The sequence below is a fragment of the Manihot esculenta genome, chromosome 6 (assembly GCF_001659605.2).
Source record: "Manihot esculenta cultivar AM560-2 chromosome 6, M.esculenta_v8, whole genome shotgun sequence".
Classification (NCBI taxonomy): domain Eukaryota; kingdom Viridiplantae; phylum Streptophyta; class Magnoliopsida; order Malpighiales; family Euphorbiaceae; genus Manihot; species Manihot esculenta.
In genome coordinates, this window is record NC_035166.2 from 5,871,382 (window position 1) to 6,015,560 (window position 144,179).

At 36.7% G+C, this 144,179-nt stretch overlaps 3 protein-coding genes and 1 pseudogene across 5 annotated transcripts; 3 read left to right on the forward strand and 1 right to left on the reverse strand.

Moving 5' to 3' along the window:
* The first annotated feature begins 12,443 nt into the window (after window positions 1-12,443).
* LOC110617809 (putative receptor protein kinase ZmPK1) lies at window positions 12,444-15,038 on the forward strand. The gene has a single exon (XM_021760816.2). The coding sequence runs from the start codon at window positions 12,482-12,484 to the stop codon at window positions 14,909-14,911; it is 2,430 nt and encodes an 809-aa protein (XP_021616508.2). The 5' UTR covers window positions 12,444-12,481; the 3' UTR covers window positions 14,912-15,038.
* A 4,674-nt stretch (window positions 15,039-19,712) lies between these two features.
* LOC110617392 lies at window positions 19,713-22,198 on the forward strand (annotated as a pseudogene).
* An 11,868-nt stretch (window positions 22,199-34,066) lies between these two features.
* LOC110617676 (FGGY carbohydrate kinase domain-containing protein) lies at window positions 34,067-77,068 on the reverse strand. Of its 3 annotated transcripts, none has more exons than XM_021760628.2 (15): window positions 76,715-77,068; window positions 76,543-76,622; window positions 76,344-76,461; window positions 76,067-76,245; window positions 75,749-75,831; window positions 75,431-75,615; window positions 74,026-74,087; window positions 73,715-73,823; window positions 73,488-73,607; window positions 62,313-62,432; window positions 62,100-62,220; window positions 61,859-62,015; window positions 60,705-60,777; window positions 59,827-59,954; window positions 34,067-34,637 (listed from the first exon to the last, which is right to left on the reverse strand). In XM_021760628.2, the coding sequence occupies exons 1-15, from the start codon at window positions 76,917-76,919 to the stop codon at window positions 34,515-34,517; spliced, it is 1,863 nt and encodes a 620-aa protein (XP_021616320.1). In that variant the 5' UTR covers window positions 76,920-77,068; the 3' UTR covers window positions 34,067-34,514. The 3 variants fall into 3 exon arrangements, with proteins under 3 accessions (XP_021616320.1, XP_021616322.1, XP_021616321.1); XM_021760630.2 differs by having other exon boundaries at window positions 76,344-76,448; window positions 76,715-76,753; XM_021760629.2 differs by lacking the exon at window positions 62,313-62,432 and having other exon boundaries at window positions 76,715-77,067.
* Window positions 77,069-139,360: 62,292 nt separating this feature from the next.
* On the forward strand, window positions 139,361-140,182 carry LOC110617088 (pathogenesis-related protein PR-1). The gene has a single exon (XM_021759696.2). It carries the CDS (start codon window positions 139,427-139,429, stop codon window positions 140,006-140,008), a length of 582 nt encoding a protein of 193 aa, XP_021615388.1. The 5' UTR covers window positions 139,361-139,426; the 3' UTR covers window positions 140,009-140,182.
* Window positions 140,183-144,179: the final 3,997 nt, after the last annotated feature.

A 144,179-nucleotide genomic window follows, 5' to 3' on the forward strand; every position in this document is an offset into this window, starting at 1 on the left:
CATGCACAGGTTAGGTTCTAGTTCATTGGATGTGTCTCCGGCTTGATGTATGTTATGTTGACCCAGCTAGAGTTTTGATGAGGGCTCTAGTAGGGGGTTTCTTTATGTTTTCAGTTATGTCGCATACAGGTCAGGCTCGGTATATACATCAGATGTTTAAGTTTTTATGTTAAAGTTTTGATCATGTATGGGATTGACCAGGTGATAGGATGTATGTTTGACTTGCTACGGGTTCCGACGGCCTTAAGCCGATCTAGATCCTAGCGCCGGTAGCGGTTCGGGCCGTTACAGAGGGGTATCGGTTTTCGGATCGTTACAGAGTGGTATCAGAGCTTTGGGCCTCATCAGTACGGTGTGTTGAGCAAAGATGCTCAAGGATTAGAGGTATCCCACATTGGAACGAGGTTGGTTTAGAGGTCATAGAAGGGCAAGCACAATAGGAAGAATCATGTCCACTAGGATAGGATGTGGAGTCCTGTCTTGAATGATGATATGAAATGCCATGATTTTATGCATGTGCATTAATGTTATGTATGATATGCTATGCATGCCATGTATGTGCAGGTTCATGTGTTTTCATATGAACCGTATGATGCTAATGATTGATTGTATGCTTGTGTGTTGTTCTTCAGAGGAGCCATAATGCGAGATGCTCATCGATCTGTGGAATCGACTGGAGTTCCATCTGAGAGAGAAGGTATGGATACCTTTCCCCCCTGCTCTGCCAAGAGCGCAGTCGTGGGAAGTCAGCAGATGGAGAGCATCAAGGGACCCTGGAAGGTCTTTTGATGTAAGCAGAGAAGCAATGGCTCCAAGAAGGATGTCAGCTAGTATGAGGGAAGTAGAGATGGATGTTCAGAGAAGAGATGTCAGTTTGGGAATCAGAGTGCCAGAAAAAGGTATGGAAGATTCTCAGGAGGATGCTCAGACTCAGGATTCCAGAATTTCAAGTTCAGGAGGGATTGATCCCTCCACTCTGAGTACAGCCTCCACGAAGAGTAAGAAGGGGGGCAGAACCCTGAGGGGGAAGAAGAAGAAGTTTTGGAAGAATCTGAAGGCTAGTCTGGGATTAGGTGGTGGTTCGAGCTCTGGCTCAGGCAGTTCAAGATGCTTGAGGTGCGGTAGGCCGCACAAAGGGGTCTGTCTGATTGGGACTAATCTATGTTTTAGATGCGGTCAGGAAGGGCACATGGTACGTGAGTGTCCCATTGCGCCCTGGTTGGCACAGTCTCAGCAAGCAACTTCAGGTAGAGCGGCTTAGCCAGCAGCTCCAGCTGTGTTTCAGGTTAGTGGTCGAGGCAGAGGAAGAGGGTCAGCCCCTCATTCCTCAGGTTTCCATGGAGAAGGTCCGTCAGCTCCAACTCGGATCTTCACCCAAGCTCAGCAAGAGGCAGACACATCAAACACAGTGGTGCCAGGTATGCTCACTTTTGCACGTTCTGATGTGTATGTTTTTGTGAACCCTGATGTTTTTCTCTTTCTTTAGGTGCTCTAGGAGCCGTCGAGAGGTTGAGTTGAGAGCTTCTGGGCTAAAGTGTTCTCTTTGGGTCAGTGGACTCACGTGTGATCCATCTGTGGCAGAGTCAGTCTGCCGGTTCAGTTCTGTGTCAGTTGGGGGTAGATGCCTTCCACCCGACTTTGAGGTCCTAGACTTGACTGTCTGGACGTCAATCGAGGGATGGATTGGTTTCTGCTCGTGGTGCTATCTTGGTCTGTAGAGACACGGTAGTCAGATTCTGAGAACAGGATGGGTCAGAGGTAGTTTTTTTTTTGAGGGGACACAGTAGGGATGCCTCGAGGTTTGTTGTCAGCCTGTCAGGTTCGTAGGGTGCGTCAGAGGGTTCGAGCTCTTATTGAGAGTTTAGCAGTCAAGTCAGGGAACCAGCCTCAGTGCCAGTTATAGAGAGAGGTAGTAGTCAGAGTAGGGGTGAGACTTGGTAGACAAAAGGTTTTATCCGACCTAGTACCTCACCCTGAATTGTTCCAGTGTGGTTATGGGAAACGAAGGATGGATCCTTGAGACTTTGTAACAACTGTAAGCAGTTGACCAAGGTCACTACCAAGGGCAGGTATTCCTATGCAGGATGGATGATCCATTGGGACAGCTGGTAGGAGCTGGTTGTTTTCCAAGATAGATCTGAAATCCGGGTACTACCTGTGCGAGTTAGAGTTAGTTTTGGGTTATTAGTGAGAAAAAACCAGTAGTAAAGATGTAGAGATGAAGAGAAAAGAGTAAGGATCCGAGAAGCGCAGCGAAAGCCAGTGGAGTTCAGGAGAAGGTGGGGTATTGCTAAGGTGTTTCTTTTGGAAAAAGGTGTGCCTGGGAGACCCGGGAGTTTATACTCCAGCAGTATCTGTGTCTCTCTTTAGAGAAAGGTTTTTAGGTTTGCTTGCTTGTTTGCTTGCTTGATGTTATGTTTTGAGAATGCCTGTTTTTTTGTGGAACATTCGGGGACGAATGTTCTTAAAGGGGGGAAGAATGTAATACCCGGCTAGATTCCGGCATCGGAATCCCTACCTTCCAGCGGAATCTCCGTTGGAATCTAGAATTCTGAAGATGCCAGAGGCTTCTAGAGGGGTAAAATGTGTTTTCTAAAATGTTTTTACTGATTTTATGGTTTTAAATGGAAAGGAATTGAGTTTTGAAAAGAAAAGACCAAGGAGGCGTTTGCCAGGTTCGGCCACCAAAAGTGAAGTTCGGTCGCCGAACATGGAAAGGTTTTGGGAGCGCTTTTGGCCTTCAAAAGGTTTGTTTGAACGAGCCAAGGTTCGGCCGCTGAACCTCAAGTTCGGCCGCCGAACATGCATGAGTTTAGGGGGCACGTTAGGCTGCCGAAGGTCTTTGACCAGGCCACCTATAAAGAGCCCTCAAATCGGAAATGGGCGAGTTTTCTCCCCATTCTCGAGCTCAGGTGGGTCTTTTCCTTCCTTTGGTCATTTTCATGTTTTCTCTATCCATCCCTCAAGTTTTCATGAGTTCTACCCTTGTGTTTGAAGATTTGAAGCTTAAGTAGGAGTTTTGGGAGCTTGGAGGCTTTTGGAGCTTGGATCCTCCACACCTCCGAGTTAGGGATCACACCACCCCTCGATCTTCAAGAGGTAAGTGTAGATCTTTGCTTCCTTTGTGTTTTAATGAAGTTTTAAGTAAGTTTATTGGAGTTTTAATGGTTGAGTGTGGGTAGATATGCATATTTAAGTTTATGTGGGTTTTATGCCCAATGTATGCTTATGCCTATTTATGTATGTTTATGTGATGTTATGTTGAAGGTTTAAGCTAGTTTATGCATGTGGGAGAGTGTATGCATGATTGGGAGAGAGCAAGTGAGGTGTTGTGTAGTTTTGATGGTTTTGGCTTATGAGGGTCATAAGCTCTCTATGCATGCTCTATGATGTTCTTTGTTGGAGTTTAAGCTTGTTTAAACTCCTTTGTGCATGGTTAAGGGTTTATGCATGTTTTTAGGTAGTTGGGTGCTTCTTTGGGGTGTTTGGAAGGTTTGGGAGGCTTGAATGCATAAGAGGCTGAGTTCTGGATGAACTCAGGTTCGGCCGCCAAAGGTAGTTTCGGCTGCCGAACCTGCCTATGGATGCATGGATTGGCCGCCTAACCTTGCTCCCGAAAGTTGAGTTTTGGCTTGAAAGCAGACTTTCGGCCGCCGAAGAAAGGTTCGGCCGCCGAAGGAAGGTTCGGCCGCCGAAAGTGCCTGACTTTCGTCTCTGGAGAGAGACTTTCGGCCGCCGAAGGTGCCGCCGAAAGTGCCCGAGTTTCGTCTCTGGAGGAAGGGTTCGGCCGCCGAAGGTGCCGCCGAAAGTGCCCTGTCCAGCCTTTTCATGGTTGTTTTCTATGCATGTTTAAGTGATGTTTTAGGGGATTTTTGGGTAGTTGTTTATGAGTTGTTAGAGTGTGTTTGGCACCTCATTCGAGTCCACCTGTGTAGGATCGAACCCGAGGGACTGAGGAGGCCATCAGTGTTAGCAGTTGCAGAGTCAGTTCAGCGTCTGCCAGAGGTGAGTAGAACGAAACTAAATCTTTTATTTTACAAAATTCAAATGCCTAAAGCATGTTCATACATCATGTTTATATGTAATAGGTTGATTGCACTAGTTACACGAATATGACGCATTGCATTATTTACTGTTGATGTGGATGGACCAAGGCGACCCCAATAGCCCTAGATATGTTATGTTAATGAAGTCCTGAGGAGCCCGAAGGGCCGGGCATAATGAAGTCCTGAGGAGTCCGAAGGGCCGGGCACCATGTTATGTTATAGACAGAGGGAGTTTTGGTGGTCATGTCCAATCCGTTATGTGAAATGTTTGTGCTGTGACGCATTTCATGAAAGCATGTAATTAATGAACTGTTTTCTTTGTTTCTACTCACTGGGCTTTTTAGCTCACCCCTCTCCCCTAACCCCAGTTTTGCAGGTCAAAGGTAGTCCAGGAAGACGTCAAGGGTAAAAGTCTTGCTATAGTAATAGATTAGTACTTTTAGTGTGGACATGTATTATAAATTGATATAATGGATTGTAAGATAATGTAATGTAATGCAAGGATAGTAGAGTTGTGTTTATGTATTAGTACTGTGCTTGGCCTTAAGACTTGGTTAGTCCCTTTTTAGTACATGATGTATGTATTGGTTTAATGTTGAGTTGTGTTTGAACTAATCTTGTGGCATGTGTTGTTTACCACGCTAGAGTTTGATGAGGACCCTAGTGGAGGTCTTATGTTTGTGGTTTGATGCATGCACAGGTTAGGTTCTAGTTCATTGGATGTGTCTCTGGCTTGATGTATGTTATGTTGACCCAGCTAGAGTTTTGATGAGGGCTCTAGTAGGGGGTTTCTTTATGTTTTCAGTTATGTCGCATACAGGTCAGGCTCGGTATATACATCAGATGTTTAAGTTTTTATGTTAAAGTTTTGATCATGTATGGGATTTGACCAGGTGATAGGATGTATGTTTGGCTTGCTACGGGTCCCGGCGGCCTTAAGCCGATTTGGATCCTAGCGCCGGTAGCGGTTCAGGCCGTTACAGAGGGGTATCGGTTTCTGGGTCGTTACACTTGGTGCCTAAAGTATTTTGTACGCTAGGCCAAAATCGAGAAGTGAATCTTGGATCTCTATCTGAAACAATAGAAACTGAAGCACCATGGAGTCTTACAATCTCATTGACATAGATCTCTGCTAATTTGTCTAAAGAATAATTTATCCTGATAGGCAAAATTGTGCTGACTTGGTTAATCTATTAACTATCACCCATACTGCATTATGTCCATGCAAAGTACGAGGCAATCCAGAAATAAAATCCATAGTATTGTGTTCCCACTTCCATTCTGGAATAGAGAGCGGTTGCAGCTTTCCTGTTGGATGTTGATGTTCTGCTTTAATCTGTTGGCATACTAAGCATGTGAACACAAAGTAAGCTATTTCTTTCTTCATGCCTGGCCATCAATAATTTTCCTTAAGATCTCTATACATTTTTGTACTACTTGGATGCATAGAGTAAGCAGAACAATGGGCTTCCTCCATAATCTCTCTCTTCAAGCTTTCCACTTTGGGTACACATAATCTATCACCAAACATTAAAGTTCTATCCTCCCGTAAGGAAAAGTCGGTACGGGTGCCATCTCTTACTTCATTACTGATCTTACTCAACTGCTCATCTTGATTTTGGGTTTCTTTGATTTTTTCTATCAAAACTGGTCGAACTTTGAGAGTTGCCAATAATGCTCTTGCATCATCCACTGCTAGTTCTACCCTTAAGGATCTTATCTCTAGTAACAAGGGAAGCCGAACTGTTGTGAGATAAGCTAAATTACTAAAGGACTTGCGAGTAAGGGCATCAACTACCACATTAGCTTTGCCTGGATGATATTCAATGGTACAGTCATTGTCCTTAAGTAATTCAATCCACCGTCTCTGCTTTAAATTCAACTCCTTCTGTGTGAGAAGATACTTTAAACTCTTGTGATCTGTAAATATCTAGCAAGTCCCGCCATAAAGATAATGCCTCCATGTCTTTAATGCAAACACAATGCAGCTAATTCCAGATCATAGGTGGGATAATTTAATTCATGTGGTCTAAGCTGTCTAGAAGCATAAGCTATCACCTTCCTATGTTGCATGAGTACACAGCCTAAACCCTTGCGAGAAGCATCAATGTACACCATAAATCCACTTGTACCTGAGGGTAAGGTAAGGATTGGAGTTGATGTACGACATGTTTTAAGCTTCTCGAAACTCTCTTGACATTCATATGTTCATTCAAACTTTGCATTCTTTTGAAGGAGTTTAGTCAATGGTGCTGCAATGATGGAGAAATCCTGAACAAAGCAACAATAATACCCTGCTAAGCCCAGAAAACTTCTAATCTCTGTAGCATTAGTTGGAGGGTCCCAATTGACTACTGCTTCAATCTTCTTAGAATCAACCAAAACTCCATCTGCTAAGATAACATGTCCCAAGAAAACCACCCGATCAAGCCAGAACTCACATTTGCTCAATTTAGCATACAGGTGCTTATTCCTTAAAATTTGCAGTACTATCCGTAAATGCATCTCATGCTCTTCCTTGCTACGAGAATATACTAAGATGTCATCAATAAATACAATAACAAAACTATCCAAGTAGGGCTTGAATACCCTATTCATGAGATCCATAAAAGCAGCGGGTGCATTAGTTAACCGAAAAGGCATAACGAGAAAATCATAATGCCCATAACGAGTTCTAAAGGCTGTCTTGGGTATTTTGGACTTCTTGATCTTCAATTGATGATACCCAGACTGCAAATCAATCTTAGAGAATACCTTAGCACCTTGGAGCTGATAAAAAAGATCATTAATGCGGGGTAAAGGATACTTATTTCACACTGTGACTCGATTCAATTGTCTGTAGTCAACACATGGCCTTAAGGAACCATCCTTCTTCTTCACAAATAGCATATGGGCTCCCCAAGGCGAAACACTGGGTCTTATTAAACCTTTATCAAGTAGCTCTTGTAATTGTGCTTTTAACTCCTTCAATTATGTTGGAGCCATTCTGTATGGTGCCATAGAAATAGGAGTTGTACCTGAATTTAAATCAATAGAGAATTCAATCTCTCTATCTGGAGGCAACCTAGAAAGCTCTTCAAGGAATACATCAGGAAACTCGCTTACTATTGGTATATCTTTCAATTTAGGTCCTTCTAGGCTATTGTCCATTACATAGGCTAAGTACACTTGACAACCCTTTCGAAGCATCTTTCTAGCGATCAAGTAAACGCCTCTCCCCAAAAAAAGTGAACTTGGATCCTTCTGGACTATTAAATACCACTGATTTCTCATAGCAATCTATTGTGGCATGATAATGGGATAACCAATCCATACCTAGAATAACATCCAGATCTTGTAGATACAAAGGAATTAGATCCACTAACAGCTCATGATTGCCCAACTAAACAACACAATTCCTATACACATGTTCACATACAACAGAATCCCCAACTGGAGTACTCTTAGGTAATCCACAATCTAGGGGTTTTAATTATCTATCAGCGTGCGCAGAGAATGATTGAGTTATGAAAGAGTGAGTGGAACCAGGATCTATAAGAATGTGTGCATCTTTATCAAAAATAGTTAACATACCAGTCACCACCTCTGGAGATGCTCGTGCCTCCTGTTGTGTCATAGCAAAGACTTTGGCCTGAGTGTGAGGTCTACCAGGTTGTATCATTTGTCTAGACTGAGAAGATGAAGTAACTCCATTGGCTTTGCTTGCGCTAGGCCCAGCTTGTGCTGTAGGTACACCATGTGATGGTGTCATACCATAGTTTAGATTCTGAGGTGCTACTGATCTTTGTTGAGAACCACTGTCTCTAGCTATTAGCAATGGACAATCTTTCTTAAAATGTCCCAAAGAACCACATTTAAAGCAACTCTTATCAAATTTTCTGCACTCCCCAGTACGATATATATATACTACAAGTGACACATTGAGGAAAATGTCTCTTCTTTTGTTCAAACCCAAAATTATATCCTTGCCCTTGCCCATGTTTCTATGCCCCAAAGGAACTACCTACTGGTTGTGCTACTGAACTCTTACTAAATTGTGGTCGAGTAATCTACTGCTTTGTATTGACAAAAGAACCTCTACCACTACCATTGTATTCAGTTTTGGACTGAAATAAACTGCTCCCTCTCTTAGCTGGACTCTCTCTGATCACCTGTGAAACCTGCGTATGCTTTCTACTCATCTTCTGCTCATACTCTTTCTCTTCTTGCTTAACTTTCTCAATGTTCAAGGTTGCTTCCACCAATACTCTAAAATTATTACCTCTGAACTAGGTCATAGATGATCTGATATTGACATGTAGACCCTGTCTGAATCTGTCACATTTAGCTTCCTTAGAAGGCAATATGTCTGAAACAAAGCAATAGAGGTCTTCAAACTTGTCAATATACTCTCTTACTGAGAGGCTTCCTTGAAACAATCTGAAAAAGGCATCTTGTTTTCCCTTCCTGTAATTTTTTGACAAATACTCCTGGCGAAATTCATATATAAATTGATCCCAAGTCAATCTAACTCCATGTATGCAACGTATGCTATCAAACCAAATTTTAGCCTTACCCTGAAGCAATCCATGTACATTATCTACCTTATTTACATGAGTCAACTTCATTAATTCAAACACTTTTATCACTTTCTTTAACCATTTATTTGCAATATCAGCATTAGAAGAACCCTTAAAATCATAAGCCCCCAAACGTCTAGTACGATCCACTATCTCCCACGGATCTCTAGGTTTAGCTGTAACAGCTGCTATAACTACTTGTGCCACAAAAGCACCCAGGTCTGCATTTATCTGAAAAGGAATGGCTGGTGCTACATGTGGAACAAGAGGTGGAGCTGCAGGTGTGATAGGAGGTGCAACTGCAGGTGCCGATGGAGGTGGTGGTGCAGTCGGATATGCTCCTGATTCAACACCATGAGAAACAAAATCTCTATGCCTTTCTCCGCTCTCAGGTAAAACATGATCCGCCACCCCTTCTAGAGGTGGAGGTGTAACTGTAGGATCCCTATGAGGTCGACCAATATCAGCTAATCTAGCTGTACGAACTCCACGGCCTTAACTTCTATTACCTACTCTGGGTGGCATTGTCCTACAAATGAAAATACGAAAAGAATTATCAGAATATAATTAAGAATACTAACTCAAGAAAAGTCTACAGAATCTATAAACCTAAGCTCTGATACCAAAAATTATCACACCCATTTTCTAATCTGTAGAGACGGATATGACTCGAAAAACTGATAGAATTTCCCATGATATGTATATATATAAATACGTATAACCTACTATAATTTTTAAAATATTAACACAGAAAAGAGGACTGATGGCTGGTCTAGTCAATTCATAATATATTTATACCAAACAAAATACATCCAGAACTTGAATAGACAATTTATATATTATCTTCCAAAATTACAAAAAGTTACAAAGGACTTAGGATTGGCCTGACCTCCACTAGACTCTGAGTGGACAAAGTGGAAGGAAGCACAAAACTAGAAGATGAAGATTGCTAGGAGTGGATCACCAAAAAGGATTGGTAATATTAAAAGTATAAGGGGTGAGTACAATCTACTCAGTGAGCGGATAAATAAATAACAAAGGGAAAAAGATAAAGTTTAGATACTTAATTGTACTAAATACTTAGCTAAAATAAGTCAGCTGAATAAATATAATATCATTCAATTAATATAAAATAAGTTGAATACAAATTGCTAAGATTTCACTGCTAGATAATAAATTCAAAAATTATAAATATAAAAAATAAAATCCGCATACACTCATAACATGCTCCCTGTGGATAATGCTGGCATCTCAGGTGTGATAAAATAAAATAATGACAGCTTGAGAGCAATACTGGCATCTTAGGTTCTATGATGACAATATTAGCCCAAGAGCTAATAAAATACTGGTCATACACATGTGCAGAGCTACCTAAAGGGTGACCACCTGATATACGCTCCAAAGGTTGTCTGTATATCAAGCATTGTTCCAAAGATAATATAAATATATACTAAGTGGAAAACAAATCACCTATCATCAAGGTGTTATATGTTTGGTGCATATATAGAATGTAATCGGTTATTTATTCAGCTGTGTTTTAAATTTAATTTTCATTCATTCAAAAAATATGAATTCATTTTTATCCATTCACATTTTAAATAAATAAAACAACATGACTTCAAAAAAAAATAAATAAAATAACATATATATATATATATGTTTAAGAAAAGTATCAATGTTATATATTTATCCACCCACCTGTACTGAGAACAAAATAGGTTTAGTTCGCAGGAACACTCCTATCATCTAAACCGGAAACTGAGTCCTCTCCTAAAATCAAGAAGAAAAATAATATATCAAGTGATAAATAAATATTTTAGGATAAAAATATAAAACGTAAAATGCGAATTTTAAATATATTATATATATATATATTTTTGAGAAAAATTCCATAATATTTCGATATAACTAGACTTCCCAAAATTACACAGCTCAACAAAAATCCATAATAAATTATGAATATTATTTAGATTAACCTATGAAAATCATCGATTCAAAAAAAAAAAATAGAATCTCATTAATTGGGTCTAACTAAAACTTATCATCTTTTAATTTTCAAATCACAAAAATCACTATCTAATAATAGAAAAAATAAATTATATCGTAATAATTCCGATAAAATAGATAAAACTCACCTATCCAATTATTAGAGATTCTGTCAGAAATTATTAAATTTCTGATAAGGATATTGGTTTAAATAAAGTTCTAGCCGAGAATTTTAGAAGTTTTTGGATTGATTGGAGTATGGGAGGAGATTTGGATTAATAAAAATATTTTTTTAAAATAACAGAGCTTTTCTGTTTTTTCGTGAGAAGAAAAGGCGAGAAAAAAAAGTGAGTGCTCTAATTTCAGAAAGAAACCAAAACTTTTTAATGTTTATTTATTATTTTTTTAATTTTATTTTAATAATAATAAATTTTTTTTATATATAAATTTATAGATTTTTTTTTATTTTAATGGGCAGTATATAATACAGCATTTAAGAGATAATTCATTAGGCGATATATTTGAAACTTTTTTTATTCAATTCTTTTAATTTTGAAGAAATTATTCAATACAAAGGTATTTATAACAAAATTTCTCATTTATCCTCCAAATCATAACATTCAGATGAAAAAGTAAATGCTTCATCTGCCCTTAGTCCTTAATGATTAATATTAATCCGCATCATTTTGTCTTACAAGTAAAAGGACCATCATAATGGTCTCTCTGCTAGTGCTTGCTTGACAATTCGAGAAGACTGCAAGATTTCCTCAAGATTTTTTTTCCTCCAATTAAAACGTTGGGGTAAAAGAGTGAAATTGACCAAAAACAGTATTTAAAAAAAAAATTGATTGATATTCAACTGTGATATTTTATATATAATTGATTTCAATTTGATTAAAAGTTCTAATTCAATAATTAGTTTTTTAATTTAATAATAAGCTAATTTTTTACTATTCTTAAAAATTTTATCTTAATTTCAAATTGAAATTAGAGTATATCCCCATCTGGTTTATTTTATTATGTGACACATTATATATTTACTGTAGTCTTCCATACAACTAACTAAGAATTAACCTTAAACATAATTAAAAAGAAATAAAATAAAACCCTTAACCCCAAAAAAATTAACCCCCTAAATTGTTCTGCTGGTTGAAGAAAGTTGAATCTTTGTTATTGCAATCTCCCTTCTCTTCTCCTTAAAATCTCAGATCCATTTTCCATATTCTCATAATTTTCCATGTCCATTGGTTTAAGATTTCAACGGCAAATTTCTGCCTTTCTGATTATAATTTATTTTAATTAGATTATTGTTGTTGCATGTAAGAAAAATTTGGTGCAATGTTTGATCATTTTGCCTGGGTTTGCTTGAATTAGATTAGCATAATCTTTTATTTTTTGCTCAATGATTTTATTGGGTTAATTTGGTTGAAATTGAAAGTTAAGATTGAATTTTGTTGGCATCGGATTGGGAAGAAATTAAAGATTAGAGTTAATTTGATGCGTACCTAATTAGAATTGATTTGAATTAGACTTTTTTATTTATAATTATCGACGTATTATATAAAATTTTTAGATAATATAAGGTGTTTCAACACATAAATAAAACACTTACACTTTAATTTTTATTTACAATCAAATTTACAAGAGTTTTAATAAATTTTATTATCAAAATTAAAATGTGTGGATTAAAATCTAAATGTAGGGGTCAAGATTTTTTGACGTGAATAGCCTTAATAATAATATAATTTTTTATATTCTAGGGTTACTTTGGCTTGTTGAATACTGTATCTAGTGGGGTACTGACTAACCTAATCAAACGAAAGCAAGATATTAAGACACCACAGCCTTGGATTCTATGAATGGTCCAATCTATTTTACTAGTGTTGTCTTATGGCTACTCCTTTCATCTTGATTGTTTTCTTTATTATTAGATCACCTTCATCTGCATCTTCTTCATCTTCAACTTTTCCTACGGATTCTATCATTTTAAACCAAAGATCATCTCTCTCCGTAGAGAGGCCAGGCCATGTTCTGACTTCACCTAATGCCATTTTCACTGCCGGCTTTTACCCAGTCGGGGATAATGCTTATTCCTTCGCTATATGGTTCACTGAACCCTCTTGTTCTAATAGTTGCACTGTAGTCTGGATGGCAAACCGAGATCTGCCCGTTAATGGAAGAAACTCAAAGCTGTCTCTGCTTAAAAATGGAAATCTCATACTGACAGATGCTGGTAAATCCGTTGTTTGGGAATCCAACACTTTCTCTCTCTCTTCATCTTATTTACAGCTTTATGATACTGGAAATCTTGTTCTAATTACTAGTAGAGAGCGTGTCATTCTATGGCAAAGCTTTGATTCACCTACAGATACCCTTCTTCCACTACAACCGCTCACCAGAGACTCTCTTCTTGTTTCTTCAAGAAGCTTGACAAACTTTTCTTCTGGTTTCTACAAGCTATCTTTCCATGATGATAATGTTCTTCGTCTTGTTTATGATGGTCCTGAATTTTCAAGTGCTTTCTGGCCAGACCATGGGCTTTTGAGCTGGGAAGCAGGCAGATCATCTTACAACAGCACCAGAATTGCTTTACTCGACACCTTTGGTAAGTTTACTTCATCAGATAATTTCAGTTTCTTTTCTGCAGATTATGGACAGCAACTTCAGCGAAGATTTACCCTTGATTTTGATGGTAATCTTCGCTTGTATAGCAGAGAGAATGAAAATGGGAGTTGGGTAATTTCAGTGCAAGTCTTTTCTCAACTGTGCAAGATCCATGGAGCATGCGGACCTAATAGTGTGTGTAAATATGTCCCTAGCTTTGGTAGGAAATGTTCTTGCCTTCCAGGATATAAAATTAAAAATCCTGCTGATTTGTCTTTAGGCTGCGAACCAGAGATTATGGTTTCTAGTGTTGAGACCGAGGCTACCTTCATTGGATTACCTAACGTTGAAATGTACGGCTATGATTTTCGTCGGTTTGAAAATTATTCTGTGAAGAACTGTGAGAAAGAGTGCCTGGGAAGATATGATTGTAAAGGGTTTGTATTCAGATTCTTCTATCATAACCACCCTGACAATATTCCTTATTGTTTCCTAAAGTTGCAATTGCTAAATGGGCAGATTACGCCCAATTTGAAAGGAGATTTCTATTTGAAAGTGCCGAAAATCAGTCCTTCCAAACACTGGTCAGCTAAAGAGCTCACTCTACTTTGTCCTGCTGGAGCTGCTAAGCAGCTTGACAGAAGGTATGTTAAATCTTATGGAAAGAGCTCCTTAAAGTTCTTGCTTGGTTTTGTTATTGCAACTGGGATAGTTGAGATCCTCTCCATGGTTTTGGTGTGGCTTTATTTCATTAAAAGCCGGCAAATGATAGCTGCAACTTCTGAAGAATACTTTCTTGCTGCTACTGGCTTCAGAAAATTTAGCTACTCAGAACTTAAAGAAGCAACAAGAAATTTCATCGAAGAAATTGGTAGAGGAGCTACTGGAATAGTTTATAAAGGGGTATTAGCAGATCAAAGAGTTGCAGCAATCAAACGATTAAACAATGCAAGCCAAGGAGAAGCTGAATTTCTAGCAGAAGTAAGCACTGTTGGGAAGCTTAATCACATGAACTTAATAGAGATGTGGGGTTACTGTGCAGACAAAAAGCACAGGCTTTTGGTCTATGAGAATATGGAGAAAGGATCATTGGCTAAAAACCTCTCTTCCATAGAACTTGATTGGGAAAAGAGGTTCAAAATCGCATTGGGCACTGCTAAAGGGCTAGCTTATTTGCATGAAGAATGCTTGGAGTGGGTTCTGCATTGTGACGTAAAGCCACAAAATATACTATTGGATGCTAACTATGAGCCTAAAGTATCAGATTTTGGTCTATCTCGGCTACTAAGCAGAGGTCACGAGCTTCACAATTCAAGCTTCTCAAAGATAAGAGGAACAAGAGGTTACATGGCTCCAGAGTGGATCTTTAATCTGCCCATCACCTCCAAAGTGGATGTCTACAGCTACGGGGTGGTTGTGTTAGAGATAGTGACCGGAAGGAGCCCATTAATGGATGGCCATGATGCTGAAAATGGTTGTGGAGCGGCGGAGAACAAAAGGGTAGTCGAATGGGTGAGGGACAAGAAACTTGAAGCTTCTACAAGTAGTTGCTGGGTTGAAGAGATCATAGATCCTGCCATCGGATTGGACTATGATAGAAGAAAATTGGAAGTTCTTGTTGGAGTGGCATTGAAATGCGTGGAGGAATGCAAAGATGCTAGGCCCACCATGAGCCAAGTGGCTGAGATGCTTGAAAAGCATGAAAATGATCATTAATTAGCCAAATTAATCAAACTTGCTCTAGAGAAGAATTGGCATAATTAGTATGTTTTATCTGCAATTTCGTTGACAGCTTTAATGCATTTACTTAGTAATAAATTAATTTAAATAAATTACTTTAATTTAATATGATGTGAAATATTTTTTTTTGGATAATAAACTTATTTTATTTTATAAAAAAAAAGTAATTTGAGATTTTATTATTGGATAAAAATAAATTCACCCCAGTATGGTTGTTCAATGATTATTAGCGATTCCGGCTTCATGCATGTTGCAATTCGGTCTGCAATTCCAAAGCTCACCCGAAAAATATTTTAATAATTTTTTCAAATATGCTTAGCACATTATTTTTAATTGTTGTATTTACTTATTATTTAAATTTTATTTATAATTTTATTAATTTTTTTACATATTTTTATTTTAATTTTTAATTTTTTTTCCTTGTTCCTTTATTTTATAAATAAATGCTCATTTAAAAAATTACGATTTTTTTACATAATATTTTTTCGTTATTCCTTTATAAATATTATAATAATAATACTAGTAAATTAAGAATTAGAATTCTTACCGTTTAAAAAATTAATTATATTTATTTTATCCACTTTTAAAACTGAAAATCAACAATAAGTCTGATTTAATAAAAAATAATAAATTCAATTTAATTTATAATTATAATTTATATTTTATATTTTATCTAATACGTTTATTATTAATTTTTAATCTAATTACTGTTAATATAATAAATATAATTAAATTTTACATTAGAAAAAATTGTGTTTTTTGATTTATCAGAGTTGATATTATTACTTATTGATGAAAAAAAGAATTAAAAGGTAAATTATCGATTGTTAAAATATGTCATTTAAAATTATAAATAAATTGAAATAAAATTACAAATCAAACTAAATTAAAAAATTAATTTGAGATATATTTATTTAAAAAATTATAATATAATTATTGAAATTTATAAAATTTAAAATTTTTTAGTAATTATCTAATTATATTAAAATATTAATTTTTTATATCAATTACGATGATGTAATATTTTTAATAAATTTAATGATGAAATATAAATAAATATAAATAATTAATTTAAAATATATTAATTATTTTTATAATCTAGATATATATATTATGTGATAGTGAGCAGTTTCAACTGCTTGCTTGTAGATTTGCGGCGTAAATCCGTCCCACATCGAAAGATTTAAAGGAAATTGAATTGAATATAATAGTTAGCACGAAACTACTAAATAATTAGAGTTAACCATTTTGAGCCAAGTGGAAAGTGGACTCAAAAATTATTTGAATCAGTTTGGCCTGACGGTTTCATATTAAAACGCAACCCTAAGATAAAATAGCTAATACTAACAGCTAAATTTGATAGTACAAGTACCTTACACATAAAAGTTTGAAGTATAATATGATAAATAATATGGAATTTATATAAGTGACAATTACATTAAAAGCATATTATAAATTTGAGAATTACAAATAATATACTTTTTTATAGTATATTATATAAAATATTTCATAAAAAATGATAATTTTTAATTTTATGCAGAACTTTAAAAAAAAAGCTATTAATAAAAATAAATTATATGTATCATGCAAATTTTAAAAAGTCATCTTAATTACATAATTAAATTATAAACTCAAATATGTTAATTATTTTTTTTTATCTCTTATTATTCTTTGTAATTTGAACAAACTCGATTCTTTTTTCTTCCTTCAAGATAATTTGTACATTTGTAAAAAATTATTATTATTATTATTATTATTATTATTATTATTATTATATAATTTGGCTGCATCTTCTAAAAGGATTTCATCAGTTAAATTCTTAGTTTAAATTACGTTAAACTAATACTGATTCTATTTCTATTACCCCTTTACATTATTTTTATTATAGTTTGAAGTTTATATTAGTTTTTATTTTTTTATTTTTTAAATTTTTTTCTTAAAGTATGATTGTCTAAATTTTAGTTAATGCTTTTAATAAAATTTTATTAAGAAAGTTAGAATGTTTGAGTTTAAATAGGATTAAGAATTTTAAGTTTATATTTATTGACATTCAAATCGACACTCATAATAATACTTCATCATGATTTTAGTTTTTATTTATTTAAAAAAAATATTTTTTTAAAAAATAATTTTTATTTTTTTAGTATTTAAAATATTCAGAAAAATTTTGTCAAGAAAAAAATTAAATTATTTTAAGAAAAAATTAAGTCATTTGCGGGGTCCATTTGAGACAAAAGCACAGATACTATATAGAGAATAAATAGGACTAAAATACAAAGAAATTAAAAGAGCAGGACTATAATAGAAATAAGTCTAGTTGAGATCCCTTACACCATATTGGATAGAGATAAATAATAATAATGAATTTTAGAAATTTGGTGGTAAAGAAGATAAATTTAAAAATTTTGAGTTAAATTATATTAATTTTAAAAATTTGAATGGCATTGCAAAATAATAAAAAATTTTAAATTTTTTAAATTTTTATATTAATAATTTTTATTTATGAATCATATGAATATAATAAAATAATCTATGAATCATATAATAAAATATTTCATATATGATTATCATATCAGCAAGATGTATTTCTCTAAATTTAAGTTTTGAAGTGTAATAGAATTGCAATAAAATTTATAATTTTAGATAATTTTATTAATTTTTAAAAATTTATATTAAATGATAAAATAATAAAAAGAAATTAATTTTTTTATACCATTTGCCCAATGAAAAATTATAAATTGCATGATTCTTTTAAATTATCCCTTTATAAAAATACAATCTCTTCGTTCAAGATAAATTAAAACTCATTTATATTATAATGCAAAATTCAAATATTACGTGTAATATATATATATAATAAAATGAAAGAAGAAAATAAAATAAAATGGAAGAAAATGAGAGAATACGAAAGAAAAATATGAAAATTTAGAAAATATAAACAATTTCCGAAAAATATAATAAAATGAGAAAAAAAAGTAAAGAAATCAGCCGAATACGAAAGATTAGAAATTGAATAAATTAAATGATAAAAGAAAAAAGGTGTGTATGTATATAAATATGGAAATTAGTAATAGATTTAATTTATTATTAAATTAAAAAATATGGGATTTTAAAAATAAAAAACGAAATTATTTTCTAAAATTTAAGTAGTAAATTCTGAAATTTATTACAATTAATGAATTAGTAGGACATTAAATCTATTATTAAATTAAAAAAATACGAAATTCTAAAAATAAAAAAAAAAAAACGATATTCTCCTCCAAAATTTAATGACGGTTAGAATCCGTATTAATTTAATAATGGATTTTAAAATTTATTATTAAATTTAATAATTGATTTAGTAATGCATTTTAATTCATTATTAATTTAATAATAAATTTTAAAATTTATTAGTAAATTTAGTAACAATTTTATTTTCTATAATTTTGTATTGTAATTTATAACAAAAAGAATCTTGTACGTTTATGCCATTAACAAAGCGAAGTTTTCCTCTAATTTCATTAAATATTATCGATAAATTATAAATTATTTTATAATATTTAATGAAATTATATTTTAATTTTTATATTTTTAAATTTAGTCCATTAAACTTTATTTGATTAATAAAATAATTTTTTAATTTAAATTTTATATATTTAATTGAAATTAATCCCTATATTTTTATAGATTAGTTCTTAAATATTATAATTACTACTAAGTTCTTATATTTATAAATTAATTTTTCTTGTTTATACAATTTCAATACCTTACATATAAAAAATAATAAGATGAAAATCTGATATTTCCTTTTAGTTATAATTCATTCTTATATTTTTACAAATTGATCCCTAAATATTATAATTATTTAAATAAATACTTATATATATATATTTTAAATTAATCTGACATGTTTATTAAATTTAATATCTCAAAATAAATTAATAAAATAAAAATTAAATTAAGCATCTTGCACAATATGTATCTAAATTCAAATTTAAAAGATTGTTTCTGATACAACTTTTCCCTTCTCAATGATTTTTATTATAAAATAAAATTTTATAACTAAATTTATAAATATTTAATCTAAATTATATATTTTATAAATTTTTAAGAATTAAAATATAATGTATCCTAATTAATAATTATTTTTAATTAATTTTTTTAAGTGCTACATCAATATTCATTAACGATGTTATATAAAAAAGTTTTACTTTTACTGACAAAATGAAACAACGTGATTTTTTTATTACTTGAAAAAAATATTATAGGATAATTTTTTATAATTATTTTTAAATTTTAATATTTTTAAAACGGCTATAATTAAAATTTAATAAAAATTATTTTTTTATATATATAAAATAATAAAATGTATAAAAATTATGAGAAAAAAAAATATGTATTTCTATTTGAAAGAAATAAATAATAAATGAAGAATTATACTAAAAATAAGGTAAAAGTAGATAGGAGTGTAATAATTAATTTATATTTTAAAAGAAAATGAACAATATTTTAAAAACAGATAAAAATGAAAAAATTGACAAAATTATAAAATATAATAATTTTAGCATCTGTGAAAATAGAAATAACTAAATAATTTTTACCATAAGTCATAAATTAAATTTTGTTGTATATAATATAATATATGTTATGATTTTTTTTTTTAAAAAAATAAAAAATAAAAAGAAGAGAATACCCGCGATGCTGCGGTCCTTATGGCTCGTTGAATAGTCTAAAGTCCAACGTTCAATTCCAAGTGTACCTTTGACCAGTGATCCCTTTTAAATTATACATGCAGCCGTCGTTATGGCTTGTTGAAGATGAAGCACGATCTTCCTTTTCTCAATTTTCAGCAAGTTCAGTACATATGGCTACTCCTTTCCTCTTGATTGTTTTCTTTCTTATTATATCACCTCCACCTGCTTCTTCTTCAACTTCAACTATTCATGGTGATTCCATCACTTTAAACCAAGGATCATCTCTCTCCATTGATAGGCCAGACCATGTTCTGATTTCACCTAATGCCATTTTCACTGCCGGCTTTTACCCAGTTGGAGATAATGCTTATTCTTTCGCTATATGGTTCACTGAACCCTCTTGTTCTAATAGTTGTACTGTAGTCTGGATGGCAAACAGAGATCTGCCCGTTAATGGAAGAAACTCAAAGCTTTCTCTGCTTAAAAATGGAAATCTCATATTGACAGATGCTGGTAAATCCGTTGTTTGGGAATCCAACACTTTCTCTTTCTCTTCATCTTATTTACAGCTTTATGATACTGGAAATCTTGTTCTAATTACTAGTAGAGAGCGTGTCATTCTATGGCAAAGCTTTGCTTCACCTACAGATACCCTTCTTCCTCTGCAGCCACTCACTAGAGACTCTCTTCTAGTTTCCTCAAGAAGATTGACAAACTTTTCTTCTGGTTTCTACAAGCTATTTTTCGATGATGATAATGTTCTTCGTCTTGTTTATGATGGTCCTGAAGTTTCAAGTGCTTTCTGGCCAGACCATTGGCTTTTGAGCCGGGAAGCTGGGAGATCATCGTACAACAGCAGTAGAATCGCTTTACTCGACTCCTTTGGTAATTTTACTTCATCAGATAATTTCAGTTTCTCTTCCATGGATTATGGACAGCAACTTCAGCGAAGATTGACCCTTGATTTTGATGGTAATCTTCGATTATACAGCAGAGAAAATGGGAATGGAAGTTGGGTAGTTTCATGGCAAGTCTTTTCTCAACCCTGCAAGATTCATGGAGCTTGCGGACCTAATAGTGTGTGTAAATATATTCCCAGCTTTGGTAGGAAATGTTCTTGCCTTCCAGGATATAAAATTAAAAATCCTGCTGATTTGTCTTTAGGCTGCGAACCAGAAGTTTCTAGTGTTGAGACCGAGGCTACCTTCATTGGATTACCTCACGTTGAAATGTACGGCTATGATTTTGATATCTTTGAGAATTATACTCTGGAGATGTGCAAGGAAGTATGCCTACGAAGATATGATTGTAAAGGGTTCATATTCAAATTCTTCTACCAGAACCACCCTGACAATATTCCTTATTGTTTTCCAAAGTTACAATTGCTCAATGGGTATATTGCGCCCAATTTCAAAGGAGATTTATATTTGAAAGTGCCAAAAAAGCGTCCTTCCAAACACTGGTCAGCTAAAGAACAAAACCTAGATTGTCCTGCTGGAGCTGTTAAGCAGCTTGACAGAAGGTATGATAAATCAAATGGAAACTGGTCACTAAAGATCTTGCTTGGTTTTGTTATTTCAACTGGGATAATTGAGATTCTTTCCTTGGTTTTGTTGTGGCTTTACTTCACTAGACAGCAAAAGATATATTCAACTTCTGAAGACTACTTTCATGCTACTGATTTCAGAAGATTTAGCTACTCAGAACTCAAAGAAGCAACAAAAAATTTCAGTGAAGAAATTGGCAGAGGAGCCACTGGAATTGTCTATAAAGGGGTATTAGATGATAAAAGAGTTGCAGCAATCAAACGATTAAACAGTGCAAGCCAAGGAGAAGCTGAATTTCTAGCAGAAGTAAGCACAGTTGGGAAGCTTAATCACATAACTTAATAGAGATGTGGGGTTACTGTGCAGACAAAAAGCACAGGCTTTTGGTCTATGCGAATGTGGAGAAAGGATCCTTGGCTAAAAACCTCTCTTCCATGGAACTTGATTGGGAAAAGAGGTATAAAATCGCATTGGGGACTGCTAAAGGCCTAGCTTATTTGCATGAAGAATGCTTAGAGTGGGTTCTACATTGTGACGTAAAGCCACAGAATATACTACTAGATGCTGATTATGAGCCTAAGGTATCAGATTTTGGTCTATCTCGGCTACTAAGCAGAGGTCAGCTGCACAATTCAAGCTTCTCAAAGATAAGAGGAACAAGAGGTTACATGTCTCCAGAATGGATATTTAATCTGCCCATCACCTCCAAAGTGGATGTCTACAGCTATGGGGTGGTGGTGTTAGAGATGGTCACCGGAAGGAGCCCATCAATGGGTGGACGTGTTGCTGATAAAGGCAGATTGGTGGAACACAAAAGGTTGGTCGAGTGGGTGAAGGAGAAGAAACATGGAGCGTTTGCAAAGAGTTGGTGGGTTGAAGAGATCACTGATCCCGCCATTGGAATGGAATATAATAGAAGAAAATTGGAAGGTCTTGTTGGAGTGGCATTAAAATGTGTGGAGGAATGCAGAGATGATAGGCCCACCATGAGCCAAGTCGTTGAGATGCTTCTACGGCTCGAAAATGACCATTACCCTAATTAATCAATTAAAACTGGAGGCGAATTGTCATAGCGCAAATTTGGCAAGTGATTTGGCGGTGATCTTAAAAAGTAAATGTTGCTTTCTTCTTTTTATCAAGGAAGGAGTCAAAGAAATTTTTATAAATATGGGTTATTTTCTGATTGTAGGAAAATTAAGGATTCATTTTGGGATTGTTTGTCTTTTAACTTATTTATTTTATTTTGCATGCAATGAAGAAAAACGATGCCTTTCTTTCCGTGTTGTGTCGTTTTCAACCATCCTCCAAGCCAAGCTACAGTAAGCTTTACAAAATTGAATTTCGTAATATTCTATTTGTTATCTCTTATGAACTTTACTCGTTTTTAATGTTTATGAACTAATTTATCGAGTAAACTCAAGAACATATTTATTAATAGAAGAATTGAGTACAAATTCAAGTCTAATAAATTTTCATTTGTAAAAACTAAACTTTCTAAAATTCAGATTCTCTGGGTTCAATTATACTAATAGAATTTATTAATACAATTAAAAATTTATTTATTTAATTGAATTAATTAGTAATATATTATCTAATTAAAATATTCAATAGATCTCTTAAATATCTAAAAATACAATAATAGTGGTGGTGTTTCTCAAAAATAGAAAAAAAATAAAAATAAAAATTTAAGATAAAAAGAAAATGAGATTGAATCTTAGAACTTGATAAGAAGCTCAACTGAGTTAACTTTCAACTGATAAATCTATAAATTTACTACTCTTGTTATCTTAATCATGATCTGATCGCATTTATAACTATCCAAAATATTTTCAATTTTATACGGTTTTCAAAACTGAATCTCTATTATCTATCCATCGAGCTTGAGTCATACCTTTAGATAAAGCAAAATATCTCGTCCAAAATAACTCTAAACAATCTCTACTAATTTTTTTTAATCTGACCAAAACTAAAGTGCAAGTGAAAATTTATTTTTTACCGTTAAAAGTATAATTAAATCATAGAAATTAATATGAAAAAAGTATTGAGTTTGATAACTCATCACCGATCCTAAGCTCTTGTCTCTTGGTTTATAAATTAAGAAGCGTTGCATTCTAAGCAAGCACATGGAATGGGGAATTATCTTAAAAGTATGAATTTGAGGTAGTCGAGGGTCTTGCCATTTGCAAATATAAAAGCCATTATCCACTTGCCAATGAATCCCCTTGATAAAATCCCCTTCCAAATAAAATACTTTGCCAAGTATAACTAGGCAACGGGCCGATATATGCAAATAGAAAATCCATGTGCAAATAATATTGAGCCTTTAATAAACAACCAATCAAAGAGGAAGGATCGTGGATAAGTTTTCACCCTTTTTAGCAAGCAAGACTTAAAACATAAAAATCACGGAAACCAACCCACCTTGATCCATTGGCTTACACCGAAAAGCCTAAGAACAAATATGCAAGCATTTTTCATCAACTTGCCAACTCCACCAAAATTTAGAAATCATCTAATGAAGTTCATTATAAAATGAGGCAGGCAATCAAAACACTACATCACATATGCTTGAAGCGTTTGAGCAATTGTCTTAAGCAATAAATCCTTTATAGCCTGAGATAAGAATTTCTCTTTCCACTCATGTAATTGCCTCCAAAACCACTGTTTTTATATCTTAGTAAAAACCAGAAGTTTAGATTGACCCACTAAAGCTGGAAGACCCAGATATATCCAATGATGTGTGATAATCTTCATCTCTAAAATAGATACTATCTCATCTTGCAACTCTGAGCAAATGTAGGTACTAAAATAAATATTCAATTTGGTTAAATTCACCTTTTGTCTAGACATGTTTCACACCCATTAAGTATTTAAACCACAATAAAATCTTCTTGAGGAAAAGCTTGAAGAAACAAAATACTATTATCGCTAAATAAAAAGATAAGATATACTTGGAGCATCTTTGCAAACCTGAATCCCATGAAGATTGCCCCTGTCAAGTTCAGTATTTAGTAATCTCATTCGACCCTTTGTTAAAGAAATAAGTAAGGCGATAGTTGGTCACTTTGATGAATACCTCTAGAAGGAAAAATAGAGCCCACAAGGTCACTGTTAAGCAAAATCGAATATGATACAGAGAACGTACATCACATAACCATATCAACCCAAGCATATGCAAAAAAAAAACTCTACTCAATCATACTCCTTTACTATATCAAGCTTTAAAGACATGAGTGGTAGAGAAGATTCACCCCTTAGTCTTCATATAATGAGAAGTCTTAAAAGCGGCTAGGACATTGTTTATAGTAAGCCACCCTACCACAGTGCACTATGTGATTCAACCACCACCCGCACCTAGAATGCATTTTGAAACGGTTCACTAGCACTTCCATAACTATTTTAAAAGCCACATTGTGAATACTAATTAGCGAAATTCTCTTATTCTTTAGGGTTTCTTCACCTTTAGAATAAGGCAAATATTGGTATAGTTGAAATTTTCTAGCATTGGTCTGCCTTTAAACACGTGCATAACCAAACCTACCATATTAGACCTAATAGTAGACCAATAGCACTTGAAAAATAGAAGCAAAATCTAGACTTAGTGCCTTTTTCGGATGCATCTATTTGATAGCAATATAAATCTCCTCCATCTAATATGGTTGCAACAAAATTCCATTCATACCTTCATCAACCTTCTGAGGTATAAAATTCAAATTATCATTCATGTCCCAAGACACTTCTGAAGACATCCCTTATAGCTCATAAACTTGATCATCTACAAGCACTAAGACTTATCTTTCTTTTAACTATGATAGACATAATACACTACAAAGAAACTTAAATTTAAAAACAGATAAATTCATTTATAAATTATAAAATTTTTTTTTGTAATTTAATTTATAAATGGATCACAAACATATTTTTTTTCCATTTGTGTAAACCTTATTTGCAATTTTTTCAAATGAAAACTAATCTATTTACATTACAAACATATTCAAACATGGAATATCCATTTTTATTTTTTATTTGCACATTCTCTCTTATTTATTATCTATTTGTAAATCTATTTGTAATAAAAACTGCTAATTTGTTTGTAAATCCATTTGTGATACAAACAGTTAGTTTGTTTATAAATCTATTTGTAATTTAAATGACTTATTTGCTTATAAATCCATTAACATATAAATGACTAATCTAATGTAAATCCATTTGTGATTCAAATGGCTAGGAGTGTAATTGAACTAAGCCGACCTTTTCAAAATTCAAACTTATTTATTAAAAAATTTACAAACTCTTGATTGTTAGCCAGAGCTCAAAAATAATATGAAAATAAAATTAAATAAAAACACTTTAAAAATTAAAATACTTAAACTTCCTCATGAGCCCCATATAAGAATCCCATAATATGATAAAAATCATTTACTAGTTTTGAAAGGAGGAGTCGTCTTTTTTTTTTTATATATATAGGGAAGAAAACCCATCATCTCTTATAATCTACTGATGTGAAATTAAAAATAAATGGATTCAAATGGATTTGCAAGCAGATATATAATTCGTGTGCAAAATTAAATGCACACAAACGGATTGAAAACATACATAAAATCTATTTATAAAATTAAATAGACACAATTAGTTTCTTAAACAAACGTGTAATCCGTTTGTAAAATTAAATGGATACAAACAGACTCATAATGAATATGTAATTCATTAAAATTAAATAGATATAAATTAGTTTACAAATGGATGTGTAAACCAGTTATAAAATTAAATGGAAATAAACGAACTTGTAAATAAATGTGTAATCCATTTATAAAATTAAATGGATACAAACGGACTTACAAATGGACTGTAACCTGTTTGTAAAATTAAATGACTTCTCAAACGGATACATAATCTATTTGTAAAATTAAATAGATACATATGAATTTATTGCAATCCCGTATGTGTATCCAAGGGAGAGTAGAAAAAGCATGGGGAGGCTTCTTATGTGTCTTTTTATAGTTGAAAGTATTGCCATAGGTCTCTTTGATGAGGTGGAGTCTTCTTTTAAATTTCAAATTTTGAATCTTGATTACTTAGGAGGCAATTATGTCTTCTTGAGATTTAGCTTCCTAAACAAGCTGAATTTTGAATTTTGAATTTTGAATGTGCATCTTCTTGAGATTTGGCTTCTTGGATAAGGAAATGGATTCATGAAGATTTGAAATTTGAATTTCAAATTGCTCTGCTGACTGCACTTTTCTTATTTGCCACTTTCCTTATTTAGCACTTTCCTTATTTAGCACTTTCCTTAATAAGCTGAATCTTGAATTTTGAATTTGAATGCTCTTGGAGATTTAAAATTTAAATTTCAAATTAATTTCCTTATTTATCTCCTCTTCAGTTGCAACTTGACATGTTTGCTCTCCTTTGTTCCATTTTAGGCTGTTTTAAGAGTATTTTCTCCAAATTACCTCTTTACACCATTTTCTGCAGAATAAGATCAAAATCACAAAATTAGGCAGAAAAAGTGTAAATTAACATCAATAACATCATGATAAAATGGTCTAAATTTGGACTGATCAAGTGTTCATTTATTTTATTAAATAGTCTAAGCTATTGAAATAAGTGTTATATATTTATCTTTTGTTCCATACCCTAGCTGCACATCCAATTTTTTTCTCTTGAAAATTTAGGATAAAACTTCATTCTCTCTCTATCGTGGCCCCTCTGCCCACATTTACTTCTCCTTTGCTGCACTGGTCGACAACAACAAATCTTTCTCTTTCCAATCATCCTTCTTGCCTATTCTCTCTCTCTCTCTTCACTTGCAGTCTGCAACCCAATGGTCATAGATGTCAATTTGACTTTTCTTTCTCTTCTCTTCTTTAGTTTCAATTTGAATTTTCTTTCTCTTCTCTTCTTTCAACCACAGATCGATGAATTTTAGCATATCTCAAAGCCATCAAATCTCGAAGATTCTAAACTAAGCTTATAACTACTAAAGGATGAGAATTTTAGAGCACATGGTTTGAATATTTAACATTCACTTTGGGTATTCATTATGGGTTAGATTGTATTTTTCATCTTGAAATCATTTATTTTTGGGTATTCACTTTGGATCAAATTTAATTCTTCAATCCTTTAATTTCTTGATTGTAACTTATATGATCTTTAAAAATTTGTTATTATTAGTTGAAACATTTATGTGTTGTTGAAATTTTCATATTAATTTGGGTGAATACTATGATGTTAGAAGATATTCAATCTATTGAAAATTGTGATTTGCTTGTTTGATGAATGCAATTCATATTCTATCTTGGAGAACCGATCAGTTATAACCAAATTGAACCGATTTATTTTGATTTGGTTTGGTTTGATTGATTTTTATAATTCGATTCAATTCGATTTCTTAAAAAATTAAATTTTAGTTTTTAGTACCGAACCGACTGATTGCACAGTCCTATAAAGAACACTAGAAACTCTTATCCTTTAAGTTATAATAAAAGTACAATCTCTTTTGTGACTATTTATTTTGATATTTGGGGACCTACTCAGATTGTATCATTATCTAATAACCGATGGTTTGTCATTTTTATTGATTGTTGCACTCGGATGATTTGGGTATATTTGATAAAAGCTAAAAGTGATGTATCTCCTTTCTTTCAATCTTTTCACAAATGATTGGTACTCAATTTGATGCTGAGATGAAAATTTTGAGAACTAATAATAGAACAGAATATGTGGATAGTAGGTCCTTTGCTTATTTGGAGTCTAATGGTACAGTACAACAAACTAGTTGTCCCTATATTAGTACACAAAATGAGGTTGCTAAAAGGAAAATTGGGCATCTATTAGAGGTAGCTCGATCTTTTCTATTCACAATGAATCTACCAAAAACATATTGGAGGGATGTAGTCCTAGTATTTGCTTATATTGTCAATAGAATGCCCATCAAAACTCTCGACTTCAGAAGTTCTTTGGAGGTACTGCAAGAAAAAATACTTACACTATTCTACCAAAATGATTTGGGTGTGTTTGTTTTGTCCATACTAGAACGGTTGGAAGATTGGACCCTAAAAGCTCTCAAATGTGTGTTTGTTGGGTATTCTCCCATATAAAAGGGATATAGGTATTGCCACCCTCCATCTAGAAAATATTTTACCAGTATAGATGTTATCTTCAAAAAGACTGAACCTTACTTCAATACCACCCAATCACCTCTTTAGAGAGAGAGCAATGAGAGAGAAGAGGTTATGCTTAATTCTGACTCTAGATGATCTTGTTCAGGAGGAGAGTTCTAGTAGACAGGGGGAGACTTTTGATTAGAGGGAGAAAGTTGAATGCTTGGATAGGCCAAATTTGAGGAGGAATTCAAGGAGAGACAAAAGAAAAGGTCATTATACAACCTATTTAGTATCGAGAATCTTCCTCTCCTTCTTCTAGTGAGTTATCCTTAACCCTTGAATGCACTAATGATCAAGATAAATGTATTGCACAAAGAAAAAGTGTCAGATCATGTACCAAACACTCTATTACTAACTTTGTTTCTTGTAATTTCTTGTCTCCCTCCTATAGAGTCTTTGTCTTATCTATTTCTCTGTGTCTATTCCGTAAGGTTGGAAGAAAGCTCTTAGTGATCCTAAATGGAAGGGAGCAATGATTAAAGAGATGAAAATACTGGATAAAAATGAGAATAGGAGCTGATCTCTCTTCCACCTAGGAAGAAACTAGTTGGCTACAAATATGTATTCATAGCAAAACACAAAGTTGATGGAGCAATTGAAAGGTTCAAGGCCAGATTAGTTGCTAAGGGATTCACTCAAACTTATAAGGTGGATTATCAAGAGACATTTGCTCTAATTGCAAAAAAATAAACTTAATCAGAGTCTTGTTATCCTATGCAAACAACTTGAATTGGGACTTACAACAAATTAATGTGAAAAATATATTCTTTTATGGACACCTAGAGGAAGAGGTTACATGGGGATTCCTCCTGGATTTGCTGATGAAAAGATACAAGGAAAAGTATGCAGATTAAAAAAATGCTTTATAGGGGCTGAAGCAATCTCCCAAAGCTTGGTTTGACATGTTTAGTAGAGCCATGATTTCTTTGTATTACCAACAGAGCAATATTAATTATACCTTATTTATTAAGCATCATGAGGGTAAAATCATTCTTCTTATTGTATATGTTGATGGATATAGTAGTGACAAGAGATGACAAGAAGGAGATGACACAACTAAAAAGATTGTTGGCTCAAGAATTTGAAATTAAAGATTTAGGGAAGTTTCAATATTTTCTATGAATTGAGGTTTCCAGATTAGAAAATGGGGTCTTTATCTCTCAGAGGAAGAACATTCTAGATATTTTGGAATAGATTGGAACAATAGGGTGTAAACCAGCAGAATCCCCTATTGAAAGTAATTAAAAGATACAAGTAGGAACTGGTAAGTCAGTAGATATTGATAGATACTAGAGATTGATACAGAGATTAATTTATCTCTCATATACTCAATCAAAAATGGTTTATGCTGTTAGTTTAGTCAGTCAATTTATGCATGATCCCTTCACGCCTCACATGCAAGTTGTCTTTCGCATCCTGAGATACCTAAAGTCTGCCCCAAGGAAAGGTCTTCTTGTCTCCAGACATGGTCACCTCTAAATAGAAGCCATTACAATTATAGATTGGACAATGTCTCTTGATGACAGAAGATCAACATCTAGTTATTGCATAGTTGTGGGAAAAAACTTGATCACTTGGAGAAGCAAAAAACAAAGTGTTATTGCTTGATCAAGTGCTGAAACTGAATACAAAGCGATGGCTCAAGGCGTGTGTAAACTTTTGTGGTTGCAGAGGTTATTAGAGGAACTAAAGTTATTCGAGAAGAATAAGATAATTTTGTATGGTGACAATAAAGTTGCCATAAGTATAGCACAAAATCCAATTTCACATGACCAATCAAAGCACATTGAGTTTGGTAAACACTTCATTAAAGAAAAACTAACAGATGGTGTCTTGAGCTTAGACTTCTAATAGCAGCTAGCTGATGTGTTTACTGAAAAGCTTAACAATAAGACCTTCCATAATTTGTTTTGCAAGTTGCTCATTTGCAATATCTATGCACCAACTTAAAGGGGAGTGTGGACTTATTTAGGCTGATAACATGTTGATTCTAGCCTACTTGCTTACTAATTCTAAGCATAAATTAGGGGTCCTTAAACGTGAAAAATTATCTTGTAATTATTTATTTTCCTTTTAGTTGCAATTCTTTATATATAAATAGACATGTAAGTTACTTGTAAGGATCAAGTGAGAAATACAAAGTACACTCATAAATTCTCCAAATTCTTCAGTATCTTGTGATATAATTATACATATATGGCATGAAGCCATTTCCATAGATCCATTTTCAACACATTATCATGTTTAATCTGTATATTTTCAGGAGAGATTTTGTCAGTTTGTCCAGTCACATTCGTCTTTATATATTAGGGATCGGTTGTGACAATGAGAGTTTTAAGGAACAACGTGATCTTGGCTCTACATTATTTTAGTATCAAAAGTTAGGTCATAGAAAAATTCTTATTTATTTATCTTAATTATACTAGTTACTGCTTTTTATTTCTGTTTGTTTTAATTTATCTTCTGTTTGTTTTAATTTATCTCATTGTTTACTTTTGTTTCAGTTTATTTTGTAGTTTCAATTTGCGAAAAAAAAAAGAGTATTCAGTTGCAGAGGAAAGAATTTTTAGTTAAGTAAAAAAAAAAGTGCTCAATTTCCATTGAAAAAAATGACCAAAAAGAGTCGTGATAATTGGAAGACATTCAAAATGTCTTTTGAGATATACTACACGCAGTTCCAAGATTGTATGAAACTATAGAATGACACTTAAATGGATGGAGGAGAAAATGAAAGCTAAACCACCATAATAACCTAACATTGATAAGAATCAAGTTGCATCCAAGGAAGTTTGTCCTGAGGATAAGGACATGCAGAAGACTGTTTGCAATGAGATTTAGTCAAAGTATGGCAATTATATTGAATCTAAGTCTATTTCATAAGATTTCACTATTGAAGAGATTAAAGGTATTATGGTGATTTATTCTTTAATGGATGGGAAAATGAAAATCAAGTTGCTACATAAACTACTGCAAAGGACAGTAAGTGCGAAGATTCTCCCATATGTTGATCCTTCTATTACTATTATGGCTAATGATTTTAGAACAAAATGTCCTAAGGAGGGAGGATCTAATGTAAAAATTGGGGGTTAAAGCTTTTTAATAAACTAGAGCATAAAGAATCGATAGTAATCTCCCTATGTACATGACACAAAATGAGAAAAAGTCTTTCAAATCTTATGAAATCAAGTTATCTCGGATAAAATCAAGGTTTGCGAGATAAAAAATATATTTGAAAAGCATAAGAGCACTCATGGAAAGTGGCATGAGGAACTGTTACATCATCTAAGCATACAAGCCAAAGAACTACAAGCTAGTTGCTCAAGCATAAGAGCTTAACTTGTGTTGAAGAAACTCAAGTCATTCATGATGAATATGTGTTGAAGGAACTCAAGTCATTCATGATGAATATGTGTTGAAGGAACTCAAGTCATTCATGATGAATAGAAGATTATTCACAACACAACTTCAATCCAACGTATCAAAATGTAGCAAACAATCAAGAACACAAGCACAACCAACAATACCAAAAATGATGAGCTAACATTGCCTCAAAGACTAATTACAATGTTGAGATCCAAGAGATTGAAGGAAGTACTTCAAGGATTCATGAAGGGATATGTTAAAACTTTACAAGTTCATTTTGAAATTGAAGAATAATCTGGCCATTCCAAGTCAATTAGGCTGAATGTGTCTTTATTGACGATTCAAATTTTGTATTTTCATTAATAGATTCCTCATCACTAATTCAGTAATGGGTAGTTATTTAGTAGTTGATAGTTAATCAGTAGTGGATAGTTATCCAGTAGTAGGTAGTGGCATAGATCATGGGTCTATGCATAGTAATGGATAGTGGCAAAAATCATAAGTTTTTAATTTAGGTTTTTACTTATTTTTTTATTTTTTTTTCTAATTAGACTGTCGTTGCTTCCACAAGTTTGCCTCGTACTTGCTTATACTAGCAAGATTTAATTTATTTTCCTATTTTAACTAGGATTAGGCTTAGATTACATTATTATATGTGTTCAATGAGAGATAGATGACCCTAGCTTATTATAGAAATTATATTATTTGATTCATTTTTAAGCAAATAAAGTTATTTTTCCTTTGTGTTAGCCTAAATTAGTGTGTCTAACCTGGTTTCTATTGTTTATCACACATATAATCTATAGAATCTTGTGTGATAATTTTCCTTTACTTTTTTTATTTATCAATAATATTTAAATATCATTTAAAAACAATAATAATATCGATCTCGTAATAATGCGATGTCTTTAATCGAATGGTCTAAATGTATTACGCCATGATTTTTCTTTAATTAAAAAGATATATTCCATTCTTGGGAGGATATATTTTTTTTTCATGTGTGAATAGGAAGAAGCACCACGAAGACAAGTAGCTCGCACAAACAGAAGGAAGCTCTCTACTATAAAAACAACTTTTCAAAAGACCAATTTACCTTTAAATAAAGTAAAACCATAAAATTCCTCTATTTCACGGTTAAAGGGATGCAGGGATGGAACCAGAAAACTTTTATTTGGGATGCCAATTAAAAAAATTTGGTTGGTCATAAATTGAATTAAAAATTTTTATTAATCAAATTTCAATTAATTTAAAAATATTTATTGAATCGAATTGAGATTAAAAATAATAAAATTAAAAATATATATTTTGCTAATTAAGTAACATATATAATAATAGTAATAATTGTTATTATTATTATTATTATTGTTATACTTAATTACAAATCAAAATTAACCAAATCAATAATAGAAAATTGAAAAAACTGAAAAATTTTAAAATTACTAACAAAATAGAACTAAAAACAGTTATGTCAAAATAAGACGAATTTCATATATTCGGTAACTATATATAAAAACATAAAAAAAAAAAATCAAATTATAAGATTTTTATTAAATAAAAATTATAAAAATTTTATAATAAAATAATTATTGCATAATTATAATTATAATTATTATATATTTATATGAAAGTATTATACTAAATTCTTGTACAAGATTCGTAGAGTTAAAATGTAAAAAAAAATTATATAAATCTTAAATATTTGAAATAATAATATATAATTTTGAAGTAAATATGTCATATAAAAATAAAAATATATATAAGTTAATAAATCTAAAATTTACAAGAGAAATAAAGTAACTTGTTCTGTGTAATTATACATATATAAATAAAATAATTTTTTAAGTTTGAATAAAAAAATTAATATAAGATTATCTGATATGTAATTATTAGATTGAGTATCATTTAATTTTAAAAATAAATCATTAATTAATTTTTTATTTAAAAATATAAAAATTTCAAAATAATATTTATCTAAATTTTTGTGTTCATTTAATAACAACCAATTAATTTTATTGCTTTAATTTTAATTTAGTATATATATATATATATATATCTGAAATTATTTAAGTAATTAATTTTTATAAATTTTTGAAGGGGCCAATAAAATATTTAAAAGAAAAACTAATTAAAAATAAAATAAAATTTACTATTTATAAATAAAAAAACAATTGTATTGTAGAAATCGAGTGGCCAGGGCTCCCTTTCCCCCTTATTCCGCCACTGAAGGGACGGTGGAAATTTTGCCTGAAGTTTAATATTAGTTAATATTTATTATCTGAATTGTTAAAGTTACAAGGAAGCCCATTTCTACAATAATTCTAAAATGAAATATAGTAAATTAAGAAATTAAAATATAGAAAAATATAAATAACTATTTACAACTTCAATTACAATTTTAATAAGAAATTCTCATCAAAGCTATAATTTGTAAATTTACAATAGTAAAAAGAATATTATTAACAATTTTTTATCAAATGGCAAAAACCAAAAATCGTCAATTCTCTCTCCTGTTAACCCAAGAAAAACACAAGCAGTCGAGTTAATGGAAAGAATGCTTCAAACTTGCAGCAAACTACCAATTGCTGGGAATTTATTTGCATATTGGCAAGAGGACAAGTGCAAACTTTACATATTTATTTTCAGAGCTTTGTAATTTTCCAACGTCTACGATGTAACAGGTGAATCGAAAATCAATTTTACAAATTTTGGAATTTCATCCCCCACCCTACCCCTTTCTTTTTACTCCGTTCCTCTCTTCTTTTCTGGATATTAAGTGATAATGATGAACACAAGCTTCCACAAGTTCTGAAAAGTGGAACAGCAGCACATCCTACTCCAAAGCCTTGGCTATAGTTGAACGATGAGAGAGTTGCTGCTCATAAAGCTGACGGAAAATTTGATATTTGGCGTCATGATATTTCTTCACTTTTGGGTCATTTGATGGGTGAATGACCTATAAAATTGGAGTATAAAATCGTAAGTGGCAAAACCTTTCCAAAGTGCTTGTTGAAAGATACACTCCTTGCATGCTTTAATCATAAATGTAAAGGATGTTAGACCATTCAAAATTCATAAAATAAATCAGGCAAAATTCAGAATTACCTATGCATCCTTTATTTAATATATATCTCATCTAATTTTACCTTGTAAAATTGAACTTCAACTTCTAATCTCTAAATTTCATCCCACAAAATCTTACTAAAAACATAACTTGGAGCTATACTTGTTTCTGCTTAGAACAGATGTTAAAAATGATATTAAGATGAAGAAACTAGAACCGAAGTATTCTGCCAAAAATTGTTGACACAGCAAGTACATCAAGTAGCTTTCTCACATGACGTGGTGCTAAAAATATTATGGCAAATTGTTAAGTACATTAAGTGGCTTTGTCAAATGACACAGTGCTAAAGTTGCAATATTATGGCAACCTATGTGGTGTCTGATATGGCAGGAATTTAGTGCACAATCTAGTGTGGATAGGTCAATACATCAATAAGGTATCAGAAGGACCTGGAATGAGTTGGACATGATCCAACACACGTGAAAGTGTGGAGGCTTGGACGAGCAATCTGTCAACGAGAATCTATCAATTGGCAATTAATGTTAAAAGGTTTAAGGAGCAAGCATCAGGTTCCATTGAGTTGCAGGAAAGACGTGATCGTGCTCCAATCAGACTCAAGTGGAAATGCAATTTTGGATTTGGTTATGATTGCCTTCACAATACCGGAGGAATTGCCATCAGTGGGTAAGGATTCATCCTATGAGAAACCAGGATAGGGAAGGAATGATTTTTATTGCTGATGCACAATGGCGGTTTTGGGGGCACCAAGTGAGGAAAAAGTAATGCACAAAGAAGGACAGAAAAAATGCAAAACTTGTTCCCTGACGAGTTGAACAGGTAGAACAGTTCATCAAGGTGCCCTTATACCCAAGTGATGTAAAACTGTAAAGAAATACACAACCAAGTTCTATTACTTTGCAATTGTCAATATCAGTAATAAGTATTTATAGAAAAATAACTAATCCTCTACCACTCTACGTAGGGGTGGGCCACAGTTGATAAACTCCCGGTTCAGGTTTAACATTTTCTTGAACTTGAACCAAATAGCCATAGGATGATTAGGAAACAGTCTCGAAACGTCAAATTCCAGATAGAGCCTCAGATTGAAATAGTAGCTACACAGTTTGGATGGTTGTTCAAGGGCAGTTTAGGGTGGTTTGGCTTAAAAAATTGGATGAAAAACATATTTACCTAGAATTAGGTTATCTTTGTAAAGTATTTCAATCTTTCTTAAAATTTTTTAATTAAAATAAAATAAGAAAAAATAATGAAATTAATGTCTTTTAAATAAAATTTAATAAGAAATTGCCTGAACTTAATTATAAAAAAATAGAAAAATAAAAAGAGATGGCAATTTATGGTGCCAACCTTGCCTTTGTCCTTGTTCTTTGAGCTAAAATAGTATAGAGGAGAAAAAAAATTAAAATCAAGGATATTCAAATTTTAGTGGAAGTATAATAATCAAGAGAACATTGGAAACAAAAGAGTGTTAGATAATCGTGTATAGAGTTTGAAAGAAATTGAAAGATTTTACAAAATTAATATAAAATAATAACTTAAAAGATAAATATATTGAGCGAACAAATTAATAAATCTAATAGAACTTGTAAATATTATTAAATAATAAAAATTGTATTAAAATTTATAATAAAGATCTTAATATTATTGTTATTCCTATAAGTTAGGAGTCAATTAATGCTAATATTGATTTAGAAGTCTACTTTAGAATTCCTATTTTATATTGATTAGGAAAACTCTCATAGTTTGTATATAAATTCTATTCATAGTGAATGAAAATATACAATTTTCCAATCAACTAAAATGGTATCGAAGCCAATTCACGTAAAATTAAATCTCCTTTGAGATACCCTATGAGTTTCTCTTTCACAGATTTATCTCACACTCTAGGTCACCCACATAGAGTGACTGTTTAGCTTCACCACCCAGCGTCGGCCACTAGTCGGCCATTCCCCAAAATCCGGTCACTAGGGGAGTTGCGCATGGGCCTCACGCATCCTTTCTGTCCAGACGTCGTCAGCCCACGCACTGGGACGTGAGCCACTTTCCGGTGACGACCTTTGCTCTGGTCTCTTCTTTCCTGGTCGACTTGCCGAGGGGAGTCGATTCCAATATGTTGCCGCCCTAATTTGTGAGTCTTTAAAGGTGCACTTGCTTATTTTTTATTGTTGTAGTTTCTGGGTCTGCTTTGAATAGGCTGGTCTTGTGTGTTTGGGTTCATTGATCAATCTTGGGCCTTGGTTTGTGGTACTTGTGCATTATGGTGGAGAATAAACCTGTTCTGATGGACGTAGTTCTTGTAATGACCAAAATTATGAAAACAAACTCAATGGGACTAATTTTTTGGACCGGAGCAAAACCATTTGTGTGTACGTGCGGAGTATTTACAAGGATGATCATCTTACTTATGATAGATAATGATTGACAAGGAGGGACAGGGTAAAAATATTGCCAAGTCTTTTAAGGTCTATTCTAGACAGTCTAAAGGACAGAACAAAGGGAAAGGAATATCGTAGTGGCAGAAAGGAATGACTGTTGTTGAATTTAAGGAGAGTAAGGACACGTGGCCTAAAGGTATTAACAAGGAAGATTCCCTTTTCGGCATAAAAGGAAGGGGAAGGGGATAATGAGGGGTATTGAAGAAAAGAGAATTAGCAGTGAGCAGAGATCATTTTCTGCGTAGAGGAGCATCGCATCTTGGGGCAACTTAGTCTGATTTTCTTTTTCTTTTTCTCACTTTTCTTGTATTTACTACTTGTTCACGAGGAACTCAACTAGAGTTGTGCTAGTATATTGTTTAAAAAAAAACATAAGTTTAGAAGAAATATAGCCTGAGTGAAGCCTTTGAGCTACACTGAATTCCCTATAATACTAATTTTTTGTCTTAGTAAATTACCTTACTCTATCAAATTAGTCCGACCTACCCACGCATGACAAAGACAAGAATGGAAGGAAGAGTAGACTAGGTAGAGAGGGGACTTGCAGGATTGGAAGAAGCTGTTATTGCTATCTGCTTGGGTCAAGAGCAGATGCGTGCTGAACAGCTGAACAGGAGCAGCGACTTAATAAGTTGGAAAATATGATAGCTTCAATGTTAAAGGGGAAGACAATTACAGAGGAAGGGGGCTCCTCAGTTCAAACTCCTACCTAGAATCTCAATGATTAAAATATCCGGGAAGCCATTGTTGGTCGAGGAATCTACTACTATGGCTAAGAAGATTGAAATGCCCACCTTTGATGGGACAGACCTTATTGGGTGGATCGCACGAGCAGAACAACATTTTGAAATATAGGGCACTTTAGAGGAGCTGAAAATTTTTCTCGCCCCCGTTAGCATGGAGGGAGTCCCTTTGCATTGGCTTAGGTGGTTGCGACAAAAAAACCCACAACTGTCTTGGAACCTTTTAAAAGAAAAATTAATGTAGAGGTATACTAATGATATTTCAGAGAACCCAAATAAGCACTTAAATGGCACTTAAGCAAATGGGTACGATTTTAGAATATATTGATGAGTTTGTCGCCCGAGCATCACTAGTACCATATGTTTCCGATAACTAGTGTTTGGGATTTTTTTGAACGATTTGAGAAAGGATATCCAATCACGGCTGCGATCCCATGAGACCACGAATCTGTACAAAACAATGAAGGTGGCAAGAGAGATAGAAAGGTAGAGGTTACATTCACAGAAGGGGAAGGAGAAGACTTGGACATCGAAAGGGAGGAAGGAGAAGAATCTGTCCCATGGGTTGGGTTCTAGGATTTTAATGACTTCGGCTCAGAAACCAGCCCATGGGTCGATGATGTTTCAGAAGAGAGATGGACCTCTGCCCAAGCCACCGGAGAACTCAGCTCGGCCAATCTCAAAAGCTTTGGCTCTTCTAGTTGCTTCTTCCAAGAATCAAGCTCCACATAATCGACAAAGGGGACTGAAGCAATACTCGCATCAGGAATATCAAGAACTTAGGGCTAAAGGGTTGTGTTTTAAGTGTAAGCAACCTTACTCCCCTTGCATGAATGCCCAAATAGATCGTTGAGAGCTTTCATTGGTGGTGAGGATGAATTTTTGAACGAAGAAGGGGATTTTGCCGAGATGCAAAGCTAGGCGATGCGGATCTAACGGCTGACATAGACGAAGCCTATTTTTCTAGGCTGGATTGGAGTTGCCGCTTTATTTTGTTGGGGGAATCCAAAGGCCTCGAATGATGAAATTTCGCCAAATAATTGTTGGACAAGACGTGGTGGTCCTTGTCAATAGTGAAGCTAGTCACAATTTTGCATCTTCCAAACTTGATCAGCAACTCCAGGTACCGATAATTCCTACGCATCATTCAAACTGAAATTGGGAGATGGGTGTCGGTCCCTTTTGCAGGAATATGCAAAGAGCTGGAATTGAATTTCACTGAATTAGTTGTGAAAGCAAATTATTATGTTTTTCCACTGGGAGGCATAGATATGATTTTAGAGATAGCCTAGCTAAAGAAACTGGGTGACATCCAAGCAAATTGGCAGAAGATGTCGCTTAAATTCCAATTGGGAACTAAGATGGTGAGTTTGCAAGGGAATTCATTGCTGAACAGGACATTTGTATCTCTGAGGAGCCTCAAAAAAATTAAAAATGTGGAATTTTCAGCTTTACTGTGGCCATTGGACACCATCATAGCTACAAGGACAGGAGAGGGACAATTGATGCCCAGCCAACATCAGGATGTAATTCAGCTCTTAAAAGATCATAAAGATGTCTTTGGGGAAATTAAGCAACTGCCTCCACACCGCAAAGATGATCATCAGATTCCTTTACAACTTGGTACAGGACCAATCTCAGTACATCCCTATAGATATGGGCACATTCAGAAAGATGAGATTGAGAAGTTAGTATTTGAAATGTTAACAGCAAGGGTGATCAGACCTAGTACTTCTCCTTTCTCCAGCCCAGTTCTGTTGGTCAAGAAAAGAGATGGAAGCTAGAGGTTGTGTCGATTATCGTCAACTGAACCGTGCCACAGTTTCGAATAAATATCCCATCCCTGCCATTCAGGAACTCCTTGATGAATTAGGAGGCGCTCGATACTTCATAAAGCTGGATTTAAAATCTGGGTACCACCAGATCAGAGTTGTTGTTCCAGATATTCACAAAACAGCTTTAAGAATGCATTCATTCAGGGCACTATGAATTTATTGTCATGCCTTTTGGATTAATGAATGCCCCAACCACCTTCCAAGTGGTAATGAATGATTTATTCTAGTCTTATCTTCGTCAATTTGTCCTTGTGCTTTTTTATGCCATCTTGGTTTATAGCAAAGGCTGGGATGAGCATTTGTGACATTAGCAGATAGTGCTTAATCTACTCCACAGGGATCAATTTCATGTTAACTTCAATAAGTGTTCATTGGGAAGGACTATTGTGGAATATTTGGATCATGTGATTTCCAGTAAAGGCGTAGAGATGGATTCTGGAAAAATATCTGCAATTATACACTGGCCAGTCCCTAAATCCATCAAGGCAGTAAGAGGATTCTTGGGGATTACAGACTATTATCGACGATTCATAGTGCGATATGGACAACTTGCTAAGCCATTAACAACTCTACTGAAGAAGGAAGCTCAAGGAAAATTCCAGTGGACAGTTAATGCACAAAAAACTTCTGAAGCTCTAAAGCACGCTATTGTCACTTCTCCCGTACCGGTAATGCCCAAGTTCAACTTACCATTTGTTATTGAGTGTGATGCTTCAGGCAGTGGGGTAAGTGTTGTTCTAATGCAACAAGACAAGCCTGTGGCATATTTTAGCAAAGCCATTTTGGATAAATCAACGGCAAAGTCTGGTTATGAAATGGAGCTAATGGCTTTGGTACTTGCTGTCCAACATTGGAGACTACTTAATTGGTGAAAAATTACTGTGTACAAATCAGAGGAGCTTGAAACACCTTCTGCTGCAGGAAGCAAGTACACCAATCCAACAGTATTGGCTGTCAAAACTAATGGGATATAACTTTCTCATTGAATATAAAGTTGGAGCTTTCAACAAAGCAACAGATGCCTAGTCACGGAAGATTGAAGAAGCTAAAATTTCAGCTGTTTCTACACCCCAGTGGGCTAATTGGGAGGAAATTGCACAAGAAGTAGCACGGGATGAATATTTGAGAAAACTTATTATGGAGATCAAACAGGATACTAATTCACACCCACACTACTCAGTGGTACACCGCAGATTATACTACAAAGGGCGGTTGGTTTTGCCAGCAGGTTCATCCTGGATTCCAAAGTTGATAGCTGAGTTTCATACTACTCCGCAAGAGAGTCATTCCGTATATCCTCTAATTTCTACTAGAAGGGAATGATGGCAACTATTCAAAAGTTTTTAGCATCAAGTCTAATCTGCCAAACCCATAAATATGAAGCCCAATCACCAGCTGGATTGTTACAACCCCTACCAATTCCTGATGCCATATGGGAAGACATTTCCATAGATTTTATAACGGGTTTGCCATAGTCATAGGAGTGGATTGCATGTTGGTGGTAGTAGATCGTTTATCTAAATTTGCCCATTTTTATAGCCCTGCATCATCCTTTACTGTCAAGTCTGTAGCTGAAGCATTTACAAAGGAGGTAGTAAGACTGCATGGGATTGCACAAACCATTGTAAGCGACCAGCGTATTCCTTTGAAATTTCTAGGGTGAGCTCTTTCGGATGCAGGGTACTCAGCTAAAATTCAGTTCTGCATACCATCCTCAAACAGATGGTCAAACAGAAGTTTTAAGCCGATGTTTAGAGTCTTACCTCTGTTGTTTTTCTTCGGAACAGCTAAAAGGATGGTCGAAGTGAATTTGTTGGTATAATACGTGTTTTCAGTCCTCTATTAGTAAATCTCCATTTGAAATAGCATATGGCAGACCTCTCTAGGTGTTGCAAACATTTCTGCCAAGAGAAACTAAAGTGAAAGCTGTCTCTCAACAGTTATGGGACAAGGATGAAGTCCTTCGTCAGCTAAAATTCAACCTTCATCGAGCTCAGCAGTTAATGAAAAAATATGCTGACAAAAAGCGAAGGGAGTTGGAATTCTCAATTGCTTATAAACTTTGCTTACCAGCTGCATCTAAGATACAGCCATTGTTCCATGTTTCACAGCTTAAAAAGGTTCAGGAGTTACCCAACCAATTAGAAGCACAAGAAGAGCATATGATAGAGCCTGAACACGTACAAGGATATAGGCAAATCAACCGTAACAATCAACTGATCTCCCAAGTTTTGGTACAATGGAAGGGGCTATCCGCAGATGAGACCACTTGGATAGACAAGGCCGATTTTCAAGGTTGATTTCCATACTTTAGCCTTGAGGACAAGGCTGATCTAAAAGAAGAAGGTAATGATAAGGAGGGGCAAGGTAAAAATATTACTAGGTCTTTTAAGTTCTATTCTGCAAGGCCTAAAGGACAAGGCAAAGAGAAGGGAATATTGAAGTGGCAGAAAGGAATGACTGTTGCTGAATTTAAGGAGTCGAGACACGTGGCCTGGAGGCATTAACAAAAAAGATTCCTTTTCCAACATAAAAGGAAGGGGAAGGGGATAATGAGGGGTATCGAAGAAGAGAGAATTAGCAGTGAGCAGAGATCATTTTCTGTAGAGAGGAGCATTGAATCTTGGGGCGACTTAGCCTGATTTTCTTACCGTCTATTTTCTTTTTCTTTTTCTTACTTTTCTTGTATTTACAACTTGTTCGTGAGGAACTCAGCTGGAGTTGTGCTAGTATATTGTTTAAAAAAAATATCAGTTCAGAAGAAATATAGCCTGAGTGAAGCCTTTGAGCTACACTGAATTCCTTATAATACTAATCGTCTGTCTTAGTAAATTTCCTTACTCTATTAGTGATCCACCCAAAGATGATACAAAACAAGCTTGGCTGCAGGAAGACGATCTATAGTTTTTACAAATCTGAAATTCTATTGAAAGTGAGGTAATCAATTTAATTAATCACTGCAAGTTTGTTAAAGAACTAATGGATTATCTTGAGTTTTTGTACTCTGGTAGAAGGAATGTTTCTCGTATTTATGATGTATGCAAGGCCTTTTATCGTTAAGAAAAACTAGGGAGGCCGGTTTTAAAAAATAGGCATTACATTACGTAACGGCCATTATATAATGGGTTTTGTGGGGTCGTTACCCGTTACCCCATTATACAACGGCTTTCGAGTTGCAGGCGTAACAGCCGTTACCAATAATTGAAATTCTTTTATATTTTTCATCTTCTGCCCCTATTCTCACTTTTATCAGTTTCCACACTTTTCAACATCTTCAAAGGCAATATTTTTTAAGTTCTTCCTTCCCTTTCTCTTTCAAATTTCAATCTTCTTTGCATATTTCTCATATAAGCTTAATCCATTATATACTAATGCATTTCCAAGCTTATTTCCTCTAAAAGGTTATTTAATTTTTTGTACTTTAATTTTTAATAGCTATTTTTTTCCCCTAAATTTTTGGGAATTAAAGTGTTAGTTTTGAGTTTAAATTGTATTTTAAGCTATTAGTTTACTCAATTTATATTATAGGTTATAGGAAGTAAATATATTAATATATGAAGTAAATATTGATAGATGTATTAATTGCTTAATCTTAGGGATTATATGATCATAGACTTGATTTTCTTTCCTTTCTAGATACAGTCTCTTATGCATAAATATGTTGTATTCTCTATTGTAATGTATAACAAATATTACTTTTCTACATGGTATCAAAGCCTCTGCTGTAGAAATTTAAATTTTTTCTCTCCTATAGAGATTTTAATATTTTTTTTTTGAAGACTTAGAGCTCCTATTCTTTTGGGTTACTCATATAGGGTAACATTTGTCTCTCATAGCCTACCTAGGAAGGATACCGGAGCGCCAGCGAAGCTGCCCTGAAGAGCCAATAGGTGTCTGACGGGCGAGTGCTCTTCACACGCCGCGATAAGCTTCTGACGTCGTCCCACTCGCTGGCATGTGGAGGTGCGTTGCCAGTCCATCGTTGCTCTGGTCACCCTCGCTGGAGTTGCCTCACAGCCCCCTTGTCAAATCTGTGATTCGTTTGCTCTGTTTGGGTGTTCAGTGGAGGCGTTTGGGTGTTGGGTGGAGGTGTTTTTGGCATTGTTCACGTCCGGGAACTGTTCACGTCCGATTTTCTAATTATGTGTTTCTTTTGTTGCTATTGCTTTGGGTTGGTTGTTTTCATGGTTGAAGTTGCAAACACCGTAGTTGAGGTGATTCCAATGATCACTAAAATCACGGAACACAAATTGAATGGATCTAATTTTCTGGATTGGAATAAGACTATCTGTATTTATTTACGAAGTATCGGAATGGATGATCATCTTACCAAGGATCCTCCAATTGATGAAACTAGGAAAGATTGGATGAGGGATGATGCTCGATTATTTTTGCTTATCCGAAATTCTATTCATAGTGAGGTAATCAACCTTATTAATCACTGTGAATTTGTTAAAAAATTAATTGATTATTTGGAGTTTTTATATTCTGACAGAGAATATTTCTCGTATTTATGATGTGTGTAAGGCGTTTTATCGAGCTGAGAAAAATGATAGAACTCTGACCTCCTATTTTATGGATTTTAAAAGAGTGTATGAGGGACTTAATGTCTTGATGCCTTTTAGTACATATGTGAAAACTCAACAAGCTCAACAAGAGCAAATGGCTGTTATGAGCTTCCTTGCAGGTCTCCCTCTAGAATTAGAGACAGCTAAATCTCATATTCTTTCTGACTTTGAAATATCATCATTGCATGATGTTTTCACTAGGGTGTTGCGTACAGAGTCTCCAATTCCTTCACACACCACTAGTGCTCTTGTTAGTCACAATGACAGTGGTAGATAGAATAACAGAGGATACAGAGGAGGTTTTAACGGTGGTAGAGGATTTCAGCGCCCAGGGAAGCAGTTTCTACTTCTGACTCCGGTGGAATCATTTGTAATTAGTGCCACGAACCTGGACATACTAAGAAGACATGCTTGAGACTTCAAAACAAGAATCAGCGCTTACAAATGATTACAAATGATTTACAAATGAATCAGTGCTTATGGCAGTTGAGGCCTCTTCTGATCAGGGAATTTTGATATCTGCAGATGAGTATGCACAATATTCATCCAGTACCAGGCATCTTTAAAATCCTCTAACTCCTCTATCACTGCAATTGCCGAGTCAGGTAACTCTACTGCATGTCTTGTGTCTTCATCCTCCCAATGGGTTATTGATTCTGGTGCTACCATTTATATGTCAGGTAATTCTACTCTTTTGTCCAATCTTAAGTCTCATGCATCGTCTTCTTATATTACTCTTGTTAATGGCACTAAATCTTCTGTCATAGATTTCTGCACATGTCAACTTAACTCCTCATTCTGTATCCTCTGTGTTATGTCTTTCTAAATTCTCCTTTAATTTGCTTTCCGTTAGTAAACTCACTCGTACACTGAATTATTTTGTCTCATTCTTTCCTAATCATTATATTTTTCAGGATCTTTCGACGAAGGTATGAGTCAGAGGATCTTTACATCTTGGATCAACAACTACCTAGATCTCCTACATATTCCACAAGGTTAACGCCTTTTGATGTTAATTATCTTTTAGGGCATCTTCTCTCTCGGCTTTGAAGAAGTTATGTCCACAGTTTCACTCTTTGTCTGTTTTAAATTGTGAGTCTTGTCAATTTGCCAAACATCACCATTTACCTACAGTGTCTCGAGTCAATAAACAGGTTTCGTCCCCTTTTAAGTTAGTACATTAAGATATTGGGGGTCCTTGTCCTATTGTGTCTAAGTATGGTTTTAAGTACTTTGTTACTTTTGTTGATAATTTCTCTCGCACTACTTGGTTATTTTTAATGAAGAGTGGTTTAGAATTATTCTATATCTTTTGTGCTTTTTATACTGAAATCCAAACTCAATTCAATATTTCCATTCGAACATTGCAAAGCGATAATGCTAAAGATTATCTTTCTAGGAAATTTCAATCTTATTTGTTACAAAAAAGGATTTTCCATTAATCTTCTTGTGTTGACACTCCTTCACAGAATGGAGTTGCCGAAAGAAAAAATCATCTTCTTGAAGTAGCCAAAGCCCTCTTATTCCGAATGAAAGTACCTAAATGCTTTTGGACTGATGCTGTATCTATGCTTGTTTTTTGATCAATTGCATGCTCTCCTCCGTCCTTCATGGTGATATCCCTTATAACATTTTGTTTCCAATAATTTTTTGTTTCCTATTAAGTCATGTATCTTTAGTTGTACTTGTTTTGCTCGTGATGTTCGTCCACGGGTTACTAAATTGGATCTCAAATCACTCAAATGTGTCTTTCTTGGCTACTCTCGACTAGGGGAGTGCATATTTCGGTTTAAACCGAAAAACCGAACCGAACCGATTGATTTCGGTTTTTCGGTTCGGTTAATCGGGATGATCGGTTAGGTTCGATTAGTATATTTAAAATTATTCGATTTTCGGTTCGGTTCAGTTCGGTTTAAACGTGTTAAATAACAGATCAAACCAAAATAACCGATTTCGTGGCTAGGCCCAAGCCCAAGCCCTCCCCCTCCCCCTCCCCCTCCCCCTCCCCCTCTGATACCCAACCCAGCACCCCAAACCCTCTATCCCCTTCGGCCCAGGCGTTCGCCTCCCCATTCCCGATTTCCCCTGCCCCCTCCCAATTTCCCCTCCCCCCAGCCCGAAACGAAACCCTTATTCACATCACTCACAGTTGAAATTAAAATCCCTAACGACGACGAATCCTCTAATCCCATTATTCTCTTTCTCTTTCTCGTCGACCATGACCATCAACCTCTTCCCATCAATCTGCTGAACGAAGTCACGAACCCTCTTCCCGTCGATCTGCTGAAAGAAGTCACGAATCACTCGCCCTCTTCCCGTCGATCTGCTGAAAGAAGTCATGAATCGCTCGCTCCCTATCAATCTCTTTCCCTCGCTCCCTATCAATCTCTTTCCCTCGCTCCCTATCAAGCCCTTTCCCTCCCTCCCTATCAATCTCTTTCCCACCCTCCCTAGTCCAGTAGTCCCTATTGATTTGCTGAGTGTCACTGTCACCGCCGACCGTCGACTGTCTGTCCTCTTCAGTGATCTCTTATGTTGGCTTATAATTTGAGGTATGGTTTTTGTTTTGTTGCTAAAAAATTGAATCTGCTTATTGAGTTCTTGCATTGTATAGTGTTTACTATGGTGCTTTGCTTCTCTCTGGTTGGGTTTTGTTTGTTGTATGAGATTAATTATCTATGGATTTTGAATCTTGTTGAAGGACTTGGGTCAGCTTTGTTAAAGGATTTGGGTTAGCTTTCGTTGTTATAACTAATTCCTAATTTCTCATAAGTCATAACACTGCCTATTGAGTATTAATTCACATGCACATACACTGACTTCAGTGACTGTAAACTCTCACGAGGAAGTGATAATTATTTGTTTTGTGCGATTTCTTGAATTAATGCATGTGCTTGATATATATATATATATATATATATATATATATTTGAGGGATGAAATGCAGGATGATCAACTTGAGTGTTACAGGAAAACTTTGGACAGTGAGGGTCGGTTATTTATCTTTGTGACTGACATATATGACTAGGAAAAAAATTCTAGTGACATTCTAACCATTCTAACAGCACAAGAATAATACTATGTTGTTTGCCACAAGTGCACTACACAACAAATAGAAACTTAATGATGCATGGTAGTGTTTTTTTTTTCTTTTTTCTTTTTCCTCTTTAGAAGTTGTATATATTATTTCAGACTGTTATTAATTAAGCTATAAAACTTGTATGTTTAGTATGTATTATTTGTAAGAAAAAATATTATTTCCAATTTCTTTTTTTTATATTGTTATTAATTAATTTAAGCTTATGTTCAATTGAATATTTTTGTTACTTTTTAGGTGAATCATGGAGTCACAAAATGATCAGATGCTCCAAAGTACTAGTGATTCGAATCAAACTAATACTGACGCTTCAACAGAAACAACCACATCATCAAAAGCAAAGAGAAAACCAATAAAGCCAAGGTCTGCAGTTTGGGATCACTTCACAAAATTCGTTAGTGATGAAGGTGAATTAAAAGGTAAGTGTAATTACTGTAAAAAGGAATTTTGTTGTGATCCAAAAAGAAATGGAACCACTGCACTTAGGAATCACCTTAATTCATGCAAAAAGCATCCACATTCCATTGAGACTAGACAAGCACAATTATCATTGCAAAAAAATGCAAGTGATAATGATGTGAATGATTTAGGCACTCTTACTACTTGGAAGTATGATGATAATGCAATTAGGAAGGCCCTTGTCCATATGATAATCATTGATGAATTGCCTTATAGATTTGTAGAAGGAGAAGGTTTTAGAAGCTTCATGAGAGCAATTTGTCCTAGATTTAGGATTCCCTCTCGTTGGACAATTTCACGTGATTGTTATGATTTGCTTATTGAGGAGAGATCAAAATTGAAATCTTTTTCTAAGAAAAATTGTCAAAGAGTGAGCCTTACTACAGATACATGGACATCATTGCAACGCATTAATTACATGTGCATAACTGCTCACTTTATTGACAATGATTGGAAGTTGCATAAGAGAATCATTAATTTTTGTCCCATTTCAAGTCATAAAGGTGAAGCAGTAGGTAGAGCAATTGAGACTTGCTTGCTAGAGTGGGGGTTGGATAAAGTGTTCACTGTTACAGTTGACAATGCTAGTTCTAATGATGTGGCCATATGTTATTTGAAAAAGAAGCTTGCTAATTGGGGTGTTAGTGTTGCTAACTCTACTTACTTGCATATGAGATGTATGGCACATATCATCAATTTAATTGTCCAGGATGGCTTAAAAGATGTGAATGATTCAGTGATGAAAGTACGAGATGCAGTAAGATATATCAGGAGTTCTCCAGCTAGATTGAAGAGATTTAAGGAGTGTGTGCTTCATGAAAAAATTGAAAGCAAATCTTCATTATGATTTGAGAGGTACGAGTCACAAGATCCTATGTTTAAAATTGATATGGGAGAGAATGGCATACCTGACTATTATGATTGGACACAAGTTAGGAAGATGGCAGATATGTTGGCTCATTTTTATGAGCTCACTTTGCGTATCTCGGGCTCTAGGTATGTCACATCAAACCTATTTTTCAGTGAGATTAGTGACTTAGCCTTTATTTTAAATCAATGGATTAATAGCAATGATTTTGATATGAAATCCATGGGGGAAAGAATGAAGGTTAAATTTGACAAGTATTGGGGAGATGTGGATAAAATGAATAAAATTATCTATTTTGCAGTTGTTCTTGACCCTCGTGACAAATTTGAGTTTATGGAGTATTCTTTCTCCCAAATGTATGGTAAAGAGAAAGGTGTAGAGCTATTCAATAAGGTCAAGAGTTGTTTATTTGATTTGTTCAATGAATACAAAAAAATGTATCAACCTGATGTTGAGCAATTCAATGATAATAGTTCACAACAATTAAGTGGGAGTTGCTCTACTACCGGTTCAATAAACCCTAAGCCTAAATTCTTTTTGAAGCATCACTACAAGAAGCAGAAGTTGGAGGAATCTGGTGGGTTTGATTCAAAAATAGAGTTAGAGGTGTATCTAAGTGAGGCAATTCAAGAGGAAAAGGAGGATTTTGATGTCATGAAATGGTGGAAAATAAATTCTAAAAGGTTTCCTATTCTAGGAAAAATGGCTAGAAATATATTAGCAATTCCAGTTTCCACAGTTGCCTCAGAGAGTGCATTCAGTACTGGTGGAAGAGTGCTAGATTCCTTTAGGAGTTCCCTAACTCCTAAAATTGTTGAGGGTCTGATATGTGTGCAAGATTGGATTCGTCCATTAAATATTCAAGTAAATGTTGAGGAAGATCTAGAGGAACTTGAAAAGCTTGAAGAAGGTATGTTATATACACTTTCATATTTGTGTTAATTTCAATATATATATATATATATATATATATATATATATATATATATATATATAAATTTTTTTAGCTTATTATTATTTGCAGAATTACCGTCTGTTGGAATCACCTATGGTTTAGGTGGATCATGCTCTACTCCTACATTATAGATGTAAGATTAACTATTAAAAATTTAAATTTATTTCATGATAAGGAATCAAAGTGAGCTATTTGCAGATCAAAGTGAGCTATTTAAATTTATTTCAAGATTAATAGCAATAGATGTAAGATTAACTACTTATAGTGCACCAATGACCCCTAATCTTTAACTTACCACAGAAAACAGTGAGCTATTTGCAGATCCTGAAATGTATAGAAGATTAGTTGGCAAGCTGAATTATTTGACGATGACTCATCCTGATATTGCATATTCAGTGAGTGTGGTAAGTCAGTTTATGTCCTCTCTTACTGTTGCTCATAGGGATGCTCTGGGGTAGATTCTTTGCTACTTGAAAGGGGCCCTAGGATGAGATCTCTTCTATGATAACCATGGGCACTCAAATAGTAAATGCTTTTCTGATGCTGATTGGGCAAGCTTGAAGGTTGATAGGAGGTCAATCACTGGATATTGTGTTTTTGTGGGAGGTAACCTAGTCTTATGGAAAAGTAAGAAGTAAAATGTGGTCTCTCGTTCTAGTGCTGAATCTGAATATCGAGCCATGGCACAAGCCGTATGTGAAGTCTTGTGAGTGCGCCAACTGTTAGAAGAGGTTGGGTTCACAAATTCAGTGCCTGCTAAGTTGTAGTGTGATAATCAAGCAGCTATTCACATTGCTTCCAATCCAATATTTCATGAGAGGACTAAATACATCGAGATTGACTGTCATTTTGTTCGTGAGAAGGTCCAACAAAAGATAATCTTAAGAGGACATATCTGAACTGGAGAACAACAAGGAGATATCTTCACTAAAGCTCTAGAAAGGACTTGAGTTGATTATCTATGTAACAAGATGGGCATGATTAACATCTATGCTCCAACTTGAGGGAGTGTTATAGGTTATAAAAAGTAAATATATTAATATAGTAAGTAAATATTGATAGATGTGTTAGTTGCTTAATCTAAGAAATTACATGATCACCTTTCTAGATACGGTCTCTTATGTATAAATATGTTGTAATCTCTATTGTAATGTATAACAAATATTACCTTTCTACAATCTATAAGTAAAATAATCTATATTTGATATATTTATGTTTAGAAAAAATTACTATTTAATCCCTATAATATGAAGAAACTCATTAGTTGATCCTTCGATTTTGAAAAACACATTAAACCATATTTGACATTTTAAAAAGTCTACTAGTTAGTCTCTCCACTAGTTTTAGTCGTTAAATATTATAAAATAGTCTAAAATGCCTATGATATGGAGGGACTAATTAGTAAATTTTTTAAAAATATGCGAGACCAACTAATAAGTTTTTCAAAACTATATGAACTAAATAGTAAAATATTTAACGGCAAAATTAACGGAGAAACTAACTAGTAGACTTTTTAAAATGTTAGGGACGTTTTAATGAAGTTTTAAAGATTGAGGGACTAACTAGTTAGTTTTCCCATACGATAGGGACTAAGTAATAATTTTCCCTTATGTTTATTATGCATTTGTGTATATTGTTCTAAATTAAATCTAATCAATATGATTTTATTTTATGAACTTTGCAAATTTTTTCAAAAAATTTGCGTAGCGCCAGGCCGTTACAGCTGTTACTGGCCTATTTCCATTACTCGCGACCACAACAACAACCGCAACTGCAACTGCGATTTAAAACCATGCCTTTTACTGTTTATTTCATGGAGACATTCCTTCAGCACTTCAATAATTAAATCAATAATTCCTCCCTCTACAATTCTAATTCTCTTTCTCATCTAACTCTTTCTCTTTCTCTCATCTCCTGTTCTCTTTTCTCACCCAATCTATTTCTTACTCAAATTCTTCAATTCTCTGAGCTTCTCTATAAGTGTTACAAATTGGTATCAAAGCTTCGTTGCGAAGGGAAATTTTCTGTACTGGTAATTTTGGGTATTGAAATGATGAGATCTGGAGTAGCTACGCAGGAAGCAAGAATTGGCAAAATAGAAGAACAAATCAAAGTTCTCTAGGAGAATGCGAGGAAGGATAAAGAAGGATTGAGCGCTGAGGAGACTTGAAATGCAGTTCTGGAGGAATTGCGAGGCAAGGGAATTCTTGAGTCCCAAATAGAATGTCATTTCGCCTCAAGGAAAGAATACTAGTGCCAGATCGGTAGTGGAAATTGAAGGTATGCCTCGTTTCTTACCTGAAATCAAGCTAATCACCTTCAATGGGAAGGAGCCTAGGGCTTGGTTGAGAAAATGCGTCAAATATTTTGAAATTTATGGCATTCCGAGGGACCAAAAGGTGAATATAGCCAGTTTATTTTTAGTAGAGGACAGACGCTTGGTACCATAACTGGTTAAGAGGGGAAGGAAACCATCCTTGGGCAGATTTCGAGAAGGATCTGAGTATTAGATTTGGGGAAGAAGAAATGGAGGATGTAGTGGAGGAGTTTATGAGGATTAGGCAGGAAGGGACTATTGAGGAGTACTTGAATAGGTTTGAGGATGTGAGGATCATATTGGAGAGGATTATGCCATCTCTAGAAGAGCTCTCCTTGTTATCTATACTAGTAGGAGGGCTGAGGGATGAAGTCAGACCAGTGGTAAGAATGCTTAAACCAACTACACTAGCTCAAGCATTTCAAACTGCAAGATTGCAAGAGCAATTCCTCATCAGCAGTAAAAAGAGCAACCTTATTCAAAAACCTATAATTCCAGTTACAAGGCAAACAATTCTTTGAATGCAAACTCCTACAGAATTAACCCTCCCACCAATAACACTTACTCATATGGCCCTAAGCCACCTTTATCAGACCCCAAAATTGCCCACAATTCATTAACCAGTCCAAAGTTTCAGCCCACTGCTAGTCAATCCTCAGTTAACCAAACCACTTCCAAAACTACCAGTACTTCATCTAATTCCATCCCCCACAATTCCACCAATGCACAGCCTAATATAAACATTATTTCAAGTGTGGCGACAAATTCTTTCCTGAACATCAGTGTAAACAAAAGACTTTGTTGTCTATGCAAGATACCAGTCCTGAGGAGGAAGCTAAAAGAGAGGAGATATGGCATGAACTTATGGAGGAAGTACCTAAATTTTCCCAAGAGGCAAATTTATCCATCAATGCATTGGAAGGCAGTCAAGGAAGTGAGACAATACGAGTGCTGGGTCAGTTCGAGAATAGGTAGCTTTTGATCCTAGTTGACAGCGGCAGCAACCATAGTTTTTTGGATGCTAAGCTAGCCAAGGAATTGAAGGTTCCTATTGTTTCAGTTCCAACCGCTTCTGTTAAAGTTGCTGATGGGAGGAAGATTTTCAGTACTGAAAAGGCACCAGGATTTACTTGGAAAATTCATCGTTGGCCCTTCCAATTTGACCTCTGGTTGTTGCCATTAGGAGGTTTTAACATGGACCAGTAGTTTGTCAGCTTATAAAAGAGAATTATTGGCCATCACTTTTGCTGTGTCTAAATGGAGACACTATTTTGAGCAAGGGCTTTTTTCATTAAGACTGATCATGAGAGTATTAAACACTTGTTGGAATAGAAATTGCACACGAGCTTGCAATTAAAAGGGGATTCCAAGTTATTAGGGCTGCAATATAAAATTCTATATATGAAAGAGAGTGAAAATAAAGTTGCAGATGCTTTATCCAGATGAAGACACACCGAGGAGGGACAACTTCTGGCTTTACAGTCTTCTATTCAGCCTTTATGGATGAAACACCTCATCAATAGTTATGAGGGTGATCAGTTGGCCACTGACCTTATTACTCATCTCTCTTTTGATTCGCAGGCTTGTCCAAGGTATTACCTTAAAAATGGGCTCTTATACCATAAAGATCAACTGTTTGTTGGCTCCAAAGGCTCTTTAAGAGACCAACTGCTCAGCTTGTATCACAATTCCTGTTTGGGGGATGTAACAGCCCGGACGTGATCCCCGGCACTGTTACCGCTCACGGCCCAGGGCTATCCCTCGCCTGGCCTCTTGCCACCTCGGGCTTTCCACTGGCGTCGTGAGCAGCTCTTAACATCCCTTCACCCTCACGGGTTCCAGGCAGGATTTGTCCCTCGGGGGAGCCATTACGGCCCGCCCTAGCCCGAGTGGATTTGGCCCAATTCCTTCCTCTGGGAATTAGGTCGCCTCCCCCACTGCTCGAACCCTTGACCTCCCACTTTAAGGGAATAGTCTGGTGAGAGTGAGTACCAATTGTGCCATTGGAACAATTGGTACTCACTCTCACCAGACTATTCCCTTAAAGTGGGAGGTCAAGGGTTCGAGCAGTGGGGGAGGCGACCTAATTCCCAGAGGAAGGAATTGGGCCAAATCCACTCGGGCTAGGGCGGGCCGTAATGGCTCCCCCGAGGGACAAATCCTGCCTGGAACCCGTGAGGGTGAAGGGATGTTAAGAGCTGCTCACGACGCCAGTGGAAAGCCCGAGGTGGCAAGAGGCCAGGCGAGGGATAGCCCTGGGCCGTGAGCGGTAACAGTGCCGGGGATCACGTCCGGGCTGTTACAGGGGACCACTTTGGAATGTATGCATCTTATATTAGGCTAAAAAGGCATTTCTTCTGGCCGGAAATATTAAAAAGTATGATGAAGTGGATTAAAAGATGTGATACTTGTGCAAGATGAAAGGTAGAACACTGTGCTTCCCCTGGGTTACTTCAGCCTTTACCTATTCCATCACAAGTTTGGCAACTGATCACTATGAATTTTATAAAACAACTTCCCACTTCAAAAGGCAAAGATACTATTCTGGTAGTGATATGTAAATTCAATAAGTATGCTCACTTCATTGCCTTAAAGCATTCCTTCTCTGCTTCTGTAATCGCTCAAGTATTTCTAGACAATGTGTTCAAACTTCATGGGCTGCCAACTTCTATTATAACCGATAGGGACAAGATTTTCACAAGCCTATTTTGGAAGGAATTATTTCAAAAACTGGAAACTACTTTGGCCTATAGTTCTGCTTATCATCCACAAACGGATGGGCAAATTGAGAGACTGAATCAAAGTCTGGAAGGATACCTAAGGTGTCTCAGTTATCAACAGCCTCACTTTTGGGCAAAATGGCTTCTTTTAACAGAATGGTGGTATAATACCAGCCATCATTCTGCCTTGAAAATGTCTCCCTATGAAGCCATTTATTGTTATAAACCAGCCTCCTTTCCTCTCCTACAACTGCACGATGTGTCTATGGAAGGTGTTTCTACATTTTTGCAATCAAGGCAACACATGTCTCAACTTATTAGAGACAATTTGTTGAAGGCACAAAACATAATGAAGTAATATGCCGATAGGAAGAGGTCTAACTAAGAATTTCAAGTAGGGGATTGGGTTTATTGGAAGTTACAGCCATATAGACAGACCTCCTTAGCAGTTTCGAAAGGCATTAAAGTTGGCAGCTGAGTACTATAGGCCTTATCAAGTGCTGGAAAGGATCAGGGCAATAGCTTATAAGCTTCTTTTACCTTTGACAACCACTATTCACCCTGTATTTCATGTTTCTCTTTTAAAGAAGAAAGTAGGGGATGGAGTGTCTATTATTCATGAGCTACCTACTTTTTAGGCTGATGAAGTTGTTATAGAGCTAGAGAAAGTGCTTAAGACGAGAGTCATTACTAGGGATGAGCAGCAAGTTGTTCAGGGGCTCATTCAATGGTCTTCCCTTACAGAAGAAGAAGCTACTTGGGAGGATCAATCTTTTATCTTGGCCCAATTTCCTCACTTTGCAGCTTCTTGGGGACAAGAAGGCCCTCATTGGAGGGGAGGGGTATTGTCACGTACTATAGAAGGAAGAAGAGAGGAATTGATAAGAACAGAGTGGAGGGAAAAATGTGAATTGAGTTTTAGAGGAAAATAAGCCTTGGTAGCTTAGCTGTTGAGAGGTTGTTACAAGTTTGTTACAACTACAGCTGTATAAATACCAGCCGGAGATATTCCTTTGGCACTTGAATAATGAAATCAATAATTCGTCCATCTACAATTCTAATTCTCTTTCTCTCTCTCTCATCTCCTATTCTCTTTTCTCACCCAATCTATTTCTTACTCATCTTCTTCAATTCTCTGAGCTTCTCTGTTAAGTGTTACAATCATGAATCGAAACCCCATGATTCAAGTTCTCTACCCTCCTCTTTGTTGTCAACTCCAATATCCAGTGCTCTAGATCCTAGTCTTAATCTTCCTATTACTCTCCGAAAAGGTAAGCATCAATGTACTTACCCTATATCTTCTTTTATTTCCTATAATCACTTTATCTTCTTCCTCTAGTTCCTTTATTGCCTTTTTGGATTCTATTTCTCTTCCTAAAATGATTCATGAAGCTTTATCTCATCTTAGTTGGCATGCTGCTATAGAAAAGGAAATGATAGTCTTGAATGATAATGGTACTTGGACTTTAGTGAATTTACCTGCAGGAAAGAAGGCTATTGCATGTAAATGGGTATTTGCAGTAAAAGTAAATCTAGATGGTCCTGTAGCCCTCAAAACTTGTCTTGTAGCCAAAGAGTATACCCAAACTTTATCTCAATGGCAACAACTTCTGATTGACCACTAAACCAGTTAGATATTAAAAATGTCTTTTTACATGGTAATCTCTATGAGGAAGTCTATATGGAGCAACCATCTGGATTTGTTGCTCGCTCAAAGGGAGTATGGAAAGATGTATCATCTCCGCAAATCCTTATGTGGTCTAAAGCAGAGTCCTCAAGCTTGGTTTGGAAGATTCAGTAAGGTAGTTCACGAGTTTAGGCTGCAAATAAACAAGTGTGATCAATCAGTATTTTATAAGCAATTTGGTTGTGTATATTGATGATATCACAGGGAGCGACATTGCTGGCATGTAAAAAGGATTTGGGAACGTTGAAGTATTTTTTGGGTGTTGAAGTGTCAAGGTGCAAGAAAGGCATTTTCCTATTTCAAAAAAAAAATATGTTCTTGATTTGTTGGCTGAAAAAGGAAAATTAGGTGTCAAACCATATGGTACACCTATGAGTCCCAATTTACAACCCACAAAAGATGGTGAATTCTTTAAAAACCTTGAGAGATATAGGAGATTCGTTGAAAAATTAAGTTATCTTACAGTGACTCGTCCTGATATTGCATACTCTGTTAGTATTGTGAGTCAGTTCATGTATTCTCCGATGGTCAATCATTGGGTAGCTTTAGACCAAAGCTTATGCTATTTGAAGGGAGATCCAGGAGGAGAGACTCATTGTTTTCAAATCATGGACTCTCTAATATTTAGTGTTTTTAAGATGCAGATTGAGCAAGTTCAAAGGCATATAGAAGATCCACTACAGGATATTCTGTCTTTGTTGGAGTAAATCTTGTGTCGTAGGAAAGTAAAAAACAAAATGTGGTCTCTCAGTCTAATGCAGAGTCAGAGTATAAGGCCATGGCACAATCAGTATGTGAAATAACTTGGATATACCAATTATTAAATGAAGTTGGTCTCAAGTTTTCTTTGTCAATAAAGTTATGGTGTGAAAATCAATGTGCACTTTATATTGCTTCTAACCCGGTTTTCCACGAATAAACCACATAGATTGAAATTGATTGCCACTTCATTAATTATAAGATTCAAGAAAAGTTCATTTTACAAAAGTTTGAATGGGCTAGGATTGACTATATTTGTAATCAGCTGGACACTATAAACATCTACACTCTACCTTGAGAGGAGTGTTATTGCTATAAGTTAGAAGCCTATTAGTGTTAGTATTATTTTAGAAGTCTATTTTAAAATTTGTATTTTATATTGATTAGAAAAACTCTCATAACTTATATATAAATTGTACTCATTGTGAATGAAAATATACAATTTTCCAATCAATTAACAATTATAATGAAAAATTAAATTAGAATAATTTTAAATTTAGTTCCCTTAATTGCATCAATTAGAGGGTGCTCAATTCGGTTGGTCTCAGTACAATTCTTCAATATTTCAGTTTACAGTTTTTGTTCTTGGAAAGATTTATATAGTTTGTCATGAAAAGTTGAACTTCAATCACCACTCTAGTTTTGAAGTTAATTATCATTTAAATTTTAGCAAACATTTTTATATTTTTATCCCACAAAATAAACTATATCGAAATTTATTTATTATTAATTTAAATTGTATTATGTTAATATAAATTAACTAATAAATATCAGTTGAAACCTCAACTTACATTGTAAATCGAATTCTTAGCAATTCAATTCAAATGCTAACAATTACTCATAAAGAATATTATCTTCACTATTAGAATAAGAACTTAATTCTAATCAAATGATTTAAATTTCTTAACATGCGATTATTAATATATATAAAAGATACCAGAGAAGTTTTTCAAATAACTTAAAAATTACTTTTGCATAGCTTAATAAGTTATAACAAAATCAATTGCGTATATATATATAACTTATTGCTATTCTTTAATTATATGATCTTTTAAATTAGAAAGTATATCTATCTATTGAAATTTTATGATGCATCGAATGATATTAAAAATATGTAAAAATTAGTTCAAACTTTGATTCTTGGTTTTATGCTTTGATAAAGAACCAGAACAAATTAAAAAATTACACAAGTTTGGTTCAGTTCCTGCTATGACATTTGTTTTTCAATTCTGGTTCAGTTGGATTGTCGAGTTCAGTTTAGGTGACCCAAGAACCATGCACTGCCGTGGCATAAATCATGTTTCTAGTGCATACTATTCAAAAGTAGATGTTTATTAGATAATCACATGAATACCAAAATCCACTAATAAGTTAACCTAGAAGCTGGGATCGATCTAAAATGCACAACAAAGTCTCCAAATGCTAACAACATGTTCCCATCTAGGCTATTTGATTTGCTAGTTGAATTGAAGCCCAAAAAATGTAGATAAAGAACAAATAATAATAATACTAATAATAATAATAAATTAAATGACCATTAATGGTAAAACCATGTCTTAGAGCTCAGTAGTTCCCATAAGAATAAATTAAGTCAAAGCCCTTCACAGCTGAGCTCTTTGGTCTATACTAAGGTTGTAGGTCTCATTCACTCATGCGATAGGGGTGTGCAATTCTAGTTCCATTCTTGAACCTAATTTAGTTTCCTTTTGAAAAACCTTGATTTGATCCCATTTCAATTTTTTTGGTTTTCATCCTAGTTTCAATTCCGGTTTGGGTCTCGATTTCTGCACTAAAATGTCTTCCATTTTAAAGAATAAAAATAGTACCAGCATCTAAATCGCAACCTACTACCAGAAATGTATACATGTATAGTCCTTAATAAATATATTTTTTTGCTTATTTCTTAATTATGTATATATATGACTAAAAAGTATAATATATGATTAAAAAATATAGTCATAAATTTAGCGACTATAAAATGTTTCAATGCTTCCATGACTAAAATTGTTAAGAAATAGATGAAACAATACAATATTAATTGCATACATTTTATATATATTTATATATTTATATAACTTTATTAAAATTATATAGTAGATCAAAAAAATATATGCATAAAATCAGCTCTTCAGTTGTATAATTCTGGTTTGGGGTTCCCACAATACCACTTCTTGTCTCGGTTCCAGTTCAGTATAGTTCTTTTGGAGACCTACAGGAACCTTGCACACCCCAAATGTGTGACCCAGTTCTAGATGTGACCAACTTCAACCCCTATTTTAGGAGGACCTTTACTTTTATTTGTAAAATACATGTTGGTTTGAGAAAATTTATAATGTGCTTATTAAAGTAAAATTCCCTCAAAGTGCTCATCTTTTTCTGTTTTTATTTTTATTTTTATTTTTATTTTTATTTTTATTTTTATTTTGGGTGGTTATGGGGTGGGATGGAGCAACAAGAATAGTTAGTTATTCTAGAAAAAGGGGGTTGGGGAAGGGGTGAAGAATTCTTCACCTTACATAGGAATGAGAAACAAAGAGCTTCATCATTTCCCTTGACCCTGGACCTAATGAAAGTTAAAATTTGCTGAAAATTGAAAGATAAGAACAGGCATGCATACCTGACCAGCCGCATTCAGTGCCTTCATGGCTTCACTTAGACTGGCATATTTCTTCGCAGCAACAGCACCAAGAATAGCAGCACCCAGTAACACAGACTCACTTTCTCGAGGAAGTACAATACGGCAACCTGCACCAGTCATAAACGAGTATGAGTTTGTTAACATGCATACAGTATTACAAAGAAGGCATGACATTATTTTCATGTATTAGTTTGAGCAAGACATCATAGTTCATTTTATACTGAATATGATGAACATTTCTTTTAGCTTTTGTCCAACAAGTGCTGGAAGATAAATTCAATTGCACACGGACTGCAGAGTACCTCTAATAATGAAACTAACTACCAAGCTATTGGTACAAGTAAACTACAAGGTTTGGTTTGACAAGCTTCCATACATAATTCTTAAAACACTTAAGGCAGTTCTAAATAAGCTATTAATTTAAAAAAAAAATATCTAGCAAATTATATACTTAATAATTCACCAACTAGCAAACCATGGAAATAATCCAAGCATACATATTACTACATCAAAATTGACAAGAAATTGTGAAAAAATAGTAGAAGTACAACAGTATAATGCTCATATATCAACAATGTATTATGTGTAATTGACTTACCCATCCAACATACAATTTAGCTACAGATGGTGCAAGAATATCTGCTTTTAACCAATTCTTACTTATAATGAATTTCTTAATCCTACTCTTGGATTTGAACACATGAAATAGTTAGCCAATATTAACCTGGGGCAATCCCATTTGTGCATCATCATGCTGTATATCAGCATAACATTCCAGCTCAAGATAGATTCCCATTTCCCAAGGACATGGTCAAACATTCAGATAGCAAGAGACAGACAGGAGTGAAGGAAAGTACCAATGATATCTGCATGTTCTTGAATAAACACAGGATTTTTTGAAAGGCCACCACATGCAAGCAATGTGTCAATCTGCAAGGAATATATAAATAAATAAGTAGATATATAAGAGTGCACAGAAAATGTTATTAAGTTTCTGGAGAAGTAGTCAACAATTGAATGACTGCAATGCCGAGCTCAAATAAATATAAACAATACGTAGAAAATAAACCTCATATTAGACATATGTCAACCAAAAAGACAAAAAGTTTAGTTGAACAAGTCCCATGATTGAGTCAAACATATACATAGATGAATTTTTAATTTAAATGACTGGTTGACATTATTACATCATCAATGGTTAAAGTTAAGGTCTACTTTCCCTCCTCAATCTACATCAGATTTTGCTCACCTGTCATCTGCAAGTTCTCATGCAATCTTTATCCTCGAAAACAAATTAAAATATGGCATTGTTCAATCCTCAATTGTGCCATGCAACATTAAGCTAGAAAAATTCATAAAATATAAACAAATACTGGTATTATGCTGTTGGATAATAAATAAACACTGTTTCCCTGTCACAACTCACACCTTACAACTTCTTTGACAGTCTCCGAGCTACTTCGGGCTCAAACAACATCAAATTAATGAGGTTTAAGTAACAGATGGTAGCTGCATCAGTGCATATAGATATACTGATTTCATTCTTATTCTAATCTCAGTCGAAGTGAATCCAGTAGCCTTCCAGAATGATAGTATGCCTTCCAGAATGATAGTATCGCAACTTAATCATTCTCCCTATGCCATGGACACGCTTGAAGACACAGAAACCACATCCATTTGGCCAATGCTCATATGAACAGCACTTAAAAAAAAAAAAAAAGAAAAAAGAAAAAAATGCCTCCACTTACCCAAGACAAATAGAATAACAACTGTGCTCCATTTCTAAAAGAAATTCACGTCTACATAATTTTCATGCTGTTTTATCACAGGTTATTCTACAAGATGGTGAAATATCAATGCATACTTCGTTAGCCTCTACTTTTTCATGTTTGTATGTTTTATTCCTTCTTTCTTTCTTTCTTTCTTTCTTTCTTTTCTTTTACAGAATTTTCATTCATAAAATAAAAACAACATTACAAATCAATGCATGAACAAGAAGTATATTTCTCACTTTATGACCGTGAGCATTGCAGTGTTCCACAATGTGGCGTGTACCATATGCAATACCCTGTATTGTGGCAAGGTATAAAAGAGCCAGCTGTTTGTCACTTGTATCAAGAGTCAAACCACAAATAATTCCTTTGGCTTTTGGATCTGCAATGGGAGATCTGCACATCCAGTTTTAACAACTCAAATTTATAACAAATATCTCCCCACCAAAACAGAACTGCTGCATCTTCATTAACTATTACCTATTCCCATGAAAGTCAGGAAGGATGTGTACGTCTTCTGTCAAAGCAGCAAAGAATGGAGCCTTTTGATCATCCACCATTGTCCTCAATATATTGTTCAGTATTTCAAATAGAGATATATCTGGAAGACAGTAAATGTGATAAAGGATCAAATAAATGAAAAGCATGAACAAACTTTAATCTTTAAGACTGTATATTCTACAAACTGATTACTCTGCGAAGCAGCACGATTTGCAAGGTGAGGAGAAGCAACATGGTTTTCTATGATGTGATCTAGTAATGCACCAGTAGCACTCTGCCCACCCTCTGTAAGCCAGTACTCAGGGACCATTGCTATAAAAATCAAGAAAAAAAAATGGGGCTTGAGATAACGCCAATGCTTTTCATTGGCAAAAAATAGGAGCAGTTTCTGGGTAATGCATAGCAGCATACAAGTATATATATGTGCATGCATGCTTCTTTCTGTGTGTGATTCAATTTTACCAAGTTCATTCATAGTCCTCCATACTGGATTGCCTAAAAAAATAGACAACCAAACTGACATAAAATAGATTCATCCATTCAAACAAGCAGATTTCTCCCAAGCAATTTTGACAATGAAACAAAATAAAAATGATTTCAACAAACAATTTAAACTATCCAGCCAAACAAACAAAGATCAACAAAATCTAACAAATTCTGTGACTCATCATCGATTAAACAAATTGCCCCAAGCAAGAAGCATTTATCGGCTAAGAGATGGGGACCTGGTGAGAATCAATTGTGTAAAACCAAGAGTAGCTGAGGCATGAGAAGTAGGGGAGAGAACTTTTCCATTTAAACTAAGAAATCAAAAGCAAACCCAACCGATTCAATCCAATCAGTTTGGTGTTTTGGCTTATACAGTTTGGTTCAGTTAGTTATTTTTTAAAATTTGTTTATCAGTTTGGTTCGATTTATTCGTGTTAAAAAACTGATGAACAAACCAAACCAAAATTCAAGCCCTTCTCCCTTAGTTATTCTATAACCCACAATTCAAAAACCCAGCCCCTAGCTCCAACTGCCAGCCTAGCCCCCAACTATTTCTTCTTCTGAAAACTCCCTAAATTCTTTATGTAACCATTTCTTCCCTCCCACGACACTTCCCTTTCGACAATAGATGACGCTCACCTCTACTCTCCTCCCCTTCTTCTACTTCTTCCTCTTCCAAAGCAATACCGCCCAAGTCACAACAGCACCAGTTCTTATTATTCTCATTCTTCTTCTTCTTCTTCCTCAAGGCTTGGATTGTGACTCATCGGCCTCCTCAACACTCATCAACGTCTCACAAGTCGCCTATGTTGCTCGATTGCATGCTATCGATCTTGTGATGCCCATAGATTGCATTCCATCGATCCTATGTTGCTCAATTGTTGGAGATCTCCTATTTTGAATGGGAAAAAGCTGGCCAAAGAGATAAGAAAGGGACAGATAGGACTCCTTTGAAAACTAGGGCAACCAAACACCATATAAAAATATATTATTTCGGTCACCCTAGGACAGCAGCTCATGTTCACGCCTCTCATTCATTTCAGCAGTGTTCCTCACTTGAAAAACAGCTCAATTCTCTCCCTAGCAACTATAGGCAGCCACCAAAGCTACGCACCATAGCAGCTGAAACACCACAATTCCTCTCTTTCGAAAATCCTTGGTAGCCACTCCTTTAGTTTCTTTCTTCAATTGTGCAAGGTAAGAGCTTTTGATTAATAAACAAATATAGCATAAAACACATTCTTTTCATCTTATTCATTCTGTTTTTACACCTGTGAGTTGTGTGAGGTCTACCACTAAACTGTCTGCATTTCCATATCAATTGGCAACTGCAATGACCTCCAAAATATTTTTTGCTTAGATTCTTCATGAAAATCAGTATTATTTTCATATATTATTTGTTAAAATCTCGTTTTCTACTATAAATTATGATAGTTACAAAGTGATAAAGGCACAAACACCAGTCTGGATGTGTTCTTGCATATGGTGTAACTTCAATTACTCGAAACTTGATCTTCAAAACGTCTTTTTAGACGATTCTTGATATTAAAATAAAGTTTGGAAAGTGCTTTAAAAATGTAAGGTTTTGAGTTTCTCAAGTTCAAAATTCTAGCTTTATGTCAAATTGGATATAAAATCAATGCTCAGAAACTAAGTTCTCCTAGGACAATTGCCTTTTAGATTCCATCTCTTTTTGTAAATAGTTTTGAGTTCATTCTTTTTCTATTCTTTTGTTTCATGTTTAAACATTGTTTCTGGAAATTTCATAATTTTCTGAGCATGTTAACCATTTTAATCATAATTAATCAATCTGTGCCTGAGTTCAATTGAACAGTACCTATGGGATACCTATAGTATTTCTATTTCAGCCTTTTGAAAATGAGGGTAACGATAGGACTGTATGTTAACAAGTGCAACAAAAAGTACCAAGTTAATTGAGCGATTATGACTTCTAAAAGGTGGCAAGGATTTAGGCTCCTCAAAAATACCCTGGTACTTATCAATTAGTGACCTCAATTCCACAGGATAAGTGTAATACCCGGCTAGACTCCGGTATCGGAATTCCTACCGTCCGGTGGAATCTCGGATGTCGGAAACCTCTAGAAGGGTAAAATCATGTTTTCATGAAATGTTTTAATGTATTTTAAGGTTTTAAGTAAGAAAGAAATTGAGTTTTAAATGAAAAAGACCATGGAGGCATTTCCAGGTTCGGCCGCCGAATCTCAAGTTCGGCCGCCGAACATGGGATAGTTTAGGAGGGCACGTTAGGCTTCCGAATGTGGCTCATGTTCGGCCGCCGAACCTCATGTTCGGCCGCCGAATATGCATGTGTTTTGGAGTCGCCTTCAGCTTCCGAAGGTGGCCTGGCTTGCCACCTATATAAGGGCTCCAAGGCCGAAACGGGCGAGTTTTCTCCCCATTTTCGGCCAACGGTGAGTCCATGCTCTCCCATGGTTGTTTTTGTTGGTTTTCCTCCAATCTTTCAAGTTTTAACAAGTGTTTGCTTGGCTTTTGAAGATTTGTGAACTTAGAGCAAGTTTTGAAGCTTGGAGACCCAATGAGTTAGATTTCTCCCATCTCCGAGTTGGATCGTCTTTCCTCTCGATCTTCAAGAGGTAAACTTAGATCCAACCTTTCTTGTATGTTTTAAACAAGTTTTATGAAAGTTTATGGGGTAGAAATGCATGTTTAGGTTATTATTGAGTTTATAGGTTCATGTTGAGTTTTTGAGCAATGTGGGTTGTTTGTGTATGTTTGATGTGTTGTAGTTGGGGTTTAGGATAGTTTGAAACCCCTAGGAGCTTATGTATGTGTGTATGCATGTTGTGGAAGTGTTGATTTTGAGTTGAATGGTTTGGGAGGCAAATGTGCATTGAGGAGGCTGAGTTCTGCCCTTTGGAAGAACTCAGGTTCGACAGCCGAAAGGACTTTCGGCCGCCGAACCTGCCTATGGAGGCAAGCCTTTGGCTGCAGAACCCTGCCCCCGAAAGTGGACTTTCGGCTTTGGAAGGGAGTTTCGGCCGCCGAAGGTGCCGCCGAACATGCATGAGTTTCGTCTCTGGAAGGAACCTTCGGCCGCCGAAAGTGCCGCCGAAGGTGCATGACTTTCGGCTCTGGAGGGACTTTCGGCCGCCGAACCTGCAGCCGAAAATGCCCTGTTCAGCCTTCCTTTGCATGATTTCAGTTATTGTTTTAAGGTGTTTTAGGGGGTTTTTGGGGAGTAGTTTAGAGTCATGTTCATGTTTGTTTGGTCCCTCATTTGAGTCCACCTGTGTAGGTTCGGACCCGAGGAACCGAGGATCCCAGCAGTGAGTTAGCTGCTTCAGAGTCTTGTTAGAGCTAGCCTGAGGTGAGTAGAATGGACTTTTATTTTCAAAGCAAATAAATAAATTTGAGCATGTTCATGCATCACGAATGCCATGTGATATATTAGGTTGTTTGCATTAGAATTCACGAATATGTTGCATTGCATAATATGATGATGATGTGGATGAATGTTGAATAATCCTTTAGCCCTCCCTATAATATGATATGATATGGTGATGATACGGTATGAGAAGACCAGTGAGGCCCATTCTACGCCCCTGGCATATAGGAATGTTATGTATGTTAATGTAAGAGAAAAACTAGTGAGGCCCATTCTATGCCCCTGGCACATTAGAATGCTATGTAGAGGGCTATCGGTGACAAGTTCATCATTGATGTGTTTTGTCTGTGATGTGATGCATTCCATGATAGCATATATTTTAAATGTTTTACTATTCTGCTCACTGGGCTCTAGTAGCTCACCCCATTCCCTTAATCCCCCAGGTTGCAGGTACGGGATAGGATCAGGAGGTCAGCAAGAATAAGAAGTCATGTTTTATGTAATAGCTAGATGTGAACATGAAAATGATGTAATGTAAAGTATAGTACAGTAATGTAATGTAATGATGTTTAATGAGGTTTAGAGTTGTGCTTGACCCTAGTATGTTGGTTAATCCCTTTGTACATGATCTATAAAATGTTTTATCAATGTTTATGTAAACCAGGCTTTATGTATGATATATTACCCCATTGGAGCATTTGACGAGGACTCCAATGTGGGGTTTATGATTATGAGTTGTGTATGCACAGGTTAAGCTTGGTAAATGAAAGAAAAAAGTTTAAATTTTTATGTATATGTTTGATCATGTATGGGATTTAACAGGTATACATGATGTATGTTAGGCTTGCTACGGGTCCCGGCGGCCTTAAGCCGATCTGGATCCTAGCGCCGATAGCGGTCCGGATTTTCGGGTCGTTACAATAAATTCTTGGGGACAATGCACATCATGCTACAAATTTAGTACTGTTGGGAGTTCGCATACAAAATGAAAGAGTTTGAAAGTTTGCACCACACTTATTTAGGGATTGCAACTGAAAAATTTTAGGAGGAATTTTTTATTCTATTCTATTTGAATTGATCTTTACAAGATTTTAGTATTTATACACAAAGAATCAACCTAAATTAGGAACCTTCTATGTTGGTCAACACTAATCAGGAATCAACACTCCCCCTTGAGTTGGTGCATAGATATCACATATGCCTAACTTGCAAACCAAGGTGTGATAGGTCTTATTGCTCAGCCCTTTGGTAAACACATCAGCCAGTTGTTCATCGAAAGTCACATGATCTGATCTCAAGACACCATTTATTAACTTCTCTTTAATGAAGTGTCGATCAATATCTATGTGTTTCATTCAGTCATATTGACCCGGATTGTGAGCTATACTGATGGACAGCTTTATTGTCAGAGTACAAGAGCAGTTTGTCCCTTTTCTACAGTTTGTCACAAACACCTTGTGTAATCGCTCTATATTCCACTTCAGCACTTGATCGAACAATAACACTTTGTCTTTTATTTCTCCGAATGACAAGATTGCCTCCCACAAGTGTGCAGTAACTTGACCATCTATCATTAAGGGATCTAGCCCAATCTGCATTTGTGAATGCATTTATTCGGAGATGGCTATATTTGGAGAATAAGAGACCTTTTCCAATGACAGACTTCAAGTATCGCAAAACGCGAAAGACAGTTTGCATGTAGGGTTCATGAGGATCATGCATAAATTGACCAGTCTCTGCTTAGCAACTTGTGATTGCTCTCAATAGGAGTTTCTGCTGCTTTGCAACCTAACATACCAGTTTCCTCCAAGAGATCTATAATGTATTTCCTCTAAGAGATAAAGATTCTCTTTTTCGATCTAGCAAACTCAATTCCCAGCAACCTCAATTCCCAGATCTTTAATTTTGAATTCTTGAGCCAGAAGCTTCTTTAATCGAGCCATTTCTTCTTTTATCATCCGCTGTCATTATTATGTCATCAACATGAACAATAAGAAGAGTAATCATCATTGCTTTGTTGATAGCCAAAGGAAACCATGGCTCTGCTGAATCGATCAAACCAAACTCTGGGTGACTGTTTTGATCTATACAGCGCCTTCTTTAGCCTGCACACATTTCCTTGGGTTTTTTCATCCGCAAATCTAAGAGGGATGGTTATGTATACTTCTTCCTCTAAATCTCCATGGAGGAATGCATTTTTCACATCAAATTATTATAGATCCTAGTCAAGATTGACAGTGCAAGATAGCAAAACTCTGATTGAGTTTATTTCGACAACAGGGGCAAATGTCTCATGGTAATCCACTCCATAGGTTTGAAGTGTATCTCTTGGCAACTAATCTAATCTTCAATCTTTCAATTGATCCATCTACTTTGTATTTCACAGTGAACACTCATTTGCAGCCAACTGGTATTTTTTCGCGTGGAAGAGACATCAACTCTCAGGTCTCCTTTTTAGCCAACGCTTTTATTTTTTCAATCATTGCTCCCTTTTAATTAGAATCTTTAAAAGCTTACTTCCAATCCTGTGAAGTAGACAAAGAGAAAATAGATAAGGCAATGACTCTATAGGATGGACACAGAATTATAGGAGAGAAAGTTAGAAATAGAGTACTTTGTGTAAGACCTAACTCCTTTTCTTTGAGCAATTGGTTTATTTAGATCATCAATGAGCTCAAGGTTTAGGGATGAATCACCATATGGAGAAAAAAAAGATTCATGACATTGAGTAGGCTGCACAATGACTTTTTCTACTTCTGGTTTGTCTCTTCTTGAGTATCTTCTTAAATCTAATCTATCCAAACGCCCAATCTGATCACCAATAGTCTTCCTCTGTATAGTAGTCTCCTCTTGAATAACATACTTAGTCTCCTCCCGAGAAAAACGCTCTAGAGTTATAGGATTAAGAATCATCTCTTCTCTCTCATTGTCCTCCCCTAAAAAGATGATAGGGTAGTGTTGAAGTAAGTTACAATCTCTCTAAACGTAACATTCATACTGACAAAGTATTTTCTGAATGGAGGGTGATAACACTTGTAATCCTTCTGTGTGGGAGTATCCAACAAACACACATTGAAGAGCCCTCGGATCGAGCTTTCCACCTGTCCTAATACGAGCAAAACACGTACACTCAAACACTTTTGGTGGAACAGTATAAGCAATTTTCCCTTGCAGCATCTCTAAAGGACTTTTAAAGGCTAAGAGCTTTGAGAAGCATTCAATTAATGAGATGAGCTACGGCTAAGATTGCATCTCCCCAATAGGTTTTTGGAAGATCCATCGTGAAAAAAAAAAAGATCTGGCTACTTCCAATACGTGCCTATTTTTCCTTTCAGCAATATTATTCTGGGCACTAGTATAAGGACAACTAGTTTCATGTAATATCCCATCAGACTCCAGATAAGCAGAAAAATGAATATGTATTTTCTGCCATTATCAATTCCCAAAACTTTTATCTTAGCATCAAATTAAGTACAAACCATCTTATGAAAAGATTGAAAGCAAAAAAACACATCACTCTTTGCCTTTCTCAAATAAACCCAAGTCATGCAAGTGCAACAATTAATAAAAGTAACAAACCACCGATCACCAGATAATGAGACCGTTTGAGTAAGTCTCCAAATATAAAAATGGATGATTACAAAAGGGACCGTACTTCTATTATTACTTGAGGGATAAGAAATTCTTGTATGTTTAATATACTCACAAGTGTCTCAAACTAAATAATCACACCAAGCCTTAAAAAATAACTCAGGATAAAGTTTCTCTAAAACAAATAAGGATGGGTATTCTAACCGTCGATGCTACTGTATGATTTCTAGGTTGACATCTTAATTTCTTCCAAAAAGAGCCCGAGGTAAATTCAATTCATATTCTCTTAAAACATATGTAAGACACCATGCAGTCTACCATTGTCAATCCTCTTCCCAGTTTGAAGGTCCTGAATAACACAATGGTTAGGAAAAAATTTAATTTTACAGTTAAGTGCTTTGGTGAGAGCACTAACAAATAAAAGATTAACAAGGAAATAAGGAACATGAAGAATAGAGGATAGCTTGATATTTGGAGTACAAAAAATAAAATCGGTACCAGAAATAGGAGGAAAGGAACTATCTGCAATTCTGACAGTATCTTTTTATAGACATGAGAGATAATTAAAGAAGCCTTTAACCCGTTATGTGTCTATTTGCACCAAAATCAATAATCTATAAAGCAGTATCAAGAGATGAAACTAAAGTATTATCAGAAGCCCTTACATTACCCACACTAGTCACTGCCGTTTCAATAAAAAGGTAAAAAACCATCCCTTTTCTGTAAAAAACAGTGAAAAATTATTATCACTGAAGAAAGAAAGAATTATTGTTCATCGGCGAAAAGACACGGGTCCAGACAGTTCAGAGGTGTAACTTGAAGACGAGTTTACCGGAAAAAAAAACCATCAAAAAACGTCTCCCATGCGGGAAAAAGGTAAACCAAGTCACAAGTCCACATGGGTCAGAGGCACAACATGAAAACAAGTGGTGTCAAACAACTCTCTTGATGTAGTCGCCTAGAAGCTTGACCTATTAGTTAACCTTTAACTTTTTTGTGACAGGTTTAAAACTTATGCCAATAAAGGTGGCAAAGTTCTGATACCATAAAGAATTTTGGAATAAATTTTTTATTCTATTCCAATTGAATTGAGCTTTACAAGGTTTGAGTATTTATACACAATGATCAACTTAAATTATAAATATTTATAATAAAAATAAAATCCCTATAATCAAGCCTAATTAGAATCTCAAAGATCTGTATCCTCCTAATTAGAAACCTTCTATGTTGATCAACACTAATTAGGAATCTATGTTGGTCAACACTAATTAGGAATCTATGTTGGTCAACAGCAACAATCAAAGCATTGCAACAAATTAGGCTTGTAACTGAGATCCCCAATACCTTGCAAAGTAACTCTTTTCCCTTCCTAGTGAAAACTAACCGCAAATTCACTAATAGCACCTTCAACGCTTTGGCTATTTTTGCATCCAGGAAGCTATGAGTACTTCTACTATCCTCCAAAATCAACAATTCCTTGTTCTACTGCTTGTCAATTATCCTTATTGTATGTGCCCCTTGAATTTCTTCCATTGCATGGGCAAATAAGGTGAATGTCTCAAAATTCTCAAGTACCTCCCTTTCCACTACATCATGTCAAATTTCCTCTCCTTCACCAACTTGATGCCCTTAGATAGCCTAGGTTGATGCTTCTTCCTCTTCTATTTGTATTGACATCAGTATTTTTTGCTTGCATTGATATCCAAGGTAAAATCTCTCTCCACATTCATAGCAAAGCCCGGATTGTCTCATAGTGTTTTGAAGGTCATTACTGTCGTTTGGGTTCTTGGGCATGGATTGGTTGACTGAAGCTTGCTCTCAGAAGGAGACATGGTCTTCTACAGTCCAATGGTTTATTTTTGGTTATGGTTATTCTCAAGTATAGGTCTTAAGAGCATAAACATAGTTTTGTGTTGGTCGCTTTGATTTATAGGTGGAAGTGGATGATACTGAATTATTTGATCTCAAATTGGAGCAAAAGGGTTTGGAATAGGTGGTCTTTTCAGAATAATTGATAGACCAAAACCATTCTTCAACATAGTCTAAATATTGTATAAGTCTTTTCAGAACCAATTTATCTTAATTATTCTTAGATTAAGATAAGACTTTTTTATTATTATCAGTCTTTATTATTATTTAGATTAGAACAAACTTTCTAGTTATTATCGATCTTTTGTTTAGATTATAAAGTACTATAGGACTTTAGTTTGTTAGGAATTCTTATAACATTGTGAACCCTTCATTATACATATGGGGTTAATTTATAAGTAATAAAAACAAGTAGATTTATTCCCAAAATTGTGAGATTGAGACTCTCTCCTTTCTTGGGTCTTGAGGCGTTAAGAGCTCCCTCTAGTGAACTTCTTCCCTATCCACTATCTCGTGATGCAATCTGTGACCCAAAACCATAACAAATTAGTATCAGAGCTAATCCTTGTGAGAGATCCAAAAAACTCGATCGAGAAATTGAAATCCTTACTTTGCGAAATGCAGGGACAAAATGAGGGTAGATTGGTTCTGCTAGAAGCAAGTATGAAAGCTAAAATTGCTCAATTTGAGTCTCAGATGCAAAATATGTCTCAATACTTATTAGTTACAGAATTTTCTTAGTAACCCCAATGACAATTGTAACAAAGACTCGGATGCAGGTACAGGTAGTAGCAGCAGTATTCCAAATAGAAGCGTTCAAATTGAAGATAAAACCAACACTTGGGTAGAAACATAGAAGATAACTGCTATGACTCTAGTACAAGCATCTAAATGCAGGCAACCACTCCAGAGATGCAGTGGATGGAAGGCAACTTCTCGGTCCACTGCACAATCTACAATAGTTTCTTGAGATTACGAAGAGATCACCTGGCATGAGCAATATGCTGAGTTGCAAATTAAGAAGTATTCCTTCTCCGTTCATTAAAAAGCTCACCAGATCAGAAATGGCGGAAAGAATGACAAACAGTTCCTGCTTACAATGTCAATGAATGTTATTCTATTGGTCATCAATGCAAGAAATTGGTTTGATTGAGAATGGAGGAGCAGAAGGATCAAACACTAACAACAGAAGATGATGACCATAGAAGGAACCTGCCATATCACTTTAGCCAAGCTTATTGAGAATTTTATCTTGAGAACAAGCTCTTTTTCCAGGAGAGGAGTAATGTTATGGATAATGGATAGACCAAATCCATTCTTCAATAGAATCCAAATGTTGAGGAAGTCTTTTTAGAATCAATCAGTCTTTATTTTTTAGACCAGACTTTTTTATCACTATCAATCTTTGTTATTTTTTACATTAGGATAAACTTTCTAGCTATCATCAATCTTTATTATTGCTTAGATTATCAAGTACTTTATTAGACTTGTAATTTGTTAGAATTCTTATGCCAATGTAAACCCTTCATTATATATATGGGGTTAATATATGAGTAATAAAAACAAGCAGATGTATTCCCAAAATTATGAGATTGAGACTCTTTTCTTGAGCCTTGAGGTGTTAATAGCTCCCTCTAATGAGATCCTTCCCTATCCATCGACACAATCCGTTATCCGAGAACATAACAGAATTACAATAATATTGCCATCTAGAGATGCTAACAAAATTGCAGCAGGTGAAACAAAGCTTAAATAGAGTATGAGCTAATGGAATGCATTTTTGTATCCATTTGTATTCAGCAATTGATGGAAAGCATTCTGCTAAATGGGAGAATACCTCCTGGGACATTTTATTTCCTGTCTTTGCTTGTTATTTTGCATTCAGAAGTTATCAATCAGAGAAGAGGAGAGTAATGATTGCAAATTTTCAATTTTCTTAGTGTCTGTTCCAATATCTATCACATAGGCAACATGATAACCTGCCCTGCACTCATGCATCCTATGCTAGTTATTACACAACCAAACATTCTGAACAAAAATTCAGATGTTACCTGACCAAAATGGGCCCCAGATCCCTGGAATGAACAACTTGCTCTGTGACACAGCCATATGACAAGTAGAAGTACCACAGACTAAAGCCATTCGATGGCATATTGCTTCCTTATCATAATCTGAAAAAGAAAGCAATTCATAATCAGATAAACAACTTATTTTCATTTAGATGACTTATCATATTTTAAACAAAAAGAATTTAATTTATTTTAAATGCCAACAACACCATTAGAATCAGAATATGCCTCAGGAACACTCTCCATGATCCCCACACCACCAGCATGAGCATCAATGAGCGAAGTCCCCACAGGAGTTCCTGCTACAAGACCCAGTTCCTGAAAATACAGGTCAATATTTAAAAAGTAGAAGGCATCAAAAATTAAAGCTAATAATAAACAACTACACCCTTCAGAGTTTAGACCCCAAACACCATGTGCTAAGATTCTTGCTTCTAATCAAGCAGGTTTTCCTCAGTCATGGACCTAAAGGGAATGCTACTTGAAACTAATGAGAATTATTTAGAACAAAATTTCTTGCCTTTGCAGCTGTTGGAGTTAGTCCAGAACCCAAAGGGTGGCCAGGAAAAGCTACACTCCGTCCTGTTCACATTAACTAATGTCAAGTTACCCAATGCAACTGAAAAGTGGGAAATCATATTGATTTTTGATATTTTAAGTTCACTGGTATATTTCAAATACTATGAGAAATAAACTTCATTCATACACATCGCAAAAGAAGAAAATATTGAAAATATATACAATCAAAATATAAATCACCTAACACGTAAATGCATCATGCCTTCATTTTCATTTCTACTGAGACTAAGAGCCTCTTCTGCTGCAGTGGTTTTCAAATCAAAGGAACCCCTGAGTGGGGTGTGATCTCCATTCCTTTAAATCATAGTCCAAAAAGTGAACAAAGAGTTTTAGCATATTATTCATTTATTCTCTATGAATTATTGGCATGGTTAAATGATGACCATTGTGCCAACGATAGCAATTATAGTGGTTCATAGAGTGCCAATGGCAATAATGACAGTTCACTGTTAGTGCTGATAATGATAGTACTTACGGTGGTGATACCAGCAATGAGTAGTGGTTTGCCAATGGCAGTAATGGACTAATGGTAGTGATTGTAGAACAATGATGGTAAGGATAATATGATATGATTGCAGCAGTAGTGGTTTCTTGGTAGCAAAATAGCAGGGTAGAAAGTGATGGTGATTCTGATTCATTTCTTGGACTGGTGGAGCAATGATAACAATGGCAAAACTATAGTGGTTTAAACCATTTTGGTGCTCAAGTCTGTAATCATCTGTGTCCACCAAAGGAATAAGAATTCCAGCCTATCCAAAGGACTTAAATCCCACAGTTTGTGATACCTGAAGTCTTTCAGATATTCATTATATTGTAAAAGAGAGAAAAAATACATGCAGAAATTCTGAATCTTAGGCTTTTAAGAACCACCTCCCAAAACTAAGCATTGGTATAATGGACCTAAGTTAGTGAAACCGATAAGAATGACAAAATAAGCCTACAGGGCAACTTATTATCAGTTTCCTAATTGTAAGCTTAATATTTACAACGAATCAAACATCACATGAAATACAGAGTATAAAGAAAATGCTTACCCTAGTAATAAGATTCATAGATCCAATAAGCATAGCAGTCTTAGGCTTTTAAAAGAAGAAAAAAAACAATGAAGAAATTTGAATCTTAGGCTTTTAAGAACCATCTCCCAATACTAAGCGTTGTTATAGTGGTGCCTGAGATGGTAAAACCGATAATAATAACAACAAATTAAGCCTACAAAAGAACACTTCTTACCAATTTCCTAATTGTAAGTTTCATATTTACAACAAATCAAACATCACATGAAATGTAGAGTATAAAAATGCTAAATTAGCACAGTAATAAGATTCGTAGAACTCCAGTAATCATACCAATCTTAGCATGATGCCCATCTACAAGATCTCCCAAGCCAATCTCTTCCCAAAAGTCATCATCCCAACCACAAGCTTCCATGTCTCGGGAATCATTTTCACTCATTTGTTGCATATGTGCATGGCCAAGATACGTCCATTTGCATACTGTTGTACATAGACTGCGAGTATCATCCCCTGTAGCTCTAAAAATATTAAGAAAAACGAAAAGGAAAAGGAACACTGACATCAGCATAAGTACATCAACGGAATACTAATACAAAATACTACTGTATGGGCAATTGGGCATTCAGAAATGTTCCAAGATAAAGAAGTTACCTGTATGATAACCAATCACTCAAGTCCATCCACCTGAACACCATTGACCATGATTCTTGCAAATTTTCTTTCACCCATAAAAGCTGCAATATATTAATTACTAAATACAGTTAAATAGATATTATTCAAACTACTGTTGGCTTAATTAACTCCATCTGCACAAGTAGCTGCATTTTTGTTATACAGACAGAACAGATCAAAACTCAGCATTGATAAAGCATTTGAGGTTGTGAAATTCAAAATAAACGCAGAGTAAATTAGGCCATAATTTGAGGATAGGAAGGTTATACTACATCAACCTGCATTGTCTCCAAGTACCTTTGGTGGCTGCATTTCAGGGGAAAGAGCACCACCACAGTATTGTAATACTGGAGAGTTAGAGGAATTGATCTTCTCTGCTTGTTTTACAGCTCTATGGTCCATCCAAACTATAATGTTTCTTCTTGGATCCCCGCTCCAAGAAACTGATACTGGAGCTCCATCAGCATCAACAGCAACTACAAAACAGATACCAAGCAACCATAACATCATTACTATAAACACGAAAATTCTCTAAAAGAACATTTCGCATAAAATTAGTGCAAATATCACAAACCAAGAGAACAAGTAGCAGCAAACCCGATGCCGGTCACTTCTTCCTCCGCAACATTTGCAAGGGAGCATGCTGACTTCACAGCCGCACAGATGGCATGCCAAATATCTGTGGACGATTGCTGGTATAAGGTAAAGCCAATAATTCAGACTTTATCTGAAGGAGAACAAGCTACACATAAGAGCAATTACGATTAATTTACCTCCACGTAGTCACGTTCCTTCCATATCTGAATTGGACTACTAGCAGACCCAAGAAGTTTCCCATTCTCATCAAACAAACCTAAAACAAAAATCAAACAGCTAAGCTACAAAATGTGCCAACCTAATACAACTACGCGCTTTAGGCAGTAAAGAAGGGAGAAAGAAATGAACCAGCACGGGCGCTGCCGGTGCCTACATCGACGCCGAGGAAGACGTGGCGATGAGGGGCAGTCGCGGTGACAGTGGCGGACATCTCGACGGAAAAAGAAGCGGGAGTGAAGGAGCGATCAGAAGAAGGATCGTAGCGAGGAGACGAGCGTTGTTGTGGGTCGAGCAATGGTGTCGTATCAGACGACACCCTCCTTTTACCAGACATGTCGTTTTGTTTAATTTTTCGATTTAGTGATTTTCTGTAGATGGGATAATTTGTGGAAGATGAGACTAAGATGAAAATTGTGGATTTGTTAAAATGGTCCTTGTTTTCCGTTCATCAAATGCTTTTCTTTTGAGTCTTGAAAATTATCGTCTGTGCTTTGCGACTTACGTTACAAACAAAGGAATGCCAATAACAAATTGTCTAACGGTCTCCATTATATTAGTTGAAAGTACAATATTAATTATTAGTTAAAAAAATATAATAAATATTTTCGGTTCTGATAAATTTGATGAGTACATTATAGTCCGAATAAATGATGATGTTAAAAAAAATCCAAGAAACACTAAACATAATATTGTTACAGATTTTCTTTTTTCTCAACAGAATACCTCTAACACCTTGTTGGGATAGCCGAAAGCAATGATCGTCCTGTGTTGGAACTACTGAGAACTCGACAATTCTCGGACAGTTAATGCATTGAAGGATTTAGTTACTAGTTACAAGCTATACATTTTATTTTTTATGGAAACAAAAACTCTCAACTCTTGTATGAAATTTTTTCATAAACTTTTACATTTTGATGGTTGTTTCTCAGTCAATAGATAATGATTGGGAGGAGACTTTTCGTTAATGTGAATGAGTCATGTGTCTGTTTTTATGGTTGGTTTTTTTTCAAATTTTATTAATTCGGTTATTTCGGAAGGCAATATTCAATGGAGGTTTACTAGTTATTATGGGTTTTCAGAAATGCAACGATTACGTTAGTTTTGGAATTTTATTTGAGTTTTATCTCGTAGAAGTTTTCTTCCATAACTTTGTTCGAAAGACTTTAATAATTTATACTCGAGAGATTAGAAAGAATGATAGCATCTTTGTCAAATTATCTTATATATGGATTTAGACAGGCACTTGAGGAGCATTTTTGCCAAATTATTTTATGTAGGGGTTTGATTTTTAATGATTGTAAATATTTATTAAACTCTAGAACTAGAACTGATATATCTGTTAGATAGATTTGTCGTAACGGTACTCTAATTACTCATATTTTAGCTAAAAAATCTACTAAGTATAATCGTCTCTCTAGTTGGGATCATATCCCTTTTTATTTAATGGAATTTTATTAATATAATCACTAGATTTACTTTAAAAAAAATAAATAAATATTTTCTTTATTTTATAAATTTTATTTTTTTAAATTATTTTAAAATTATTATTATTTTTTTACACTATAATAATATATAAATTTATTATTATAAACCTATTTAATTTTATTTTTAATTTTAAAAATCTCTTAAAATATTTTTTAATATTTAATAAAATTTAATGGTTTTAATACGAGTATAATCCAAAAGTTAATAAAAAAAATTATTTTTCTTAATATATAAAATAAATTAAAATTATGAGACGGGGATACAAAAAAAATCAAACACAAATTTTTATTATTTATTATTTTGATAACTATTATTTTATACTAGTGTTTAATTGCTGATCTAATAGATATTGAAAAACTATTATCCTAATGTTTAATGGTTGGCAACCACTAAATGTATTTTTTTTATAGTACAGGGAAAGAATATATTAAAATTATGTAGAAATAATTTCAAAAATAACAATATGCTGAGCAGCAGATGGTACTTTCTTAATCCAAATAGAAGCCTCAGAGATAACTTCTATCCTGGCCAATCCATGATCTACTTTATTATTGTCCCGACGTGCATGATGCCAGCAACAGCCCTCTATATTCACAGCAATATGCATACAGTCTTGCAGTATAAAACCTATCTCATTCCGCGAAAACACACCCGATTGGAGCCACTGAATCATTGACAAACAATCAGATGCCATCACAACTCTAGGGAAACTTAGATCTCCCGCCAGCTGAAGACCAAAAAGGATTGCTTTGGCCTCACAAGCTGCTGCTATCCACTGTCCCCTGCTATTACCAGCCACAGATGCTAAGATCTCTCCTCGATTGTTTCGAAACACAACCTCAAAGCCAACCATCCCCTCACTCACTGTGCTTGCATCCACATTCATTTTAATCCACCCTTCCTCCGGAGCTTGCCAGCCAACCTGCATTGGCATCGTACCTTGTAGCTGTGCTATAGACGAGATCCTATATGGTTGAAACAAGAGACCACATCCAATGCTCTTGCTACAACGCTATGCTATGAAAATGTCTCTTTCTGAAAAATCAACCTGTTTCTACCATCCAAAATATAGTAACATAAGCATGCAATATGAGATAATTCTGGAAGAGAACATTTCTCTATGATTCCCATCCACCAATGTTTAAAACTACTCCCTTCAAGTTGACAAATCCACTGAAATCCCGATGCACTCCAAACTCCTTGAACAACACTACAGTCAGCGGCTCATATGAACACTAGTTTTTGGCAAATTACACAAATGCACGAGTAATCCATCCCCACCAACTGACTCTCAAGTCGTGTTCGAGTTGATAAAATATCCAACGCAACACGCCATATGAAATTGAGAACCTTTGGAGGAGTAGCTACCGACACGCCCTTTCAGAACTTCTTTTCCACCTTCACCGTAGAGGAACATTTTTTCAAATCATGCATAATTCAAAAAATAATTATCAATTAATACAAAATCCGAAAATATTTTCAGATCATGTGTGTCAGCCCAGCGTGTTCAGTAGTCATACTGCCGAATACGCTTGTTCGATGGTGTCGAACAAGAACAAAAAGCAGTTCGACACCATGAGAACAAAAAGCAGTTCGACACCATGAGTGTCGAACTGCCACTCGGACCAGCTTGTTCGACATCAATGGTGTCGAACAAGCTATTTCCTGCCATGAGAGCAATTTGAAATTGCTCCCATGGCTGATGTGGCGTGTTCGGCACCCACAATGCCGAACACGCACAAGCATCAAGGTTTCGTCAGGGATTCATGACGAAACCTTGACCAAAATAAAAGTGTTCGGCACTATAAATACCGAACACTTTTCTTTTGCATGCAGGCTCTGCATGCATAGGCCCGGGGAGACTTTGGCTTTTAAAACCAAGTCTCCCACCATCTCCTTCTTTTTCCCAATTTTCATTCTGCTCTTCTCCTCTGCAGAGCTCTTATCCTCTTCTCCTGTCCAGCTCTTCTCTTCTCCTTCTCTTCTCCACACTTTGCCATACTCCTTCACCTATGCACCTCCACCTTCTCTTCTTCTTCGGCACACCGTGATCTCCATTTTCATTTCCTTATTTTCTGAGAATATCAAAACAGGTTTTTTTATAAACTCTTATTTATTTTTAAATATGTATATATTTTTCTTATTTTCTATATAAAAATAAAATTATAAATTAAAATGTTAAATGTTAATAAAAAAAATGTAAGTTATTTCAGATTAAGTAATATTGGTAATATAATTTTTTATGTAATTTTTATAAATTTAGAAATTTTATTAAATAAAGTTTAAAATTTTTAAAAATTAACTAATTAGTATTATAATTTAAGAGATTAAATAGTTAATTTTTGTAAAAAGTTTTAACCGTCCATAATGATTTAATTTAAAAAATTATGTAATTATAGTTTTTATTATTTTACCTGTAAAATAAAATTAAAAATTGTAATAAAGTTAAATAATCATAATCCACACCTTTAAATTTTTATAAAGTAATTTCTGGAGAAATTTTTAAAATGATAGTTGAAAGAGATTGTTGAGTGAGTTCTTTTGAAAGTGGGGACACTAATTTCATAGGAAGATTTGTCGAGCTTCGCTACAACTGGAATAAGATTGTGTTATGTCAAGGAGATGGGTAAAGACAGTTCAAGTCTTAGTGGTCAAGTGCTGTTGGCACACCTGTTAATTCATAATGTGTTGTATTCTAGATGACTTGCTATATTAATTCGTATTTGAATCTAACATGGGTAGTACTAACCTTTCTTATGAGACTATTACAAGTTAATCACGATGCCGTGTGGCATGAGTTTATGCAGGTTGATAGATTTACTGTAAGATGGAGTTGTCCTTTTGAGGCAAAAATTAAGATCGACAGTTAAAGATAAGTAATGGCTTTACAGGTTAAGGAGAAAAGAACCAGCGATCAATGAGTTCAGGCAATAAGTTCATGCAGAGGAGTAAAGTAACAACTTCTCGTAACATTTGCAGTAGACTAATGAATCAAGGCAGAACATTTATCAACTAAAAATAGAGCTTTCGTAGTTTCATCATTATTAAGAGCTAGCAGCTCACAGAGATCAATTGGGGAGAGATACCAACAACTAAATGATTTCAATCAAATGATTAAGACTATCTAACAATTTAATCAAGCAGGACTGGGATTAGATCACATTGCAAGCAAGCCTAAAACGTCGGACTCGTAGATTGAAGAATCCCAACAAGCTCAGTCGACAAGGACGTCGACCATTTAAGTGGGGGAGTGTCAAGGTCATAGAGTTTTTATAGACCAAAACCATAAATTTTCAACATTAGAATTCCCAGGAAGCAATATTGGGATAAATTAGTAGAAAGATAAAGGCCGAGATTTTTGTAATTTGTTATAATTTCTTTCCATGTATTTATTTTTAGGAGTTGTCATATAAGACATGTTGATGTCTCCTCCTGCCATAAGCCTATTTATTTCTAATCCTCTTTAGGGGATGACTAGTTGGCCACCAGTGAGGGTTAGGCCCAGTTGGCTACCATAGGCCTATGGAGTTCCTGAGCTGGGGCTATGGAGTTCCTGTACCTTCACTACTTGTAGACCGTCCCCCTGTCTACAAGGGAGGTAAAAATTATTATAATAATACGTCGATGATAATGTATAATTACTATTTTGCCTCTGGAATAAAATAAGTAGCATGTTCATGAATTCTTATGTTTATTTCTTATCTATCGAGTTTATGGTGAGGCTTCTGATTAAATGCGGCCCGCTGACTTCGTTGTTCGCTTATATAACCTTGACTCATCAAATTGTTTGGGTGATCCTGGAGGTTGACTTGGTTTGAAGGTGTATAAACCAAATGTCGCACGGTTCCAAACAAGTGCTAAAATATGAAACCGTGACACATAACCTCCACATAGCTAAGCACATCCAACACAATTGACCCAACTATTAATTTCTTTTTTGACCGTTCGAACGCACTCTCTTTTGGTAGTTATATCCCTCAAATTTTTTTTTTTGAATTTTATTCGGTTATTGGATGGAAATTTATTATAAATTTTGAAGGTTATCATCTCTATTTACTTAATTTCTTTATTTCTTTTCTATTTAATTCTTATGGTTTTAGTTTTTTTTTTCTTGATATGTATCAGTAAAATTTAAGCCCATGAGAATTTGATGGGAAATAATAGACCTGCAGTATTCATAATAGACATACATTTGATACTATTCATTTTAGTTCATGTTTAGGTTAAATGTTTTCAATGTTAAAACCATATAAGAATTTGATGTGATTCCATATGAAATCTCATAATTGATTCATGTGATTTTGTACATATTCTAAATATTTGTCATGTCTAAAAGGTAGAAACCTTATTCAAAGACATTCTCAAACCTTGAAACCTAAATTGCTGATATTCACTTATATTTTTAGAAATAGAATTAAGAAATCTTAGTCTTAAAAATTACTAGTTTTATAAACTTAACTGTGTGACCATGTTGTGTTTATTGTTAATAATTAATTTACTAACGGCTCTTCATACAAACCTTCTCTATTTATCTCACTATTGACTGTGCATATGGTGAACATATTATAGATAATGTGTTTTGAAATGTTTTTTTAGGGTTGATGTTTGGAATCTTGATAATGAAGACTTGCTTTATTAAGCGTGGCTTTATGTTATGGTGGCTTTGTTTTTTGGATCTTTTGGGATTATCGCACAAAATTTGCATATTTTAATTAAAAAGTGTAAGTGGGATTATCGTAAAAAGTTTGCACATTTCAATTGAAAAGTGTAAGTGGTGCTGCTCTTCCTTCAATTATTTAGTATTTCATTGTATATACTTCAAGTTAAACTTAATTATATGTTTTAACACATACACATTTAATAAATTTCACTTTCTCTTTTTTTATGATTGAATTTTAGTTTTTCCTGTTCGATACTCTACTTTGCTTTAGAATTTGATATTTACATATACTTAAGGAGTTTATGAATCGGGACACTTGTTATATATCTTGGAATAGGACCGGTACTATTATTTATTTATTTATTTTTGAATAGAATCAATGTTTTTTATTTATACATACTTTATTCACGTAGATAATGCTACTACCTTCAGTCAGCATGCATATGATGAACTTTTATCATTATTATTATTATTAGTTTTAACCTAGGGCTTTTATGTAAATAATTAATGTTCAATTAATAATCATATCACATAATTAATTATCTTAGACTTGTAGGCATCATTAAAATGAATTAAATTCTATCTTTTAATATTGAAATTGTTGTTAGTACGCAAAATATATATATATATATATATATACCATGATTTCTTGTAGTTGGAGTAAAGTATGCATGTATATTGATATATTATTTTATATAAATATATGTAAACAATATTTTTTGTTAATGAAAAATTTACTTGTGTAATGGGTTTATAGGTGTGTGAAATATGTTCTTAAATCTAGGTTGCATTTAGTTCTATAAATTAAATTAGACTGTACTTATCGGGACAAGACACAACAAATCTCGTTTTTTGTAATTGGTATGCACTAAAATAGGACAAATTGCCCAACATAGTAACTTCATCTTTTCCCAAACCGATGGAGAAGTAGCGGTGAGCAGTATTCGGTTCGAGCAGTATTCGGTTGAAACCGAAAAAACCGATCGAATCGAATCGATTTGAAAATTTAGTTCGGTTTTTTATACATTTCGGTTCGGTTCGATTTTTAATTTCAGAAATTTTGGTTATTTCGGTTCAGTTCGGTTTTGATCAGAAAAAAATTGAAAAAACCGAACCGAACCGATTAGTGATAATAATATGTTTTTTCAATAATATAGAAAAATTAAATCATATTAAAATTAAAATATTAAAATTAAATTTTAAAATATTAAAAATAAAGTGTAAAAAAATAAAAAAATTATTAAAAATCGAAACCGATCAAACCGAACCGAATCAAACCGAATCAGACCGGTTCGGTTCGATTCGGTTTCTGATCAAAATCGATTCGTTTCGATTTTTATAAATACTAAAATTTTGATTTTCAGTTTATTCAGTTCGGTTCGATTTTGAACCGAACCGATCGAATGCGCACTCCTATGGACAAGCTTTTCCTTATCTTAGAACATGTATATTATTAATAATGACATATGTATAAAACTGTAATTTAATTGGTATATATTTTCACATATCATTTTTTTATTTTATTCTTTTTGCACTATTTATCTTATACCCACGTCAAATTAAAATATTATAATTTATATTTTTGTTTGCTTCAATTTTTACAGAGAAAATCTCCATGAAGCTTTGATATTTCAAATTTTAGTGTTGAATTTTTTTTCTAGATTTCATAGTTTAAAATATGAAATAATTAATGTGTTAACAAATTGATATTTTACGTGTTTGGTATTTTAGTCATTTTATTATATTGTTAAAATTGAATATTACGTGGATGCTATTATAATTTTTTTTAGTAATTTTTAGTATTATTCATTTTTATCCTGTTGTGATGTAATTTTTTTTTATTTTTAATATTACAAATTAAATATTATTGAGTAAGTTAATTATATTATTTATCATGGTAAGTCATTTAAATTTAAATTATCATTATTTTTAATATTTATATATATGATAAATTAAATAAAAAATTATCAAATGGTTATTTTAATCATAAAATTTACTACATTTAAATTACATAGTTATTATGATAAATATTATTGAAAAATAATAATTTATTAGTATGATTATAATATAAAAAGATACTATGGCCTTTTTACTATTGTCATTAAATGTATAATATTTTATGACGAAATAAATAATTTGTAATTAACAATAAATAATTAATGACAAAAGGTAGATTTAAAGTATGACGATATAAATCTCAGAGATTATATTATATGACAATTAATTTTTTATAAAAAATAATCATTTATTTAGGTGACGAAATTCATAATTTGTAATTGATAATATAGATTATAATGGCGAAATGAATAATTAAATGATAAATTTTGTACTAAGTTATGATAAAATATACATCATTAAATATGCATACGTTTATAGAAATTAATTTTTTTTGTCATAAAAAGATTAATTAGTTGATGATAAAATGAATAATATTTAATAAATTTGGTGACTAATGAAAATAATAAACGATGAAAAATGAATATAAACTGTGATGAACTATATATCATTAAAAACATAAAGCTTTATGATAATTAATTAATTTTATCATAAATATGCAAATTTTTATGACAATTAATTTTTTTGTCATAAAATGTAAATTATTTGGTGATAAAATGAATAATTCGTAAGAAAAATATTATATTTTTAATGACAAATAAAAATAATAAATGATAAAAAATGAATATAAATTATGACGAACTATATGTCACTACAGACACACTATTTCTTAACAATTAACTATTTTTATCATAAAAAGAATTTTTTTTTGTAATGAAATTTTTTTTATCATAATATATATTTTATTATGCAGTTACAATTACGATTGCTATTACGATAATATTTCATGATTATAAATTTTGAAGGATAAAAATTAAATATTTAATAACTATTTTAATTGTAACTATTTATTTAATTTCTTGTAGTGGCTCCGCCTAGTTTCATTAAAATCTCCCATATAAATCCACATAGAGTCATTCTATGCAGACAAAGTTCGTAATAATTTGCAAGATAAGTGCTTCATCCCTCCACTCCGACCATCCGTAGAATCCAGTGAAACGCTAATCCCCTATATAGGGGTGAGCAATATTCGGTTCAAATCAAAAAAACTTACTGAACCAAATCGAATTGAAAATTTGATTCGGTTTTTTATATATTTCAGTTCGGTTCGGTTTTTAATTTCAGAAATTTTAGTTATTTCAGTTCAGTTCGGTTTTGATCAGAAAAAAATCGAAAAAATCAAACCGAACTGATTAGTGATAATAATATGTTTTATCAATAATATAGAGAAATTAAATTATATTAAGATTAAAATATTTTAATTAAATTTTAAAATACTAAAAATAAAGTATAAAAAATAAAAAAATTATTAAAAATCGAAACCGATCAAACCAAACCGAATCGAACCGAATCAGACCGGTTCGGTTCGATTCGGTTTCTGACCAAAATCGGTTCGATTCGATTTTCATAAACACTAAAATTTTGATTTTCGATTTATTTAATTCGGTTCGATTTTAAACCGAACCGACCGAATGGTGATCCCTACCCCTATACATTGTCCTGAACACAGAAGTCCACATGAAATTGTGAATAAAATAACAAATTTATATTAATAATATCAGACCAGAAACACACTAATCCACTTCCTGAACCGGATCCACGAACCATGAACACACTTTTAGACCCAAGTACCGTACGAATAAACTCAATCCTTTTTTTTCCAATCCGAATTTTCATCACAAATAAAATATCAGGAACTGAAAGCGTACATAGATGCTGCAAATTACCAACTGCTGCGAAGTTCCCCTACCCAGGACAGTTGTAACTTAAGATTTTCATGGCTATAGGCGACCCTGATGCACCAGTGGTCGCCTTTGAGGAAGCCTTATCCATGAATAAACACAACCACTTTACCGGACTCTTCTCTAGTCCCTATGCTCAAATACATATTCATTAAAAGCACGTTTTTCACACTGAATTGGGACACTATTTTGAACAGGAGACTGAGGACATTGTTTATGACGCCATTTAAGAGACTACATGGAACTCGTCACCCCTCCTGTTCCAGCTAGTTTCGGGTCTCATGGGAGGAAGGAGCTGCTTGCTGAGGGGCAGAGGGCTCTCCTACACCTTCCAGAGTAGAGCTCCCCACGTCAAGCTCTTTGTCAGTATGTAAATTCAGCTTCACTAGAATATCACAAAGAAAGTCTTTCTGAGGAATAGCAGGAGAGAACCCTTACCACGGAGTTCAGATACCAGGCGAGCTTCTTTTTCCTTTTCAACCGAGCTACGTAGCTGAAAAAACTTATCTAGAACAACCCGAAGCCAATCACCATATTGCTTATCATTAGTGTCATTAGAAATCTGACATTCCACATCTACATGACCCATGAAACCACATCTATAACAAAACTTAGGCAGCCGCTCATACCGTAACTAAATCCAAAGGACCTTCCTACAAGGTAGCTTCAATAAGACTACGTCGAAGGGGTTTATCAATGGGAATTGCCACTTTGAAACGCAAAGCTTTCGCCTATCCAAGAGTATCTGTCTCGTCTTGCTTCACCAGGCGACTTAGCACCTGTGCGAGAGCTGTAGATTGAGAAAAACACCGAAAGGGGACTCCATATGCTCGCACCCAAAACTGACATTCCATAAAAACCACCGACTCAGGTGTATCAGAATCATTCATATCCTATAACACTACTAATTGATCATCAAAACACCATGGCCCTCGTCTTGCACAAAATGCTTATCTTCAGCATGAAAGAACTGGAACATAAATATGTTTTCATCGAGTTGATGAAAACCACACCCTTTTTTTAATTTCTAACTACGAATCGTTGTTGCATGAAAAGCCGGACATTGAAATCTTTCTTCGTCAACACCATAGCAATAAGGTATAAAGAAAGTTGATCCGGTGAAGACCATCATCTCCAGAAGTATCAAACATGTTACCAACTATGCTATGTCTAGCAGAGCCTTTTTGACACACTAATTTATTTTTTCTTCTCACGTGCATTACATAGTTATGGTTTTATTATATGTAAATTTCTTTTCTAATATTTGTATATGACAAATATGTATTATTATAATATATTATTTTGAATAATTAATTAAGTTTATTTTTATGTTATCATAAAATCAAATTATTAATTAAAGGTTATAAGGAAATAAATTTAATAAGATATACTGATCCATTCAATTAAAATGTTATAAATAAATATATAAAATAAATTTACCAATATATATTCTTTAGTCAATTTTGACAATATAAATAAAATATTAGAAATATGGTATCAGAAAACAAATATTTAGATTATAAAATTTTATTATCTGTTAAAATTATTATCAAAATATATTGATAAAATATACCATAATTCAATTAAAGCATATACCATAAGGTTAATAGAATGTTTTATGACTAACTTTATCATAGTGTAATAAGATTTTTATAATTAATAATTGCATATTTTTCATTTTCTTAAAAATATATTATTTTAAACAATCAATTAAATATGTGTTGCAACAGTTAGCAGCCTGCTTATGAATTTGCGACTTCCGTCACACATCAAACATGATAGAAAATTGAAATTGTATAAATTGTATATAATAGCTAGCACGAAACTAGTAAATAACTTGATTAACCATTTTAGGCCAAATGGAAAGTGGATTTAAAAGTTATTTGGATCAATTTGGATCAAACTGTTTCAATTGATATCAGAGCCACCCTAAATCAGACAAATTGTGCAGAATTAGTGGGCCTCCGAAAAAAGGACTTTTGCGGTTTCCGTCCCACATCATAGATCATAGAAAATTGGAATTGTATATAATAAGTAGCACGAAACTACTAAATAATTTGGGTTAATCATTTTGAGTCAAGTGAAATGTGAATTTAAAAATTATTTTGGCCAGTTTGAGTCTAGTTATTTGATGTGTGCTTTATAATTTATTAAAATTATAGAATTATTTTTATTTATAACTATTTTATAAATAATAACTTTACAATTTCCGATACAAACTACTAGTTGGTAAATTCAAAGGGCAACAAGATATTATCACTAGTCCATTTTGAGTGCTTTGCTTCATTGATCAACTGTTTTAATTCATAAGAATGGTGGTTCGGATAGTCTGGAAGGAAAAACCAAGTGAGAAAGCCAACGGGTCTACTCTACCATTGGTATTCTAATGCTCAGTTAATATATGTATGAGTGAGTATTATTCAGTTTAAATCGAAAAAATTGATCAAACCGAAAAAATTTAAAAATTTAATTCGATTTTTTATTTATTTCAGTTCGATTTAATTTTTAATTTTAAAAATTTTAATTATTTTGGTTCGATTAAATTTAAAAATAAAAAATAAAAAACAATTCGAACTAATTAGTAATAATAGTATATTATTTTTAATAATATAAAGAGATTATATTATATTAAAATTGAAATATTTTAATTAAATTTTAAAATATTAAAAACAAAGCATAAAAAATAAAAAAATTATTAAAAGTTTAAATTGATCGAACCGAATAGAATTAAACCGAATTAAACTAATTCGATTTAATTTCTAATTAAAATTAATTAAATTTATTTTTTATAAATATTAAAATTTTAATTTTTAATTTATTTAATTTAATTCAATTTTAAATTAAACTGAAATAACTTTTAAATATATGAGTGGAAAGTGGAAAGAAATTAAAAAGTCATAAATGAAGAGAAAAGCCCGGGGAATGTATTAAATTTAAAGTATAATCTATTCTCTTAAGCAAGTACATTTATACTTGTAATTTTGTAATTCACACATTTATACATGTAATTCACCTCTCATCCAATGAATTCAACCATTTAATCTAAATATATCTAACCCTCAACTCTCTGACTCATTAGAACAAATGGAACAACCAAATTACACGGCTAAGATGAGGGAATCATGGCTCTTGGTTACCTAGAATTGAGGTAGTGGTGATATTAGTATGTTATCGCTTGGTGTAGGTTAAACATTAATGCACCACCTTTGTATGTTTGCGCAAGTCAAATCATTCTTAGAGATGTGCAGAAGGTGTCACATCATGGCCACCTAAGACCCGCCACCTTTGACAATGATCCTAGAGTTACCTAGACTGAAGATGCCCGGATAGGATGACCTGTCCTCTAATTTTGAGTTACATCTCTAGGTCATGCCAGTTAGAATTTCATTTCGATTTGACGATTTGGAGACAAACAAGGATGTACACGTGTCACTATTCCTAGAGTCTGTAGTATCCAGGTTTATCATATGTCTCTTTGCCTCTCTTGATTTATTTATAAATCATGTGATAGAATATTCGTGTGATAAAATTGTTAGTAATATATCTTATAATTAATCTATTAATTATAATTATATATTATTATTTATTTATTTTAAATATTTAAATATAATTTTATAAAAATAGTTATTTATTTTTAATATTAATTTAATTAAATTTTGAATAAAAATAAAGTCTATATGATCATATTATTGTGTAAATGAAATTGTAATATAATTTTAATCGTTAAATTTCTATTGCATTTAAATAACGTTTTTAAATATTTTTTGTCGATATTTTATTATGATTGGACAATGATTAGAACTGTTGAAACTAATATATATTATGTTCTTTCCTTTTAAAGAAAACAACTGATCTCATAGATTAATATATGTGAGATATCTAGAACTAATATGTAAATAATTATTTTATGAATAAGTGCACTGAATTAATCTGTCTGAGAAATCCATATGAAAAATAACATGTGTCTATAGATTACTCAAGTGATGGTTGCGTAAGTGATCTCTTGACTTGAAATCAATAAATAATCTTACATATAAGCTTTTATATTTTGATTTATCTTATACATTACTTGGTTCATGAGTAATAAATGTGGATAAATTAGACATATTAGAAACTGTATGAAGGTGTTTATGTGATTGGGATATAATTCATTACCCTATGATAAATTAAGAAATGTTTCATTTGTTCTATGATCATGAAATCCTTGCGCAATGTAGAATGTAATTAGCAAATGAGATTTGAAATTTCATATAATAGATCAATGGCTAATAAATGAGAACTAATATAATTTAATATTGCAGATATGTTCCATGTCTCAGATGTTAAATCAAAACATTTGTGATGAAGAGATATTAATTACACTGACAAACCATACATTGAAAGGTTAAGTCAAATCATTTTTAATATTCTGAATATTTGGATAGTTTTGATATGTTGATAGACAATGTTCTTGACCTTTAAATTAATTAATTAATTATATTTGTTGCCAACACATTTGGAAGCTAATAGGATACACACATAAAGAATTGTATAAGAAAATAAAACGAGAAATTAAATCAAGTAGGACTTAATTGCATGAATTATTTTTCGTTGATACCAAAATTAAAATATTAAATTTTTTAATTTTTAATTTTAGCACACAAAATCAATAATAAATATAAAATAAATTTAATGGTTAATTTATATGCATTTAATATGATTTATTTGCATAATAGATGGTTATGGACAAGTTTTAAAAAACTCAATGTGTTTGGATGAATGATTGATTCATTTTTGGTAATTTTTAAATAGAGCTTGCGTGTTTTTGCCTTTCCTTATTATTCTGGATTGTAAAATTCTCTTCTCATCTACCTCCTCTTGAATGTAACTCAATGTTTCTTTTTACAGTTATGTAATTATTATGTAATCGGGATATGTAGATAGGAATTTTTTGTAAAGCTAATAAGAGGGCTTTTTGCAAAATTAGGGGTGGGAGAAAACTTATTTGTGGATTTAGGGTTAGAGATAAATTATTTGCGGATTTGGGGTTGGACTGCCACGTGGCAGTCAAAAAGAAAATTTGCTGCCTGTTTAACAGGCGCCAGGGCCTGGCGCCATTTAAAATGGCGCCAGGCATTATTTTTTTTTTTTTTAAGAATGGCCTGGCGCCACTTAGAGTGGCGCCAGGCCATTCTTTTCTTTTTTTTATTATTTTTTTTATAAAATTATAAAATAATATTATTATATAATTAAAAATTACTCATATTATTTAACAATAATATTATATATTATTTAAAATATTATAATTATATTAATTAATTAATATATGAGTGTATAAATATTTAAAATTATAAAAATTAAATTTATTTTTATTAGACTGCTATTATGCAGTCGTACAGAATAATATTAATATCCTAATATTTTAGAGAATTATGAAATATACCATTCTAAGTGGCGCCAGGCCATTATTTATTTTATTTATTTTTTATTTATTAAAATATTATAATTATATTAATTAATTAATATATGAGTGTATAAATATTTAAAATTATAAAAATTAAATTTATTTTTATTGAATTGCTATTATCCAGTCGTACATAATAATATTAATGTCCTAATATTTTAGAGAGTTATGAAATATATTATTATATAATTTGATAACTGCCGGACTTTTCTCACTCTAAGAGAAATTAAACCCGAAAAAGTGAAATAGGTCTAAAGTCTCAGAAACCCACTTTATTTAGCCGGTCCAGCATATTCGGTCCTGATCCAGACACGGGACAGATGCGAGTCTGGATCCAGCACGAGGAATCCAGCCTTGTGATGTGACTTGAAGAAGGACAGCAAACCCAGTCAATTCGCAGCTCTGCTCGCATGCGCGCTAAAGAAATTAAATAACCGTCTGACGTGAAAAGAGTCTTGACATTTCCGTACTAACGATCTAAGTAGTTTCGGTTGTAATGAAATAATATTAGATATTTTTATAATAATAATTTTTTTTATAATTTTAATATATTAATATTGAATAAATTTTATTATTAATTTTTAAATAAAAAATTACTGTAATTTATAATTTCATAATTATAAAATTAATATTATACTGCGATTAGATATATAAAAACAATTCGATTGTAATTAGATATATAAAAATAATTTAATAATGTTATATATATTTATTTAATGATAAAATTTTTTATTATTTTAATAAATTAATATAATAATATTACTATTAAATAATATCAGGAATTTTTTAATTATATAATAATATTATTTTATAATTTTATAAAAAATAAAAAAAAATAAAAAAAATAAAGAATGGCCTGGCGCCACTCTAAGTGGCGCCAGGCCATTCTTAAAAAAAAAAAAAATAATGCCTGGCGCCATTTAAAATGGCGCCAGGCCCTGGCGCCGGTTAAACAAGCGGCAGATTTTCTTTTCGGTTGCCACCTGGCAGTCCAACCCCAAATCCGCAAATAATTTATCTTCAACCCTAAATCCAAAAATAAGTTTTCTCCCGCCCCTAATTTTGCAAAAAGCCCCTAATAAGAAAAGAAGACGTTAAAAATTACGAGGAGCGTTGGATGTGAGGAGCATTGGACGTGAGGAGCATTGAACGTGGTGCATTGGAGGAGCCATTTTGACTTCTAAAGATCAAAGGGAATTGTTTTTAAAAATATCCATAATCATCCAATTAGAATGGTATGTTAGGGATATATGTTTATGTATGTGATATGTATGCTTTACAACAATAATGTCTATTTATGAGATCTTAATATAAATATTAGGATTAAAATCTCTAATGAAAATTTTAATTACATATTAAGAAAATGATGGCTTACCACCTATTGTTATAGTATAAAATTAGAGTTCGATTTTTATTAACTTGTTGGGCAAACCAAAAGTTAATTTCACCCGAATACGTTTAGTGCTATGAAATATTAAATATTTCTGAATAATGGTTCTACTTAACTAAATTACTTGATTTGGATGGGCAAACCCATGATCATGTAAGTTTAGGGTAAGAGTTAGGCATAACATATAAGATATGATAAAGACAAAGAGTTGTCACCTAATTGATCTAGGAGTTATATAGAGATGTGATTGATAAATTATGTTATCTACCTAATTTAATTTATAATAATTTATTAGGCAAACCCAAGGTTATTTAAATTAAATTGGATCCTAGTCTATTAGGAAATCTACTGCTGGATTTCTCGAATTAATAGATAGGGCCATTAATTTGAATAAAATAGTGAGAGACTAATTAAAAGATTAAAGACTTTATCTACTAATTAGAAAAAAACATAAGACTAATAATTATTATTTCTGTATTTGTAGATCTTTTTCGCCATGCGTAGCATCCTTGATGCTAACAAATTAACTCGACTGAACTTCTTGGACTGGTATCGCAATTTGAGAATTGTTCTCAAGCAAGAAAAGAGGTTGTATGTTCTCGATCAAGACTTACCTAATATTCCTGATGAGAATGCTAGTGATGACGTTAAAGATAAGTACGATCGTCATATTGATGATGATGTGCAAGCTACATATGTGATGTTAGCTAGCATGACTCCTGAGCTTCAAAAGTAATATGAGAACATGGACGCTTGCACTATTATCTTTCATCTCAAAGAGTTGTTTAGCTCTTAGAGGAGGACAGAGAGGTATGAGACCTCAAAAAAATTGTTCAGTTGTAAGATGACAAAAGGTTCTTCAATCCATGCCCATGGATTGAAGATGATTGGGTACATAAAAAAATTGGCCCGATTAGGTTTTGTTATGGAACATGAGTTAAGTGTTGACTTGGTCTTGCAATCACTACCACCTAGCTTTGCTCAGTTTATTATAAATTTTAACATGCACAAACTGAACTACCTGAGTTGGTGAATATACTTGTAACTGTTGAGAAATCTCTTAAGAAAGAAAAAGAATCAGCTCTTGTGGTTCAATCTTCTAAGCTAAGAAAAAACCTAAAAAGAAGCAGAATAAGAAGAAAGCAAATACAGCATTAAAGCCCACTGGAGGTGTCAATAAAGACAAAGGTATCTGCCATCATTGTCTCAAAGAAGGATATTGGAGAAGAAACTGTAAGGAGTATCTTGCTACTATGAAGGCAAGGAAGCTTGGTGAAACTTCTACTTCAGGTATATTTATAATTGAAATTAAATCTTTCTATATTTAATTTTTCTACTTAGGTATTTGATATCGGATATGCTTTTCACATTTGTAATAATATGTAGGAACCGAAGAGTAGTGGAATGTTGAGGAAAGGAGACGTGGACCTAAGAATGGCAAGTGGAGCAAAGGGTTGCTGCATTAGCTTTAGGAACTTATTATTTGCCTTTACCCTCAAACTTAGTGTTAGAGTTAAATAAATTGTTATTTTGTTCAAGTACTTTGCAGAAACATTGTTTCAGTTTTTATTTTACTTTTGAATGTTGGATTCAAACTTATTATTGAGAATAATACTTGCTCTTTTTATAATAAAGACATTTATTATGGAACTAGAGTTTATATAGATTGTCTATATAATATTTCTTCTAAAAGGCCTATATTCAACATAAATAATAAGAAACTCAAAATGGACAATCAATTTTTCTTTATATTTGGCATTGTAGACTTGGTCACATAAATGAAACAAGAATCACTAAGTTACATAAAGATGGATATCTTAATCCATCTGATTATGAATCGTATGAAACTTATGAACCTTATTTAGTGGGTAAAATGACCTAAACACCTTTTAAAAGAAAAAGTAATTATTGGGCCTTATACATACATATGTATTTGGACCAATAACCACTCTGGCGATAGGTAAATACTTATATTTCATTATATTCACTAGTTACTATATTAGATATGGCTATATGTATTTAATGAAATACAATTTTGAATCTTTTAAAGAGTCTAAGGGATTCAGAATTGAAGTTGAAAGGAAGTTGACAAAAGTATCAAATCACTTAGATCCGATCAAACTGATGAATACTTAAGTCATGAATTTTGTGATTATCTAAAGAGAGAATGAGATTCTCTCACAATGGACTTCACTTGGAACACCACAATACAATGGAGTTTTAGAAAGGAATGATCCATGATGAGTCTTGTAAACTTACTTCTATCCTTCTAAGAAATACCCTGCAAACAATAATATACATTCTTAATAGATTTCTATCCAAATATGTTAATAAGATCCAAATGAGATATGGTCTAACAAAAATCAGTCTTATCACATATTAAGATTTGGAGATGTGATGCTTATGTAAAGCGTTTGTCTCAAAACATACTATTTTTCTAGAAAAGCATTTTCTTTTAAAAGAAGTTGTGGGAGTCAGATAGAATTTGAAGAAGTTCAAGAACCACAAATAAACATCCAAGTAGAACTGGAACCAAAGACTATAATGTCTTCTATGGAAACACAAAGTTTCATGCAGATGGAACATGTGTTTTGATAAAATGATCAAATTATTTGATTTTATCAAAAATCATGGATGAACCTTGTGTACAATAAGGTCAGTGGGAGTGAAGTTGTATTTCTTATTTTATATATATATGACATATTAATAATAGGAAATAATATTCCATTACTACAATCTGTAAAGATTTAATTGTCCAAAATTTCTTTACAAAGGATTTGAGATAAGTCACTAAGACTTATAGAGATAAATCTAAAAGGTTGTTTGCTTATCCAAAATCCACTCAGATTAATAAAGTGCTAAAAACAGTTTGGCATGGAGGATTCCAAGAAAGGATTCCTGATTATATCACTTGAAGGGACTGATAAACTCAAAGTTCATGGATATTCGGATGTAAATTTTCAATCAGATTTTAATGATAACAAATCTCAATTTGATTATAGTTTTACTCTAAATGATGGAGCAGTGAGTTGGAAAGGTTCCAAACTAGATGTAACGACCCGAAAATCGGACCGCTACCGGCACTAGGATTCAGATCGACTTAAGATCGCCGGAACCCGTAGCAAGCCTACTATACATCCTGTGTACCTGATAAAATCCCATACATGATCATACATTTTCATAAAAAATTTAAACTTTTCATATACCAAGCTCAACCTGTGCATGCACCATAAACTGTATACATAAAACCCACACTAGAGCCCTCATCAAATGCTCTAGTATGGTAAACATCACATGCCTCAAGCTTGGTTCAAACATAAAACATAATTAAAACTTTTACATAAAGATCATGATAAACAGGGATACATAAAACATAAACTAGGGCAAAGCACAAATCTAATCCATTACATAGTACATGTCCACTACTAATCTATTACATAAACATATACCAGCCTCTAGCTAACTTCCCGAGTTATTTTTGACCCTGCAAACCTGGAGTTAGGGGAAAGGGATAAGCTACAAGAGCCTAGTGAGCAGAACATAAAAATAGTTTATTAAACATATGCTCATATGAAATGCGTCACTTCACAAACAATACACATCAAGGATGGACTTGTCACCAGTAACCCTCTACATATTCTAAATAATGCCCGGCCCTCGACGGAGCTCCTCAGGACTTCCTCTTAAACATAACATAACATATCCAACTGTGCCAGGGGCGTAGAATGGGCAAGCCCTGGTCTTTCCCTTACATCGTGCTAGGGACATAGAATGGGCAAGCCCTGGACTTTCATATCATATCATATCATATCATATCATATCGTATCATATCGAGGGCTAGTGGGTCATCCAATGTCCATCCACATCAACAATAAATTATGCAATGCGTCATATTCGTGAATTCTAATGCAGACATCCTATAAACATGGCATTCATGATGCATGAACATGCTCAAAAGTTTGATTACTTAAAAATAATAGATTAGTTTAGTTCTACTCACCTCTGGCTGACGCTCGACTACAACTGTAGCAGATGACTCACTGCTGGCCTCTACGGTCTCTCGGGTTCGATCATACACAGGTGGACTCGAGTGAGGGACCAAACACAACTCTAACAAGACTCTAAACAACTCCCCAAAAACCCCCTAAAACATCACCAAACATGCATATAAAACAAGCAAAGGAAGGCTGGGCAGAGGACTTTCGGCGGCAGGTTCGGCGGTCGAAGGTTCTCTACAGATCCGAAAGTCGGGGTCCTTCGGGGGCAGGTTCGGCGGCCGAAGGTTCTCTACAGATCTGAAAGTCAGGGACTTTTTAGGGGCGGGTTTGGATGCCGAAACTCCCTTCTAGATTCGAAAGTGCATGCTTTCGGGGGCATGTTAGGCGGCCAAAAGGCTGCCTCCCATGCATGTTCGACGGCCGAACCCTACTTCGGCGACCGAACCTGGGTTCTCCAGAATGGCAGAACCCGATTCTGCCTCATGCGTTTCAACCCCAAAACTCTCAAATCCACACACCCAACTTCCCACAACAAGCATACTCACTCCAACATGCAAAAGGGGCATAAAAACTAACTTAAGCCCCAACAACAACAACAAAAACATCACATAAACATACATTCATCAAAAACCCTACTCAAAGCTTATAACCTTAGATCTAGCCATTTCATGCATTTTTTTACCCTTAACCCTTTTTAAAACTTACTTAAAACATAATAAAAAGCAATGATCTACACTTACCTCTTGAAGATCGAAGGTAGATGTGATCCCAAACTTGGTGTTGAGGAGAAACGGTCTCCCAAACTTTAAAATCTTGGATCCAAGCTTAAAACTTTGAAAACAAGTGAAAACTCATGAAAATTTGAAGGAAAAACATAAAATCATCAAATGAAGGGCAAGAACTCACCTTTGCCCGAAAATGGAGAGAGAAACTCCCCCATTTTCGGACTGGAGGCCTCTTATAGGTGGCTGGCCAGACCACCTTCGGGGGCTGAAAGAGAGCTCCCGCAGCAGCACCAGGTTCGGCGGCCGAACATGAGGTTCGTCGGCCGAACCTGAGCTTACCTCTCAAAAATATTTTTTCTTTGAATTTAAAACCTTAACTCAAAACCAATCAATAAAATCATGAAAATCATTTTGTAAAAACATATTTTACCTTTCTAGGAGGTTTCGACATCTGAGATTCCGGATTTCAAACGGAGATTCCGTCGGAAGATTGAAATTCTGACACCGGAGTTTAGCTGGGTATTACATTCTCCCCCCTTAAGAACATTCGTCCCCGAGCTTATCCCTCAAAAACATTTTTTCTTTAAATTTAAAACCTTAACTCAAAACCAATCAATAAAATCATGAAAATCATTTTGTAAAAACATATTTTACCCTTCTAGGAGGTTCCGACATCCGAGATTCCGGATTCCAACGAAGATTCCGTCGGAAGATTGGAATTCCAACACCGGAGTCTAGCCGGGTATTACATTCTCCCCCCCTTAAGAACATTCGTCCCTGAATATTCAAACAACATACTAGCAAGCATAACATCAAGAAAGCACACAAAAATATAGAACACTTACTTCAAAAGAGATAGGAGTACTGCCTAAGCATGGATTCTTGGGTCTCCCAAGTGCACTCTTCCATGTTGTGGTGATTCCAAAGGATTTTCACCATCGCGATTTCCTTGTTCCTCAGTTTTCTGATTTGTGTGTCTACGATCCGCACTGGCTGCTCAACATAGGTGAGATCTCCTAGGATCTCTACCTCTGGTTCATTAAGAACCTTACTCGGATCCAACACGAACTTCCGTAACATGGAAACATGGAAAACCGGATGGATTCTCTCCATTGAATTGGGCAAATCTAACTTGTAGGATACATTCCCAATCCTTTGCAGGATTTCGAAGGGTTCAATGTATCTTGGAGCTAGTTTACCCTTTTTCCCAAAATGAATCACCCCCTTTATAGGAGACACCTTAAGCAATACCCTATCCCCCTCTTAGAAAACAACATGCTTCCTGCGGACGTCTGCATAGCTCTTTTGCCTGCTCATTGCTGTTTTGATCCTCTCTCTAATGATAAGCATTACCCTGCTGGTGATCTCAACTAATTCTGGCCCTGCTAGAGCCCTTTCTCCTACTTCTTCCCAACAGACAAGTGACCTGCACCTCCTCCTGTATAGAGCTTCATAAGGAGCCATTCCTATGCTAGCATGATAATTGTTATTGTAGGCAAACTCCACCAGTGGTAGATGCTGCCTCCAAGAACCGCCAAAGTCTAGCACACACATTCTCAACATGTCTTCTATCGTTTGGATGGTCCTCTCTGACTGTCCATCAGTTTGTGGATGGAAAGCAGTGCTAAAGTCCAACTTTGTGCCCATAGCATTCTACAGACTCCGCCAAAACCTGGAGGTAAACTGGGGTCCCCTATCTGACACTATTGATACTGGAGCCCCATGAAGCCTGACGATCTCTTCCACATAAACCTGTGCCAGCTTGTCCATTGAGTAACCACTCCTGACAGGAATGAAGTGAGCAGATTTGGTTAATCTGTCCACTATTACCCATATCGAATCTAGCTTGTTGGACATGGTTGGTAACCCCATTACGAATTCCATTGTTATATTTTCCCATTTCCACTATGGAATCGGTAGTGGGTTGAGCATCTCAGCTGGCTTCTGATGCTCTAGCTTCACCCTTTGACATATATCACAAGTGGACACAAACTGCGTCACTTCCTTCTTCATAGCTGGCCACCAATAAACTCTCTTCAGGTCCTAGTACATTTTGGTGGCCCCAGGGTGAACACTATACCTCGCATTATGAGCTTTCCTCATAATGTCTCCCTTCAGGCTTACGTCATCTGGTACACATAATATGTTCTCATAACGGAGGATCCCTTTGTTGTCGAATCTAAACTCCTCATTCTTACCTGACTGAACAGTCCTGACAATTTTTACCAACTCAGGGTCCTCATGCTGTTTCTGCGCCACTTGCTCCAGAAACACGGGTGTTGATAGAGCATATTTTAGGCCATATTATCATGATCTTAATGATGTTTATTTGGACCTTTTCTACCTAATTTAGTGGTTTTGTTCATGTTTTGCAGAAACTAGGTGTGAAAAGACAATCTGGAGAAAATGCTCTTAAAACTGCCAAAAAGTGCCAAATAAGGAAAGAGTCAGAAAGCACAGTTAGCAAACTGTCCGAAATTTGAACTGCAAAATCTTTCCTGCCTTATTTAGAACATGTGCCAAGAAAGGAAAGTTTTCAAATAAGGCAAGTTTTCAGAAAAGGAAAGTCTTCAAATGAGGAAAGTGCAGAAGCAAAAGTAAATAAGGAAAGCTCAGTCAGAAGATTATTTGAAATTCGAATCGCAGATCTCTCTTTCCTTGTTCAAAGATGTGCACACACTGCAGCAGTCACATCTTCCAATTTAGGTAGCAAGATCTCATGAAGGCACACTTGCCTCTCCTACGTTCAACGTTCAAAATTCAAACGAAGGCTCCACCTAAAAAGGAAAGATTGGACAGATGCACTTTCCCTTCTACATTCAATGACCGCGCGCCAACTTCCTTCTGCAGCATGATCCGTGCACCACTCTCTATTCAGGAAGGAGATCTCAATGCACTTGGCCTTTATTTAGTCCAGATTCAAGATTCAAAAGAAGCTCCACCTAAATAGGAAATCTGGACAACTCGTACTTCCTATTTAGAAGCATCTGTGCGCCTGCCTCTTCTGCAGAGCACCATCCGCGCGCCTTCTTCCTATTCAATGCCATCCGCGCGCACACCTCTCTCCTGAAGGTCAAGCCGCGCCATCTTCCTCTATTGGCAGCCTTGAATCACTCTTCCTTCCTTTTCAAGCACAAGGTACGTCCCTTTCCTATTCTGAAAGCAATCTGCGCACCAACTCCCTTCTGAAGCCTTGCAGTCCGATTCTTTCCTCTTCTGCAACAACTTGGGCAGCAAGTTGAGCATGGGCAGCATTATGGGCAGCCTCTACACTAATTAGGAAGCAAGGAAGACCTATGGTAGCACCTAATCTCTATAAAAAGGTACTCTCATTGACAGCCAGGAATTTTTTAGACTCTCAGAGACTCTTCTCCTTCTTCCATCCGGATCAAGCAAGACCGCCGCGCCTCCACCTCCTTCGGCTTTTTCTTCTCTTCTTCTACCTTTCTTTTTGGTTATTTTGTTTCAGCCATGAGTGGCTGAAACCTTTTTATTCTAGTTGAAGAATAAGTGAAGCTTTAGTTGTATTGTGGATTGAGAGACTTGCACTACATTGTTAATCTTTTGTTATTCAGTATTCTTGTGATTTCATGCTTTGAGACATTATTGCTTTGTTATTTAAGATCTACATTGATTCTTTGATGCAAAGTAATATATTGTTAGTTTGAATTATTTTTAGTCCATAATTGCTTGAATTGTTCAAACAGAAGAACACTTGGTGCACAACCAAGGAAATTGCATGATCTAGTGTTGTCTCCATACATTTGGGTAACTAGAATTGGTTCTCTCTATTTCTTAATGCGATTGATTGTTGTAAAAGGCCTAAGGCTCAAAGACGTTCTTTGGCAACTTGTTAATTAGTAATTAATTGGAGGACTTTCCCTAATTGATTTAATCTTAAGGAGAGATAATGGAGGTGAGAAGCTTCTTCAATCTCCATGGCCAATTTATTGAATCAAACAAAGGAACATATGAGTCAATGATCAATCCCATCAACTAAAGTGAATCTGAATCTTCAACTAGAGCTTTCACCATCATTGTTTCATTCTTAATTTACCATCTGCTTTCTTTTTAATTGCTCTTTTTATTAGTATAATTAAATCAATCTCAAAACCCCCATTTTTACTTTACATGCACTTGCACTTTATTTTATTTAGTCCTAATAAGAGAGGTAAGTAAGTGTAAATTCCCTGTGGATACGATCCTTTCACCACTGTCTACAGTTTTAATATTGTTGGTAGTTAAAAAGGTTATTTTTGACCGATCTCGATAATCGCACTGTCAGGTGTCACTCTCATCTGAGCCACTAGTGCACCTGTACCAGACAATTCTAACTGTAAACCTTCATTGATGAGCTTGTAGAATTCTCTCACTATCGGTCTTCTCTCTACTGTAATATGGGATAAACTGCCAAGTGATTTCCGGCTGAGGGTATCTGCCACTACATTTGCCTTACCCAGATGATACTGGATCTTGTTGTAACGCCCCGAAAATCCGGACCGCTACCGGCGCTAGGATCCGGGTCGACTTAAGGCCGCCGGGACCCGTAGCAAGCCTGACATATAATCTGTAAACCCGTATAATCCCATACATGATCAACAACATGCATAAAAATTTAAAACTTTTCTTCATACATACTCTCATCAACTAACTCAACCTGTGCATACTCTGAACATATACATAACATAGTCCCTCTGTGGGATCTCATCAAGCCTTAAAGGCAAAACAACCTGTGTCGAGTTAGTTTACATAAACATCATAACATAAGATCATGTATATACAAAAGGGATTAACAATATATATTATGGTCAAGCACAACTCTATCCTCAATGACCTCATTACATAACATCCTGAATATTCTTACATTTCATCATAATACAATTGTCATGTCCACAATCTAACTATTACATACATATGAATTTTTCTTCTTGCCTTCTCTATCTATCCCGTACCTGCAAACCTGGGGTTAGGGGAGAGGGGTGAGCTAGATGCCCAGTGAGTAGAACTGTAAAAAGAATATTTAAAACATGCTATCATGAAATGCGTCACTGCACAAACAATTCACACCACGGATGGACTGATTCAAAAATCCCTCAACTCCATGCCCGGCCCTATTATGGGCACCACAGGACTTCGTATTGCCCGGCCCTATTATGGGCACCACAGGACTTCGTACTCGGAGTTATTGCCCGGCCCTATTATGGGCACCACAGGTCTTCGTATTGCCCGGCCCTATTATGGGCACCACAGGTCTTCGTATATAGAAGGCTAATGAATCATCCTAATGTCCATCCACTATCATCTATCACAATCAATACAATGCGGCATAGTCGTGAATTCTAATGCAACAACCTATAATATGATCATGATGCATGAAGCATGATAAAAGCATTTCATTTCTTAATTTAAAAGGTTAAGTTTAATTCCACTCACCTCTGGCAGACTCTGACAACTCTGTAGCAGCTGGCTCACTGCTGGGGTCCTTGGTTCCTCGGGTCCGAACCTACACAGGTGGACTCCAATGAGGGACCAAACATACATAAACATAACTCTAATACATTCCCCAAAAACCCCCTACAACATCCTGAAAATATCACATAGAGATATGCATGAAGTGGCTGAACAGGGCACTTTCGGCGGCACCTTCGGCGGTCGAAAGTCCCAGACAGAGACGAAACTCAGGCAGGTTCGGCGGCACCTTCGGCGGCCGAAAGTCCCAGACAGAGACGAAAGTCTCTTTTCGGGGGCACCTTCGGCAGCCGAATGCTGCCTCCACAAGAGGGGTTCGGCGGCCGAAACTTCTTTCGGCAGCCGAACCTGGTTTCTGCCAAACGGGCAGAAACTTGGTTCACATGAACCTCCTGCCTCCCAAATCCACAAATCAAGCATATACTCTAACCAAATCATGCATACAAGTTCCTAGGGGCCTCAAACAAGCATATACCCCATCTACAACACTTCAAGCATACTCAAACAACACACATTGTTCAAAAAGTCATCAAGAACCCATAGGTTCAACATATACCCTAACATGCATTCTACCCCTTAAAACTTCATAAAACTTGTTTAAATCATACATTGAGCTTAAGATCGGCTCTTACCTCTTGAAGATCGAGGGTTGAGGAGATCTAAACTTGGAGATGGGAAAAGTTTCAACTTTTGGTCTCCAAGCTCCAAAACTCGTTCTAAGCTCAAAGATCTTCAAAACCAAAGTTATAAACTTGTAAAGATCATGGAAAAAGGAAGGAAAAACTCAAGTTTGGGAAAGGATGGCGGAATGCTCACCTTGGCCGAAATGGGGAGAAAAAGCTCGCCCATTTTCGGCTAAGGGACCCTTTTATAGGTGGCTGGCCAGGCCACGTTCGGGGGCCGAATGTGCCTCCGCATCCATGCAATGTTCGGCGGCCGAACTTGAGGTTCGGCGGCCGAACCTTGACTTCCCTCACTCATGCTTTCGGGGGCCTAACGTGCCTCCAAAACGCATGCATGTTCGGCGGCCGAATTTCACTTTCGGCGGCCGAACCTGGGTTTTCCTCCAAAGACTTTTCATGCAAAACTCATTTAGTTTCATACTTTAAAACCATTAAAAACATGAAAACATTTTATAAAACATGATTCTACCCTTCTAGAGATCTCCGACATCCGAGATTCCACCGGACGGTAGGAATTCCGATACCGGAGTCTAGCCGGGTATCACATTCTCCCCCCCTTAAGAACATTCGTCCCCGAATGTTCCTCACTAGCACACATAGCATGGCAAAGAACATAACACACATACAAGGCACATAAACACATAGGGATCTAACCTTAAAAGAGATGAGGGTACTGCTGGAGCATAGACTCCCGTGTCTCCCAAGTGCATTCCTCTAAATTGTGGTGGTTCCACAGGACTTTCACCATCGGGATTTCCTTGTTTCTTAACTTTCTGATCTGGGTGTCTATGATCCGTACTGGCTGTTCAACATAGGTGAGATCCTCTTGGACCTCCACATCAGGCTCACTAAGAACCTTGCTCGGATCTGACACAAACTTCCTCAACATTGAAACATGGAAAACCGGATGGATTCTTTCCATCGAAGCAGGTAAATCCAGCTTGTACGACACATTCCCAATCTTTTGTAAGATTTCAAAGGGTCCGATGTATCGTGGGGCTAGTTTACCTTTCTTCCCGAAGCGAACCACTCCCTTCATTGGAGACACCTTAAGCAATACCAGATCCCCCTCCTGAAACTCTAGCTGTCTTCTGCGGACGTCTGCATAGCTCTTCTGTCTGCTTGCAGCAGTCTTGATTCTTTCTCTGATTATGGGTACCACCCTGCTGGTGATCTCTACTAACTCAGGCCCTGCCAAGGCCTTTTCTCCAACTTCCTCCCAGCAAACAGGTGATCTGCACTTCCTTCCATATAAAGCTTCATATGGAGCCATCCCGATGCTAGCATGATGGCTGTTGTTGTAGGCAAACTCCACCAAAGGTAGATGCTGCCTCCAAGAACCGCCAAAGTCCAGCACACACATTCTCAACATATCTTCTATGGTCTGGATGGTCCTCTCTGACTGTCCGTCTGTCTGTGGATGGAAGGCAGTGCTAAAATCCAATCTAGTACCCATGGCATTCTGCAGACTCCGCCAAAACCTGGAGGTGAACTGGGGCCCTCTATCTGACACGATGGAAACAGGAACCCCATGCAGTCTGACTATCTCATCAACGTACACCTGCGCCAACTTGTCCACAGAATAGCCACTCCTGACAGGGATGAAGTGAGCAGATTTGGTGAGTCTGTCCACAATCACCCATATGGAGTCCAATCTGTTGGACGTCGCCGGTAACCCCACTACGAAGTCCATAGCTATATTCTCCCATTTCCACTCTGGAATGGGTAGCGGGTTAAGCATTCCAGCCGGCTTCTGATGTTCCAGCTTCACCCTCTGACATACTTCGCAGGCTGACACAAACTGTGCCACTTCTCTCTTCATAGCTGGCCACCAATAAACTTTCTTCAGATCTTGATACATCTTGGTGGCTCCGGGGTGAACGCTGTATCTTGCATTATGAGCCTCTCTCATAATGTCTCCTTTTAGCCCAATGTCATCTGGTACACATAGTCTGCTCCCAAAGCGGAGGATTCCCTTACTGTCGAATCTGTACTCACTATCATTGCCTGACTGAACAGTCCTGGCAATTTTCACTAACTCCGGGTCCTCATGCTGTTTCTGAGCCACCTGCTCCAGAAACACGGGTGCTACTCTCATCTGGGCCACTAAGGCACCTGTACCAGACAACTCCAACTGTAGACCTTCCTCAATAAGCTTGTAGAACTCTTTCACCACTGGTCTCCTCTCTGCCGTGATGTGGGATAGACTGCCTAGTGACTTCCGGCTTAGGGCGTCTGCCACAACATTCGCCTTACCCGGATGATACTGAATCTTGCAATCATAGTCACTCAGCAGCTCCACCCACCTCCTCTGCCTCAGATTCAGATCCCTCTGACTCAAGATGTACTGCAGGCTCTTATGATCTGTGAAGATCTCACATTTTACCCCATAGAGGTAGTGCCTCCACATCTTGAGTGCAAAGATTACTGCTGCCATCTCAAGGTCATGTGTGGGGTAATTCAACTCATGCTTCTTTAGCTGCCTAGAAGCATAAGCAATCACCTTCTCATTCTGCATAAGCACACAACCCAGTCCCACACGGGACGCATCACAAAAGACTGTAAAGTCCTCTCCACTAGATGGCAGAGCTAAAACTGGTGCTGAAGTCAACCTCTTCTTGAGCTCTTCAAAACTCTCCTCGCACTGGTCGGTCCACAGAAATTTCTGATTCTTCCTGGTTAGTCTGGTTAGAGGAGCTGCTATCTTTGAGAAGTCCTGAACGAACCTCCTGTAGTAACCTGCCAAACCCAAGAAACTCCTGATCTCTGTCACTGAAGTGGGTCTAGGCCAGTTAGCCACAGTTTCTGTCTTCTTGGGATCTACCTCTATACCATTCTCTGACACTACATGCCCCAAGAACGAAATGCTCCTCAGCCAGAACTCACATTTAGAGAACTTGGCATACAAGCCATGTTCCCTCAAAGTCTGTAAGACCAACCGCAGATGATGGGCATGCTCCTCTGCATTCCTGGAATACACTAAGATATCATCTATGAAGACAATAACAAAGTGATCCAGGTACTGGCTAAATACTCTGTTCATGAGATCCATGAATGCTGCAGCCCCGGCGTTAGTTAACCCGAACGGCATTACAAGGAACTCAAAATACCCATATCTGGTCCTGAAAGCCGTCTTTGGCACATCCTCATCTCTGATCCTTAGCTGATGGTACCCCGATCTTAGATCTATTTTGGAGAAACAACCCGCTCCGGCTAGCTGGTCGAATAGATCATCGATCCTAGGCAAAGGTACCTATTCTTGGTAGTGACTTTGTTCAAATGCCTGTAGTCGATACAAAGCCTAAGGGATCCATCCTTCTTCCTCACAAACAAGACCGGAGCACCCCAAGGTGAGGTACTCTGTCGGATGAAACCCTTTTCTACCAGCTCTTGCAATTGCTCTTTCAACTCCTTTAACTCGGCTGGAGCCATCCTATAGGGAGGGATAGAGATCGGTCTAGTTCCAGGCACCAACTCTATCTCGAACTCTATCTCCCTAGCAGGTGGTAATCCTGGAAGCTCATCAGGAAAGACATCCTGAAACTCTCTGACAATTGGCACCGAGGCCGGCTCCCTGACCTGACTGTCTAGCTCTCTCACATGAGCTAAGTACCCCTGACATCCCTTCCTAAGCAACCTACGAGCCTGAAGAGCTGATATCAGACCTCTAGGTGTGCCCCTCTTGTCTCCTCTGAAGACGACCTCTGACCCGTCCTGATCTCTGAACCTGACTACCTTGTCCCTGCAGTCCAAGGTAGCACCATGGGTAGATAGCCAATCCATCCCTAGAATGACGTCAAAGTCTATCAAATCTAGAACCACAAGGTCGGCGGAGAGGCATCTTCCCTCAACAAAAACTGGACTGTACTGACAGACTGACACTGCCACTGACGGGTCACACTTGGGTCCACTGACCCGTAGGGGACACTCTAACCCAGAGACTATCAGACCCAACCTCTCAACGGCTCTCGGAGCAATAAATGAATGAGATGCACCTGGGTCCATTAATGCATACACATCAGAACACCCAATGACGAGATTACCTGACACCACGGTGTTGGATGTGTTAGCCTCCTGCTGAGTCATGGTGAAGATCCTGGCTGGAGCTGATGGACCTTCACCTCGGGAACCAGAAGAAGAGGCTGCCCCTCTCCCTCTACCTCTGCCACTGCCCTGAGTTGTGGCGGGAACTGCTGGCTGTGCCACACTACCAGAGCTGTCTGCTGGGGCTGGCCCATAAAAGGCACTCTAGGACAATCCCGAGCTATGTGTCCCTCCTGTCCACATCTGAAACATGCATTAGTCCCAACTCGACACACTCCCCTGTGTGGTCTTCCACATCTCTGGCATTCTGTACCATCTGAGCCTGAGCTCGAGCCACCGCCAAATCCCAGACCGGATTTCAACTTGTTCCAAAACTTATTCTTCTTCGGCTTCTTGGTGGTGCTATCCCACCTCTTCTTACCTGAGCTCTGAGAAGAGAAACCTGGTCCTCCTCTGTTTAGGGTCTTAACCCCTGAAGACTGGGTCACTGACTGCTTCACTGACCCCTCAACTATAGCACTTGCCTCCATTCTTCGGGCCATATCCACCACAGTGTGGAAACTTTCTCTCTCAGCTGACTGAACCAACGAGGAGTACCTGGAATGCAGCTTCATAACATATTTCTTGGCTTTCTTCGTATCCGAATCTAGAGCTTGCCCTGAAAAAGGCAATAGCTCCAAGAATTTATCCGTGAACTCCTCTACACTCATATGCTCTGACTGCCTCAGTTGCTCAAACTCAATCATTTTCAGTTCTCTAGAACTGTCTGGAAAAGCCCATCCAGCGAACTCATTCGCAAATTCTTCCCATGTCATACCGTCTAGCCTCGGGTCCACATAACACTTGAACCATTCCCGTGCCTTCTTGCACTTTAAAGTGAACCCTGCCATCTGAATGGCCCTGCTGTCACTTGCCCCTAGCTCATCAGTTATTGTCTTCACTACTCTCAGATACTCAAAGGGGTCATCCCCTGACTTGTATTTGGGAGCATCTAGCTTGAGGTAATCTGTCATCTTTACCTTGCTCCCATCGACTGAGCTAGGTCTAGGAGGTTGAGTAACTGGGGCTGCTGGTTCTGTAGGTGGTGGAGGTGGAGGTGCAGCATTCCCCGAGGTGGGGTTTGCAGGGTTTGGATAGAAGGGTGAGGGTGGATAAGCTGGGTACTGTGTATAGGGTGGATAGAAAGGTGGATAAGGCATGTAGGTAGGGTAGGGGTGAAAGCTGGAGTAATCCGATGTACCTCCCATCGGATACCCTGAACCCTGTGGGAAGGGTGGATAATGGGGTGGAAAACCATACCCCGAGGCCTGAACGCCTCCCTGAGACTCCCCTGTCCCTTCTTCCTGCATACTCACATCCAGGTTCCCATCCCTCCTCTGATCCTCTTCCATAACCTCCCTCACATCTGAAGAACTTCCTCCTCTATCAGTCCCCCTTCTGCTAGCATCAAAAGACCTTCTAGGGTCCCTTGACACTCTTTCTCTGTTGGCTCTACAAGACATTGCCCTAGGCAATGTAGGAGGGCGGGCGCTCGTGCCCTCATCCTCAGGTGGCACTCCAGTCAATCTTGCCGATCGACGAGTCCCTCTCATCCTGTTTTCTGAAAAACAGTACACATCAAGCAAGCATTAGCATCATATGGTTCATGTGGGCACACATGAACCCCCATCACATAAACATATCATAGCATATCATAGTATCAATGCACATGTATATAATCATGGCATTTCACATCATCATGTAAGACAGGACTCCACATCCTATCCTAGTGGACATGACCTTTCCTATTGTGCTTGACCTTCTATAACCTCTATGAGCCCGACACTCTAGGTCCGACCATATGAACCTAGGGCTCTGATACCACTCTGTAACGCCCCGGAAATCCGGACCGCTACCGGCGCTAGGATCCGGGTCGACTTAAGGCCGCCGGGACCCGTAGCAAGCCTGACATATAATCTGTAAACCCGTATAATCCCATACATGATCAACAACATGCATAAAAATTTAAAACTTTTCTTCATACATACTCTCATCAACTAACTCAACCTGTGCATACTCTGAACATATACATAACATAGTCCCTCTGTGGGATCTCATCAAGCCTTAAAGGCAAAACAACCTGTGTCGAGTTAGTTTACATAAACATCATAACATAAGATCATGTATATACAAAAGGGATTAACAATATATTATGGTCAAGCACAACTCTATCCTCAATGACCTCATTACATAACATCCTGAATATTCTTACATTTCATCATAATACAATTGTCATGTCCACAATCTAACTATTACATACATATGAATTTTTCTTCTTGCCTTCTCTATCTATCCCGTACCTGCAAACCTGGGGTTAGGGGAGAGGGGTGAGCTAGATGCCCAGTGAGTAGAACTGTAAAAAGAATATTTAAAACATGCTATCATGAAATGCGTCACTGCACAAACAATTCACACCACGGATGGACTGATTCAAAAATCCCTCAACTCCATGCCCGACCCTATTATGGGCACCACAGGACTTCGTATTGCCCGGCCCTATTATGGGCACCACAGGACTTCGTACTCGGAGTTATTGCCCGGCCCTATTATGGGCACCACAGGTCTTCGTATTGCCCGGCCCTATTATGGGCACCACAGGTCTTCGTATATAGAAGGCTAATGAATCATCCTAATGTCCATCCACTATCATCTATCACAATCAATACAATGCGGCATAGTCGTGAATTCTAATGCAACAGCCTATAATATGATCATGATGCATGAAGCATGATAAAAGCATTTCATTTCTTAATTTAAAAGGTTAAGTTTAATTCCACTCACCTCTGGCAGACTCTGACAACTTTGTAGCAGCTGGCTCACTGCTGGGGTCCTTGGTTCCTCGGGTCCGAACCTACACAGGTGGACTCCAATGAGGGACCAAACATACATAAACATAACTCTAATACATTCCCCAAAAACCCCCTACAACATCCTGAAAATATCACATAGAGATATGCATGAAGTGGCTGAACAGGGCACTTTCGGCGGCACCTTCGGCGGCCGAAAGTCCCAGACAGAGACGAAACTCAGGCAGGTTCGGCGGCACCTTCGGCGGCCGAAAGTCCCAGACAGAGACAAAAGTCTCTTTTCGGGGGCACCTTCGGCAGCCGAATGCTGCCTCCACAAGAGGGGTTCGGCGGCCGAAACTTCTTTCGGCAGCCGAACCTGGTTTCTGCCAAACGGGCAGAAACTTGGTTCACATGAACCTCCTGCCTCCCAAATCCACAAATCAAGCATATACTCTAACCAAATCATGCATACAAGTTCCTAGGGGCCTCAAACAAGCATATACCCCATCTACAACACTTCAAGCATACTCAAACAACACACATTGTTCAAAAAGTCATCAAGAACCCATAGGTTCAACATATACCCTAACATGCATTCTACCCCTTAAAACTTCATAAAACTTGTTTAAATCATACATTGAGCTTAAGATCGGCTCTTACCTCTTGAAGATCGAGGGTTGAGGAGATCTAAACTTGGAGATGGGAGAAGTTTCAACTTTTGGTCTCCAAGCTCCAAAACTCGTTCTAAGCTCAAAGATCTTCAAAACCAAAGTTATAAACTTGTAAAGATCATGGAAAAAGGAAGGAAAAACTCAAGTTTGGGAAAGGATGGCGGAATGCTCACCTTGGCCGAAATGGGGAGAAAAAGCTCGCCCATTTTCGGCTAAGGGACCCTTTTATAGGTGGCTGGCCAGGCCACGTTCGGGGGCCGAATGTGCCTCCGCATCCATGCAATGTTCGGCGGCCGAACTTGAGGTTCGGCGGCCGAACCTTGACTTCCCTCACTCATGCTTTCGGGGGCCTAACGTGCCTCCAAAACGCATGCATGTTCGGCGGCCGAATTTCACTTTCGGCGGCCGAACCTGGGTTTTCCTCCAAAGACTTTTCATGCAAAACTCATTTAGTTTCATACTTTAAAACCATTAAAAACATGAAAACATTTTATAAAACATGATTCTACCCTTCTAGAGATCTCCGACATCCGAGATTCCACCGGACGGTAGGAATTCCGATACCGGAGTCTAGCCGGGTATCACACTTGTAATCATAGTCACTAAGCAGTTCTACCCATCTTCTCTACCTCAGGTTCAATTTCTTCTGACTCAAGATATACTGCAAACTTTTATGATCTGTAAAGATCTCACATTTTACCCCATATAGGTAATGCCTCCACATCTTGAGTGCAAAGATCACGGCTGCCATCTCTAGGTCATGTGTAAGGTAATTCAACTCATGCTTCTTTAGCTGTCTAGAAGCATAAGCAATTACCCTCTCATTCTGCATCAACACGCAACCTAGTCCTACTCGGGACGCATCACAAAACACCGTGAAGTCTTCACCACTTGCAGGCAGAGCTAACACCGATGCTGACGTTAGCCTTCTCTTCAGCTCTTCAAAGCTTTCCTCACACTGTTTTGACCAAACGAACTTCTGATTCTTTTTGGTTAACCTAGTCATAGGAGCGGCAATTTTGGAGAAGTCCTGGACAAACCTCCTGTAATAACCCACCAAACCCAAAAAGCTTTTAATCTCTGTCACTGTAGCGGGTCTAGGCCAGTTAGCTACAGCTTCAACTTTCTTGAGATCTACCTCAACTCCCTTTTCTGACACTACATGCCCTAAGAAAGAAATGCTCCTCAACCAGAACTCACACTTAGAGAACTTGGCATACAAGCCGTGTTCTCTCAGGGTCTGCAACACTGTCCTCAGGTGATGGGCATGCTCCTCTGCATTCCTAGAATACACTAAGATATCGTCAATGAAGACAATAACGAAGTGATCCAGAAACTAACTAAAAACTCTGTTCATGAGGTCCATGAATGCTGCAGGGGCATTGGTTAACCCGAACAGCATTACTAGGAACTCATAGTGCCTATATATGGTCCTGAACGCTGTCTTTGGCACATCCTCTTCTTTGACCCTCAACTGATAGTACCCGGATCTCAAATCTATCTTGGAGAAACAACCGGCTCTTGCTAACTGGTCAAATAGATCATCAATCCTGGGTAGCGGATACCTGTTCTTAGTAGTGACCTTGTTCAACTGTCTGTAGTCGATACAAAGTCTCAGGGATCCATCCTTCTTTTTCACGAATAGGACCGGAGCACCCCAAGGTGAGGTACTAGGTCGGATGAAACCCTTGTCTACCAACTCTTGCAACTGCTCCTTTAACTCCTTTAACTCTGCAGGCGCCATCCTGTAGGGAGGAATATAGATGGGTCTGGCTCCTGGCATTACTTCAATTTCAAACTCTATCTCCCTAGTAGGTGGTAAACCTGGCAGCTCGTCTGGAAAAATATCTAGGAACTCTCTGACTACGGGCATTGAAGCTGGTTCCCTGACCTGATTGTTAAGCTCTCTAACATGAGCAAGAAACTCCTGACAACCCCTCCTAAGCAACCTGCGAGCCTGAAGGGCTGATATCAAACCTTTAAGCATCCCTACTCTGTCCCCTTTGAAGACTACCTCTAATCCATCCTGATCTCTGAACCGGACTATCTTGTCTCTGCAATCCAAGGTAGCATCATGAGTAGAAAGCTAATCCATCCCTAGAATGACGTCAAAATCGGTCAAATCTAGAACCATAAGGTCAGCTGGAAGGCATCTATCCTCAACAAACACTGAACTGTATCGGCAGACTGACTCTGCCACAGATGGATCACATTTGGATCCACTGACCCAAAGAGGACACTCTAACCCATAAGCTATCAAACCCACTCTGTCTACGGCTCTTGGAGCAACAAAAGAATGAGAAGCACCAGTGTAACGACCCGAAAATCGGACCGCTACCGGCGCTAGGATCCGGGTCGACTTAAGGCCGCCGGGACCCATAGCAAGCCTAACATAAAACCTGTAAACCTGTATAATCCCATACATGATCAACAACGTGCATAAAAATTAAAACTTTTCTTTCCATTGAACATCAACCAAACTCAACCTGTGCATAACATAAACATAACTTTGATCCCTCTGTGGGATCTCATCTGTGCCCTCAATGGGTAACATACATCTGTTGAGTTGGTTTACATAAACATCAACAAAATCTCTAAGATCATGGATAAAAGGGATACAACAATTTATGGTCAAGCACATACTAACATCCATACAACTCATTACATAACTATACTGTACTTTTACATTACAATTTGATCATGTCCATTTCTATCTATTACATAAGCATGACTCCTTCACTCTATCCGAACTCCCGCACTATATCCTGTACCTGTAAGCCTGGGGGAAAAGGGAGAGGGGTGAGCTAAAAGCCCAGTGAGTAGAGCTAGTAAAACACATTAACACTATGCTCAAATGGAATGCATCATAACACAAACAATTCACATAAGGGTTGGGTGAACTTGTCACCAAATAGTCCAAGTTAACTCTGTGCCAGGCCGTAGCATGGGGTCCTGGTCTTCCTGTCATACATACATTACTTACCATTTTCCAGGGCCTCTTCTGGGCTCCTGGTCTTCGAGTCCCATAACCGTGCCTTACTCTGTGCCAGGCCTGTAGACTGGGGCCTGGTCTTTCTTACTCTGTGCCAGGCCGTAGCATGGGGTCCTGGTCTTCCTGTCTTGGACTAATTGGGTCATCCAACATTCACCCACATCAACAACAATTTATGCAATGCGGCATATTCGTGAAAACTAATGCAATCATCCTACTGCATAATCATGATGCATGAAACATGATAAAGCATTTTATTTAAAAGATTCAGTTTAGTTCCACTCACCTCTGGCTGACTCTGACAATACCGAAGCAGCTGAACTCACTGCTGGGGTCCTCGGTTCCTCGGGTCCGAACCTACACAGGTGGACTCAAATGAGGGACCAAACATATATAAACATGACTCTAATATATCCCCCAAAAACCCCCTAAAACATCATGAAAACATCACATAAAATATGCATGAAATGGCTGAACAGGGCACTTTCGGCGGCACCTTCGGCGGCCGAAAGTCCTGGACAGAGACGAAACTCAGGTAGGTTCGGCGGCACCTTCAGCGGCCGAAAGTGCCAGACAGAGACGAAAGTCTCTTTTCGGGGGCAACTTCGGCAGCCGAAAGGCCTGCCTCCCCAGCCATGTTCGGCGGCCGAAAGTACCTTCGGCTGCCGAACCTGGTTTCTGCCAAAGGGCAGAAACTTGGCTCCCTTTGCCCATTTCGCCTCCAAACCTACCAATCATGCATATTTTTCAACCCAAAGCATGCATACAAGTTCCTAGGGGCCTCAAACAAACATATACCCCATCTACAACACTCCAAACACACACAATCAAGCCACATTGTTTATTAAAGCATCAAAAACCCATAAGCTCAACATATACCCTAACATGCATTCAACCCCTTAAAACTTCATAAAACTTGTTTAAAACGCATAATAAGGGCGGATCCGAGCTTACCTCTTGAAGAAACGAGAGGGAAGACGATCCTAGCTTGGAGATGAAGAGATTGAGCTCCTTGAACCTCCAAGCACCCAAAACTTGCTCTTAGCTCACAAATCTTCAAAATAGAAGTTAAAACTCGTGAAAACCATGAAAGATCTAGGGAAAACACTCAAGATTGAGGGAGGAGCGGCGGAGACTCACCTTGGCCGACAATGGGAGAGAAAAAGCTCACCCGTGCGGACCAAAGGGACCCTTTTTATATGTGGCTGGCCAGGCCACATTCGGGGGCCGAATGTGCCTCCGTATCCATGCAATGTTCGGCGGCCGAACATGAGGTTCGGCGGCCGAACCTGCACTCCCCTCACTCATGCTTTCGGGGGCCTAACGTGCCTCCAAAGCGCATGCATGTTCGGCGGCCGAACCTGGGTTTTCTTCAAAAGATTACTCATGCAAAACTCATTTAATTTTGTACTTAAAAACATTAAAAAACATGAAAACATTTCATAAAAACATGCTTTCACCCTTTTAGAAGTTTCCGACATCCGAGATTCCACCGGACGGTAGGAATTTCGATACCGGAGTCTAGCCGGGTGTTACATTCTCCCCCCCTTAAGAACATTCGTCCCCGAATGTTCCTCAACTAGTACATGCATAGCATACACAACAATCATAACATACGAAATCCATAAAACACACAGGGACTAACCTTAAAAGAGATGGGGATATTGCTGGAGCATAGACTCCCGTGTCTCCCAGGTACACTCTTCGATGTTGTGGTGGTTCCAAAGGACTTTCACCATCGGGATTTCCTTATTTCTTAGCTTTCTGATCTGGGTGTCTAGGATCCGTACCGGCTGCTCAACATAGGTGAGATCCTCTTGGATCTCCACATCAGGCTCACTAAGAACCTTGCCCGGATCTGACACGAATTTTCTCAACATAGAGACATAGAAAACCGGATGGATTCTCTCCATTGAAGCAGGTAAATCCAGCTTGTACGATACATTCCCAATCTTTTGCAAGACTTCAAAGGGTCCGATGTACCGCGGAGCCAGCTTACCTTTCTTCCCGAACCGAACCACTCCTTTCATTGGAGACACCTTAAGCAATACCAGATCCCCCTCCTGAAACTCTACTAGCCTTCTGCGGATGTCTGCATAACTCTTCTGTCTGCTTGTAGCCGTTTTGATTCTTTCTCTGATCATGGGCACCACCCTGCTGGTGATCTCTACTAGCTCGGGTCCTGCTAAGGACCTCTCTCCTACTTCTTCCCAGCAAATAGGTGATCTGCACTTCCTTCCATATAAGGCTTCATATGGAGCCATCCCGATGCTAGCATGATGGCTGTTATTGTAGGCAAACTCCACCAAAGGTAGATGCTGCCTCCAAGAACCGCCAAAGTCCAGCACACACATTCTCAGCATATCTTCTATGGTCTGGATGGTCCTCTCTGACTGTCCGTCTGTCTGTGGATGGAAGGCAGTGCTAAAATCCAATCTAGTACCCATGGCGTTCTGCAGACTCCGCCAAAACCTGGAGGTGAACTGGGGCCCTCTATCTGACACGATGGAAACAGGAACCCCGTGCAGTCTGACTATCTCATCAACGTACACCTGCGCCAACTTGTCCACAGAATAGCCACTCCTGACAGGGATGAAGTGGGCAGATTTGGTGAGTCTGTCCACAATCACCCATATGGAGTCCAATCTGTTGGACGTCGCCGGTAACCCCACTACGAAGTCCATAGCTATATTCTCCCATTTCCACTCTGGAATGGGTAGCGGGTTAAGCATTCCAGCCGGCTTCTGATGTTCCAGCTTCACCCTCTGACATATCTCGCAGGCTGACACAAACTGTGCCACTTCTCTCTTCATAGCTGGCCACCAATAAACCTTCTTTAGATCCTGATACATCTTGGTGGCTCCGGGGTGAATGCTGTATCTTGCATTATGAGCCTCTCTCATAATGTCTCCTTTTAGCCCTATGTCATCCGGTACACATAAACGACTCCCATAGCGGAGGATCCCCTTATTGTCGAATCTGAACTCACCGTCCTTGCCTGACTGAACCGTCCTGGCAATCTTCACTAACTCTGGGTCCTCATGCTGTTTCTGAGCCACCTGCTCCAGAAACACGGGTGTCACTTTCATCTGAGCAACCAAGGCACCTGTACCAGACAACTCCAACTGTAGACCTTCCTCAATGAGCTTGTAAAACTCCTTCACCACTGGTCTCCTCTCTGCCGTGATGTGGGATAGACTGCCTAGTGACTTCTGGCTTAGGGCGTCTGCCACGACATTCGCCTTACCCGGATGATACTGAATCTTGCAATCATAGTCACTCAGCAACTCTACCCATCTCCTCTATCTCAAATTCAGATCTCTTTGACTCAGGATGTACTGCAGGCTTTTATGATCGGTGAAGATCTCACATTTTACCCCATAGAGGTAATGCCTCCACATCTTGAGTGCAAAGATTACTGCTGCCATCTCCAGGTCATGCGTGGGGTAATTCAACTCATGCTTCTTTAGCTGCCTAGAAGCATAAGCAATCACCCTCTCATTCTGCATAAGCACACAACCCAGTCCCACACGGGACGCATCACAAAAGACTGTAAAGTCCTCTCCACTAGATGGCAGAGCTAAAACTGGTGCTGAAGTCAACCTCTTCTTAAGCTCTTCAAAACTCTCCTCGCACTGGTCGGTCCACACAAATTTCTGATTCTTCCTGGTTAGTCTGGTCAGAGGAGCTGCTATCTTTGAGAAGTCTCGAACGAACCTCCTGTAGTAACCTGCCAAACCCAAGAAACTCCTGATCTCTGTCACTGAAGTGGGTCTAGGCCAGTTAGCCATAGTTTCTGTCTTCTTGGGGTCTACCTCTATACCATTCTCTGACACTACATGCCCCAAGAACGAAATGCTCCTCAGCCAGAACTCACATTTAGAGAACTTGGCATACAAGCCATGTTCCCTCAAGGTCTGTAGAACCAATCGCAGATGATGGACATGCTCCTCTGCATCCCTGGAATACACTAAGATGTCATCTATGAAGACAATAACGAAGTGGTCCAGGTACTGGCTAAACACTCTGTTCATGAGATCCATGAATGCTGCAGGGGCGTTGGTTAACCTGAACGGCATCACAAGGAACTCAAAATGCCCATATCTGGTCCTGAAAGCTGTCTTTGGCACGTCCTCTTCTCTGATCCTCAGCTGATGGTACCCCGATCTCAGATCTATTTTGGAGAAACAACCCGCTCCTGCTAGCTGCTCGAATAGATCGTCGATCCTTGGCAATGGGTACTTATTCTTGGTAGTGACTTTGTTCAACTGCCTGTAGTCGATACAAAGCCTAAGGGATCCATCCTTCTTCCTCACAAACAAAACTGGAGCACCCCAGGGTGAGGTACTCGGTCGGATGAAGCCCTTGTCTACCAGCTCCTGCAACTGCTCCTTCAACTCTTTCAATTCTGCTGGCGCCATCCTGTAGGGAGGGATAGAGATCGGTCGGGTTCCAGGCATCAGTTCTATCTCGAACTCTATCTCCCTAGCAGGTGGTAAACCTGGCAGTTCGTCCGGGAACACATCTAAGAACTCTCTAACCACTGGCACCGAGGCGGGCTCTCTAACCTGACTGCTAAGCTCTCTCACATTAGCCAAATACCCCTGACATCCCTTCCTAAGCAACCTACGAGCCTGAAGAGCTGAGATCATACCTCTAGGTGTGCCCCTCCTGTCTCCTCTGAAGACAACCTCTGATCCATCCTGACCTCTGAACCTGACTACCTTGTTCCTGCAGTCCAAGGTAGCACCATGGGTAGATAACCAGTCCATCCCTAGAATGACGTCAAAGTCTGTCAAATCTAGAACCACAAGGTCGGCGGACATGCATCTCCCCTCAACAAAAACTGGACTACACTGACAGATTGACTCTGCCACTGATGGATCACACTTGGGTCCACTGACCCAGAGAGGACACTCTAACTCAGAGATCATCAACCCCAACCTCTGGACGGCTCTCGGAGCAATAAATGAATGAGATGCACCAGGGTCCATCAAGGCATATACATCTGAACAACCAATAATTAAGTTACCTGCCACCACGGTGTTAGATGCATCTGCCTCTTGCTGTGTCATTGTGAAGATCCGTGCCGGAGCTGATGGACCTTCACCTCTGAAACCCGCTGAAGAAGAGGCTGTCCCTCTCCCTCTGCCTCTGCCACTGGCCTGAGTCATGGCTGGAGCTGCTGGCTGCGCTACACTGCCTGAAGCTGTCTGCTGGGACTGAGCCATTGGGGCCGCTCTTGGACAGTCTCGAGCTATATGCCCCTCCTGACCACATCTGAAGCAGGCGTTCGTCCCAAACCGACATATTCCCTTGTGTGGCCTACCACACCTTGCACAAATTGCATTATCCGCACCAGAGCTTGAGCCACTCCCAAATCCCAGACTGGACTTGACTTTACTCCAGAACTTGTTCTTCTTACCCTTGGGTTTACTCCATCTTTTACTGCCTGAAGCTGCTGCACTCAGGGTAGAGGGATCTAATTTTCCCCCATTCGGAGTTTTAGAACCGGAAGACTGTGCCACTGACTGCTTAACTGTCCCCTGAATGATGGCACTAGCCTCCATTCTCCTAGCCATATCGACTATGGCGTGAAAACTCTCTCTATCTGCTGACTGTACCAAGGAGGAATACCTGGGATGGAGCTTCATGATATACCTCCTCGACTTCTTGACAGGAGCGGTTGTCGAAGCCGGTCAAAAATAACCTTCTTGGTTACCTACAAATACAACTGTAGACAGTGGTGAAGGATCGTATCCACAGAGAATTGATTACCTATTTATTTATCTTAATCAAGACCAATCAAACCAATTGAAAGCACAAGTGAAAGCAATAGAACAAAAGTAAAGTGCAAGGAAAGTAAAAAGGGGGGTTTTGAGATGATTTGATTAACAACTAATGAAAGTAATTAAAACAGCAAGTAATTAAAATAAAAGAGAAATCAACAAGAGAAAGGTCTAGTTGAAGATATGGATCCACTTTGGTTGTTTGGGTTGATCATTGAAACATGGTAATCTTGATTAACTCAATAGGTTGGTTATGGGGGTGGAAGACGCTTCTCACCACCATGTCTTTCCTTATGAATAAACTGATTAGGGAACGTCCTCTAACCAATTACTAATCAACAAATTGCCAAGGAACGTCCTTGGGCCATAGGCATCAAAACAATTGCCAATTGCATAAAGAACAAGAAAGATCCAAACCCTAACTACTCAAACGCATGAGATGATGTTAGATCATGCAATTCCTTGGTTTTTTACACCAAGTGTTCTTAGATCAGAATATTTCCAGCAATTACGGACTAACAAATATCCTAATCAACAATCAATTAACTTTGCAATCAAGAATCAAGTGGCCAATTTGATCAAAACAACAAAGCAATCTTATAATTAAGCACAATTGCATGAATATTGAATAAAATCAAAGACAAAAGTTTCTGTTCAGATCTCACAACCTTTTAAACAACCTTAGTTTCAACCAAACTTCAACTAGAATAAAGGTTTCAGCCACTCATGGCTGAACCAAAACAGAAAATAAAAGAAAAGAAGAAGATGGAAGAACCGGGGTGAGAGAGGCCTTGGAAGAGGCTGCCGATTCTTGGAGAGGAAAAAACCTAAAAGTCCCCCTTCTTGTCTTCTTGAAGCCTTTAAATATGTCTTGAGAGGCTGCCTAGGGTTTGGTGGCAGTCCATGAGTCTTTTAGAGGCTGTCCAAAGTGCCCTTGGTGTTGCATGTGCCTTGGTTGTGCATGAGTGAAGGCAAAAGCGAGTCACATGTGATGGGAGGCAAGTGGGGGCACTTTGGTCTTTTCATAGCTGTCCAAGATCCTCAAGATGTTGTACATTAAGTCCAAGAGATTGCCCATGCACTAATCAGGAAGATGGAGCCTTCTTAGGAAACTTGAATGAAGTGGGAAAGATGTGATCTTTGGATTTGGTTCATTTAATGAGCTAGATCTTTGAGATCCAATAATTAAATGTGAATCTTGAAGATTTGGATCTCAAGATACTTCCCTTAATTGGCTCCTCAAATATGGCAACTTGGGATATGGCTTCTTGAATAAGGAAGGAATGAATTAGAGCGCATTTTCGGCTGCCTAAATTGAGTTTCGGAGGCTGGACTTCGGTTCTGGTCTGAAGGTTCGGCGGCCTAAGGTTGGAGTTCGGCGGCCGAAGGAGGTCGACTTTCGTCTCTGGAGCCAATGTTCGGCGGCCGAAGGTGCCGCCGAAGGTGGGTTTTCCAGATTTTGCACTTTTGAGCGTTTTTAAGAGCATTTTCTCTTGAATGTCCCTTTTCACCTAATATCTGCAAAACATGATTAAAACCACAAAATTAGGTAGAAAAGGTGTAAATAGACATCAAGAATATCATGATAATATGGGCTAATTTATGCTCTATCAAATACCCCCACACTTAAACTTTTGCTTGTCCTCAAGCAAACAAACATAGTCAAATAAGTTTTCTTTGCTACTTGATCCTTATTTCCACTTTAAGCTCTTACTCAAGACACTTATGTTGAAGCATTGTAGTGAAGAGTATGTGCATGAAGATTACTTACCTCTTTTCCTTGATTCCCTTTGCTTACCATGGCTAGGATTTGTTTTCCTCAAGAGAGATCATGCATATTATTGTTAAGACTTTTTCCAGCTCTTGGTGTGACTTGCCCTTACCTTGAAGTACTTTATTCAGGCTTTTGCACTTTAGATCTTGCTTGGAAAGGTCACCAACCTATTTTTGATGTAACTTTTTGATATTTCAGTTGGTCACCTATCCAAGTGGCTAGTAGCCTTGTTCTTAGTCTTTTGACCATTGGAACAGTTTTTGAATTTGTGCTTTTGAGGGCTTTGCCTTTGCTGAATTTTCTTTCTCTCAATGACTTGGGCAAATCAACACCTATTGCTAAGCAAGTCATATTAAGTTCATTCACACAAATTCAGATTTTTCTCATCAATTGAGGGTCATCAATATGTTTTTCACCATGGCAAACTCAAAGATTCAATTCAAAAGGCACTTCTCAAACATGAACACAACCCACTGCAAGTGATTCAACATGAGTTTAAAGAGTTATAACATCAATGGGGTCAAGGAAAGAAAAGACTCATCTAACATAGCTCATTAGTTTGAGTAGAGCAAAACAAAAAAAAGAAGAGGAAGGTTGTGGTTGTGTGTGTTTTATTGAAAGCATAACAATAACAAAAAAGAAAAAATTTTCCTAATGCAAGCAAACTAAAGATTAAAGCAAAAATAAAATTCAGAGATATACAGAATACCCCCACACCTAAATCATGCATTGTCCTCAATGTATAAGAAACATAAAAGAACAAAGGACACTGAGTACTTCCCTGGGGTGTGGTGTGCATGGTATGATCACTTTAGACAGAATGAGTGACGAACAGGTGTTCGTCCGGGAAAGCTTCCTCAACTGGACAAGGTGCAGAAGTGGATGGGAGTCGGCTGAGGTGGTCAGCTACCAGATTTTCTTTCCCTTTTTTGTCCCTTATTTCTAGGTCAAATTCTTGTAGTAAAAGGATCCACCGAATGAGTCTTGGTTTTGCTTCCTTTTTCTTGATCAGATATCGCAGAGCTGCATGGTCAGAGTAGATAATGACTTTGGTACCCAAGAGATATGGTCTGAATTTCTCTAGGGCAAATACAACGGCTAAGAGCTCCTTTTCAGTTGTTGTGTAATTGCTTTGTGTAGCATCCAAAGTGCGAGAGGCATAGTGGATGACGTGGGGTGAGTTTCCCACACGTTGTCCCAAGACTGCTCCTACAGCATAATTGCTTGCATCGCACATGATTTCAAAAGGTAGGCTCCAGTCGGGCCCTTGAATGATTGGGGCAGTCACAAGCAATTCTTTTATCAGATCAAATGCTCTTTTGCAATTTGCATCAAAATCAAATGCAACATCTTGTTGGAGTAATTTGCACAATGGTTGTGTGATTTTTGAGAAGTCTTTTATGAATCTTCTGTAGAAGCCTGCATGTCCAAGGAAGGAACGGATGACTTTAACATTGGAAGGGTAAGGCAGATTTTTGATGGTGTCCACCTTAGCTTTGTCAACTTCAATGCCTTTGGCTGAAACAACATGACCTAAGACCATACCTTGATTAACCATAAAATGACACTTTTCATAATTAAGCACAAGGTTAGTCTCAACGCATCTTTGCAAAATCTTTTCTAAGTTGGAAAGGCATTCATCAAAAGTGTTGCCATGAACTGTGAAGTCATCCATAAATACCTCAATTGTCTTACCAACATAGTCAGAAAATATGCTCATCATGCATCGCTGAAAGGTGGCAGGTGCATTGCATAGTCCAAAGGGCATCCTCCTAAAGGCAAAAGTGCCAAAAGGGCAGGTGAAAGTAGTCTTCTCTTGATCTTCTGGGGCAACTGGAATTTGGTAGAAACCTGAATAACCATCTAAACAACAATAGTGAGTTTTACCTGCAAGCCTTTCTAGCATCTGATCAATGAAGGGAAGTGGGAAGTGATCTTTTCTTGTTGCAGAATTGAGCTTCCTATAGTCCATGCATACCCTCCATCCATTTTGAACTCTAGTGGGTACAAGTTCTCCTTCAGCATTTGGAACAATGGTAATTCCAGTTTTCTTTGGAACTACATGTACAGGGCTCACCCATTTGCTATCAGAGATTGGGTAGATGATTCCTGCATCAAGGAGTTTGACTATTTCTTTCTTTACCACTTCCATCATGGGTGGATTCAACCTTCTTTGAGCATCTCTAACTGGCTTGCATTCTTCCTCCATGTGAATTCTATGCATGCAGGTGGAGGGAGAAATTCCTTTGATGTCATCAATGGTCCATCCTATGGCTTCCTTGTGTTTTTGTAGTACCTTCAAGAGGCTTGCTCCTTCATGTTGGTTCAATTCATTGGACACTATTACTGGAAGTGTCTTGTTGGCTCCCAAGTACATGTATTTCAGATGGTCTGGGAGAGGTTTCAGATCAGAAGGTGGTTGCAAAGGTGATTTGGAAGAGCTTGCTTGTGATGGGGGCTGCTGTGAAAGGTTCGGCGGCCGAAAAGTAACTGAGTTCGGCGGCCGAATGTCTTCGAGTTCCGGAATGAGCTGCGGCGATGGATTCGGCTTCCGCAAATCTTCTAAGTTCGGCGGCCGAAAGATGTTCGGCGGCTGAAGTGCGTCTTCTGTTTGCGCATTGTGTTTCTGAAGTGGTGCATCAGAATGCGATGATTGAAGCTCAGTGGAGTTTGGCGGCCGAAAGTGGGTTATGTTCGGCGGCCGAATGTCTTCTGTCTGCTTGATCTCCACTTGCTGAATGCTGCAGACTGTTTCTTTTAGTTTCAGATTTTCAATCCTGTAAAGGTCATCATCTAAAACAGAATCTTGATTTTCATTAAACACATCTTGGCTTAAACAATCAATAATATCAAGACCATAAACAGGGGACATATCATGTGGATATTTCATGGCATCATAGACATTGTACTTAATTACTTCCCCTTCAAATTCCATGGTAAGAGTACCATCATGCACATCAATTTTAGTTCTAGCAGTACTCAAGAAAGGGCGCCCAAGAAGAATGTCAGAACTAGTATTGCAACTATCTTCCTTAGTATCAATCACATAAAAATCAGCAGGAAAGACAAGTTCATCTACTTGGACTAGAACATCTTCAAGAACACCTATGGGGTATACCACAGATCTATCAGCTAGTTGAATCACAACTCTTGTTTCTTTTAAAGCACATGCATTAAGAGATTTATAGATGGAGAGAGGCATGACATTGATAGATGCACCAAGATCACACATGGCTTTCTTGATACCAACGTTCCCAATTTTGCAAGAGATAGCAAACATACCTTTGTCCTTGCATTTGGTAGGGAGTTCTCTTTTAATAACAGCAGTAACTACCTCACCTACACTTACTTTCTCTCTTTCAGCAAGCTTCCTTCTATTTGTGCAAAGCTCCTTCAGAAATTTAGCGTACCTGGGAATCTGCTTAACAGCATCTAGCAGAGGTATATTGATTTGCACTTTTCTGAAAGTGTCAAGAATCTCCTTTTCTTCTTTTTCTTTTTGTGTTCTTTCAAATCTCTTGGGAAAAGGAGGAGGAACGTGGAAACTTACTTTGGGATCAGTCTTGTGCGCATGAGGTGGCTCAGATTGAGATGGAGAGGCTTCAGGTGGACTTGGTTCTTTTTCTTGCTCATGATTAGTATCTTGAAGCTCTTTGCCACTTCTCAAGGTAATAGCACTAACATTCTGTCTGGGGTTGGTTTCAGTTTGAGAAGGGAGCTTACCTTGGGATTGCAGTTGGCCTATAGAGGTGGCCATTTGGCTTAGGTTTTGTTGCACACCTTGCATTGATGTGGTCATCTGGCCTAGGTCTTGTCGTACGCCTTGCATGGTGTTCACCATTGTTTCCATCATTGTTTGCATGATCTTTTCAAGGTTCTGATTAGGATTTGAAGGTGCTGGTTGGGTTTGATTTTTTTGGTAGCCTTGGTAGTTCTGATCACTGTTGCTCTTTCCATAGCTAAAATTGGGGTGATCTTTCCAACCTGGATTGTATGTATTGGAGTATGGATCATATCTAGGTTGGTTGTTGTACCTTCCCATTGCATTGACTTGGTGGTGATCTTCTTGGAGAGTAGGACATTGATCAGTGGGGTGTCCTATATGGAAGCAGATCTCACATGGCCTAGGAGGCTGAGGTGCTTGATTTTGTTGAGCTTGGCCAAGGGCGATCTTTTCCATAAGAGAAGTTAGTTTTGAAAGTTGAAATTCAACAGAGGATGTTCTTACCTCATAGATTCCTCTTTGCGCTTGCCCCTCTTCTTCATATTGCTTGGATGAAGCTGCAAGATTGAATATTAGTTCCTTCATCTCCCTAGGTGTCTTGTCTAGGATGGATCCTCCACAAGCTACATTTATGAGTTTCCTTTCTGATGGAATCAAGCCTCCATAGAAGAACTGAATGAGGGCTTTGTCTGACATATCATGTTGTGGACAACCTGTACATAGTCTTTCAAACCTTTCCCAATAATCATATAAGTCCTCAGTTGGTTTTTGCCTTATGCTAGTGATTTCTCTTATTATGCCAATTGATTTAGATGGTGGGAAGTACTTGTCCAAAAAGGCTTGGACCATATCATCCCAAGAAGTTATAGATCCAGGTGGCAAATAAAATAACCAATCCTTAGCATGGTCATCTAATGAGAAAGGAAAAGCTCTTAGTTTAACATGATCTTCAGAGATCCCTTGAGGTCCCATGGATGAGCAAATAATTTTAAATTCTTTTAAGTGCTTATGTGGATTTTCATTTTGCAAACCTCTAAATTTAGGAAGATGATGAATCAAACCTGATTTCAGTTCAAAGGGAACTGCAAGAGGTGGATAGGTGATGCAAAGTGGAGCATAATCACCTATAGGAGTTGCTAACTCCCTCATGGTTCTTTCCCTTTGTGCTTGTGGCCTATTTGCTGGATTTTCTTGAATTATCTGGCCTTGGACAGCATGTCCATAATGGGCAGCAGCTGGTGCTCGAGGTTCTGCCATTGGTGCGCAACTTGGTTGCTGGAGTGCAGGACTTTCGGCGGCCGAATGTTGGTGAGTTTCGGCGGCCGAAGGTTGGGCAGAATGTTCTGCAGGTGCAGAAACTTGCTTTCCAAGCCTTCTAAGAGTGCGTTCAATTTCTGGATCAAAGGGCAGAGTGTCCCTACTTTCAGATCTGGTCATGTAAGAAGAAATAAACAAGTAAAATCAATTCCCCGGCAACGGCGCCAATTTTTGACAGGAGCGGTTGTCGAAGCCGGTCAAAAATAACCTTCTTGGTTACCTACAAATACAACTATAGACAGTGGTGAAGGATCGTATCCACAGAGAATTGATTACCTATTTATTTATCTTAATCAAGACCAATCAAACCAATTGAAAGCACAAGTGAAAGCAATAGAACAAAAGTAAAGTGCAAGGAAAGTAAAAAGGGGGGTTTTGAGATGATTTGATTAACAACTAATGAAAGTAATTAAAACAGCAAGTAATTAAAATAAAAGAGAAATCAACAAGAGAAAGGTCTAGTTGAAGATATGGATCCACTTTGGTTGTTTGGGTTGATCATTGAAACATGGTAATCTTGATTAACTCAATAGGTTGGTTATGGGGGTGGAAGACGCTTCTCACCACCATGTCTTTCCTTATGAATAAACTGATTAGGGAACATCCTCTAACCAATTACTAATCAACAAATTGCCAAGGAACGTCCTTGGGCCATAGGCATCAAAACAATTGCCAATTGCATAAAGAACAAGAAAGATCCAAACCCTAACTACTCAAACGCATGAGATGATGTTAGATCATGCAATTCCTTGGTTTTTTACACCAAGTGTTCTTAGATCAGAATATTTCCAGCAATTACGGACTAACAAATATCCTAATCAACAATCAATTAACTTTGCAATCAAGAATCAAGTGGCCAATTTGATCAAAACAACAAAGCAATCTTATAATTAAGCACAATTGCATGAATATTGAATAAAATCAAAGACAAAAGTTTCTGTTCAGATCTCACAACCTTTTAAACAACCTTAGTTTCAATCAAACTTCAACTAGAATAAAGGTTTCAGCCACTCATGGCTGAACCAAAACAGAAAATAAAAGAAAAGAAGAAGATGGAAGAACCGGGGTGAGAGAGGCCTTGGAAGAGGCTGCCGATTCTTGGAGAGGAAAAAACCTAAAAGTCCCCCTTCTTGTCTTCTTGAAGCCTTTAAATATGTCTTGAGAGGCTGCCTAGGGTTTGGTGGCAGTCCATGAGTCTTTTAGAGGCTGTCCAAAGTGCCCTTGGTGTTGCATGTGCCTTGGTTGTGCATGAGTGAAGGCAAAAACGAGTCACATGTGATGGGAGGCAAGTGGGGGCACTTTGGTCTTTTCATAGCTGTCCAAGATCCTCAAGATGTTGTACATTAAGTCCAAGAGATTGCCCATGCACTAATCACGAAGATGGAGCCTTCTTAGGAAACTTGAATGAAGTGGGAAAGATGTGATCTTTGGATTTGGTTCATTTAATGAGCTAGATCTTTGAGATCCAATAATTAAATGTGAATCTTGAAGATTTGGATCTCAAGATACTTCCCTTAATTGGCTCCTCAAATATGGCAACTTGGGATATGGCTTCTTGAATAAGGAAGGAATGAATTAGAGCGCATTTTCGGCTGCCTAAATTGAGTTTCGGAGGCTGGACTTCGGTTCTGGTCTGAAGGTTCGGCGGCCTAAGGTTGGAGTTCGGCGGCCGAAGGAGGTCGACTTTCGTCTCTGGAGCCAATGTTCGGCGGCCGAAGGTGCCGCCGAAGGTGGGTTTTCCAGATTTTGCACTTTTGAGCGTTTTTAAGAGCATTTTCTCTTGAATGTCCCTTTTCACCTAATATCTGCAAAACATGATTAAAACCACAAAATTAGGTAGAAAAGGTGTAAATAGACATCAAGAATATCATGATAATATGGGCTAATTTATGCTCTATCACTTCTTCTGGTCTGTGCTAAGGTCTTGCCCTGCAAATGGCAGCAACTCCATAAACCTGTCGGTATATTCGTCTACACTCATGTCATCAGTCTGCCTCAACTGCTCGAATTCTATCATCTTCAATTCCCTCGAACTATTAGGGAAAGCCCATCCTGCAAACTCGTTTGCAAACTTTTCCCAAGTCATGTTGTCCACTCTCGGGTTCACATAATTCTTGTACCACTCCCGTGCCTTCTTGCACTTAAGCGTGAACCCGGCCATCTGAATGGCTCTACTGTCATCAGTCCCTATCTCATCTGTAATTGCCTTGACCCGCTCCAAGTACACGAACGGATCATCACCGGTCTCAAACTGGGGAGCACCCAGCTTCATATAGTCTGTCATCTTGACCTTGCTCCCACTGACTGAGCTAGGTCTAGGAGGTTGAGCAACTGGGGCTGCTGGTTCTGCAGGTGGTGGAGGTGGTGCAACATTTTCTGAGTTAGGGTTTGCTGGATTTGGATAGTAGGGTGGAGGTGGATACATTGGATACTGAGAGTATGGTGGGTAGTATGGTGGGTATGGCATCTGTGTGGGATAAGGGGTGAAACTAGGGTAATCCGATGTACCTCCCATCGAATACCCGGGATGTTGTGAGAAATGTGGGTAGTGAGGTGGCTGTACAAATCCCGAGGCCTGAGTGCTTCCTTGGGACTCTCCCACTCCTTCTTCTGACATACTGACTCCCAAACTGCCATCCCTCCTCTGTTCTACGTCCATATCATCCCCCATATCCTCTGACGCTCCTCCCTGAACTGTCCCTCTGACTGATCTGCTCCTACCCAGATCCAGAGACCTTCTTGGGTCTCTTGCTACTCTGTCCCTGTTGGACCTGCTAGACATTGCCCTAGGCAATGCTGGAGGACGGGCGCTCATGCCCTCATCCTCAGGTGGTACTCCAGTCAATCTTGCTGATCGACGAGTTCCTCTCATCCTGTTTTCTGAAAAACAGTACACATCACAAGCAACATTAGCATCATATGGTTCATGTGGGCACACATGAACCCTCATCACATACATCACATATCATAGCATATCATTAATGCACATGCATAAAATCATGGCATTTCACATCATCATGCAAGACAGGACTCCACATCCTATCCTAGTGGACATGATCTTTTCCTATTGTGCTTGACCTTCTATAACCTCTATGAGCCCGACACTCTAGGTCCGACCATATGAACCTAGGGCTCTGATACCATTCTGTAACGACCTGAAAATCGGACCGCTACCGGCGCTAGGATCCGGGTCGACTTAAGGCCGCCGGGACCCGTAGCAAGCCTAACATAAAACCTGTAAACCTGTATAATCCCATACATGATCAACAACGTGCATAAAAATTAAAACTTTTCTTTCCATTGAACATCAACCAAACTCAACCTGTGCATAACATAAACATAACTTTGATCCCTCTGTGGGATCTCATCTGTGCCCTCAATGGGTAACATACATCTGTTGAGTTGGTTTACATAAACATCAACAAAATCTCTAAGATCATGGATAAAAGGGATACAACAATTTATGGTCAAGCACATACTAACATCCATACAACTCATTACATAACTATACTGTACTTTTACATTACAATTTGATCATGTCCATTTCTATCTATTACATAAGCATGACTCCTTCACTCTATCCGAACTCCCGCACTATATCCTGTACCTGTAAGCCTGGGGGAAAAGGGAGAGGGGTGAGCTAAAAGCCCAGTGAGTAGAGCTAGTAAAACACATTAACACTATGCTCAAATGGAATGCATCATAACACAAACAATTCACATAAGGGTTGGGTGAACTTGTCACCAAATAGTCCAAGTTAACTCTGTGCCAGGCCGTAGCATGGGGTCCTGGTCTTCCTGTCATACATACATTACTTACCATTTTCCAGGGCCTCCTCTGGGCTCCTGGTCTTCGAGTCCCATAACCGTGCCTTACTCTGTGCCAGGCCTGTAGACTGGGGCCTGGTCTTTCTTACTCTGTGCCAGGCCGTAGCATGGGGTCCTGGTCTTCCTGTCTTGGACTAATTGGGTCATCCAACATTCACCCACATCAACAACAATTTATGCAATGCGGCATATTCGTGAAAACTAATGCAATCATCCTACTGCATAATCATGATGCATGAAACATGATAAAGCATTTTATTTAAAAGATTCAGTTTAGTTCCACTCACCTCTGGCTGACTCTGACAATACCGAAGCAGCTGAACTCACTGCTGGGGTCCTCGGTTCCTCGGGTCCGAACCTACACAGGTGGACTCAAATGAGGGACCAAACATATATAAACATGACTCTAATATATCCCCCAAAAACCCCCTAAAACATCATGAAAACATCACAGAAAATATGCATGAAATGGCTGAACAGGGCACTTTCGGCGGCACCTTCGGCGGCCGAAAGTCCTGGACAGAGACGAAACTCAGGTAGGTTCGGCGGCACCTTCGGCGGCCGAAAGTGCCAGACAGAGACGAAAGTCTCTTTTTGGGGGCAACTTCGGCAGCCGAAAGGCCTGCCTCCCCAGCCATGTTCGGCGGCCGAAAGTACCTTCGGCTGCCGAACCTGGTTTCTGCCAAAGGGCAGAAACTTGGCTCCCTTTGCCCATTTCGCCTCCAAACCTACCAATCATGCATATTTTTCAACCCAAAGCATGCATACAAGTTCCTAGGGGCCTCAAACAAACATATACCCCATCTACAACACTCCAAACACACACAATCAAGCCACATTGTTTATTAAAGCATCAAAAACCCATAAGCTCAACATATACCCTAACATGCATTCTACCCCTTAAAACTTCATAAAACTTGTTTAAAACGCATAATAAGGGCGGATCCGAGCTTACCTCTTGAAGAAACGAGAGGGAAGACGATCCTAGCTTGGAGATGAAGAGATTGAGCTCCTTGAACCTCCAAGCACCCAAAACTTGCTCTTAACTCACAAATCTTCAAAATAGAAGTTAAAACTCGTGAAAACCATGAAAGATCTAGGGAAAACACTCAAGATTGAGGGAGGAGCGGCGGAGACTCACCTTGGCCGACAATGGGAGAGAAAAAGCTCACCCGTGCGGACCAAAGGGACCCTTTTTATATGTGGCTGGCCAGGCCACGTTCGGGGGCCGAATGTGCCTCCGTATCCATGCAATGTTCGGCGGCCGAACCTGCACTCCCCTCACTCATGCTTTCGGGGGCCTAACGTGCCTCCAAAGCGCATGCATGTTCGGCGGCCGAACTTGACTTTCGGCGGCCGAACCTGGGTTTTCTTCAAAAGATTACTCATGCAAAACTCATTTAATTTTGTACTTAAAAACATTAAAAAACATGAAAACATTTCATAAAAACATGCTTTCACCCTTTTAGAAGTTTCCGACATCCGAGATTCCACCGGACGGTAGGAATTTCGATACCGGAGTCTAGCCGGGTGTTACAACCAGGGTCCATAAGAGCATACACATCAGAACATCCAATGGTGTGTTAGCCTCCTACTGAGTCATGGTGAAGATCCGTACTGGAGCTGATGTACCTTCCCCTCGGAAACCTGCTGAAGAAGAGGTTGTCCCTCTCCCTCGACCTCTGCCCTGTGACATGGTTGGAGCTGCTGGCTGGGCCACGCCATAAGCAGCTGTCCGCTGGGACTGAGCCATCATAACTGCATTGGGACACTCACGTGCCATGTGCCCTTCTTGCCCGCATCTGAAACATGTTGTAGTCCCAAACCGACAAACCCCTTTGTGTGGCTTACCGCACCTCATACATTCGGAGCTATCTGAACCAGAGCTCGAACCACCGCCCATACCCAGACCTGACTTCAACCGATTCCAGAACTTATTCTTCTTTAGCTTCTTGGTGGATCTATTCCACTTTTTGCTTTTCGAGGCGGCTGCACTCAGAGAGGAGAGATCAATATTCCCTATTCCCGGGGTTTTTGAACCCGAGGACTGTGCCACCTGCTGTTTTACTGTCCCTTGAATAATGGCACTAGCCTCCATCTTTCTGGCTGCATCCACTATGGTGTGGAAACTCTCCCTCTCTGCTGCTAAGATCAGGGAGGAATACCTTGAGTGAAGTCTCATGGTATACCTCCTTGCTTTCTTCTGATCAGTATCATATGCTTGCCCCACAAACTGATGCAACTCCAGGAATTTATCTGTGTACTCATCTACACTCATGTCCTCGGTCTGACGCAGCTGCTCAAACTCTATCACCTTCAATTCTCTTGAACTGTCTGGAAAAGCCCATCCTGCAAATTTATTGGCAAACTGCTCCCAGGATAAGCTGTCCAGTCTCGGGTCCGCATAGTTCTTGAACCATTCTTTCGCTTTCTTACATTTCAAAGTGAACCCCGCCATCTGAATGGCTCTACTATCACTAGCCCCCAACTCATCAGTTATCATTTTCACCGTTTTAAGGTACTCAAACGGATCATCACCTATTTTGTACTTGAGAGCATCCAGCTTCAAATAGTCTGTCATTTTCACCTTGTTCCCAACTGATAGGTTGGGCATGGATGATTGGGTTTCAGGAGCTACTGGTTCTACTGGGGGAGGAGGAGGTGGTGCAACATTCCCTGGGTTAGGGTTTGTTGGGTTCTGATAGAAAGGTGGGGGTGAAAACATCGGGTAGGTTGGATATGGAGGGTAGAAGGGAGGATAGGGCATGAATGAGGGATACGGGTTATAACTTGAGAAATCCGATGTACCTCCCATCGGATACCCCGGTCCCTATGGATAGGGTTGGTATTGGGTGGATAAGCAAAAGCCGAGGCCTGAGCGCCTCCTTGTGACTCTCCCATACCCTCCTCTGACATACTCATACCCAAACTCCCATCTCTTCTCTAATCATCTTCCTCTGTTTCCCTCACATCCGTTGACATCCTTCCAGTATCGGTTCTCCTCCTGTTTACATCAAAAGACCTTCTAGGGTCCCTTGATGTACTAGACCTTGCTCTTAGCAGAGCAGGGGGCAGGGCATCTATGCCCTCATTCTCAGGTGGAACTCTAGTCAATCGCGCAGATCGACGAGTGCCTCGCATTCTGATTTCTGAAAAGACAACATACATCACATAAACATTATCATCATATGGTTCATGCGGTCACACATGAACCCACATCATATATATAATATATCATTAATACACATGCATATAGTCATGGCATTTCACATCATCATCAAAATAGGACTCTACATCCTATCCTAGTGGACATGATTTTTCCTATTGTGCTTGCCCTTCTACAACATCTATGAGCCCGACACTCTAGGTCCGACCATATGAACCTAGGGCTCTGATACCACTCTGTAACGACCCAGAAATCGGACCGCTACGGGCGCTAGAATTCAGATTGACTTAAAATCGCTGGAACCCGTAGCAAGCCTACTATACATCCTGTGTACCTGATAAAATCCCATACATGATCATACATTTTCATAAAAAATTTATACTTTTCATATACCAAGCTCAACCTGTGCATGCACCATAAACTGTATACATAAAACCCACACTAGAGCCCTCATCAAATGCTCTAGTATGGCAAACATCACATGCCTCAAGCTTGGTTCAAACATAAAACATAATTAAAACTTTTACATAAAGATCATGATAAACAGGGATATACAAAACATAAACTAGGGCAAAGCACAAATCTAATCCATTATATAGTACATGTCCACTACTAATCTATTACATAAACATATACCAACTTCTAGCCGACTTTTCGAGCTATTCTTGACCCTGCAAACCTGGGGTTAGGGGAAAGGAATAAGCTACAAAAGTCTAGTGAGCAGAATGTAAAAACAGTTTATTAAACATATGCTCATATGAAATGCATCACATCACAAACAATACACATCAAGGATGGACTTGTCACTAATAACCCTCTACATATTCCAAATAATGCCCGGCCCTCGACGGAGCTCCTTAGGAGTTTCTCTTAAACATAACATAATATATCCAACTGTGCCAGGGGTATAGAATGGGCAAGCCCTAGTCTTTCCCTTACATCGTGCCAGAGGCGTATAATGGGCAAGTCCTGGACTTCCATATCATATCATATCATATCGTATCGTATCATACCGAGGGTTAGTGGGTCATCCAATATCCATCCACATCAACAATAAATTATGCAATGCGTCATATTCGTGAATTCTAATGCAGACATCCTATAAACATGGCATTCGTGATGCATGAACATGCTCAAAAGTTTGATTACTTAAAAACAATAGATTAGTTTAGTTCTACACACCTCTGGCTGACGCTCGACTACAACTGTAGCAGCTGACTCACTGCTGGCCTCTACGGTCTCTCTGGTCCGATCCTACATAGGTGGGCTCGAGTGAGGGACCAAACACAACTCTAATAAGACTCTAAACAACTCCCCAAAAACCCCCTAAAATATCACCAAAAATGCATATAAAACAAGCAAAGGAAGGTTGGGCAGAGGACTTTCGGCGGCAGGTTCGGCGGTCGAAGGTTCTCTATAGATCCGAAAGTCGGGGTCCTTCGGGGGCAGGTTCGGCGGCCGAAGATTCTCTACAGATCTGAAAGTCAGGTACTTTTCGAGGGCGGGTTCGGCGGCCGAAACTCCCTTCCAGATTCGAAAGTGCATGCTTTCGGGGGCATGTTAGGCGACCAAAAGTCTGCCTCCCATGCAGGTTCGGCGGCCAAACCCTACTTCGCGGTCGAACCTGAGTTCTCCTGAATGGCAAAACCCGATTCTGCCTCATGCGTTTCAACCCGAAAACTCTCAAATCCACACACCCAACTTTCCACAACAAACATACTCACTCCGACATGCATAAAGGGCATAAAAGCTAACTTAAACCCCAACAACAACAACAAAAACATCACATAAGCATACATTCATCAAAAACCCTACTCAAAGCTTATAACCTTAGATCTAGCCATTTCATGCATTTTTTTACTCTTAACCTTTTTTAAAACTTACTTAAAACATAATAAAAAGCAAGGATCTACACTTACCTCTTGAAGATCGAAGGTAGATGTGATCCCAAACTTGGTGTTGAGGAGAAACAGTCTCCCAAACTTTAAAATCTTGGATCCAAGCTTAAAACTTCGAAAACAAGTGAAAACTCATGAAAATTTGAAGGAAAAACATAAAATCATCAAAGAAAGGGCAAGAACTCACATTTGCCCGAAAATGGAGAGAGAAACTCCCCCATTTTCGGACTGGAGGTCTCTTATAGGTGACTAGCCAGACCACCTTCGGGGGCTGAAAGAGAGCTCCCGCAGCAGCACCATGTTCGGCGGCCGAACCTGGACTTATCCCTCAAAAATATTTTTTCTTTGAATTTAAAACTTTAACTCAAAACCAATCAATAAAATCATGAAAATCATTTTGTAAAAACATATTTTACCCTTCTAGGAGGTTCCGACATCCGATATTTCGGACTCCAACAGAGATTCCGTCGGAAGATTGGAATTTCGACACCGGAGTCTAGCCGGATATTACACTAGAGACCACTACAGATTCTATAACAAAAGTCAAGTACACTTTTGTGTCCTAAGCAGCAAAGGAGACAACTTTGGATCAAAAAGTTTATTTCTGACCTTGATGTGGTTCCTATCATTGTTGATTCAAATATATTGAACTGTGATAACAATAGAGCCATTGCATAAGCAAGGAAATCCAAGTTTAATTAAAGATCCAAGTATGTGCTTAGGCGACTCCAAATGATTAGAGAGATCATTAAAAGGAAATATGTGGAGATAAAGCGAGTTTCACTAATAAGAATCTTAAAGATTCTTTTATTAAGACATTGTTCCAGTATAAACATAATTACCACATTTATACTTATGTGATAAGTCGTATGGGTGATTGGCTTTAATGCAAAATGGGAGATTGTTAGTAATATGCCATACAACCAATCTATTAGTTCTAATTGGATATTATTATTTGTGTATTTTAAGTATTTAAATGCAATTTTATAAAGGCAGTTATTTATCTTTCGTGTTAATTTAATTGTATCTCGAGTAAAGATAAAGTCTATAAGACTATATTACTTTACAAAGAAAATTATAATGTGATTATATTTGTGAGATTCCTATTGCATTTAATTAATGTCCCTAAATATATGATTGGACAATGATTAGAACTGTTGAGACTAATACATATTATGTTCTTTCCTTTTAGAGGAAGCAACTGATTTCATAAATTAAGATATGTGAGATATCTAGAACTAATATATAGATACTTATTTTATGAATAAATGCACTGAACTAACCCGCCTGAAAAATTCATATAGAAAATAATCTGTGTTTATGGATTATTCAAGTGATAGTTATGTAAATGATCATTTAATTTCAAATCAATAAATAATCTTATATAGAAATTTTTATGTTTTGATTTATCTTACACGTTGTTTTTTTCATGCAAATAGGGATAAATTGGATATATTAGAAATTATATGAATGTATTTATTGAATTGAGATAAAATTTATTACCCTAAGTTAAATTAGAAAATGTTCCATTTATTCTCTACTAATATTAATCATGAGATTCTTGCCCAAGATGGAATGAAATTTCAAATTGAAATTAGTAAATAAAATTTGAAATTTCATTCAATAGATCAATGAATAATAAATTAGAACTAATTTGATTTAATATTGTAAATACATTCTTTGCATTGAATGTTAAATCGGGATATTTATGATGAGAGAATATTAATTACACTGACAAATCATGCGATTAAGTCAAATCATTTAGACATTTTAAATATTTAGATAATTTTGACATATTATTAACTAATGTTATTAGCTTCATTTAGGTCTCCTTATGCTTCAATTTGCTATCAAAGCCTTTTGGGCAATTGTTGATGGAGATTTCTATCAGCTTTGATTTGTGTCAATAGCGGCGAACAACTACTCCTACGATGGAAGAGACGAAGTTTTTGTTCTAATCGGGTAGGATCAAGTCAAGTGCTTAGGTTTCTTGGTTCTAAGGCTCCACTATATCTTTGGGTTAATGTTGTGGGTTTTAATGTCTTTGGTTAATTATTTAACGAACTTTTAAATTTTGATTTTGATTTAGGCTTTTATTTTTTTTTATAAAATGATATCTTCAAAAAAAAAACTCATTGGGTAATCTTAGCGATAGTATATGATTATTTTAATTTTTTTTAACAGCAAACACTTGGCATTAACTAAAACAAACCATCGCAGAACATTAGATGCCAAATTTTCTCAGGGATATGAAAATCGAAATTCATTAAATTTAAATGTTATGGGCCCTTCTCCTAACAATAATTCCGAATAGAAGGGCGTGACGCCACGTTGCTGTTCTAGAATCATCCGCTGGTCACACCAAAGTTCCATATAAGAACAAGAAGAGCTCACGGGACTAACATAAACAACGCTCACGAGATGCCTTCAATTATCGATTTCTACCACTCGATAACATTGTTATACCCCTCACCTTTTTTTTAATTAAAAAATCTACACCCACTAAAAATTTCGACCCAAAAAAATAAATGCAGAAACTTATAAGAAACATCAGGCCATTTGGCTTTCAGTTTCATATAAGAAAAAGTTTCGACATAGATCGATTAAGAATGAATCAAAATCAAATTTATATCTCTTTGATTATTAGAAAATAAAATATTCAAAAATTATTTTCTTTATGATAATTTTATTCATTTTTTATTTTAAATTAAAATTATTGTCAGATCATTATTTTTATAAAAAAATTGATTGAACCTTTATGATAATTCAATAATTTTTATAAAATTATTGTCAGTTCATTATTTTTATAAAAATAAATTAATATTCCCCTTTGTTTTTATCAAAAATATAACGAATATATAAGATTCACTATAATTAATAATTATAATAAAATTATTGAACATATACAGTTATATTATAAAATCTTTTCCGTCTACGCTACTGACAAAGAAAAGAAAAGAAAAGAAAAGAAAAGAAAAAAAATATATATATATATATAACCATAACTGGAACCTCTTTTGTTTTTCCTTGTAATATAAAGCCCATAGGAAACGTCCAAATCTTCTTGAAATTCATATAAATTAAGGTAAAGAGCCTCCAAAGCAAGTACCACAAAGCCACCCATTGACATTGTCTCACTACCACACTCCCTCTCAAAGGCTATGAAGCCTCAATTTCTCTTCCTCTTCTTCATCACCATAACCTTAACCAATCTTCTAGTCACTTCTCAGTCATCTTCCTCGCCGGGAACACTGCAAAAGAAGCCGGACAATGCGACCATATACAAGATCTCAAAGCAACTCTGTTGGGGTTGCATTGGAGAGTCACTAGAATTCCTGTTTGAACACAACTTAGTTAGAGCAGCAAAATGGGAGCTTCCATTGATGTGGGATTTTCAGCTGGAGAAGTATGCGAGATGGTGGGCTGGACAAAGGAAAGCTGATTGCAAAGCAGAACACTCATTTCCTGAAGGAGATTTCAAGCTTGGAGAGAATATATATTGGGGCAGTGGCTCAGAATGGAGGCCAGCTGATGCTGTCACTGCTTGGGCTGCTGAAGAAAAGTACTATAACTATGCGAAAAATTCATGTGACGTGGGTGAAATTTGTGGGCATTATACGCAAATTGTGTGGAAGACTACAAGGAGAATTGGGTGTGCTCGTTCTGTTTGTGATGATGGAGATGTATTTATGAATTGTAATTATGATCCTCCTGGTAATTACGTTGGTGAAAGACCATATTGATTATAGATAAATGTATATCTTAAGGTTAATTAATTGGGTGGGTGTTAATTACCAGTGTTGTTGGACATATAGGTAAGATATGATTAGGAAGAAATCAATGGGAACATTGTATTTTATAATTAGTGTTTGATGATTCTTAAGTATGCAATAAGAAATATGGGTGTGGGTTAAATATAGGCCGAATATATACTTATATTCCATATTAATTGGAATTAACTTATTAAATACCTGAATTGAAATGGTAACTTATTGGTTTTATTAGTAAATAATGCAATTTAATTGAAATGGAAATGTGGAGTTCTAATATAATTATACTACATTATTTTGAAATGTATTTATATATATATATATATAAATTTTTATGTCACAAATGTTTATTGAATCGTAGTATTATATTATAGTATTTAGATTAAAGTTAAAGAGATTTTAATAGTACAAAGGTTTGGATGTTTTGCTGCCCATTCCCAACATCACCTCCTTTCTTCTCACGCTCTCTCTCTCACTCTCTCTCTCTTTACTCTCTGTTACTTCTACTACCACCGGCCACTACTCCCACCATCGGTGGTAGCAAGTTTCATCAGAAGACGAACTACAGTCAGACAACTCTTGTTAGAATATAAATTATACTTATTTAGTATATATTGTTTTACTTATACAATTGAAGTTGATTTTGCTAATTGTGGATATTTTGCCTTTTTTTGTAATTCTGATAAATTTTGCTCTTTGATAAGAAAAATTTTATTTTGAATGTTTTAAGTAAGAAGCAAGGAAAGAATCACCAAACTAACTATGGGCACGCCTTACATTGTGAAAAGTGAACGGAGTCATGATATAAACCTTGGGCAAGGCTTATGTATTGTCAAAAGATTTTTAGAATTGGCAATTGACTTAAGTAGATAACTGATTAGAAAGCCTACTTTCAGACATCTTTCTCAGGAATAAAAGAATAATTTGAGATTATTCTTTACTTTTTGAATGAAATTTTATAGTACTTAATAGATAGCAAAACGGTACGTAGAGCTCTCTCACAAAACAGTGAAAACGGTGCATTTCTTTTGTTATCAAAACGGGGAGTACAGGTCGGATGACCATGCCAAAAGACTAGGTCGGATAACCATTCCAGAAGATTAAGTCGGAAGACCAGAAAAACCATTTTAGAAGACCATTTTTCATCTTTGTGCCTACTATACATAATAATAGAAGAATCTCTTTCTCTTTCTTAGCTCACATATTTTCTGCTATAACAATAGTTGTATATTATGATGTGTATCTTCTTTGAATAATCCATACAGCTGTATATAAACACATTCTTCTCAAATAAAAATCAAGCGAAGATTGCCTCAGCCTCTATTTTTTATTGACCTTTTTTATTTCATGGTATCAGAGCATACCTGTACTATGTTTCATCCTTAATCCTGTTACTCTTTTTTTTTTCTTCGTCACTCAAAATGGCAGAAGAATTACCCAGACAAACAACCTTAGAAACTTTGAATTAAAATAAAATTGAAAAAGAGAATAAGAGTGATTTCCTTAGGCTTCAAAATTCAGATAATCTAGGAATGCAATTAGTTAGTGCTCTCCTTGTTGAGAAAAATTACATATCATAGAGCAGGTCTATGATGATTGCTCTAAGGGATAAGGATAAACTTGGTTTTATTGATGGCACTTTCAAAATGCCACCTGTTGAGTCTCAAAATTCAGAGAAATGGAGAAAGGTGGACAATATAGTTACTGCATAGATACTAAGTTCACTTTCAAAGGAGCTGATTGATGCATTTATATATGCACCATCTTCTCAAATCCTTTGGGAAGAAATTAAGAAAAGATTTGGATAGAGCAATGGGCCTCTTCTCTATCAAATCAAATAGGACATATGTTACCTCACTCAGCCTAATACTTCTATCATGATTTATTTTACTGAAATGAAAAGATTGTGGGATGAATTAACTTGTTTAAAGCCTTTATCTGTATGTGAATATGGTGTATCTAAACAATTGGATGAAATTTGCAATGAGAAAAAATTGATTCAATTCTTAATATGATCATGTTAGGAACCAAATCTTGCTTCCGGACCCTCTTCCAAGTATTAACAAAGCCTATTCAATGGTGGTTGGAGTGGAAAAACAAAGAGAAATACACAGTGAAAGATTTTAACTCTATCATAAAGATTAGAAATCAACCTTAGGCTGGTAAATTTCAAAGCAAGAAAAAGGAATAGTGCAAAAAAGAAAGTAGAACTTGTGATTACTGTAAAGGAAATGGTCTCACAATGAAAGCATGTTTTAAGTTTCATGAGTATCCAGAATGGTTTACTGAACTGAAACAAAAGAAGATGAAAGGAAAAGGGGTGATTATTGCAAGTGTGCAAGAAAACACGATGGATGCTAATGATAAAAATAATGGCAAAGAAAAAGGCAGTCAAGTGAATTGGGCAAACCTAATCCAACAGGAAGTAGCAAAATATATGCAGAATCAAAACCCAGTCATAAATGAAGCAAGCTATATCAACTTCTTAGGATTTGCAGATAAGAATGCTGGTGGCTACCTCACTAGCAGACATGGTAAAAATTTTGTATGGATAATAGACTCAAGCGCATCAACTCATCTGTGTAGTAACCTATCTTTGTTTCATACTATTTCTGCAATACCTTATAAAAGTACCATAACTTTGCCTGATGGAACTTTCAAACATGTTCATTATTTTGGAACCATTAGAATTTCACCCATAATAATTTTACACAATGTTTTGTATGTTCTTCACTTTAAACACAACTTACTCTCAGTTAGCAGCCTTTCTAAATTCTCTAAGCTAATAGCAAGATTTTCTTCTGAAACCTACTTCATACAGGACATAATGGCTGAATAGATGTTGGCTGAGGAAAAACAGCAAGAGGGACTCTATATTCTAGTAAATAAGACTCCTAGTAGATGTGGTAGAGTTTATGACTCTAGCACTAATTATATTCCAGCTACCAAGTTAAATCTCATGTATGAAATGAATGAAGTTTTTCACTTATACTATTATCAAAATTCCTATGAACTACGAAATTCAAGACTTGGTCATACATAACATACAAAATTAATCCATATCTCAACAATTCAACTAGAAAATAAGAAAAATTAAGTGTGTGAAGTATGTTAACTTACAAAACAATAGAGGTTAAGTTTTCAAAAAAGTAAAATAATAACTAAAATTATTTTTAAACTAATTTATATTGATTTATGGGCCCCTATTTAACTCATTCAATTTCAAATACCAAATACATTTTAACTATAATGGATGATTTTTCAAGAGTTACTTGGACGTATCTTTTTTACGAAAGTTAATGTACATAATATACTTCATTATTTCATTAGTATGATACAAATACAGTTTCACAGAAATATCAAAATAATAAGATCAGATAATGGAACAAAATTCATAAATTCTTTTTAAATCAATATAAATTTTACATCAAAGAACATACTCATACAATCCATAGCAAAATGGCATTATGGAAAGAAAACATATATTGTAAGTAGTAAGAGCTATAATGTTCGAATCTATACTTCCTAAACTTTTTTAGGCAAAAAGTATATTAACAGCTACTTATATTATAAACAGATTGCCAAGTCCATGTTTCAAAACATACAAATTATATGATTTATATCATAAGAAAATAAGATGTAGTTTTTCATGAAATATGTTTTTCTTTTATAAGTAGAGATACTTAAACACTTGATACTGTAGTGTCACTATCTATTCTTGATAATTCTGACCAAAATACTGATCTTTCCGTTTCTGAGTGTAATACCCGGCTAAATTCCAGCGTCGAAATTCCAACCTTCCGACGGAATCCCCGTTGGAATCCGGAATCTCGAAGTTGGAATCTCCTTAGGAAAGGTAAAATAAGGTTCTTATAAAATGAATTTGAAAATTTTTTTGGTTTTGTATTAAAAGAAAGAAAAGAGTTTTAAAGGAAATTTCTTCGAGCACACCCCAGGTTCGGCCGCCAAACCTTCAAGTTCGGCCGCCGAAGGTAGTGCTGCCGCGGGACTTTCCCTTTCGGCCCCCGAAGGTGGTTTATCCAGCCACCTATAAGAGGCTTTCAGCCCGAAAATGAGAGAGCTTTTTCTTCATTTTCGGGCAGAGGTGAGTCCCTGCCCTCCCTTTGTTATTCTTGTTGTTTTT

Coding starts and splice junctions, on each gene's coding strand:
- LOC110617809 (XM_021760816.2), top strand. CDS start 12,482: ATGGCTACTCCTTTCATCTTGATTGTTTTCTTTATTATTAGATCACCT.
- LOC110617676 (XM_021760628.2), bottom strand. CDS start 76,919: ATGTCTGGTAAAAGGAGGGTGTCGTCTGATACGACACCATTGCTCGAC. Junction 75,832..76,066: donor CTGAAATGCAGCCACCAAAG/GTACTTGGAGAC, acceptor AATATATTGCAG/CTTTTATGGGTGAAAGAAAA. Junction 34,638..59,826: donor CACTGAATGCGGCTGGTCAG/GTATGCATGCCT, acceptor CCAATTTTATAG/GTCATTCACCCATCAAATGA.
- LOC110617088 (XM_021759696.2), top strand. CDS start 139,427: ATGAAGCCTCAATTTCTCTTCCTCTTCTTCATCACCATAACCTTAACC.